Source organism: Lepidochelys olivacea (assembly GCF_965140295.1).
Source record: "Lepidochelys olivacea isolate rLepOli2 genome assembly, chromosome: 26".
In the NCBI taxonomy this organism is placed as follows: domain Eukaryota; kingdom Metazoa; phylum Chordata; order Testudines; family Cheloniidae; genus Lepidochelys; species Lepidochelys olivacea.
In genome coordinates, this window is record NC_140436.1 from 5,818,123 (window position 1) to 5,960,409 (window position 142,287).

At 45.8% G+C, this 142,287-nt stretch overlaps 3 protein-coding genes across 11 annotated transcripts in view; all 3 read left to right on the forward strand.

The window, feature by feature from the left end:
• The first annotated feature begins 18,320 nt into the window (after positions 1–18,320).
• PIWIL2 (piwi like RNA-mediated gene silencing 2) lies at positions 18,321–50,614 on the forward strand. 2 transcript variants are annotated; one of them, XM_084615301.1, is made up of 23 exons: positions 18,321–18,347; positions 18,823–19,024; positions 21,169–21,268; positions 21,412–21,553; positions 23,137–23,352; positions 24,446–24,556; positions 25,344–25,461; positions 26,508–26,632; positions 29,071–29,151; positions 30,264–30,377; positions 30,765–30,953; positions 31,223–31,307; positions 32,139–32,228; positions 33,205–33,345; positions 35,038–35,151; positions 36,062–36,250; positions 39,422–39,523; positions 40,867–40,986; positions 41,680–41,768; positions 42,631–42,736; positions 45,161–45,414; positions 46,315–46,422; positions 50,264–50,614. In XM_084615301.1, the coding sequence occupies exons 2-23, from the start codon at positions 18,830–18,832 to the stop codon at positions 50,418–50,420; spliced, it is 2,946 nt and encodes a 981-aa protein (XP_084471427.1). In that variant the 5' UTR covers positions 18,321–18,347; positions 18,823–18,829; the 3' UTR covers positions 50,421–50,614. The 2 variants fall into 2 exon arrangements, with proteins under 2 accessions (XP_084471427.1, XP_084471426.1); XM_084615300.1 differs by lacking the exon at positions 18,321–18,347 and adding an exon at positions 18,366–18,478.
• Positions 50,615–67,617: 17,003 nt separating this feature from the next.
• SLC39A14 (solute carrier family 39 member 14) lies at positions 67,618–95,895 on the forward strand. Of its 5 annotated transcripts, none has more exons than XM_084615220.1 (10): positions 67,618–67,706; positions 78,054–78,147; positions 80,063–80,344; positions 81,978–82,164; positions 87,309–87,478; positions 89,098–89,220; positions 89,911–90,096; positions 90,276–90,483; positions 91,470–91,654; positions 92,264–95,895. In XM_084615220.1, exons 3-10 carry the CDS (start codon positions 80,078–80,080, stop codon positions 92,408–92,410), a joined length of 1,473 nt encoding a protein of 490 aa, XP_084471346.1. In that variant the 5' UTR covers positions 67,618–67,706; positions 78,054–78,147; positions 80,063–80,077; the 3' UTR covers positions 92,411–95,895. The 5 variants fall into 5 exon arrangements, with proteins under 5 accessions (XP_084471346.1, XP_084471347.1, XP_084471349.1 ...); XM_084615221.1 differs by having other exon boundaries at positions 67,627–67,701; XM_084615222.1 differs by lacking the exon at positions 67,618–67,706 and adding an exon at positions 70,472–70,671.
• Positions 95,896–98,753: 2,858 nt separating this feature from the next.
• Positions 98,754–142,287, forward strand: part of PPP3CC (protein phosphatase 3 catalytic subunit gamma) — a 53,364-nt gene continuing 9,830 nt past the window's right edge. For 2 of the 4 annotated variants that reach the window (XM_084615121.1, XM_084615123.1), the window contains exons 1-11: positions 98,754–99,004; positions 119,652–119,849; positions 120,150–120,274; positions 131,576–131,687; positions 134,197–134,342; positions 135,658–135,797; positions 136,827–136,904; positions 137,015–137,109; positions 139,049–139,174; positions 140,252–140,329; positions 141,929–142,010. In XM_084615121.1, coding sequence (XP_084471247.1) covers positions 98,953–99,004; positions 119,652–119,849; positions 120,150–120,274; positions 131,576–131,687; positions 134,197–134,342; positions 135,658–135,797; positions 136,827–136,904; positions 137,015–137,109; positions 139,049–139,174; positions 140,252–140,329; positions 141,929–142,010 — 1,232 coding nt within the window. In that variant the 5' untranslated portion in view covers positions 98,754–98,952. The remainder of the gene's footprint in view (positions 99,005–119,651; positions 119,850–120,149; positions 120,275–131,575; positions 131,688–134,196; positions 134,343–135,657; positions 135,798–136,826; positions 136,905–137,014; positions 137,110–139,048; positions 139,175–140,251; positions 140,330–141,928; positions 142,011–142,287) is intronic. The other 2 variants (XM_084615122.1, XM_084615124.1) reach the window with 1 other exon arrangement.

Consider the following 142,287-nt stretch of genomic DNA (forward strand, 5'->3'; position numbering starts at 1 on the left):
TACAGGTTGCATCTCTCTTTTGAAATCTTATGGAATTGGAACCATTTCAGTAACATGGGCAGTATGACCTCCCTGTAACTAGGGTTTGAGTCTTGGAGGCCCTTTGGGGTTCTTGGCATTGTGCTGTCTTCACAGCCCTGAGGCGAGGGACTGCCCTGTAATCAGGGCTCTGGTCTTTGCCCTCTAGTCTCTTGGCACTAGGTCAAGTGCAGCCCACTGATCTGAATGAGCACCCTGTAAACAGGGTACAGGTCTCATCAGACACTTTTTATGGTGCCCCCATGAGACCGTGTCCAGAGTCCTGGCCCTTTGCACTGCGCTTTCAACTTGCCTGGAATTGTGCAGCCAAGTCTCCTGCTTTCTGCTCCGCTTACTGTGCTCTTGGAGATCCGACCTCCTGCTGCTGTTGCTGGTAAGCTCAGAAAGGGAGGGTCCTATGGACTAAGTTTTGGACTAAGTCAATCCAGGCAGTTTCCCTTGTGACAATGACTTTGGAACACTTGTCCATTAATTCCGTACTGCCCTTACTCATCTAATTCCTCTTGTTTAGCCTGGAGCCCGCCTGGTGTAACAGTTGTCAAGGGGAAATGTGGAGATTGTGCCTCTGGAGTAGGATGGGTTTGGTATTTTTGTCACCCGGTGGGGCTTGGGAGAAGGGGAAAGTCCTTACGGAATTGTCTGAGGACCGCAGAGAACTATCTTGGAGCTGAACAGCCAAGCTGTCTCAGACCCGGAAAACAACACTGTATCGGTAGTTTACGCTCAGTTTGCGTCGGGGATGCGGAGATGTTGTAAGAGCTTCTGACTGACACACGCCTGTGTGCTCCCTTTCTCTGTTTCAGACAGCTCGAAGCACAAGTGGCCAAGAAGGAAGTATCAGGAATGTCAAGCAAAGAAGAGTACAGAGGACAAGTCACTGAAGATGGAGGAGAAGGAAAGGGACTCTGGGCGCAGTAACCTCTCTGTATCAGGCCTCAGGTCATGTAATTACACTCTACGGGGATCTCGAGCCTTTTAATCCCTTGAGCAGCGTGACCGCCCTGTAAGCAGGGTCCAGGCCTGTGCTGTTTTGTCCTTTTGACATTATGCTCCGTTAGCTGGCTAGTGGGAGTGACTGCCCTGTAATCAGGGTGCAAATCACCTCCCCCTCGCTTTCGAGGGACATTGAGCTCTTTGGTAACTTGAGCAATGTGACCACCCTGTAACTAGGGTCCGGGTCTTTGCCCACTTGCTCATTTGGCATTATGCCTTGTTGTAGCCCTGTAGTCGGGATGACAACCCTGTAATCAGGGTGCAAGTCATATTCCTTTTGCTTCTGGGGGATACTGAGCTCTTTGGAACCCTGAGCAGGGTGACTCACCTCCCTGTAATTCGGAGTCAGGTCTCTGCCACCTTGCTGTTTGCCGTCATGCCCTGCTGAGAGTCTACTCACTGTGACCACCTGTAATTCAGGTGCGTGTCACAAGTTTCTGTAGTAAGGGAAATACTGAGCCCTTTGATACCTTGTGGGGCGTGACCGCCCTGTAATTCGGGGTCGGGTCTCTGCCCTTTTGCTCCCTGGCTTTATGCACCTTTATCTTTCTAATCGGAAAGACCACACCGTAATTAGGGTGCAGGTCGAAACCCTCTCATTTATCAGGGATTAGGGTTATTTTAGGGCCCTTAGGAGCATGACCGCCCTGTAATCAGGGTTCAGGTCTCAAGTTGTCTTCTGTGATTATGCTCTTTAATTCAGCTAGTCAGAGTGACCACCTTGTAATCAGGGTGAGAGTCACAATCCCCTCGCTTACGGGAGCTACTGATGTCTTTGTTACTTGAGCCGGGTGACCTCCCTGTAACTAGGGTTCAGGTCTCTGTCCTTTGCTCCTCTGGGATTGCGTCTTGTTCTCAGCCTGGTCAGTATGACTGCCCTGTAATTAGGGTGCAGGTCATGCGCCTCTTATTTAGGGAGGACTAGGTTCCCCTTCATGCGTTGGGCTGAGTGACCACCCTGTAAGTAGGGTTCAGGTCTCCCCCATTTCTCTTACTCGTGATGGATTTTCCATTAATCGGCTAGCCCGAGGGACCGTCCTGTAAGAAGGGTTCAGGTCCTTTCCCCTGTGGCTCCTTTGGGTTGTTGGGCTACTCACTTTGACCCCACCCTGTAATCAGGGTGCAGGTCTTGTCCCTTTTCCCTTTGTTTTTTTTGAGGGGAGGAAGATTGGTCGAGTTTAACACTGTGGGTCGAGTGACCTCTTTCGATGAGCTCTCTTTCTGTTCTGGGAAGTCCCCCTTTGTTTTGTATGGATGTGTTTGTGAGAGCACGTGATAGAAGTGGGTGTGCAAGCTTTTTAATTTTTAGTTATTTATTTTTATTTTTTTAAGTTAAATCGCTGCAGCGCTTTTTCTTTACTCTTCTCAGAATCGGAAAAAGAGCTCAAAGTGTATTAATGTTTTTATCCTCCTCCTCCCCACAAAAGGGAAGAGTAAGGGCTCAGCTGTCATCTTTTAGTGCCGTGGACAGTGTGACCTCCCTGTCAACAGGGATCTGGTCTCTCCGTTTAGGCTGAGTTCCATTTAGTGGGCTGATGACAATGACTGGCCTTTAAGGAGGCGGATTTAGCTCAGGTGCCTGTGACTCACAGGAAGTACAGCATCCCTTAGTACTTGGGCAGCATGGCCACCCTGTATCGAGGGTTCAGGTCTCTGCCCTTTGTTCTTTTGCCACCCTGCTACTTCAGCCGGTTGGTTTGAGTCCTGACCTTGTAATTAAGGGATTGTCTGTGTCCTTCTGCCTGCTGGGGGATATTGAGCTCTGTGGAACCCTGAGCAGTCTGACTGCCCTGTAACTAGGGTCCAGGTCTCTGCCACTTGCTTATTTGGCATTAGGCCATGCTCTGGTCAACTAGTCAGCGTGACAACCCTGTCATTAGGGTACATGTCACAAATATCTATAGAATGGGACATATTGAGCCTTTTGGTACTTTGAGGAGCTTGACCTTCCTGTAATTCAGGTTACGGTCTCTGCTGTTTGGCTAATCCCTGTGACCACCCTGTAATCAGGGTACAGGTTGCATCTCTCTTTTGAAATCTTATGGAATTGGAACCATTTCAGTAACATGGGCAGTATGACCTCCCTGTAACTAGGGTTTGAGTCTTGGAGGCCCTTTGGGGTTCTTGGCATTGTGCTGTCTTCACAGCCCTGAGGCGAGGGACTGCCCTGTAATCAGGGCTCTGGTCTTTGCCCTCTAGTCTCTTGGCACTAGGTCAAGTGCAGCCCACTGATCTGAATGAGCACCCTGTAAACAGGGTACAGGTCTCATCAGACACTTTTTATGGTGCCCCCATGAGACCGTGTCCAGAGTCCTGGCCCTTTGCACTGCGCTTTCAACTTGCCTGGAATTGTGCAGCCAAGTCTCCTGCTTTCTGCTCCGCTTACTGTGCTCTTGGAGATCCGACCTCCTGCTGCTGTTGCTGGTAAGCTCAGAAAGGGAGGGTCCTATGGACTAAGTTTTGGACTAAGTCAATCCAGGCAGTTTCCCTTGTGACAATGACTTTGGAACACTTGTCCATTAATTCCGTACTGCCCTTACTCATCTAATTCCTCTTGTTTAGCCTGGAGCCCGCCTGGTGTAACAGTTGTCAAGGGGAAATGTGGAGATTGTGCCTCTGGAGTAGGATGGGTTTGGTATTTTTGTCACCCGGTGGGGCTTGGGAGAAGGGGAAAGTCCTTACGGAATTGTCTGAGGACCGCAGAGAACTATCTTGGAGCTGAACAGCCAAGCTGTCTCAGACCCGGAAAACAACACTGTATCGGTAGTTTACGCTCAGTTTGCGTCGGGGATGCGGAGATGTTGTAAGAGCTTCTGACTGACACACGCCTGTGTGCTCCCTTTCTCTGTTTCAGACAGCTCGAAGCACAAGTGGCCAAGAAGGAAGTATCAGGAATGTCAAGCAAAGAAGAGTACAGAGGACAAGTCACTGAAGATGGAGGAGAAGGAAAGGGACTCTGGGCGCAGTAACCTCTCTGTATCAGGCCTCAGGTCATGTAATTACACTCTACGGGGATCTCGAGCCTTTTAATCCCTTGAGCAGCGTGACCGCCCTGTAAGCAGGGTCCAGGCCTGTGCTGTTTTGTCCTTTTGACATTATGCTCCGTTAGCTGGCTAGTGGGAGTGACTGCCCTGTAATCAGGGTGCAAGTCACCTCCCCCTCGCTTTCGAGGGACATTGAGCTCTTTGGTAACTTGAGCAATGTGACCGCCCTGTAACTAGGGTCTGGCTCTCTGCCCACTTGCTCGTTTGCCATTACGCCGTACACTGGCCGACTACTCAGCGTGACAGCCCTGTCGTTTGGGTGCCTGTCACAAGTATCTATAGAATGGGACATATTGAGCCTTTTGGTACTTTGAGGAGCTTGACCTTCCTGTAATTCAGGTTACGGTCTCTGCTGTTTGGCTAATCCCTGTGACCACCCTGTAATCAGGGTACAGGTTGCATCTCTCTTTTGAAATCTTATGGAATTGGAACCATTTCAGTAACATGGGCAGTTTGACCTCCCTGTAACTAGGGTTTGAGTCTTGGAGACCCTTTGGGGTTCTTGGCATTGTGCTGTCTTCACAGCCCTGAGGCGAGGGACTGCCCTGTAATCAGGGCTCTGGTCTTTGCCATCTAGTCTCTTGGCACTAGGTCAAGTGCAGCCCACTGATCTGAATGAGCACCCTGTAAACAGGGTACAGGTCTCATCAGACACTTTTTATGGTGCCCCCATGAGACCGTGTCCAGAGTCCTGGCCCTTTGCACTGCGCTTTCAACTTGCCTGGAATTGTGCAGCCAAGTCTCCTGCTTTCTGCTCCGCTTACTGTGCTCTTGGAGATCCGACCTCCTGCTGCTGTTGCTGGTAAGCTCAGAAAGGGAGGGTCCTATGGACTAAGTTTTGGACTAAGTCAATCCAGGCAGTTTCCCTTGTGACAATGACTTTGGAACACTTGTCCATTAATTCCATACTGCCCTTACTCATCTAATTCCTCTTGTTTAGCCTGGAGCCCGCCTGGTGTAGTAGTTGTCAAGGGGAAATGTGGAGATTGTGCCTCTGGAGTAGGATGGGTTTGGTATTTTTGTCACCCGGTGGGGCTTGGGAGAAGGGGAAAGTCCTTACGGAATTGTCTGAGGACCGCAGAGAACTATCTTGGAGCTGAACAGCCAAGCTGTCTCAGACCCGGAAAACAACACTGTATCGGTAGTTTACGCTCAGTTTGCGTCGGGGATGCGGAGTTGTCGTAAGAGCTTCTGACTGACACACGCCTGTGTGCTCCCTTTCTCTGTTTCAGACAGCTCGAAGCACAAGTGGCCAAGAAGGAAGTATCAGGAATGTCAAGCAAAGAGTACAGAGGACAAGTCACTGAAGATGGAGGAGAAGGAAAGGGACTCTGGGCGCAGTAACCTCTCTGTATCAGGCCTCAGGTCATGTAATTACACTCTACGGGGATCTCGAGCCTTTTAATCCCTTGAGCAGCGTGACCGCCCTGTAAGCAGGGTCCAGGCCTGTGCTGTTTTGTCCTTTTGACATTATGCTCCGTTAGCTGGCTAGTGGGAGTGACTGCCCTGTAATCAGGGTGCAAGTCACCTCCCCCTCGCTTTCGAGGGACATTGAGCTCTTTGGTAACTTGAGCAATGTGACCACCCTGTAACTAGGGTCCGGGTCTTTGCCCACTTGCTCATTTGGCATTATGCCTTGTTGTAGCCCTGTAGTCGGGATGACAACCCTGTAATCAGGGTGCAAGTCATATTCCTTTTGCTTCTGGGGGATACTGAGCTCTTTGGAACCCTGAGCAGGGTGACTCACCTCCCTGTAATTCGGAGTCAGGTCTCTGCCACCTTGCTGTTTGCCGTCATGCCCTGCTGAGAGTCTACTCACTGTGACCACCTGTAATTCAGGTGCGTGTCACAAGTTTCTGTAGTAAGGGAAATACTGAGCCCTTTGATACCTTGTGGGGCGTGACCGCCCTGTAATTCGGGGTCGGGTCTCTGCCCTTTTGCTCCCTGGCTTTATGCACCTTTATCTTTCTAATCGGAAAGACCACACCGTAATTAGGGTGCAGGTCGAAACCCTCTCATTTATCAGGGATTAGGGTTATTTTAGGGCCCTTAGGAGCATGACCGCCCTGTAATCAGGGTTCAGGTCTCAAGTTGTCTTCTGTGATTATGCTCTTTAATTCAGCTAGTCAGAGTGACCACCTTGTAATCAGGGTGAGAGTCACAATCCCCTCGCTTACGGGAGCTACTGATGTCTTTGTTACTTGAGCCGGGTGACCTCCCTGTAACTAGGGTTCAGGTCTCTGTCCTTTGCTCCTCTGGGATTGCGTCTTGTTCTCAGCCTGGTCAGTATGACTGCCCTGTAATTAGGGTGCAGGTCATGCGCCTCTTATTTAGGGAGGACTAGGTTCCCCTTCATGCGTTGGGCTGAGTGACCACCCTGTAAGTAGGGTTCAGGTCTCCCCCATTTCTCTTACTCGTGATGGATTTTCCATTAATCGGCTAGCCCGAGGGACCGTCCTGTAAGAAGGGTTCAGGTCCTTTCCCCTGTGGCTCCTTTGGGTTGTTGGGCTACTCACTTTGACCCCACCCTGTAATCAGGGTGCAGGTCTTGTCCCTTTTCCCTTTGTTTTTTTTGAGGGGAGGAAGATTGGTCGAGTTTAACACTGTGGGTCGAGTGACCTCTTTCGATGAGCTCTCTTTCTGTTCTGGGAAGTCCCCCTTTGTTTTGTATGGATGTGTTTGTGAGAGCACGTGATAGAAGTGGGTGTGCAAGCTTTTTAATTTTTAGTTATTTATTTTTATTTTTTTAAGTTAAATCGCTGCAGCGCTTTTTCTTTACTCTTCTCAGAATCGGAAAAAGAGCTCAAAGTGTATTAATGTTTTTATCCTCCTCCTCCCCACAAAAGGGAAGAGTAAGGGCTCAGCTGTCATCTTTTAGTGCCGTGGACAGTGTGACCTCCCTGTCAACAGGGATCTGGTCTCTCCGTTTAGGCTGAGTTCCATTTAGTGGGCTGATGACAATGACTGGCCTTTAAGGAGGCGGATTTAGCTCAGGTGCCTGTGACTCACAGGAAGTACAGCATCCCTTAGTACTTGGGCAGCATGGCCACCCTGTATCGAGGGTTCAGGTCTCTGCCCTTTGTTCTTTTGCCACCCTGCTACTTCAGCCGGTTGGTTTGAGTCCTGACCTTGTAATTAAGGGATTGTCTGTGTCCTTCTGCCTGCTGGGGGATATTGAGCTCTGTGGAACCCTGAGCAGTCTGACTGCCCTGTAACTAGGGTCCAGGTCTCTGCCACTTGCTTATTTGGCATTAGGCCATGCTCTGGTCAACTAGTCAGCGTGACAACCCTGTCATTAGGGTACATGTCACAAATATCTATAGAATGGGACATATTGAGCCTTTTGGTACTTTGAGGAGCTTGACCTTCCTGTAATTCAGGTTACGGTCTCTGCTGTTTGGCTAATCCCTGTGACCACCCTGTAATCAGGGTACAGGTTGCATCTCTCTTTTGAAATCTTATGGAATTGGAACCATTTCAGTAACATGGGCAGTATGACCTCCCTGTAACTAGGGTTTGAGTCTTGGAGGCCCTTTGGGGTTCTTGGCATTGTGCTGTCTTCACAGCCCTGAGGCGAGGGACTGCCCTGTAATCAGGGCTCTGGTCTTTGCCCTCTAGTCTCTTGGCACTAGGTCAAGTGCAGCCCACTGATCTGAATGAGCACCCTGTAAACAGGGTACAGGTCTCATCAGACACTTTTTATGGTGCCCCCATGAGACCGTGTCCAGAGTCCTGGCCCTTTGCACTGCGCTTTCAACTTGCCTGGAATTGTGCAGCCAAGTCTCCTGCTTTCTGCTCCGCTTACTGTGCTCTTGGAGATCCGACCTCCTGCTGCTGTTGCTGGTAAGCTCAGAAAGGGAGGGTCCTATGGACTAAGTTTTGGATTAAGTCAATCCAGGCAGTTTCCCTTGTGACAATGACTTTGGAACACTTGTCCATTAATTCCGTACTGCCCTTACTCATCTAATTCCTCTTGTTTAGCCTGGAGCCCGCCTGGTGTAACAGTTGTCAAGGGGAAATGTGGAGATTGTGCCTCTGGAGTAGGATGGGTTTGGTATTTTTGTCACCCGGTGGGGCTTGGGAGAAGGGGAAAGTCCTTACGGAATTGTCTGAGGACCGCAGAGAACTATCTTGGAGCTGAACAGCCAAGCTGTCTCAGACCCGGAAAACAACACTGTATCGGTAGTTTACGCTCAGTTTGCGTCGGGGATGCAGAGATGTTGTAAGAGCTTCTGACTGACACACGCCTGTGTGCTCCCTTTCTCTGTTTCAGACAGCTCGAAGCACAAGTGGCCAAGAAGGAAGTATCAGGAATGTCAAGCAAAGAGTACAGAGGACAAGTCACTGAAGATGGAGGAGAAGGAAAGGGACTCTGGGCGCAGTAACCTCTCTGTATCAGGCCTCAGGTCATGTAATTACACTCTACGGGGATCTCGAGCCTTTTAATCCCTTGAGCAGCGTGACCGCCCTGTAAGCAGGGTCCAGGCCTGTGCTGTTTTGTCCTTTTGACATTATGCTCCGTTAGCTGGCTAGTGGGAGTGACTGCCCTGTAATCAGGGTGCAAGTCACCTCCCCCTCGCTTTCGAGGGACATTGAGCTCTTTGGTAACTTGAGCAATGTGACCGCCCTGTAACTAGGGTCTGGCTCTCTGCCCACTTGCTCGTTTGCCATTACGCCGTACACTGGCCGACTACTCAGCGTGACAGCCCTGTCGTTTGGGTGCCTGTCACAAGTATCTATAGAATGGGACATATTGAGCCTTTTGGTACTTTGAGGAGCTTGACCTTCCTGTAATTCAAGTTACGGTCTCTGCTGTTTGGCTAATCCCTGTGACCACCCTGTAATCAGGGTACAGGTTGCATCTCTCTTTTGAAATCTTATGGAATTGGAACCATTTCAGTAACATGGGCAGTTTGACCTCCCTGTAACTAGGGTTTGAGTCTTGGAGACCCTTTGGGGTTCTTGGCATTGTGCTGTCTTCACAGCTCTGAGGCGAGGGACTGCCCTGTAATCAGGGCTCTGGTCTTTGCCCTCTAGTCTCTTGGCACTAGGTCAAGTGCAGCCCACTGATCTGAATGAGCACCCTGTAAACAGGGTACAGGTCTCATCAGACACTTTTTATGGTGCCCCCATGAGACCGTGTCCAGAGTCCTGGCCCTTTGCACTGCGCTTTCAACTTGCCTGGAATTGTGCAGCCAAGTCTCCTGCTTTCTGCTCCGCTTACTGTGCTCTTGGAGATCCGACCTCCTGCTGCTGTTGCTGGTAAGCTCAGAAAGGGAGGGTCCTATGGACTAAGTTTTGGACTAAGTCAATCCAGGCAGTTTCCCTTGTGACAATGACTTTGGAACACTTGTCCATTAATTCCGTACTGCCCTTACTCATCTAATTCCTCTTGTTTAGCCTGGAGCCCGCCTGGTGTAACAGTTGTCAAGGGGAAATGTGGAGATTGTGCCTCTGGAGTAGGATGGGTTTGGTATTTTTGTCACCCGGTGGGGCTTGGGAGAAGGGGAAAGTCCTTATGGAATTGTCTGAGGACCGCAGAGAACTATCTTGGAGCTGAACAGCCAAGCTGTCTCAGACCCGGAAAACAACACTGTATCGGTAGTTTACGCTCAGTTTGCGTCGGGGATGCAGAGATGTTGTAAGAGCTTCTGACTGACACACGACTGTGTGCTCCCTTTCTCTGTTTCAGACAGCTCGAAGCACAAGTGGCCAAGAAGGAAGTATCAGGAATGTCAAGCAAAGAGTACAGAGGACAAGTCACTGAAGATGGAGGAGAAGGAAAGGGACTCTGGGCGCAGTAACCTCTCTGTATCAGGCCTCAGGTCATGTAATTACACTCTACGGGGATCTCGAGCCTTTTAATCCCTTGAGCAGCGTGACCGCCCTGTAAGCAGGGTCCAGGCCTGTGCTGTTTTGTCCTTTTGACATTATGCTCCGTTAGCTGGCTAGTGGGAGTGACTGCCCTGTAATCAGGGTGCAAGTCACCTCCCCCTCGCTTTCGAGGGACATTGAGCTCTTTGGTAACTTGAGCAATGTGACCGCCCTGTAACTAGGGTCTGGCTCTCTGCCCACTTGCTCGTTTGCCATTACGCCGTACACTGGCCGACTACTCAGCGTGACAGCCCTGTCGTTTGGGTGCCTGTCACAAGTATCTATAGAATGGGACATATTGAGCCTTTTGGTACTTTGAGGAGCTTGACCTTCCTGTAATTCAGGTTACGGTCTCTGCTGTTTGGCTAATCCCTGTGACCACCCTGTAATCAGGGTACAGGTTGCATCTCTCTTTTGAAATCTTATGGAATTGGAACCATTTCAGTAACATGGGCAGTTTGACCTCCCTGTAACTAGGGTTTGAGTCTTGGAGACCCTTTGGGGTTCTTGGCATTGTGCTGTCTTCACAGCCCTGAGGCGAGGGACTGCCCTGTAATCAGGGCTCTGGTCTTTGCCCTCTAGTCTCTTGGCACTAGGTCAAGTGCAGCCCACTGATCTGAATGAGCACCCTGTAAACAGGGTACGGGTCTCATCAGACACTTTTTATGGTGCCCCCATGAGACCGTGTCCAGAGTCCTGGCCCTTTGCACTGCGCTTTCAACTTGCCTGGAATTGTGCAGCCAAGTCTCCTGCTTTCTGCTCCGCTTACTGTGCTCTTGGAGATCCTACCTCCGGCAGCTGTTGCTGGTAAGCTCAGAAAGGGAGGGTTCTGTGGCAGTTTTCTAAGAAGTCAGTTTGTACATTTTTCCTGTTTCCATTAATTCTGATATCTGTGTGTTAATTCCATGCTGCTCTTGATTTTCTCATTCCTCCTGGTTTTGTATGAAGACTTTTTAACTGCTTTGTGTAATATGTGTGAAAGGGAAATTTTGAGACTTTGGCTTTGAAATACGGTTGATTAGGTAACATTCCTGTGCCTTTTTGCTGTCCCTGTATGGTGGTAATTTATTGAGTCAGGTAGAATTACTTTTCTTAAAATACATTGATAAATGCTTTAAATATTCCCCTTTTAGTTTTGAGGCATTGTTTTCTGGAAATATAGTTTTTTTTTTCATTTGTGGTTCTATAGGTATGTCTACTTTATTCGTGCATTCTAGAGCTTGAAATGGATACCTGTATTTTGACTATCAGTCTTCTTTTTCAATGACTGAATCTTTACTTTATCCTTTTGTCTACTTCTTTTTGAAATATATTTTGTTCTGTCTTTAAACATGCAACATGTTTCTGTTGTGTTTATCAAATAGCATTGCAAGTCTGATGTAACTGTCTTGCACACCCTTTACATCCTCTTAAGGAAAATGAGTCAAAACAGAAGCACCCAACCGAAAAATGAGAAAAGAGACGCTAACAGCCTGTGAAGAAGAAGAAAGGAACAAATTCTGAGAGCAAATATAGTTGTGTGATCTATTTCAAAGGTAAATCATACTATAAATTCATCTAATGTATCGCATTACTAGATCTCCTTAAGCAATATTAAATATTTCTTGTGTAATGTAATTAACATGGCATTAAAATAATATTTTTGTGTTCTCTTTAGGTTTATATCATGTCCAGCACCATGGCATATGAGTGCATTGGAAAGATAAGTTGAACAAAGTGACTCACATCTGTCACCTTTCAAATGCTGATTTATGTTAATAGGCAATATACAACAAACTCTGAAGCTCAATTACTTGTGGCACCACAGCATAGCCTGAAGATTTCCTGCTATGACCTTTCAGTTCTGTAACTACCTGTGCCACATGAGAACTGATATATCATCTTATTTTATAATCATGTATGTCCTCTCTAATTGTCTTTTATTAATGAGTCCATAAAGCATACTTTGTGCATCATACTTTCACATTCTAGTAGAAAAGTGGGATGTATTTTTTATTTAATTAATCTTTACAATTCTTTGACGAGTCATTTTCATGTCATTGCTTAGTGATTTGGACTTCTGTTTAGCCATTTCCTTAAAGTCACTGTAAGCAACAACAAGTTGTACAAAGCTGAAAAACTGTTTGAAAAAGATGGAAGAAAACTGAGATGTAGGGTGGCCACCCTAAAGAGTGTTGGAAAACCTCTTTCAATAGGCACACTATTCACCTTTCTCCTTTTTCTCAGCCCATTTTTTATACCACAACAGTACCATAGCAATGATACCATATGGAATTATACTAAGTTTCTACCTATCGCCAGTTAGAAATTGTCAGTACAACTGGTTATTTGCATCTAAATGTTGATTTTATGTAGATATGTAACCAAATATTTTAAAAGTATTTTAACAAGGTGACTACCTGATTTTATGTAAAAGAGTTACACACATCTTAGAAAAGGTGTTCCTTTGACTTAAGTGTGTGACTTTTATATAGTTGGGCGACTAATGCTTTTGTATTTATTGTTTTTACTTACAGGTTTGTCACTAGGCACAAAGGAATAATTGTGAATCTGTAATGCAGAGATTTTAAACACACAAGCACTTCTATTATTAAGAAATAAATCATAATTTCCTACTGGAAATGCAAAGATGTAACTGAAGGGAGGGCATGTGTTTGTATTCTCCACTTACCCCAAGCTCCCCGCAAAAAAACTTCAAAAAAGTTAACGTTGAAAAGATTAACATTTACTCCAGATACTGTCTAACTTCATATTTTTAAAGCTCTGTATCTCTCACGCATCGCTAAAAACAAGCAACCAAAACTGAATGTTGTTCTGGAAACTGGCAGTTACTGCCCGCACTTCACAACTTTCCAACACCTACTCTACTTCAACGGTCACACCGACCAAACTGCACCACACGTTCAATTTTAACTTTGCACCTATTGTGTCAGAACAGTTAGAGTATTTTTTGGTAGTTGTGTATATTGATGTACGTGGTAATAGTTGTGTTTTAATGGATTTTTATGCTTATTGAATTAAGTGGATTCTTGAGGAGGATGATGATATGGATGTTTTAGGTAGGTATTTTTCTGTGAAGTGTTTGTATTTTTGTAGAGGCGCAATATTTTGTGATGATGACTGTTTCTCAGGTATTGGTTTACAGTGAATTGTTGAAAATCTTAGATGTTTTTGCATTTGTATATTATTAGATGTACTTAGGGTGCAAAGTTGAGGTTGCCTGTTTGGTGCAATTTTATTGGTGTGAAAGTTAATTTAGGGTAGGTGTTTGGAAGCACTGAGCTTTGAATTTTAAGCTCAACAGGGATCCAGGACCTACCTGGCTACCTCAGTTCTTACCGTCATTACTAATTCCAAAATCTGGGATGAAGATGACCCAGCAGAATAAAGATATCTTCAGAGATTTTCAAAAGTTAACATTTCTTCAGCTGTTGGAGATCACTAAAACCTTATTGAGCTTTTTGAAGTGCAATAACTAAAAAACTTTTTACTTCTATTTCTGCCAGTTAAGTGTTGAACAATGACCTTTCTTAAAAGATTTACACTGGTAGTTAATTCTGTTCTGTGCTAAGGTCTTGCTAATATCACCATTTTATGATGTGTGAAATGAATTAACTAGATTTGATTATACCTACTTGATAAAAATTGGAATATTCCATGTTAAATTCATACATTTAACTTTGACTGTCATATCAACTGACTTTGCTTTCTGTAACTCTTTGTTTATTAATATATTTATTAATAGTTAAGTAATTAAATTAATAAAATGTATAAATTCAGGTGTAGTCTCAGTTCTGTCTTTGGCTAAACAAAAAAAACCATAAACTTGTGAAGAATTTTGGTATCATTAATTTTAACTTAATTATTATCTGTTTTTACCTTTTTCATGTGGGCATTGGAAGTAACTATCCTGTAATGGTGCAAGTTTCATTTTTCTCTTGCATCACACATTTTTGGGCAGACCATGGTGCGACCTTAAAATTGCCCTCCTTGAGCTTCTAAGGCGCACAAGAATGGGACTTTGTTTGGTTCCTTCACTGCTCACAAGCTTGTAGATTTCTTGAGATCTGCAGGCCCTGTTCTTCTTGAGCACATTATTTGAGACCACTGTTTCTATGATAAGATTGGCCTAAAATTGGCAAGGTCTTCTGGTTTCTGCAGCATTCCAATTCAGAATTTTTTAAAAAGTTGATTGAATCAAATATGAAATTCAATGTTACATTAATCTCTTTTCAGAAATTAACTTTTGCAGTGTACTAAATTTTTAATATGGTTCTACATGTGAGGTAGTGTGGTCTCGTGGTTTAGAGTACTGGACTGGGATTCAGGAGATCTGGTTTGTATTCCTGGCTCTGCTAATGGTCCCTGTTGGAAACAGGGCACTGAACTAGGTGGACCACTGATTTGACTCAGTATGGCAAATCCTATGTTATTCTATTGTGTTTAGCCATTGCACAAATGTCCTTCAGTAAGGAGCCCACTAGAACCTTTATTCAGAACAGGAGATGGAGGCTTAAGGCCTTGTGAAAATGGAACTGTATTCCAGGAAGTCCCCAGCCATCCTTCTGTGGGTGCCTCTTTGTCTCTCTAACAGGTGCCCCTCCTTTCCTCACCTTCACACCTATCTGCATGATCCCTGCCATACCTTTTTTTTAGGTTCATCCTCTGTTTCTGAGTGGAGTCCAGGGCATCTGAGACCCACTTGATGCTGTAGTAGGTAGCAGCCCCAAAGACCATCAGGCAGTGGGGAAGACCCAGCACCTCATTCCGCGTCAGAGTCCAGGTTAGGAGGTCTTTGGAGATCTCCTCAAACAATATCTCTGTCCTGCTGGCTCCGAGGTTGGGAGCTAAACCTGCCATAAAAAGGAAAGGCAAAGACAGCAGTCAGTGTGAGAATGCTGCAGCCCGTGTACCTGCAAGTGGCATTCTCATAATGATGACAAATCTCAGCACCTGTTGGCTTCAATAAGGGTTTCATCTGTTTACACCAGGAGTGAATTTGGTCCATGGACTTTATCTACATCTGCAATGGAGCCCTCAGTCAGCCCATAAATATACATCAGCTCAGGACTGATGAGGCTGCCCAATTCACACTCCATATCCTCAAGAGCTCTATATCTGTAAAAAAGGTGTAGCCATAATAAAATGATACATTCTTTAAAAATGCCAGTAGCATGGATGAAAAAGCATCTGTTTAAGGATCTGAATATTTTATGCAAAGACATTTCATGGATACTTTTAGGAAGGCTTGGGGTTTTTGTAAAGGTTTTTCAAAATCTCATATTAGTTACAATTGTACTGATGTTTACAGTGCCTATTATCATGGCATATTAAAATACAGTAGATAAAAAGAATACCCATGAAATCAGACACACTCAAATCATGGGCACTCAAATATTACCACCTGGACTATCCCACAAATATTTTGGGCCCAGTTCTGCACCACTGTGGTCAACAGGTGTTTTGCATGATTAATTAGGGGTGCAGGCAGGATAATCAAATTAGCAAGCAAACACTGAGCAGAATAAGTTACACTACAAACAGTTCCTCTTTGGTTTGACTGCAACGTTCCCCATCAGAGCAATGACAGCCCAGATATTGTGATATTGGAATGGTGCATGAAAACCTGATAGTGAAACTGATTAGGAATAGAAGTGAGACTGACCAGCCGATTTTCATTGTCCATATGAGAAAAATGCAAAAAGTGGACAAACTGTGCCGTGGTGAGAAGGAAATCAGATTGAAAAAAATGTTAGTTTTAATATTCTAAGACATTATTCTGAGCATACGAAAGGTCCTTTATTTAAAAAAAATTATTTTTAACTTGTGTCTACTTAAGTTATATTAACAGTTCAATCCTTCTTTAATTCTACTAAAACAATATGAAAGATATAGTTTGATAACATGGAACAGATGGAATCTCTCTCTGACCCCCCCCAAATAAATTATACCGGCACACTAAAAGCAAGGATTTATACATAAATTTCTAAGGGCAAGGAGACACACAAAGGTCACCAAAAGTACTTACAGATGGAGGTAAACACATTATGCTACTAGAGTGTCCAGTACTATCAGGTGCTGAGTACCTTCAAATCCTGTCATCATCAATAGGATTTGAAGAGTCCCACGGAATCTGGCTGATAATCAGGAAAAGGCAATGCAAGCCATAGTGAAAAGGAGAGATGAAAATCAATCTAGAACTCCCTTGCCTGGGAAGAGACTCACCATGTAAAGTCAAATCCAGACCTGGTGTAAGAGGGTGTAAACCAACTCTGAATTTGGCTGACGCCTAGAGCACAGGAATTACAGGACTTGATCCTCTTAATTCCACTGAATAATACAATGGGGCTGTTGCTACTTATCTCCAGCTGGAGCAGGCTCAGGTCCTGAGAAGCAGGGGAGAAGTGAAGGGGCAATTTCAGAGACAGAGTGAGGCACACAGAAAGAGGGAGAAAGGAAGTATGGGGCCGGGTTTCTCAGTCAGAAGGCCCAGCAAAAACAGGGTTCAGGCTCCAGGCACTGGAGCCATGCAGCATCGGTAAATGAGCAATTAAGAGAAATGCTCACATGGACACAATCTCAGGCTATGGCTACACTAGTGTAAAAGTAGAATGAATTATATTGAAATTATAATTCATTAAATAAATGCTACTTGAAGGGTTTGTTGATATATAGTTGTCAGGAAGAGAAACATTAAGGAGTGTGAGACAATGGGTCCTCAAACTAATTAACTTAGAGTTCCTACTGAGCTAGGAGATTGGTAAATGTTAATATGCAAATAAGATATGCATGTATATTTGTCAGTTTCTGCTTCCTTTTGTCTCTTATGTTAAATTGCCTTTGGCTTGTCTGTATAAATAAGTTAGCTTGAGCTTTTGCAGGGACTCACATATCTGGGTGCATTGGCAAAGCGCTTTGCTAATAAACAGAGTGGTCTGACAATTTATGTGAGTCCTGAAACTGACTCTGACACTAGAGAGCTTACAAGTGCTGCCAGTGTAGCCACTCCAAGCGATGGAAAGGAACTCTCCCATTGACTTAATTAATATACCTTGTGGGTTGCTGTCCGTGGTGCTGAATGCAGCTCCCGAGGGCCCAGCGGCGACAGAAAGGGATCAACCCCACAGCAAACGCATTGCCCCCTCTCCCAGGAGTGACTCCGCATCTGAAACCCCTTACTCCCCACCCCCATCCCGCGCATCCTGGGGAAAAGGAGCGTTATACTCTGAGAGTCGGGCGGAGACTCACTCGCTGCAGCTTCCTCCTCTCTGGGCAAAGCACGCCAGAGGAAACAAGGGCAGAGAGAATGAGTTCTATCTGGCTGAGAAATGCCTGTAGCCCTTCCCGCTCCCTCTACTAAGCTGGTGTGACCAAACTCTGAGGACTGCTGATTTCCCTTCTGGCTCTGCAGTATCACCTAGCCTAAGAGCCCCTGCCATGGACCAGAACTCCATTGTGTTAGGAGTTCTCAAACTGGGGGTCATGACATGAGCTGTCAGCCTCTACCCCAAACCTCACTTCATTTATAATAGTGCTAAATATATAAAAGTGTTTTTAATTTATGGGGGGGGGGGCGCTGCACTCAGAGGCTTGCTGTGTGAAAGAGGTCACCAGTACAAAAGTCTAAGAACCACTGCCTAGGCTCTGTATAAACACTGAACAAAAACAAGGTCCCTGACCCAAATAGTTTACTAGCTAAGTAAATAGATCACCCTGGGCAAGTTGCTTCACTCTGCCTCAATTTCCTCATTTGGTAATAATGCCTAGCACGCAAAGGGGTTGTGAGGTTTAATTGATTAATGTTTTATAGCACACCGAAATCTTGGGATAGTTGCAATTTTTCAATCTTTTCAATGAAAAGGGGCCTTTTTAAATGACATGTTTGTAGAATTGTAATTTTTTTTTAATTTAAAAACCAAGACTGGAAAAGCCAAATTTTTATTTCCATTTTTTTTTGGGGGGGGGGCGGCTTTTATCGTCTCTCCTTTGCCCCACTCTATCCGCAGGAAAAGGAGGTAGCTACTTGCATTACATTCTAAATTTGGTTGTTTTTCATTGAAATTTAACAATTAGAGGCGCCTCTCTCCCAGGATAAACACAGAATGCCACGTGGGGATGAACAGCGCATGGGCTTCACCATTCACTATGTGGGGGTGATACTGCTATATCCCCTGCGCTGCCTTTGCTCTCCCCCCCCCTTCCCCTCAAGTTTGGTAGCTCCCAGGCAAGGTCTGTGACATGGGCGGGCCCCGGGGGGGATAGTCTCCAATGGGAGGGTGGAGCTGAGTGACAGACGGCGGCGTGGCCCAATGGAGGGCAGCCGTGGAGCCGGGCGACAGGGCGAGGCGCTGAGGCTTGGCCGTGAGCGCGCGAAAGGGGAGGATCGCGCCCGGCCCGGTGAGGGCAGCCCCTAGCGCCGGGGGCAGGACGCCGGGCGAGGCTGGGAAAGGGGGCAGCGGGCCCCTGGGTCCCGGAAAGGGCCGAGATCCCCCCCCCGCCTCCTCCTCGAGAGGGGGAGCCTGGGACAGGTTGGACCCCCCCGGGGGGGGGCGGCGGGTTGGACCCCCCCGGGGGGGGGCGGCGGGTTGGCCCCCCGGAGGGGCGGGGGAGGCGGCGGGTTGGACCCCCCGGAGGGGTGGGGGAGGCGGCGGGTTGGACCCCCCCGGTGGGGCGGCGGGTTGGACCCGGGCAGGGGGGCACTGGCGTTACAGCAATGGGCACTGTACCTGGAGGTTGGCCCTGGAGGGGGGTCGCCCCCGAGCTGCCACCCTGGATGCTAGGCAGGGGGCTGCACCCAGGTCCCTGGCCTGTTGGTGACCCCACCCACCCCCTCGTGCCTGCCTCCGTGCCACACGTGTTTTCTCTCCGGCAGCCTCGCCATGGATCCCTGGAGGCCCCCTTTCCAGGGCGCTGCCCCCTTTCGCAAGCCCTGTGGGGCCCGCATGCCTGGGCCTCAGCTGCAGCTGCCTCAGCCTGAGCATCTGGTCCGTGGCAGGGCAGCGTCCGTCCCACCTGCCAGCAGGATGCAGAGGGTGCCGGAGGAGCCACGGCAGCCAGCAGGCCTGGTACAGCAGGTAAACGTTCCAGTGGGGCCCCATCGCTGTCGAAGTCGTATGTCTCGCTAGGGAGCATCTTGCCTATTCACTTCTGTATTTGTATTGCAGTACTGCCTAGAAGTCCCAGTCACGGCCCCATTGTGCTGGGTGATGCACAGACTGGCTGAGCCGGGGAGTGACTGGCATTCCCATAACTGACCGGTTAGATGGAAGGAGATATTTATCTCTCTTGGGATATGTTTGTTAGAAAGTGTCATTTCCAGCTTGAATAGACAAACTTTCCCTAGCTCTAATCCAGCTGGCATACTACTGGTTAGCCCTGCCCCGAGTACAGCCCCACCCGAGATCCTCGTTATGTACTTGGGTGGCTAGTCCCTCATGCTGATCCAGCTATGCTTCTATTTTTAGCATGCTAGCTTGATCAGAGCTAGCACAGGTGATGTCTGCTTGAGCTGGAAAATACACCTTCCAGCTCCAATGTAGACATAGTCTTAATTTGTTTACTCTGTGTTGGCCAGCACTTTGCAAAGGGTCAGTTTCCCTTTCCTCTGTATAGATAGTCAGTTTCTCTTACTGTGGTTGTGAGTTATTCTCGCCGCAACAAGCGGGAGGAAAACCAATTTTTAAAATTACAAAAGTTGTAATAAGTGTATGGGGGGCTTGGGCTGGTGCAAGGTGTGGAACTATCTTTAACTTATTTTAAATTGATTAGATCTTGCTGCCTTGCCTCTCAAAGTTCCCTCCCCTATCAAATATTTAATTTCATTTAATTGCTGTGGGTCATTTCAACACTAATCTAAAATGTCTTATTTGCAATGAGACCTCTTGGACAGGATTGGAAGAAGCAAGTTTTGCTTCATTCCTTAAAGCAGTGGCTCTCAACTGTGGTCCACCACTTGTTCAGGGAAAGCCCCTGGAGCGCCGGGCCAGTTTGTTTTCCTGCCGCTTCCGCAGGTTCAGCTGATTGCCGGCTGCGGTTCACCGCTCCAGGCCAATGGGGGCTGCAGGAAGGGCAGCCAGCACATCCCTCGGCCCGCGCTGCTTCCCACAGCCCCCATTGGCTGGGCACAGCAAACCGCGGCCAGTGGGAGCCGCTATCGGCCTAACCTGCGGATGCGGTAGGTAAATAAACCAGTGCGCCGGGGCTTTCCCTGAACAAGCCATGGACCACAGTTGAGAACCACTGCCTTAAAGAGAGCTATATAAATGAGCTCACTCATTTTACTCACTTCCCCCTTCAAAATTATAGCTTCTTCCCATCAAGGTAGTCTTTAAGAAGTGTAGCAAAATCTGACTTTTGATCTTTTTAATTCTTAATATAACAACGTCTAAGTAACTAAATCAGAGACTTGCTATGACAACTGTATTTCTAGACTCTGAGCTCTCCAGGGCAGACTGTCTCTGCTTAGGTGTCTACGGATCCGTGATAGCATTCTAATTGCTTAGAAAATAATAGCAGTGAATGTGTTTGTTCTAGCTAAGGATAGTATGTTGACATTAACCTAAACAAGTGCAACTGAATAGCAGTTCTTATCACTGTGTCTGATGATGTTGACTAGTGGAATAAACTGAATATGCTCTTTGCAGCATGGACCATGTCTGAGCATTCGTTCTGTTGCTCTTAAGAGGCCTGGACATGTTTCCTCGTTTACTTTTTTGTAGGGGCTCTGTTGAACCTACAGCCAACTTCCTAGAATGCTACCTGTTAAGGTGTGGAACAAAAACTTATGACTTTATTATAGGATAAGAACGTCACCGGTAATTCAACTGCTTTTGTAATAATTTTAAATTAAAAAGGTTTAGCTTTAGAATTAATTGCTGCTTCGCAGTTGTGAGTGTGTAACTGGAGGTCTGTAGCCTACAAACCTCTGCAGGGAGACCTTACAGCTGCAGCAAGTGGATATTTTTTGGGGAAAAGCTAAGAAAACTCTGCTTTTGGTCTGCTTGGGTTGCATGCAAACACTGCTGTCAAATAAGCTGCTCCCTTAAGATTTCCCGAGAGAGGTTTTCCTTACTTTGTAGTTATGCTTCAGTACCTAAGAGAGAGTTTCTTGCATGATATGTACCTTGGAAGTACAGCTAATCCATTGAGATTGTTCCTTTAGGTCTTAATGAGGCTTCTCTGTCCATTCTTTAAAGCTTTATCCTTTGGCTTTCTGCAGGAGCCTCTGGCATCTGTCATGACTCTGTCTTCCATGTTCCAAGGACTTGGTTTTGAGACCATCCCGAGACCTGCCTTGGGACGGGCAGTTCAGCCTTTGGGTAAGTTATCCCAGCCTTGTATAAGTTTCTGTTCTCTTCCAGCAAAGGCTGTTGTGTGGTGTAGTATTTAAACGGGGAAAGAAACCTCTTTCATATCTTGGGAGGTTTCTTCAGGCATGTTTTGAATCTATCACTTCATTCAGGTCGAGGCATCTTGGGCAAGGGCATGGGTGGTATGGAGGCCAACCCTAAAGCAGTCATGCCAGTGCAGCCCACCTTTCCATCACCAAATGTCATGCCAGCTGGGTACAGCAAAGGGGAGAGGATGCCGCTTTTTCCTGGCAGGTGAGTAAAATATTTGCTTGAGCTGAACTCTTGGTTCAGAAAGAACTGTGTATGTGCTACTTAGTCAGCAATAGCTTTCATATACCAGTGAACTAGGCTTGTACACTGCACATGTGCAGTGTATGTAACAGACATTGGAGATGGCTTACTAGACTAAACAGCAGGCTTGATCTACTAGTGCTCCTCAGCAGCACAGGCTTGAAATGCAGCAGGGCTGATTGAATCTTTTATTCTGCCAAGGCAGGTTGGTTGAGTGTGCTGCCATTTGCTATGTGCAGGTCTTTTGAATGAGATTGAAAACAAGGTCCATCTGCTCTATATGGGTGGTAAACATGGTGCAGTGGTTTTTTGTGTGAGTTGAAAAGTCCTTTGATGTCCTTGGCCAGAGTTCCCTCTCTTGTGGTGTTTGATTGCAGGCCTGCATGCCAGAGGTGGCTGCATTTCAGTGATAAACCAATTAATGCTTGTAGGTCAACTGGGGGATGAAAATGCTCTAGAAATGAGGTTTATTAGTATTAACACAACTCAGAGGGATGATCTTCGTCTCTCAGGGAGATCAGTACAGTAATTGCATTCAACATTGCCAGTCTGGAGGATTGTATGCAGCAGTTGGTATTGGTTGGGCTGGCTGATGAAAGAGCTTCATTCTAGTTTTCTGTGTCATTCTGCTGTAGAGTGTGTGTGGAAAGAGGATTGAGGTAGAGTGCCATGAGACAGATTGTCAAGATGTGTGTGGCTCCTGCACTGCAAGCATGCCTGCTAGTAAACTTCCTCACGCTCTTTGTAAAGGGTCTGGGCTGCTGTTCTGTCCCAAGGTGAACTAGGGTAGATATAGGAAGCAATTGTACTGATGAAAAATCAAATATACAATCCATGCGGAGGAGCAAAATGGAGATTATGGGTTGTGCTAAGAGCAAACAAACAAACCTCTGTTTTCAACCACATTTCAAAGAAAGTGGGTGAAGAACTTACTTAAAACTAGACTGGATAGAGTTTTGGGAGAATGGACTGTATCTTTACTACAGGCATAGCACAATGGCGCCTCATGCACTTAAGCACTACTGTAATACAAATGATAAATAAGAAGAATGTACCATAGGGAATTGTCTTGTACTGGCTTGTGGGGAAGGCTGAGATGGAACGTTAACAGCTCTCTTCCATCTACAATGTCCATGTCTCTCCTAAAACTCCCTGGGCAAGAGTCAGGTATCACTGGCGTGCTACTTTTGTAGGGTTTGGGCTCTGGAACAGGGATACCAAGGAGCCCTCTGGGTGCAAGAAGTCATAGCTGTACCATTTGGTGAAGGACAAATCTGCAGAAAGAAGAAATGCCCTCTGGCTAAAGATGCACAGGTGTGTCAAGTTTGGCCGCAGTCTGAGTCTTGTCAGGCTTGGATCTTGGTCTTAGGCTTAAATAAGCTTCAGCCTCAAAACCAGAGGAGCGGAATAAAGACAGACCAAAACCTGTTTTAAACATTATTTGACTGATGTGAATGCAGGTTATGTAATGTATAATGGGGGTGCAAACTTAAAGTTGGGGAAGGGTTAACATTTTTACTTTTCTTTCTTGAATATGGATTCAGAATTCTTGGCCGTGGGCAAATGGAAGCTCCACCTGTCCCTCTTGGAAGAATGGCTGTGTCACTCGGCAGGGTGTTGTGCAAAGTTCCTACAGACTTGACTTCCCTGCACACAGGTGTGCTTCAGCCTCAGCTCTTGCAGCCACTGCTGTCACCCCTCAGGTTTGCATCCCAGCCAGAAAGTCCTCTTCCCATCCTTGTTGAACAGATGGAGAGAAAGTAAGTGAGAGATGGATGTGGTGAGTTGCACACTTATTTCTAAACGTCTCTTAGATCAACTAGTAGGTACATAGATGCTGTAGCCATTTATGCTGTAGAAACCCCTAAGGAAAATCCTCTGTTCAGTGATGTGGCTTGGCGCCTGGTGGACTCATTGCTGCAGACTCTCATCTTTTCATGTACTCTGTGTGTGTGTGTGTGAGATTATATTCCTACTGTATTTTCCACTCCATGCATCTGATGAAGTGGGTTTTAGCCCACGAAAGCTGGTGCCCAAATAAAATTGTTAGTCTCTAAGGTGCCACAAGTACTCCTCGTTGTTTTTACAATATCTAGGTAACCTTTCTCTGAAACTGGCTCATGAAAAATGCTGACAGTGGCGGCGTGTGTAGCTTTGTGCAGCTGCTTCCCACTGGTAGCTGCTGTCTTACACTCTAACTTGCTAATTGTAGAGCAGGGGGAGCCATTTTTGAATATATTCTAAGATAGACTGGGCACCTGGCTACCTGACTTAGTTTAGGACTAGTAACATGGATCATGCTGCGGGGGAAGGGTTGGGAACAATACAAGTGACCTTCAGGAAGACCCTTCCAGACCAAACAATCCAGATTCTAAACAGACTTCACACAATGTGAATCTACAGTATTGCAAAGCTGAGCCAACTCTACTGGGATAGGATATTGCTACAACTTGTCTCTCTTAAAACTAATATTTTTTTAAACAGGCATTGTGATAAGAACACTCAGTCACTGAACAAACTTTGGTAGGTCACTTAACCTCTTCTTTTTTCATAGTTTACGCATCTGAAAAATGGATACCATATTTCCTGCCTTTCAGTGGGTGTTGGGAGTTGAAGAATGTTTGCAAAGTGCTTTGAGATGCACATGTGGAAAGTATTAATGAGATGTTCTCAGCACATACTAATTGTTGCACAGGTGCACAGTACAGAAGAGGTCTAGGGGTGGTGTTGACGCATTCAGATTTTTTTTTTCTCAGATCCTCAGCCAGTGCTGGCATCCTGTGCTGCCTCTTTGCATTAATCTAGACAAAATTATTATATGCCTTTGTCTTCCTTCCCTTCATATCTTTACAGAGAACCGGTAGTGAAGCAAGGATCTAAAGGAACTCCGTTCCCCTTGGGATTGAACCTGATTAAAATACACTGCAAAAATGAAGCCGTTTACCAGTACCATGTGACTTTCAGGTAGCGACACCTTGCACACTTGAACATCTATCTCAATTATAGTAAGGTTTGTAGAGGTATAGAAGCTAGTGAAATTAGCAGTGGAACTCATATGACTTCTGTGAACTTGCCCCTCTGAATGATTTTCAAGCGATTCCCATGGAGATTTGGACGACAGAGTGCCCAGGGAAAATATCCTTAATTTAAATTGATTTCACAATTCCTGAAATTAAGCGTTGGGGAACATCCTATCCTTTGAGTATCTGGATTTAATTAGAGGAATGTTATGGTAACAATTCTTCCAGAATCCTTCTGGTGGTCACAACTATCCTGGAGATGTAACACAATACAAATCCGTTCTCTTGGCATAAGGCATTAATACTGTACCACGAGCATTAATAATTACTCTGGAATAGCCACTAGATGGGGCAACAGTCACAAACGTTAGGTGATGTTTTAGGTCTTCGTTGCAATAAGTTGCCCTAGCACAGGGTAAGGATTGTGGCTGTGTCAGTTGCAATAGAGTTGATTTGAACCCCTGCTTTCTTCTTGTGTGTTGATATTCATCTGCATATTGCACTGATTTGTTTTCCTCTGTTGCGGTTTTATTGGCTTGGGTTTGAGTTATGGCTGTGACAGAGTTGTAAGGTGTCATACTAAAGCTCTCTGAGAGCCTGTAGTGGACACAATAGCGTTAACTAGAATTTGAATGCATACTCATATTTTCCAAGTAAAAGGATATTGCAGACCCTATAAAACTTTCTCTCTCCTCTTCTCCCCACCTTCTCCTTAACTCCCTGACCTGCAGTCCTAATGTGGAATGCAAGAGTATGCGGTTTGGGATGATGAAGGAGCATAGATCGGTGACAGGAGACGTTACGGCATTTGATGGCTCTATCCTCTACCTGCCTATCAAGTTGCCTCAAGTAAGACATGATACTGGTGCAGAAAACACACAGGCTGACTCTTGCCTGGTGCCACATGGTTTGAGCTATTGTAGGGTGCCAGAGTGTATCATTTGAGTACCTGGCTTTTTAAAAAAGTGAAAGTGAAACTTATCAGTAAAAACTGAAGGTTTTTTATCCTGTGACTGGCATATCCTAAACCAGTAATTCTTAGAGCCTGGATTAGATTTCCATAACCCATGGGATATGTGTAAAATTCTTGTGAGCACAGAAACAGCTGGTGATTTCAGATGTTTTAAATGGCTTTCCCCCACTCTCACAAGTAAAGAAAAGCACGCATTCCCCATACACTTCAGGAACTAGAAAAGGGAATAATTTGCCTCTCTAACAAGTAGAGATAAAGAAGAGAGCCTGGAGTGTGTGGCAAGGGATCATGGCTTTGGTACCATTCTGTCTCCACTTAGCAGAATTGCTGCACAATTGGCAGTTTGGGGGACCCAGGACTAGAATAGACAAGGAATTTACATGTCCAAATTGGTGTACTTCAGCGGTTACATCTGGGAATTTTGCACAGCACCTGTCTGCAGTACTTATCTTTCAGGAGCACAAAACTGTCATTCACCAGCAGGCAGCGCGCACAGAGATTTGCCAATATAACTAAGTCTTGGAAGTTTCAAGACTGTATCACAAAACATATCGCTACGAGTCTACTGGGTCAGAACAAATATCTGGTTCAGCATCTTCATCTATCTCAGGAGCTGGAAGCAGGAGAAGGGAGCAGTGATTTTGCCAACAGCACTTCAGGTGGAGCGATGTGCCGAGACCAGATACTTGCATCTCCCCAAAAAAGTTTCCCCTCCTAGTGAGGATTATCTTGCATGGAGCCACTCTTGCTTGGAAGACACTGGATGCTCCTTGGTGATGCAGAGATTAATCCATTTGGATAGCAGGAAGGACCTGCTGTAGCAAAATCTCAGCTACAAGGTGGCTCCAAAGGGGTTTTCTAGTTAATGGTCTGAGTAATTTCACTTCTTGCTGCTGCTAAGATGTCTTCGTCTCTGTACTAGACTGTTGATCTGATATGTCAGAGAAAGACAGATGGAGCTGACATCACCATAAAGCTTCAGATGACCAAAATCCTAGAGCCCAGCTCGGACCTGTGCATTCCGTTTTACAATGTGGTCTTCAGGAGGTAAGGGAAAAGTTGAGGCTGGTGACTTGGCATGATGCTTAACCATTGACTTAAATGCAAGGCTACCAGCCATTTGACAGGACATCCCAGGCGTGTAATGGCTATGCTTTACTGGAGACTTGGGTTGCCTTTATTCAGTCTCTTGCTTTTGGGATTTGCTCAAGCTTCTAAACGGTTGCACATCTGACAGACTGAAGGGATGATGTTTGCCTCAGGCTGTACAGTGCTTCATTCCTGGTCTGAAGGTTGATGCCTGAGAAAAGCGAGGTGGTGGTGGTGGTAGGGGGGTGTAGGGGGGATTGTGGTGTGGAGTATAAAGGGAGAGGGAGTTCTTCAAAAAACATAAGGAGAAGAAGTTTGAATCTTCCAAAGCTAGATAAGGGACTGAGGAAGGAACCTACTACCCATATACCAACACCCTATTACTACAGGGTAATTTTTGCAGACACCTGCATCCTAATCTAAAATCTATCTGCTTATTCTGAACCACGTTCAGTGACCTCATCAGCTATTTAAGCACTGATCTCAGACTAACCATCTGCCTTGCCTTCTGATTATGAATGCCAGAATCTCTTGCAAGGATTCAAACAATACTTTGTATGTGTAGTCTGGGACATCAGAAGTTTCAGTCCTGTCTCAAACAATCAAGGAGAGTCTTGTTTGTCTTGTCTTAGAACATCTATTTTTTTTGTATTGTGCTGTTTCACTCACTAGAGTCCCATTTCCTTGGCATGGTGTTTATAGTTCATTTAGGCAGATTGAACCTGTGAGCAATTTTTTTTTCTTTTGCTCTTCTCCTTTCTTTGCTTTGTTTTAAGGAACACTCAGTTCTTTATTTGGCAAGATTTCTCTAATCCTAATCCTGCGCTATGGTCATGAATGAAAGTTATGTCACTGACTTCACTGGATGCAAGATCAAAACCAATGGAGGGCTGGAGAAATTAACTGTTAAACCCAGGGACAACCATTTTATTTCCTTGCACACAGGGGATGAGTGATGGGAGAGAAGCACCAGGAACCATATTTTGGTTCTTCAGAGAAACTGAATGAATCTGTTTTTGTCCAATTACTTTATTTTTTTCTTCCATGTTGAAGTTGCACATGGTTGGTTTGTTTGTTTTTTTGTTTTTCAGGAGGTTCTATTTGTATTCTCCAATTTTCTTTGAGTTTTCCAATCTCCTTAAAATGAGTAAAATGGGCATTGGTAATTTATGTTAATTTAAGAAATTTTTTTTTTGGAGGCAGGGGGCAGGAAAGCTGTAAAGCCTAATGACTAAAATGCTCTCATGAACGCTTACAAAAAATGTCAATTAAGCCATTGTTTTGGATTTAAAATTTTAAACCTTTCCCCTCCAGTGTGTTTGTAACACAGACATTGCCCCATTGGGCTAGTGCATGAGAATCTGAAAGTGAAGCCAGCTAATCTGTTTTCATTGCCCTGGTTGAGAGAGATGCAAAAGTGAACAGTAGTTTGTTGGTGAAATGTTGATTAGATTTTGAAATTATTTCAGTTTGAGTAATCTCAGGTGGAGGTAGAAACACAAATGTACAGATTAATCTGATAATGGTTAACCAAATGAATACAATAACTTAAAAGGTTAGTTTCTTCATACATAAGGTATTCTAAAAGGGGACCTGCAAAGGGAGGGGCAATGTGTTTTGGGGCGTTATTGGGAAGAAACATTTGCTTGCTTTCTGATAAAGGCCTGGAGGATTTTTTGTTTGTTTTTTTTTTCCCAGAAAACTTTTTATATTGGAAACTCAGGCCTTGTCTGCAATGTCCTTACTGGAAAATTCTGTGGTTAACTAGAGAACTCATAGGATTATGATACTCCAGGAACCAAGAGACCAGAACCTGAGCAATGGAGAGCAAGAGAGACTTGATTTTTATTCTCTGTTTTAAATGTTTTTGTTGTTGTTTACACCAATTTAACTCGAACACTGACAAACTTGTGGGAGAAAAGAATTGTTTTGAAAGATTCAGCAACACCCCTTTCCTCCATGCCCTCAACTGAGGTCTTAGAAGGCTCCCTCTCCAGTTCTTTAGTCCTTCAACAAAAACAGGGGAGGTGACATTCCTAATATATGAAGGTAAAAGAATAGGCAAGGAGAAAAAATTTAAAAACCAAGCCAAAACCTGCTTCAGGTGTCTTGCCTCAAAGCAAAAGGGCGCATACATATGCCTTTTCCTTGGCAGACGGTCCATTACTTTTTTCTTTTTAATGCACATAGGAGCCCAATCCTGCAAAATGGAGTTTTCTCCATTCATATTGACTCCATTGTGTGTTGAGGATACTAAGCACCTCACAGGATGAGACCCTTAATGACTGTTCTATGGTGTCTTCCTAAGGGTAAAAGCTATGCAGTGCAGTTTTATTGGCTACATTTATCTATCCCCATCCCCAGAATCCTGTAATTATCCTAGTTTTCTATTCTAGGGTGATGAGGATTTTAGATATGAAACTTGTTGGGAGAAATTTCTACGATCCCACCAGTCCTACAATGCTGCAGCAGTATAGGTTAGTACTGTTATTTGTCTCCTATTGCCATGGTACCCATGCACCTTTCAATGCTTAGAGTGAATAAGAGTGAGAAGAGCCTGTCCCTTCAGTAAGTTAGTCTAACAAGCTGCAGGATGTGTGCAAATGTTAAACATTCTAAAGGCCTGATTTGCAGAGGTCAAGGGCTGCTGGCAGAAATGGGTTCTGTAGGTGAGGACTATTGATTGAGAACACCCTCCCAACTGACCTGGGGGGAGGGGAACTCCAGGAACTGACTTTGGAAATGTCCCAGGAGAACATACGGGACTGGACAAAATGAGGGGATCTCTCAGCTACTAGCTCCTGAACCATTCACAGATTATTGTTCGCACTGCGGTAGTACACAGAGGCGTCAGTCTGGACTGGGGCCCTATTGTGATGGTGTTCTGGATGTTGTACAGGTTTAGAGGCAGATATAGTCCGTGCCCGTAAGTTTACAATCTGTCCAGGCAAAAGGAAGACAACAAACAAAGTGGATAGGGTGGTGGTTGGCTCACATTCTGTTTCCCACCTTCATGGCTTCTTGTGAGCAAAAGGCACGTCCCATGGCGGTCATGTCATGAAAAATCCTTCATTAATCTCCATCCTCATTCAGTGTGAGTAACCCAGGATAACAGTATCTGTCCTGTCCCTGACTAGTGGCTAAACCACTTACAGAGGTTTGAGTCTGCTACTGCCTCTGAGCTTATGCTTTTGGATCCTGAAGTCCCAGGTTCAGTCCTTCCAAACAAACCTAACCAGGCTCCACACTTGCGTTATTATTGTATTGGTAGGCTTATCACCATTGTATTTGAGCACCTCAGGTCTAGAAACTCAGACCTTTACAGCAAGGCCTTTGTCACATATGTTTTCTGAATGCTGAGGTTCCTATCTAGTCATTGTTACCTGAAAAAACCTGCTTATTTTTTTGTATGCAGTTCAGAGATTTTAGCTGAAATTCTAGCTGCTGGCTAGGTTAAATGTATTCCCTGTGCCATGCTTGCCTTGTGTTCACTGTACATCGGTAGAACAGCTCTTAGTTCATATGCCGAAGTTCCCTATGACTTTTTTGGATGAGCATGCTGATTTGCATGCAATCTGTTTTTCCAAAGGTTGCAGATATGGCCAGGTTACTCAGCCAGTATCCGGAGGACGGATGGAGGTCTCTTCCTGTTGGCAGATGTCTCCCACAAGGTTATCCGGAATGATTCTGTCCTGGATGTAATGTGAGTAAGAGAAGAGAAATCAGAATTAAACATCTAGTGGTCTCACAAAACAATGGTGGTGCATGCAAAGAACTGCTGTTTCAGTAAGTATGCCTTTGGGAGTAGTTCTCTGAAAGGGGGAGTGAGATGATCACCTAGCATTGTCCTCTGAACCTCTCCCAAGGTTAGTTTCAGTCAAGTGCAATTGAGTTGGGAGTTTAAGCACTGTTACTGTGCATCTTCTGTTTCATTACAGAGCAGTTAAACAGCACAGGTAGTGCAAGCTTCCCCCACGCTGTCTTGTTAGGGCAAATCATCCATGGCCTAGAGAATATTATTGTAGTGGTTCTTCCTTGTATAAGGAGGTGGTTGAAATCTGAGAGCTTTTACCCATCCTTCTCCACAAAGGCATGCAATCTACCAGCAGAGCGCAGAGAACTTTCAGGATGAGTGCACCAAGCAGCTAAATGGCAATATCGTCATTACCCGCTATAATAATCACACTTACCGTGTTGATGACATTGACTGGAACAAGACTCCGAAGGACAGTTTCACCATGTCTGATGGGAAGGAGATCACCTTCATAGACTATTACAGGTAGACGCTTCTGTATTTGCCACAACGGAGGGAGGTGTTGTGGGAAGAAAGAATCTGATTGGTAGGCAACATTGACCAGCAAGCCCCAGTTTGTGTGCCATTCTGGAGCGTCGCCTTACTTTAACTTTTAATGAAGATGTAGTCTGACCCTTCAGTTTTCATCTCTAGCTCTGTTATGACAGAGCCTCTTCTGCAGTCTGGGAGCTGAGCTTGTTGTTCTGGTATCAAGAAAGTGCTTCTTTAAAATTGTTCCCCAACTCCTTTTCCAGCAAAAATTATGGTATAACAGTCAGGGAGCTGGACCAGCCGCTGCTGATTCACAGACCCAATGAAAGGCAGACTTCCCAAGGGAAGGTGAGTTGTTTTTGCAGCCGGAAAGTCCTAGTAGTGGAATTTCAGCCCCAGATTCCCAGTGATAGGCTGGCAGCCTTGGATTATGAAGGGGTCTACTCACAGGCAGTGGCCTCCCTTTCATGCCCATGTGCCACAATCCTGCCATAGAGGGGACCACTTCTAGGAGTCAGAGGAGTTCAATCCCGTGTCCTATTCAGTCTTTGACCTCTCTGCTGAGGCAAGTTAGTGCTGAATGTGGTGGCCCCTTAGGCAAAGACTACCCCACCCAAGTCCTCCCATCAAACCACACAAACAGTTATTTGATAAGGCAGCTTCACTCACTGTACTGAAAATTATATCTCATTACCAGTCCTCTCAGCCATCCAGGTCTCCTTCTGCAATTGTTCTGTGGCTTCTTTTAACTCTTCTGGTGTCAAGGGTTGGTTCTGCTTGATGTATGCCCTTATTATAGTTGGAAGTGAATTGTTTTGCGGCTCTACAAAGTCCTAAGCCTCAGAGTGTTCACTGACCTGCTGTTAGTTGGGAAGGAACCAATGAGGGCAGGCAGAGTATGTCCAAACTCTGCTCCACATGCAGTCTTCTGAGCCCCATCGAAGGCAACTGGGATATCAGCAGTGGCAGAAATAGTCCCTTACGGTTCCTGGGAACTAAACCTGGGAGACACTTGATTCCATTCTCTCTCTCTTTTTCCGGCAGTACCAGCTCCCCCTTTTTTGCTTACCCCAGCAGTAGCCAGGGCTGGTAGTATTTTTCTTGTGCACGATATGGCTGGGAGCAACCAACTAGGCAGTATGTGTATGTTAATGTGTACTGGCTCCCCTTTCCCTTCAGCTTCAGAGGGGTGAGATTCTGCTGCTGCCAGAGCTCTCCTACATGACCGGGATCCCTGAGAAGATGAAGAAGGACTTCAGAGCCATGAAGGTTGGAGCTTTGCTGCAGCAGGGCAGGTCGTCAGCCCCCACAAGCAGACATTTCTCGTTGCTTATGTCCTCTTCTCCCTCTCCCAAGACTTGCAAACTAGCACCCAGTTGGTGGTTTATCAAAGTGGGTCTAGAAGCCAATTTGTACTGGATCTAATTACTCTAAGCACCTCTAATGTAATAACATTCATATTGATTTCTATCCACCCTGCTCTCTTTCCTGTCATAGGAGATACAGTGCACTGGGTTGTCTGCATGGGCAGTTCTGAAGATTAAACTCTGCACAGCCATTGGCTTGGTCTTTTCAAACCTAGTCTCCCTCTAGTGTTCTGCCGTAGCCCAAATTTAGAGATCTTAGGGCTCAGTGTTTGGTCAGGCCTTTGCAGGATTATGGGTTTATTTCAACGGGGGAGATTGGAGTTGTTATGGAGCTGGGGAGTGGGTATGGGTTCGCTAGAAGACTTGGGGGGCGGGGGTTGAGCTGTACAAGAGCGAGAACGTGGGATGGAAGTCAGAGGAGCTTGCAATGTCTAATAATTGCCTATAAACGTAAGGCACCTAGGTGCTTGGTAACGCTATTATAAACATCTAAGCAAATCCTCCAGATGAAGTGTAACGTGGCTCCAGATAAATGGGATTCAGTATCACTGTCCTTCCACCTTTGCTGTAAGGGGTTACCTGGGAACAACTGGACCAAAACTTGCACTTTGCCACACTCTGATCCTCGTAGCGTGTGACTTATTCATAAGCACACAGCTTTGTTATACCCCTGTCTGCCTTGTCCGTGCTTCTACAGCGCGCTGCTGTGTGTTTGATGGCTTATGGACCTGCAGCTGGGTTCCCTTGTGCCAGCGGAATAATGTGACCTCACCCTGAAAATGATTGCCTGCACGAGGCCCGGTATCGAGACGCTTCCACCTCAGGGTAGGGACATTCTCCAAGGTGACTTCTTTTGTCCCCTCACCCATCCTCTCTAGGACCTAACCCATCAGATTAATCTGAGTCCCAAGCAGCACCATGCATCCCTGAGTAATCTCCTGCACAGGATTGAGGAGAATGAAGCTGCCAGCAAGGAAATGTCACGGTGGGGACTATGTTTGGACAAGGACGTGTATAAGGTATTTCCCATCGTACATGAGTATTGTCTAGTGCTTGGAGCAAGGGACTGGATAACAGGGCTCTTCCATTCTATTACAGATTCTGCCACTGGCTTGCTATGGCCTGGGATGAGTCACTTAACCTTGCTGTCTCAGTTTTCCCATCTATAAAATGGTGATAATACTTCATAAGGGTGAGGGGGTTTAATGTGTTTGATACCATGCTTTTATAAGCACTCTGAGAGGTACTATTGAAATGCAGAGTATTGTCACCCGTTGGGATTCTTTAAGGGAAGTGGTTAGTTCCTGCATCCTAATGCTGTAAGACTATGTAATATCTTTCTTCCTCTTCAGTGCAAACCCTGCAGATCTTATCCATCTGTAATAGTGACTTAGTAAGAGCATGTGTGAACTCCATAGAGAACAAGACCAGAAGCAGGTTTTGAATGGTGGGGATGTGGCATATCCTCTTGTACACGTGTACCACACTGCCAAGAGGACAATATGGCATTTGGTCACCACACTGCCATCTCCTATGCCCAAAACAAACAATTGTCTGGCTTCCTGGTGCAACCACTGGAAATCTGCCAATTAGCTAACTATAGAATGTCAAAAGGGAAAAGGAGGACTTGTGGAACCTTAGAGACTAACCAATTTATTTGAGCATGAGCTTTCGTGAGCTACAGCTCACTTCATCGGATGCATACTGTGGAAAGTACAGAAGACGTTTTTATACACACAAACCATGAAAAAATGGGTGTTTATCACTACAAAAGGTTTTCTCTGCCCCCACCCCACTCTCCTGCTGGTAATAGCTTATGTAAAGTGATCACTCTCCTTACAATGTGTATGATAATCAAGGTGGGCCATTTCTAGCACAAATCCAGGTTTTCTCCCCACACCCCCCTCTCCCCCCAACACACACATAAACCCACTCTCCTGTTGGTAGTAGCTTATCTAAAGTGATGACTCTCTTGTCAGTGAATTAAAAACCCAGCACGTTCTATGTCCTCCCATTGACTCCTAGACAGAGATGGAAAAGACCCTTGTAGGTGTCACTCCCTGCTAGTGCTGGATTATTCCATACGTGATACTCAAGTGCTTTGTCAATTCATTGACTTTTACTGGATCCTGTTCTCCATCAACTTTGCATATAGCTGAAAACCAAACTGCACCTCTTACTGTCCCCTTTCTTTAGTAACACACAGTGCGTTTAAGTGATGGTGGAACGAGAGATCCCCTCAGAATGCTTACACACAAGGGCCAGAGTGTAAAAACAAAACGAAAAACCTTTAACTCTGGCTTTCCTGATTTCTATGCAATTAGTTTCAACCTTAACTCTGTTAATCAAGCTTTGATATTAATAGTCTGGATTTTTCTTCCCCATGGCTATACTCTTGACTGTTTAAAAAAAAATTTTAAAACAAGCTAAAAAAATTCTTCTTCAGTGTTAAGACACAGCTTAGACATCATCTCACAATACGCAGTTCAATTGACGCTATTTACGTAGTCTTCATTGGAAGACCAGTAGGAAGAAAGTCTCCTTTACTTCCCATGTTGATGTATTTGGCAGTGGTATGTTGCACTACATGAAGTGAGATCACATGAAGTACTCATACTAGAAGGGCAGAGGGGCCTTCAGCAGCGTTTCCTGATGTCTGCACTATGTGTGTGAACAACGGTTGCGCATGGCTCTTGTTTTCTTCTCTTCAGACGCAAGGGCGCGTTCTCCCCATGGAAAGAATAAACCTGAGGACCAGCTCTTTTATGACTTCTGAGGACTTAAACTGGACCAAAGAGATAACAAGAGAAGCCGCCATCTCTACGGTAAATTCCTTCGCAGACAAAGAGGTTGCTTCCCAATACCAGGAATACGGTGGAGTAGCCTGTTAAGCCAGGTTTTTTGAAAGTGTCCTTTTGATTTCTAAATTGGGAAGGCCACAAGCAGCATTGGTGCTGCCCAGACTGTTTCAGTTAGGGTGACCAGATGTCCCAATTTTATAGGGACAGTCCCGATATTTGGGGCTTTTTCTTATACAGGCTCCTATAACCCGCCTACCCCGTCCCAATTTTTCACACTTGCTGTCTGGTCACCCTAGTTTCAGTCCCTACTGGACATGGAGTTGGATTTTTCCAAAGCACTAGATTTGTTAACACCAGCGATTGGTTGTCTTTCCAAGGTGTTAGTAGGAAAAGTCTTTCCTCAGAATGCTCATGCTCATTGGAGTGTCTAGTTAGGAGAAAGCTGTTTGGACGTGCTCCATCTGGAACTAGAAATCAGGATCCTCTCTTTATCACTTAATGCAATTTTTTAAAATTTTCTCCTCCCAAACTTGTGTAGATTGAAGTACGCAGTGAGTCTATGCTTCAGGAGAGCAAGGAGCAGGGCCTTTGGAAGCTGACTCTGCAGTGCAAATGCACATTTTGTCTGCTTTCTGGCTGTCTTACCTCAAATTTGGTGGGATATGAAGGCAAGAAGTGTCTAATAGTTGAGTCTTCTGTGTCCTTTTCCCAGCTCTTCCTTTGATTAGTTCTTTGACTTTGGGCACGCCACTTAATTTCTCTGTGCCTTGGTTTCCTCATCTGTAAAACAGAAATATATCTATTTTGGTGGGTGGGTAGTGAGGCTTTATTAATGGTTTGATAAAGTGTTTTAAGATCCTCTGGGGAAATCACCACCACCTTCACTTATACAGGCTATTTGATGGTGATGTTGGCTGTCTGGTTCTGCTCCTAGATTCCCATGCATTACTGGGCATTGTTTTATCCAAAACGGGCTGTGGACCAAGCACGAGAGTTGGTCAGCATGCTGGAGAAGGTCTCTGGCCCGATTGGCATGCAGTTAAACCAGCCTGCCTGGGTGGAATTGAAAGATGATCGAATAGAGACCTATGCCAGGACTATCAAATCCATCTTGGGCACTGAGGTAATGGGGAGGAAGGGACAGAGTGAATGGGGTTTGGGTAATCCTTTTTAGAGAGCTGTTCAGTTGGCATTCTCGTACCTCTAGGACACTGGGGCACTCGGATTGCACATATGAGAAATGTATTTGAGTCTGTCCATTTGGGAGGATCCTTTAAAGTATCATCATCCATGGGCAGTCATGTGCACATAGGGTAGTTTCCCTGTGTTTCTTGTGCGTGCACCACATTTCCACTGGAGTCTGTAGGGAGGGCTCTGGAAAAGCATTGACTGCTGGCTTGACATCTGCTAAGTGCTATGTAAGCCACGCGGAGCGATTATGGCTACAGTATGCCTGGTCCTGCCTTGAGGTGGGAAGAAGCTGCACTTTGCCGTGTGTCTCATTTCTGCCCTGGAGGGTTGTCGTTGTGCCTCAGTGGGTCAAAGCTTAGAATGCCAGTTTCAGAACAAACTGCTGAAAAATAGGGTGGACTCACCCCAAACTGGTGGTTATTCTATCATTAGATTACACCAAGCCAGTAACAAAAGTAAACTTCTGTCTCACCACGCTGGTTAACCAGGAGTCAAAAATGCAGTCTCCTTAGGCATTCCAGCCCTTATTTCACCAGAGACCCATGGACTCTGTGTGGTTATTGAAAACCAGTTTCATCACATATGGTGTCCTTCTAATTCCAAGAGATCAGCCATATAGCCAGATAAATATGTAACTCAGATCTTACCCAATAATCATGCTGCTGCCAGTCCTTTAGTAACTAAAATCTAAAGGTTTATTAATAAAAGAAAAAAAGAAGAGGAGTTGTTAATGGTTAATAGATCATATACATACAATAATTGCGAAGTCCATATATTGGGTTTGTAGCAGTGATGGTACAGATGGCTGGCTTGTAAAATCTCTCCAGTAGCTTCCAAAAGATTGGAAGGTCCTCAGCCCATAGTTCAGAATGCTCCTTTTTAGTTGTAAATCCACAGTCCAGAGAATCAGGGCAGGAAAGAGACAAAATGGAGTCATCTCAGGGGTCTTTTATACCCTTTGCCATGTGCCTGGAAATTGACTGGTTCAGACACAGCTCGCAACCTCTGTTTGTGCAAAGTCACTGCCTTAAGATGGAGTCTAGGGTCACATGAGCATATCACATGTCCTTTCACGCTTTGACGCACTGAGGCAGCCATTGGCTCCTTGGAGCCTGAAGCATTCTTCTATTGGGATATGTAAGGGTTAAGTAGAGACCTGGGAAACCGCTGGTGTGCTGACATGGTATTCGGGAGTAGAGTCACGGGCAGGCACTGTTTTTTGCGCTTGATAAAGCGCTACCCCTCTCCCTTCCCTTCTATTTGGTAAGGATTGATAAGCGTTGCAGCTGTATAAGGAATGTGGTTGCTCCAAGGATCCCCTTTGTGCAAAGAGGTGTTATCTCCCCCCTCTCTTCCTTTGCCAGCTACGTAAATGAGCTCGGGGTCATGGCCCCTTCTTCCCTTCCCTGTGAACTGCTGATCTAGGGAATTTGTGGCTGCAATTATTGCAAAGAAGTGTATCTTCAAGGTAAAATTGTCTGTAGAATATGCTTAATGCTGTAAACAGTAATCGGGGTCGGGATAATTATATTCAGCGTATAGCTTTTAATATTCATTGTCTGGGCCTTCCTATTACTCAGTAAGGATTTCGGGGGTGTTGTAGTACATGTAGGTATTTAGATAGAAAGAGTGTGTTGTAACTAATTCAGCACTTACTCGACAATTGGATCCAAAAGAACAAGTACCACAGTAAAGAAGCCCGTTTACTCAATCCGCCTCTGGGTCCTCCTGCTCAATCTCTAACACCCTCCATCCACAGAAAGAGTTGTCTGGGCAAAATGAGTTTCTTCTATGGCCCATTGTTAGCATGAAATGCCCTTAATGGGCCATCAAGCTTGAATAGCCCATTCACAATGGGCTGGCTAGACTGGATGTAAAGTACCTTGTGTTTATTCCTGGGGTAACACCCACATTTGAGATAAAATGATGATACGTGGATTTAAGCAGGATAATGTTATTTAGCCAATCGTAACTTTTCCATTGACACCTTACATGACATACTTTGCACAAGATTTGTTGCAATCAAATAACAGTGGCAATATCAAGGATGTAAATGGTCATATTTCAATCCTACAGCATCACAAGAGTATCGGACTCTGGTATGCCCTAAATACAAATCATGGGAGCTGGAAAGCTCTGCAGTGCTTTGAAGGCCCTGTGCATGGGGAAGAGACCTACTTATCCACATTAGACACAGTCTACCCTTTGTGGACTGTTTCTATGGGACTTGCATATGGTGTTGCTCTACTCTTCAACTGCAGGCTATCAAAAGCTTATCTTGAATTAATATATTAACTATAAAGAGCTGCATGTTGATTGCGATGCTTGAAGATAAGCGACTGATCAGCAAAGGTCTTGAGAGAGACTTTGCTACCTGCCCACATTCTGTTCCTGGGATCTAATACAGATGTACTTGTAATGTTCCTTTGCACTGTTATGGTGATAAGGTCTTGGCCTGTTTGTTAGTTATTTGTGGAACAATTGTTTCCCAACCCTCCGCAGTAATGACTTCTGTGCCATGGGATCTTTCACAACATGCAGCTATGAATGCCTTGGTGCTTGTTATCTCAGTTAAACGAGGCACGAGGTTTGCTTTAATTGCTGTAGTTCATGTCATGGAGGTTGGATGTGAGCCCATAAGTGAAGGGCTTTGATACTAGAAAGGAACACTGGGGTTGCACAGTTCATGGTGGTGTTACTGAAGGCCTGTGCTCCCAAATCCAGTCCATCTCCAAGCCTTATGTATAAACAAGGGGGTGGAGGGAGCTGGGGAGACCTGACAACTAATGAGGTGCACAGTTGTTACTGTGAAGGTGCTAATCATACCAAATCTGTTCTTAAGAGTATTGGCGTAACTCCAGTAACAGGCTCTTGGCGAGGATTTGGCTCGCTCTCTGACAAATAGCTGCGATACTGCTCTTGGCTGCTGCTTTATTAGACAGTGGGCACCAATGTCCCAGGGTTGTGTGTTCCTTCCCTTCATCACAGTGCTGCAAGGGGGGGGGGGTGCTGCATTCATTCCATTGCAAAGGCAGAGCAAAGTCTGTGAGCATCCAGCAACATTTGTGGTGCGAAAGCCTGACTCTGCATTTGTCTCTTGAAGGGTAAGATGCAGGTGGTCGTATGTATCATCGCCGGGACCAGAGATGACTTGTACGGAGCCATTAAAAAGCTGTGCTGTGTGCAGTCTCCAGTAACCTCTCAGGTGAGTCAGGTCACTGTGGTATAACTTTTCGGGGCGGGGGTTAGACGTGGTGGAGACAGGGATTCCATGCACACAGCTCTTGCCTGGCAGACCACAAAATCCTGTCCATTTCACCCTCATCTGCATTTGAAGCTTCCCATCACATTTCTCTCTGGAGCCAGTGCACCCATAGAAGCAGTGGAGCAGGCAGGCTCATCTGGCTATATAAACAAAACCCTACAGTAACACAAAATTATGACCATTTAACCTAACCCTTAAGTATACAGTAAACAGCCATGTAATTTACTGTTTACCTCTAAATTAAGTCCAGTATAGCAAAGTTGGCATGCTTAGAAAAAGGCCTCGTGTGGCTGGAACTTCATCTTGGTCATCATGTTGTCTGTAGTAGAATAACAATAGGTTGTATTTAATCTTGTAATTAGTCACATTCAGTGTGTTGTGGACTCTTGCCTTGCTTGTGACTATAGTGTCTAGTCTTAAAGAACTGTTGCATGGTTATCTCTGTAAGTATCTGTGGCTCGCTGGGGCTTCATGTGTTTCACATCTCTGCCAGCGGAACAGCAAGGATAGAACTCCAATCCCCCTGTTCCAAAACCTCAGACCCCTGCCAATTGAGCAAAAGGAGTTTCTCTAGCTGTTGTGAATGTAAGACCTATGGCAACCGTTGAGGAGCTTGGATTCCATTCAGAAGAGGAAGATAGTGCAGATACAACAGCCAGCACATACAGTGTGTGTTTAATAAAAAAATTTAAAAAAAAAAGTGAAAGTTGCTAGAAAGACAGTTTAGTTTGCTGAAGGATGTAATGCAAACATGATTCCGTTTGGGGAAACCTCTTTTCTTTTCCGATGGGTGGAGAGCGACATAAATGCTCGTCGAGGGTGTAAGCATCCTTAAAAATACTTGCCAGCTTTGGATGAAGTGGGGGTAAAGGGCTGGATGGGTATCAGTTTTTGTGTTCACTGCGTATGAGACTTTTGTTAAGTGAAGGCTAAATTCTGCCCTCAGATGAACATTCAAAACTCTTGACTTAATGAGAATTACACTTGCAGATCCAGGGACCAGAACTTGGTTACACGGGCTTTAACAAATGCAAAGTCTTTCTTTTACTACTTTGTTAAAAGATTTGAGAAAAAGCAAAGAAATAGAATACTAATGGAAAAACTTAACAGCCATTAAAGTTGTATAGTTGGATGCCTTGCAATATGCAAGTATAATCTGTTAAATTTATGATAGACTTTTATAGTAGGAATACAGTCTGGGGCGGAAAAAAGTAGACCCTGCTTTTGCAGTCTTAAAAACTTAGCTGGAGTTAACTGATTTTTAATATTTCCCATTGCTGCAGGTCATCAATGCTCGAACCATCATGACCCAGCCAAACAAACTAAGGAGCATAGCACAGAAAATTCTGCTGCAGATTAATTGCAAGCTAGGTGGGGAACTCTGGGGAGTGAACATCCCATTGGTAAGCCATGCAAAAGTTATTTCCATCGAGGGAGGCTTCAGCACACTGAATGACCTACCTGTAGGTGCAGGGCTCTCATCTGTGACTTCTCTGTGGCCTTTTATTCCTTTCCCCCACACGCGTGCATGGCGTGTGCATGCACAAATATTAATTCATCCTAGATCGGATAGAGGAAGAATAGTTCATAGTGTAAAAGGGGTATTCGGGCTCTCTGAAATGTATCCCCCTTCTTCCCTCTTTCACAGGGGAATGTACTTAACCTGTCTCTTACAGGCCATCAGCCATGCTAGCCTGGGGCTCAGGAGGCTTGGGTTTAATTCCCAGCTCTGCCACAGACCTCTTGCATGGGCACTTATTCTCTCTGTGCCTCCATTATCCGTCTGTAAAATGGGGATAATAGCACTTCCCTACATCATGGCAGGGAGGGTGTTGTATACCACAGTACCGATGAAGGATAGATAAAATGAACTGTCTGGTTAGCTCTCTGGTGGTAACTAGTACTTTTGATTAATTCCAGGGATTTTATGACCACTGCAGGACTTGAGCCCGAGGGTGGAACTCCCTCCTGGCATTTAATTCAGCTCTGCTTTTTTGCTCTTTAGAAAAAGTTCAGATATAGTTTCCAGTGAAATGGTGAGTTCTGCCTGTGACTCTCAGTTCCCCACTGCACTGGGCTTCCTTTCTCCTTTCCAGAAACAGCTGATGGTGATTGGCATGGATGTGTACCACGATCCCAGCAGGGGAATGCGCTCTGTGGTTGGCTTCGTTGCAAGCACCAATCAGTAAGTTGTTTCTACATTAGAGTAGGTTCTACCCCTTTACATGCCTGTAAAACTTGGACCTCTAAGCAGCTCAGTGTTTGGCTGATGTGCGCGCCTCACACTGCAGCCAGTGTTTGTAGAGAATCTGACACATGCCATGGACTGTAGAGGGAGACAGATGGATCTGTTCTTTAATGGAGCGTTCCAGATTACTCTGTCACAGTGAAGATCCTGCATAGTTCTCAAGTAGGGTAGCTGCTGTTTTGATCAATTTTCAACTGGTGTATTCCCCTCTGCTTTCTGAAGTGTTGGTCAACTAAGCACACAATAAGACCTGGCCAATAGCAAACTGGGAGACTCTCTGGGAAGCTTGTCTTACTCTTCCATGCTTTTGACAGTCTCTTGCTGGAGGAAAAAGTGGTGTCTGTGATTAAACTGCATATTGTCAGACACAGATGAAAAGCCTTCAGATCTTGAGTGTTTTCCTATATTTGCACTGCTAGGGAGTTGCATTTGTGGTGGAAAAGTCGCAACACTTGCCTGGAAGCGAAACTCTTTTCTTTATCAATAAAGTCACTTTATGGCACTGCCTTGCCCTTACTAAAAAAGAGGCGAGATATTGATTTAACCTTGGTTGTCCTTTTCAACGGGGTTTAACAACTTGTTTGTTTGCAGTCACCAATTCCCAATGCCAAGGACCAGCTGGCATTATCTCTGATCATCTGGTGCCCCTATTGCCATATGCCTGAATCCTTTTAGAAACAGTCTGAGAAAAGATGTATGCAAAGCCGGAGCTGAATTTGTTTTGATTTGTATAACTGTTTTGGGCTTCGGCTCACAAGAGTTCTGTAGGTAATATTTACCTCTCTCCTTCTGCCATGAGTGCTGTCACAAAGTGGTATTCTAGGGTTGTGTTCCAGATGCCTCATCAGGAAATTGCAGACAGTTTGAAGCTTTGCCTGGTCGGTGCCTTACAGAAGTTTTATGAGGTGAGGAAACGTAGTGGGTGACTCTTTGCTGACCACTACAAGAAATGGATAAAACTGCAAAGAGAAAAGTGTGCCTAGCTTGAAACATACATCTCCTTTTGTGTACTCAGGAGTGCGGGCACCATCTCTATTCAGTACCCTAGGGTGAAGAGTTGTGGGTGCCATTTTATTGATTTTAAAAGATGGGATAGTTCTATGGATATCAAGAATATCCAGAGTTGTTATATTTAATGACACACAAATTTGAAAGGAATATGAAACCTCGTGCTTCAGGGCTTAAGCCGATCTCTAACTATTAGAGACCAGTGTAAGGGGCAGATTGTCCCATATCTGAACGTGCACCTTGCACCTTTTTCTGATACATCTGGTGCTGGCCACTGTCAGAGACAGAATACTGGATTAGATGGGTTTAGGTCTGACTCAGTCTGGTAATTCCTATGTACTGGATTGCTGTCCAAAGAGAGCACCAAAAACGGGATCTTACCCAGTAAGTGGCATCCACCTATTCACTGTGCTTCAGTGCATGAAAAATTAGGTTTGTCGCTCCCTGTGTTCATGAGGGTTAACATTCCCAACACAACCTGGAGTTCATTTTGACTGAAAAACTACTATAGTATCAGTGGAAGACATTAAATTGGGCTTTCTAAATGAAAAGTAGAACAAATAAAAGTTAAGCAAGTGAGTAAAAGACTTTGCAGACCTCACTTTGAATTTAAAAAGTGAAATGGCCCCTTGTTTGGCACAGCATGCATAATCTTCCTTCCTTATCTCAGGGACTTGCTTAATTACCTCGATGTGGCCTAGTGCACAACTGTGGCGATTGCTCAATGACTCCTCTCGCTTTCAATACTGCTACCTGTCTTAAGCAGTTAGATTCTCCTGTCTCTGAATAACCTCAGCCCTTTTATCTCACCATTAATCCCCTCGGTGCAAAAAAGGGAATGGTACGTTCTGTATGAAAGTGTAAGGACCATGATGTAGCTGCTTGATTATTTCACCACTTCAGCAGGTCGTGTATATGCTTTAATCTACAGTGGGTGTCCGCAAGTAAAGCCATGCTCCCATACGCACGGTTAGGTCTGCTTTAGGGTTTTGGGTTGCAAAAGCACTAATTTAAAAGGCAATCAGTCCTATTTATAAAAATGTAAATTAGATATGGAGGATTTTTATCTCTTGAGTTTTTCTTGTGGAAGGTGCCGGATTAACAGCTCTGGAAACTGAAGTCCAGTCACCGGACAGGTCCTTCATGGGCAGTGGTCGGGCAAGCTTTTCCCAGTACTGTCCTGTGAATATGCCTTAATGGTGCTCTGGAACGAACCCCTTTCTAGTGGGAGAAGGGGGATTCAATTTCCATGGCCCGTTCAGTCTTTAGCCTTTTTGATGAGGCTGTCCAGAAAGGTGTTGATTGTGGTGGTGGCTTTTCGAGTGTGGATACTTGTCAACTTGGGACTGGAATGAGACCCAGCAAACTCATTTCATATGGGAGTCGATGAACCAGCATCTTCCAGGGCAGCAGTTAAGTTGGCATCATTTGTATCCAAAAGCAGACTGTCTGCATTTAAACCCAAAGGAAAAAAATCAATCGTCAAAGCCAGAAGTGTCAGTGTATTTGTGTTGTCTTTGTGGCCCATTCTGTTTCACAGAATGCAAGCTTTCACTTCAAGGAAAGAATGCGTTTCTAGCCCATATGGCTGGGGTTATAACCTTCCAGATAGAAACTGATGCAGCACTGTCTCAGCCTGAGAAATACTTCTTCAAAATTAGGTGTTAACTCTTAATGCTCAAAATAACACATCGAGTCAGATTTTTTCAAGCAATTTAGGTTCCAAGTTACTGACTTCTTTCCCACCAAGTGATGCTGCATACAGCAGTGACTTTAACTAAAAGGTCCATGTCCTACGCTCAACTTTGCAAACTGCCCTTTGATGTCAGTGGGTACTCCATTACGGATCAAGAATGGTACTTGACCTTATATTTGTGAAAAGAAAAGGAATACTTGTGGCACCTTAGAGACTAACCAATTTATTTGAGCATAAGCTTTCGCTGTAGCTGACGAAAGCTTATGCTCAAATAAATTGGTTAGTCTCTAAGGTGCCACAAGTACTCCTTTTCTTTTTGCGAATACAGACTAACACGGCTGTTACTCTGAAACCTTATATTTGTGGACTCTCAGACCATACTCTCCAAATATAATTTGGCCTCCTTCACAGCGTGAAGGTTCAATAAGACATCAAATTCACCCATGTTACCCTAGACCATTCTTAGAATCATAGGGTTAGAAGGGACCACTAGGGTCATCTAGTCTAACCCCCGCCAAGGTGCAGGATTTGTTGTTTCTAAACTATCCAAGATAATGGCTATCCAGTCTCCTTTGGAAAACCTCCGGTGAAGGAGCTTCCATTCTTTGTCTTGTTTCTTATTCAGGTGAACCACTGTCTCCCTGAGAAGATAGCAGTTTATAGAGATGGGGTGTCAGACAGCCAGCTGAACACAGTGGTCAGCTACGAGATCCCACAGCTCCAGCAATGCTTTGAAGCCTTTGAGAACTACCAGCCCAAGATGGTGTTCTTTGTGGTTCAGAAGAAAATCAGCACCAATCTCTACTCTGCTTCCACGGAGCACTTCGTAACCCCTGCTCCAGGGACTGTAATTGACCATACTGTCACCAGCAGAGATTGGTGAGTGGCAGGCAACCCACAAAAGTCTGTTCTCTGCCAGCATCCATATATTCCCCCCCATCACCGTTCTGTAACCGCCAATAAAAGTGGAGAGTCAAGTTGCATTGCATTACTAGCTTGTGGAAACCTAGTGCATATTTCAGTTCCAGAGCAAAGGGTTGAATATGGCTCAGCACTGGCCTGCCAATCATAGCCAGAGAGGATGGTCTAATGAATTTGGTACCTAGACTTTCCAGACCCGGAGAAGCTCAATTCAGTCCTTCGTTTACCTGCCTCAGTAGGATACCTTATGTAACAATGCCATTTACTCTGGAGCGCTTTCTCATTAGACCTTGCAAAGAGGGTCCCGTCTGTTCTCTATGTATGTTAAACATACCCCTGAATAATAGCTCTTTGTAAGCTCAGATTTGTTTCTCTCACCAGCAGAAGTTTCTCCGATAAGAGATTACCCCACCCACCTTGTCTCTCTCATATCCTGAGACCAACGCTGCATAAAACATACCCCTAGCATTTTATAAGAAGGGGTTTTGCTCTGTCCTTACTCAAAATTTCCCATCCACTTCCCCACGGTACTGGTTGCTCTCCATCACAGAACGTGTGGCATGAATATAGACTGAAGTGGTTTGGGAATGAAAGGCCCTCTTACATATGTAGCTCTTAGGCATTGTTGCTGTATAATTGGTGTGTAGATGCTAGTGTACCCATGGGGAGGGTACGCTGAGGGAGTAGACAGTGAGGTCATGCTGTGATTTCAACTTAGAATGAAACCTTGATAAAGCAAACTCAACTTCAGGTGTAAAACCCCTTTAGCAGACCTACCTAAGAAACTGCCACAGGCTTTTCTCTTGTTTACAGGTGGTCAACTTGACTCTTTAAAGTGTTTCTCTTTATCCTTCTCAGGGTGGATTTTTACTTGTTGTCTCATCACGTCCGGCAGGGTTGCGGCATCCCAACGCGCTATATCTGTGTGCTTAACACGGCCAACCTCAGTCCTGACCACATGCAAAGGTGAGAGCACTGAGCAGAGGGGTCTTCCTCAAACACCCGCTCCCTACAAAGCTGCATGGCTGAGTAGCTGGAGGTGGCACTGATGACATGTAACTCGGGTCTTGAACGTTTTGTGACGTCGTCCAAATCCTGCCCTAAAGAGAAGTGGAAGTTGCTCCCTTGTGCCTTCTGATGTGATTGCAGAGGTGCATTTAGCAGCTGCTCCACACCTCCCCCAGCCCCCCGAAATGCTGGCTATCTACTGCTGCGAGAGTCAGCATATTGGACTTACTGGTGCAGTGGTCTGATCCAGCATGGCACATCTTCATTTTGGAAATAGCTTCTGAGTTTATTTGCAAAATTTGTTCTACTAGGTGAGGCAGGATCGCTTGCGAGTTGGGCATCTTCGCATATTATTTCCCATTTTTCTTTTTCCAGGAAATACTAGCTCGAGATATTTCTGAATTTATTGAAGGGGTGCGGCGGGAAATTATGGCCAAAAGTCCAGCAATGATGATGTCAAACTCTGATTGGTTTGGCCATTTCTTGTAATCTCTTGTTCTCCAACGGGACTTAGTATTGAGAAATACTTTTTCAATACACAGCTGCAAAGCTGGAACTTTCCCCAAGGCCTGTTGTTGCAAAACAATCTCCATTTGGAAATTAGCTAGAGATCAACATGTACCTTTACAAAGAATGAGGTGAAATGACTTCCTGTCATGCCTTAATTCATTGGCTCAAATGCTAAAGACTCAAAAATGAATGATACAGAGAAGGCAGATTGGACGTTCCTGTTTACCCTTCGTCATTATACAAGAACAGGGAGAGAATCAATGAAATTTGAAAAAAGTGATAAATGTAAATCAGATAAAAAGAAACTCTACTTTATACAATGTATAATTAGCAATTAGCCTGTGGAACTGACTGCCAATGACAATATATAATTGAGCAGGATTCAAAAAACGGTTAGAAATCTACGGATAACGAGCATATACACAGTTTGCATTAAGTAGGTCATTGCTGTCTTTTTAAAAGAGGATCAGAAACATACTTCCCCTGTGCGTAGCTTATTCCATAATTGTGCACTAAGGATTTTTGTACCTTCCTCTGAAGTAGCTGGTGCTGGCTGTCACACTTGCTGAGGTAACTGCAGCTCTGATCCCCTTCATGGCCTCTTCAAGGGTCTCAGGCTTATAGCCATCACCTCTCTTGGGGCACGGTCCTTTCAGTCCCCTCCTCTAGACTGAGGATTTAAGTTGCAGTTCACTGTGATACTGTTGTCAAGTCTGACTTAAGTTCAGTACCTGCCGTTCTTCTTTTTCTTGGGTAATGGCAGGGTTAACCAGTGACCATCCAGCCTTCAGAAAGCAAAGCACTATTTGTTCAGAACAGAAGCATTACAGAGAAAACATATCTTAACGTGTAGGTCTCGGCTTACCAGCCAGTCACCCATCTTCTACATGGAGACCCTGTTAAGAACAGAGTCCTGAGTGTCTGTCTGTGTTGGTCACAATGTTGTTGTGACGCTTTCTGGGGTACCCAGGACCGTGAGGCACCTTGCTGCCACCTGCCCTTAGCATGAGGAAGCCTTGTCTGTGCCTGGTGGGGGGTCGGCTCCACAGGCAAAACAAGCCCTCCCCTGTCAGCCTACGCAGGCTCCACTGTCCCTCTGCAGGCTATCTCTGGGCCCATTTCAACCATCAAGCCCTCCGAGCTTCTCCATTGAGTGTCCAATCTCTGCTCCATGGACACTCACGGTATTCACCAATCCACTGCTCCCAAAGTAACAGTGTGCCCCACTTTCACCTCTGCTCACCACTCTACTTAACATAGATTCATAGATATTTACGTCAGAAGGGACCATTATGATCATCTAGTCTGACCTCCTGCACAACGCAGGCCACAGAATTTCACCCACCACTCCTGCAAAAAACCTCTCGCCTATGTCTGAGCTATTGAAGTCCTCAAATTGTGGTTTAAAGACTTCAAGGAGCAGAGAATCCTCCAGCAAGTGACCCGTGCCCCATGCTACAGAGGAAGGCAAAAAACTTCCAGGGCCTCTTCCAATCTGCCCTGGAGGAAAATTCCTTCCCGACCCCAAATATGGCAATCAGCTAAACCCTGAGCATATGGGCAAGATTCACCAGCCAGATACTACACAACATTCTTTCCTGGGTAACTCAGATCCCACCCCATCTAATATCCCATCACAGGCCATTGGGCCTATTTACCATGAATATTGAATTACCAAAACCATGTTATCCCATCATACCATCTCCTCCATAAACTTATCGAGTTTAATCTTAAAGCCAGATAGATCTTTTGCCCCCACTGCTTCCCGTGGAAGGCTATTCCAAAACTTCACTCCTCTGATGGTTAGAAACCTTCGTCTAATTTCAAGTCTAAACTTCCTGGTGGCCAGTTTATATCCATTTGTTCTTGTGTCCACATTGGTACTGAGCTTAAATAATTTCTCTCCCTCTCCGGTATTTATCCCTCTGATCTATTTATAGAGAGCAATCATATCTCCCCTCAGCCTTCTTTTAGTTAGGCTAAACAAGCCAAGCTCCTTGAGTCTCCTTTCATAAAACAAGTTTTCCATTCCTCGGATCATCATAGTAGCACTTAGATATGTTTATAGTGAAATCAAGTATAAGTTTATTTAACAACGCACAGGGTCAAGTAGTAGCAACTAGAAGTATTGGAAACAAATGGTTACATAAAAAATAAAGTCATAGCATGCATTCTAGAGCCTAGACGTAATTAACACGATATTTTATTAGATGTAAGAGTATTGCTCGCCCAAAATCCCTGTAGGCAGGCCGTGACCTTTTTGTTGTGAGTCATGCACGGTTAGCGTGCCTCTGAAGTGAAGGATTAAGTGTCTCTTTTGCACTCCAGGATATACCAGACCAATCATTTGTCATAATTCATGAACAGGACATGCACACTCCTGCTGTTTGTTCCTGTAGATTTCAGAATCTCTCAATTCACCCCTGCCTAAGTATGCACATAGGCACACAGCGTAAGGCATACAGTACACAAATGGCCAGGCAGGGAGATAGGTGTCATTTACGTCCTTCCTGAAAAGAACATTTCCAATCTGTCACCTCCTGGTGACGTGCCTGAACTCTAAGAGCATAATTTTCAGTATAGTTACATAACTCCTTAAATATTATCTGTATGTACATTTTTCATGGCTTTCAGCAAAGGCCTCACACGCCCCGCTTGGTGAACTAGTATGCAGATGTCTGACCCAGGGGACCCCTGTATAACCCTATGCATCTCATGTGCTCTCTATCAGTTGGTATCGGGGGTCCCTGGGTTATAGCTATGTCAGTTCTCGGATCAAGTTAGAGTAACCTCTCGCTTACGTGAGGGTGGTCACTTTATACAGCTGAGTTCTTTGTTTGGTAGCCTCCTTTTAACCAGCTCAAACTGGTATATGCAACTTCCCACACGGCGGGAGCACTTCTCCTGACTTGTATACCTGCCTAGAGATTTGCATAGATGTATCACCTCCCGGTTATTTTAATTCCTGCAGGAAGCTCCTTGTAACTCCCCATGGAGCCAGAAGACAATCCCTAGCTCCTAAATATACATATACTGTTAATAAAGCTGATATAATACCCTTTGGAGATTCCTAGTGTTGCATGGGCTGCTGTCAGAGCTAGGTTAACGGTTTGCCCCAGGGTGGCAATTCAGTGAGAGAAAGTTTTGGCCCTTAAAGAGCATCTATCTGGTGGCCTTGAAAGGACAGCCCTCCACTAACACTTGGTGTTCACTGTGGGTTAGACATACAGTGTCCCAAGTAGGGAGGTACGAATTCTAATGGAATCTTCTTTCCTCCTGTTGTTTCTAGGTTGACTTTCAAGCTTTGCCACATGTACTGGAACTGGCCAGGCACTATCCGAGTTCCAGCCCCCTGCAAATACGCTCACAAGCTGGCCTTTCTCGCAGGACAGTTTCTGCACCATGAGCCAGCTATTCAGCTCTGTGAGAGACTCTTTTTCCTGTAACCTGGAAAGCTGGGAGGTGAAGGGGAGAATCTAGCTCCTCAAACAGCAGATGGAGAAGGAAGCCTCTTGGATGGGGCTTTCATTGCTCTGTGGTCACCCCCTGAAAGGACACTGCACACCAGTGCCTCTGACAGCCATATAAAAGGAGACTCTCTTCTAAGTTTGTTTTTATAAATATATATATTCTGCATTTCTTTTTACTTGGTTACTTAAAAGACACTTGAACATTAGACCCAGAAACACAACCTCCTTTAAAATGGATGCAATAATCTGGTGGGGAATTTTGCTTCTTGACTTCTGTTGCTCTCCTGCATATGAAAACAAAAGCAGTATGCTGCCTTTACAGCAGCATTTTAACCCCACGTCCCCACTGCTGGGCTAATGGCATTGAGGTTGGCTCAGCAGCGCAGAAGTAAATAGTGTTAATTTCATACTCCAAGGGAGGGGTGTGATCAGGTCATTGCGGGTCATAGGAAAGGAACAGAATCAGCAGAGGTAGGGCTGTCTTTACTGGAATGTTGACCTAAGGTTAAAGATACTTAGCAGTGGCTATTTATGAATGGGTGCCTGGTAACAGCCATTTGCAAAGGGATGTGAAGATGCGACAGGAATGGATAAATCTTGTTTCAAAGGGTAGTGTTCAGTTTGCAAACAATTAAATCTGTTCCCAGTCAGCTGGTTGCCCCAGGAAATGGGACTGCAGGGTTCCATTGTGAGGGAGAGTTTGAGCTTGCTTGCTTGCTTGCTTGAGCATATGCAGGTGACATGCTAAGGGCTAGTCTACACTACCGCGCTCCCTGGGCTGCGCCAATGCAGCTGTGCTGCTGTAGCGTGTCTGGTGAAGATGCACTATGCGGATGGAAGAGCGCTCTCCCATCAGCATAATTACTCCACCTCAACGAGAGGCAGAAGCTATGTCGGTGGGAAAGCGTCTCCCGCTGACTTAGTGCTGGTGCAGACAGCGCTGAAGTCCATGCACTGTGTGTTCCTCAGAGGGGTGGCTTTTTCACACCCCAGAGCAATGTAAGTTACATCGACTTAAGCAGTAGTGTAGACAAGCCCGAAGAAGACAGTCAGGTATTTTTGAGCCTGGTGCCTGGATACACTGTTCAAAAGGAACATGGCCCACCTTTTTTATTTTATTTTATTTTATTTTTTTCTACTTTTTAAGAGCTGTCTCCGCTTGTACTGTAAATGCAACCTTCAGGAGCTTATATCTCCAACAAACAACAGCAGGTGTTGGGTGGTGGAGAAAGCTAGATCTTCCCACAGAGTTCCTGTTTATATCTGGGATGATTTTGTTGCATTTCAGTGCTCAACAAATAGTTCTGTAGTGCAGGCTAAGGCCAAGCACAATGTAGAAACTATTTATGCATCATCGTGGTGGAAGGCAGCTTTCCCGTGAGCATTTCCTGTGAGTTTCTGCACTTCTACCCTAGAGCAGGCTGCAGTAGGAGAGTTGCATTAAGCCAGAGCCCCAAAAAAACCACTAAATAAGACAGCCTCAGACTTGGCAGGGGGAGGGTTATCTACAGATTGTCTGCAGTCCCCGCCTTCCTCACTCCCACATGGGCTAATAGGATGTCCTAAGGCAGAAGAAGTGGTGTGCATGGGTAGTCGCGCACACAGCTAGCGCTTGCAGTGACTGCTAGGATTATCTTCAGCTCCATTAAAGAGTGTGAGACTGAGTGATGATATGATGTAGGTGTACATTTTCACTCTGCCAACCTGGTGAACTGTCTTGATGATCTGCTCCTTGTGCAAACTGGAATTTCAGGAAGTGCTTGCTGCCGCTCCAGTCCTGGGATTGCCTTGCTGCTCCAGCACTTCGGTCGAATAGCAGGGCCAGCTGCTGCAATCGCTTGAGAGATGTCTGGTGACTCGGTTGAGACCACCATACTAGTTCCACTTGTGACTTAAGCCATTTTAGTTCCTTAGCTTTCAGAAATGGAAAGCCACAGTATATTAGCCCACTGTACCAGCTACCTTCCATCAGGTGTTGCCTTTTGCGCCTATAGCTCCCTGAATAATCAGTTTTCTGTGTATATTATCCCATCTTAGTCTGTGCTTTGGATTAGAGAGTGTGAAAGTAACTAAATAAAAACTGCATTTGTTGTATGTTCATTCCTTTTTTCACTGCCTCTCTGTAAATTTTTTTACACACACCTATTCTGTGTAGTTTCTAATGTACCACAACAGATTACAATTGACCAGAAAACTCCTGAATTATATGAAACCACATTGGCCGGTTTATGCCCAGGATTTACACAGCAGTCTGGGAAAAAGTTCCTTTGAAGTTGTCAGTTGATCAGTTCAGAAAGCCAGAAGCCCAAACACAGATGACTCATGTCTCCAAATGTTGGTTTACAGAAGAACTAGATTTTGTGTCGTTTAAAAGGTGCTGAGGTTGTGAAATGATTCATTGTGGTCCATGAAGTAAGACTTCTAAAATATACCTTTAATTAGACCATTGGGTTGGCCACAGTCCATGCCTCAGTAGTAGTACATTTACGAGCTGTTGTATTAGTGACCAGGGAGCGTTTCTGGAACTGTTGTTGATCTTTCTGGTAAACCAGTTCAAACAAACGGTTCATGTTCCAAAAAATGGCTGTTTCTGGAATGAACACCCTGCCAATGCAAAAGTATTGAATACTTATCCTTTTCCTAATTTCTGAACCAAATCACTGGGTGTACTTGAAAAATCTGACGGTCTTCCAATAGCTCTTTTTGGTTTTTTTGAATGTAGCTTTCAGTGTGTGTTGCTGTGTTTTTTGGGTTTTTTTTTTTTTTTGTGCTTTACAAACATTGGTGCTTATATGAAACCAAAGACAACCTATTTGCTGAGCCAAGTCCAAAAAACCCTGGAATTTATTTGACGCTTTTACAGTTTCTACTTAATTTTCCTTTTTTTTAATCTAATGCTTTAAAGAGCAGAATCTTACATTTTATTTCTTTTTGCAAATATGTGCTTAAAAGTTACTGGTTACTGTAAGAAAGCTATTTTTTACTTCTTCCTCTTAAGGCTGGGATAGCTGTTCAAAGTACCAAAGTTTTCCAGTTGCCATGTAAGCATGCAGCATCCTCAGGAAAGATGATATATTTGAGCTTTTCAACTATTTAGCATGTTTTTACTTGTATGCGAGGGGATGAGGCTAAAAAAACCTAGAATTTTAAAACTGTCTATGAATATGTTGAGATGCTGATCTAGAACTGACTCTTGGCTTGAAGATTTCTCTGTGAATTGATTGGAATTCATTTTGCAGTTGCATTTGCAAAGTTTCTGCATCTGTCCAATGGAATGACGCCTCTCAAGATTGGGGGTAGATTAAAGACTCTTGTATCTGTTTCTGGTTTTGTAGCCTCTCTTCTCAGTTTTAATACTGAATGGTTGAAAAACTTTTGTATAAATGTGTAGTTCTGTTAAACACAGTAAAATTATAACGGAACTCTGTTAAACATCTTCTCTTTATTGTGTTGAAAATGTGTTTTGCATTGGACTGTACCAATTCTAAGTGGTGAGAACTCCAGTGAAATGCCAAAAATCTCCCATTAAAGAGATGGTTTGCTAGACTGGAGCAAGTGGGGGAAGCCCAGGATATTAAAGCAGGCTCTCACCAGGCATGTATTTAGAAACAGACAAATTCATCAGATTTAACAGGTATCTGAATGAAGAATGTAACCAGTGTGGTGATAACCATCAGGAAGCGGAGCTGATGGTCTCCCAAATTGGTAAAGGGGGATGGGCGGTGTTATATGTAACTGCTCCCAAGCAGGGTTTCATTTGATTGATTCATTCACTCACTCAGTTTATTTCTTGACCTAACAGAACTGACTTTTTGCTTCCTCCAATCACTAATCTGGGTACAGGCATGTAAGTCCCTGGTGGCCTTAGGTGAGGGTGAGATTATATACCCCTCAAAGTCTGAGGCTAAAGAAAGGATTAGGTTGATAAAAATTGACGTGAAAGACATGTAGGGTTATCCAGTCGTTATCTGTCTCTTTCCCCCTCCTTCCCCTCCATGCCACCCTTCAGCACAGGGTCTTCTCCTGTGCTTTGTGTAGCCATCTTGAAATAACGCTAGTGTCCGGCTTTCCACAGAGTTGGCTCTTGTCATTTTTGCGGGGGGATTTTTTTAAAGAGGCAAGCTGGCTTGTCGGAATGTTTGCACGCTGTCTGGCAGATGCATTTATGGGAAATAGATGACACTTTTATGTGCAGGCTACCCGCTGCCCCACCCTTACTGTGCAGCCCGTGGGGTGTGGGGCCATGGTGTGTGCGTGCAGCCCTGCAGTAATGGAGAGGTAGCTCTGGGGACTGCAAAAACTACATTCGATCCGTTTTTCCTGCTTGACTTATCTCTGTTACTTGATCTTGTCAGGGTGTAAACCCAAAGGGTCAAAACTGTGGTCCAGGTTTTGTGCATGAATGCACTGAGGGCCCATAAGTGCTGCAGAAGGCATGAGTGCGATGTATCTGAGAAAAGGGACAGGACAGGGAGAAATCAGTAAGTTTGGTCTATGTCATAGTTCACCCTAAGTACATGCCCTTAGCAGTGTTTCTCCCACACATACTTATGTGCCCTATAAGTAAAAGTTCAAACTTGTGAAAAGTGCCCTGGAAACCAATATCCCCCGTTCGGGGGATGGTCATTTGGGCATTGCCTAAGTCCCTGATCCCTGACGTGAGAGAACCACCTCTGGAGGGGAAAGGCGTTGAGTCTCCCTCCGTAGCCCGTTCCAATCCAGATTGCTAACGAGGAGGGCAATTTAGTGCCAACTGTCACAGCTTTTTTTGTGGTCTAGACCCCTCTCCACTACGAACTGGGCAGCCACTGAACTGTAGTTGGATGGTAACCACTACTAGTCAGTGCTGACGTGGATTAGAGTTGAACTGGTGGCCTAGAAAGGAGCCGTCCCTCTGAAGATATACTGGTTTGAACAGGAATTTGACTAATGTAGAATGACTTGCTTTAATGCTCTTGAACCTGAATGGGCCATGACTTGCAATTTCCAGTTAAGTTCTACTCGGAGCAAGAAGTGTGGGGCTCTCACTTTCATACAGGAGATTTTTCAGTTCCATTGAACGTTCTTTTCAAATCAGGCTTCTCCCCCTCACCCCTGACTGTCTTGCACATTGGTATTCATAGATCTTAGCTGGTTCTGCTGAGTGTTGAAACAAGTGGTGGCTTCGGACTGCCACTGAGACCCAGCGGTGCCATGCTGAAGAACGGGCAAAGTGCAGGGAATCTATCCCACTACGAGGCTTAATTTCCCCCGCACCTCTAAGACATTGGTTGAACAAATCATCATTACAATATCTGCAGGTGACTGGAGTTGGAACAAAACAGAGCTTCCCCTTTGCATTCAGGGTACTGCCTGACACCTCAGGCCTGCAGGTGTGCTTTTTGTATCTAATGCTGTATCTGCTATTGTGCAATAGTGGCTCCTCTCCCTTGATGGGATACAAGACATTCCCTGCATTGCTGCAATTCCTCTTACACCAGATGCTAAGATGTAGCCTGGGGGCATTATTTTATATTGTAGCACCAGTGGTGTGCTAGGTCCTTTAGATAGAGATGAAGTCTGTGCTGAAGAGTTTACGATCTAGCTAGGTGATGTAGAAACAAAGCTGGGTGGGGTGTGTCTGTCAGTCAAAATCAAGGCAATGAGATGGTGATGCTAGACTCTGGTTCTGTTTTGGGGGGGCTGTTGGCCTTGTACATGTGAATATCAGCCAGAATCTTTGTTAAAACACCAGTCCCAGATTTAAAGGGGCCGAAGTTAGGGATTCTGTGCCCCGTGACTTTTGAACTCTGGATGCTTCATTTCACTACCTTAAATCCCCAGAGTTAGGCACACTGAATAAACTACCTGACTTCCAATAAGAAAAGGAGTACTTGTGGCACCTTAGAGACTAACCAATTTATTTGAGCATAAGCTTTCGTGAGCTACAGCTGTGAGCTTATGCTCAAATAAATTGGTTAGTCTCTAAGGTGCCACAAGTACTCCTTTTCTTTTTGCGAATACAGACTAACATGGCTGTTACTCTGAAACCTGACTTCCAATGGTGCTGGGATCCTGTAGCTCCTAGTGATGGAAGCTGAGTGTGCTCAGCCCCTGGCAGAATTAGGCCACCTTTATTTAGGTGCTTAACTATGGAGCTGGGTGCCTAACTTGAATTTTTGGGTCATCATTTCTAATACACTAAAATAGGGGGCTGGGTTGATAAGGCGTTTGGCCTCTTTGTGGGTTATGTGGGGAAGGAGAGATTCGTGTCTGGCGTTTCTCTGCCATCTGCAGACAGCCTTATGTTTGCTGGGCAACGATACCTGGGCTGCAGACAGGGCAACCTCGGTACCAGGATTACAAACCTATCAGAGGCCTTGAAACCTTTGTTTAAATATTAAACCGTATCAAGGTGTCCCGGGGGTGGACACAGCCAATGCCAGGGTGTAGTTGGCTCAGGCTGCCATGCTGGTGTCACAGATGGTGCTTCCCAACACGGGAAGCTGGCGGCACTGGGTCTAAACACTGCTTCTAATGAAACTCGTCTCCAAAGGCAAGAGGGTCCTTGTCATGAGGGGCTGAGCGGAAAGACGGCAGCTCTCCTCAAAAGTAGGAGGCTGCAGGACAGCCGGGGATGGACCACCCTAAGCAAGAAGTCAGTGTTTTCTCTCTGCCCCCTTCCAATCTCCAGAACTTCTGAATGCGTCACATACTTCATTTTCTTCCTTTGGTTAATAATTTACCTTCTGTCAACTATATTCTCCTAACGTGCTAGCGATAGCAGGTTTTATCCTGTTTTATTTGCCAGTCCCACCTCAGCCCATGTGGATTTTGGCTGTCTTTACCAAAACCTGGTTAAGAACAAACTAGTACTGGGCTGAAGAAAGGACGGGGTTGGTATCCCTGCACTCGGTGTGAGCAAAAACAACGAGGAGTCCGGTGGCACCTTGAAGACAAACAGATTTATTTGGGCATAAGCTTTCGTGGGTAAAAAACCCCACTTCTTCAGATGCATTCTTCCTGCAAGCAAATTGCATTCTTCTTGCATCTGAAGAAGTGGGTTTTTTACCCACAAAAGCTTATGCCCAAATAAATCTGTTTGTCTTTAAGGTGCCACCGGACTCCTCGTTTTTGTGGATACACACTAACAGGGCTACCCCTCTGTTACTGGACACCATGCAAGGCTCTGTGTGAGCCATTGCCTTGGGCTCTCTCAATTCTTTGCAGATAGTTACATCCAAATTGCAGAGAGCATTGCGTTCAGTTCCAGGGATTGGTTATATTTTTGCAGTGACTGATGAATCCACAGTTGTATTTTTGGGTAAGCTTTGGCACTCTCCAATTGCTTGGTTTTTAAGGCTGAGATTTGCTCCGATTAATAACTGTTTCCTGGTATGAAATACATTTGGGGAAAGGTGCATGGGAAGTAATCCAGCAAACAGCCCCACATCCGCTCTTCCATGAACATCAGATCTTTGGTGCAGGCACAAATCAGTTCTCTGGATGACAAGATGACCTCTTAGGGTACTTCCACTCAGCCAGCAGCAGCCCATGGCAGCATGCCTCCAAGCCTGGGTTGACAGATTTGGGGGGCTTGCACTACGGTGCTAAAACAGATATGTAAACAGCACTTTTAAATTGCAGCTCAGGCTCTGAAGCCCACCCCACTCGCTAGTCTTTGGAGCCCAGGCACCAGCCTGAACCGCAATGTCTGTGCAGCTGTTCTTAGCACAGTAGCATAAGCCTGAGCAAGAAGTACTGTGGTCAGCACTCCGTGGGTGGGATCTGACCAAACACCTGCTCCGTGTTGTGCTCTGATCTGTGTATGTTACCACAGCTCTGCCATTGGGCTGACTAGCTCTGGATGCTGAAAAGTTCTCCCTTCTTCAACAAATGTAGCATTGATGTATTTTGGCAAGATTCCATTCCTGCTTGTTGGCTGGAGGTATTTGCTTACACCTACTGTTTTGATAGCTCTCACTGTGACCTTTGCCAGATATTGTGTTCCACTCTTTGTGTAATCTTTTGATTTTTTTCACTTAATAGTTTTAATAACGCCGGGTGTGTTTCATAGAGTCCAAGGCCGGAATGCAGCCGTGTGATCATCTAGTTTGACCTCCTGTATAACACAGGTCATAGAACTTCCTCAGAATAATTCCTAGAGCAGATCCTATTAAAAAAAAATCCAATCTTGATTAAAATTTGTCAGTGATGGAGAATCGCTACAGCTGTTCATCTTCAGAGTACTCAGTCCACATCTGTTGAGCTCTGTGATTGGTATTAATATTCCCCTGCTCCATTTTCACAGAATCATAGGCTGGAAGGGACCTCAAGAGACCACCTAGTCCTGCCCCCTGTACTGCCGCAGGACCAAGTAAACCCAGACTATCCCTGACAGTTGTTTGTCTAACTTGTGCTCAGAATCCTCCAATGATGGGGATTCCATAACCTTCCTTGGAAGCCTAATCTATCTGACTCTCAGAAGTAAGAGAAAATGGACATGTATGCCTTGCTGCTAAATAAGGAGGCGCTCATTATTTCCCCCTGATTTTTTTGATGTTTTTCATAAATTATAGGGGCAGCTTTTGCCTTTGATCAGAATCCAAAAGAGTCTCTGCTGTTGAGAGACATAAGATATCTTAACTGACCAAGTATTTGGCCAAAGAAAACAGTGAGAAATAAAAGAATTTAACAAAACTGCACGGGAAAGAAACAAAATATTTTAAAACTCTGTTTTCGTCTACAGCATGAACTTACCTTCCTGTTTCCCTGCAATAACCTCTGCAAGAGAGTCTGGAAACACAAAATCAGAATGCACAGGAATATCCGTGAGCAGACCTAGCACTGCTTTCTAACAGAAGATGCATGCAATGGTGGTGTAGCCATATTGGTGGCGTGTGTAACCACAGCGGTGGTGTGTGTAACTTCAGTGAGCTGCTCACACATTGTCGTGTGGATGCCAGCTACAGCCATGCGAGTGCTGCTGGTCTTCCAGTACCTTCCCACCATTCTCCCTGTGGGCCCCAGAAAGGACAGACAAGTTCTCCTCCAGTAGGAGGAAAGAATTCATAGAGGCGCTTAGCTTACTGCATCGCTAAGGCTCGTGGGATGTGGCCCCCACGTGTCTTAATGCCACATACGAGTGAGTGCAGCTCCACTGATGACATGGCAGCCTGTGGGTTAATTTGCGCTGTGGCTGCTGCCACGCAAGTTAGGCCAACTGGAGGAATAACTCATGTATAGCTAACTCTGCGACGGAGACGCTATACGATGCCTTCACTGGGCACAGCTGTGCTAAACCGGACCAGACCGTGTTAGGCTCAATGTGCCCCAGAAAAATGTACTATCTCAAGGCTGTTATAAGTCAGACAATACTTAATCCTGCCATGAGTGCAGGACCTCGTGAGGTCTCTTCCAGTCCTGTGATTCTATTATCTACACTAGCCACATCAGCCAGGATGGTTATTGTCCTGCTCTTTAGAGGTCTCTGACATAGTTATAGCAGATGTTGGGTCCTGTTACAGCATGTGATTCCCCCTTTGCTTGGAATTACTGACTGACTTTGGAGGCTTTACAGCTAGCCTTGTTGAACTGTTCTGCATGGAATAAATCAGCTGGCATGTGGATTACAGCAGCAAAACCATTCAAGTAGGGCAGGAAGTTCTGAAGTTCTAAATTGGCTTCTGCCACCAATCTCGCTGAGCTGGGCAAGCAGCATCGGGATTCTGCCTGTGCTGAGCCCTAGGCACTGAAAGGAGAGCAGTTAACTCTCGGGAAGGAGGCCAGGTGCGAATGGAAGTGTGCTGCCCCGCCTCTGAATGAGGGCTCTGTGTGTGAGTGCATGAAGACGTGCTGCTTTGTAAGAACGGCCATCCTGGGTCAGACCAAAGGTCCATCTAGCCCAGTATCCTGTCTTGACAGTGGCCAATGCCAGGTGCCCCAGAGGGAAAGAACAAAACAGGTCATCATCAAGTGATCCATCCCCTGTCGCCCTTTTCCAGCTTCTGGCAAACAGAGGCTAGGGACACCATCCCTGCCCATCCTGGCTAATAGCTGTTGATGGACCTGTCCTCCATTAACTTATCTAGTTCTTTTTTGAACCCTGTTATAGTCTTGGCTTTCACAACATCCTCTGGTAAGGAGTTCCACAGGTTGGCTTTGCCCAGACCCACTAGAAACAAACCCGGGTGTTTGGCTTCAGCTGCTATTCAGCCTCTCTCCAGTCTTAGTGCAGTAGTGACTGTCGGTTACTTTTCCTTGTTGTGCATTGTGTTGGCCCACGGCTGTCGTGGAGAGAACCCTAATCTCCGCGCCTGTACAGACAAAGGTGAAAGTAAATCTGTTGTGCGCAAAGAGCAACTCGCTCCCCCAGCGTTTTAATTTGAATCATGCCCTGCTGTAAAGTGGTAGATTTCCCCTTCAGACATGACCTGCTGCTTCTAGGGCCAAATCCAGGTCCTGGTTTTGCATCCCCTGAGACAACACTTTTTCTTGCTGACGTGGTTCGAAGCAGCTTCCCACGGCCCAGCCTTGACCAAAGTCCCTGGGATTGGCCTCTTCAGTTTCTGCTGGAGGTATTTTCTTCGCCACTCAGACTGCTTTGTCATCCTTCGGTCACTGGGCACATCCCCACCTGCTAGAAGCAGATTTTGAGATAGCAAGAGGCAGGGTAGCTGTGGGGCCAGCCCCATGCCTTTGAAAAGCTTGGCTGGGGTTAAAAACTTTACTATATATTTTTAAAGCTAAACAATCCGTTTTGGCAGGTTTCAGAGTAGCAGCCATGTTAGTCTGTATTCGCAAAAAGAACAGGAGTACTTGTGGCACCTTAGAGACTAGCCAATTTATTTGAGCATGAGCTTTCAGCTCACAAAAGCTTATGCTCAGATAAATTTGTTAGTCTCTAAGGTGCCCTAAGTCCTCCTGTTCTTTTTGCGAATCCATTTCGGGAGGGATTTATTTATCGGGTGGCTTCTGGGCTTTGGAGGTTGAACTTGGTTCATGTTCTTCAGCTTTCCTCAGCAACGAGCAGGGCTTGACGCTTTCTAAGGTGAAGGTCTCACAGTCACATGAGTCCAGGAGAACACTAAATAGCATGAGACTTGCAATAAAATCAGGGGTGCTGGCACAGCCCCTCAACCCAATTAGGTCGTCTGGGTGCTTCGTTGCAGCTTTACCAGCCTCGTTATCCGGGCTTCCTCACAGTTCTGAGAGTTTCTGCCAAGGGGCATCATTTTATTGTTTCTCTTTACAGTAGCCACTGGAGGCCCCAACCAAAGATCAGTGCCCCAGCGTGCGAGGTGCTGCACAAACAAGTACAGAGATGGGCCATAGCTCCAACTGCTCCAGCTCAAGCCTTATTTTTGCAATAGCTGGAAGTAGCAAACTGTGCCCTCGCGCCAGCAGGCTGGTGTACCTTGCTGGGGTAGGGCAGGAGACTAGGCTCACTCTTAGCGGAGGGACTGTTCTAAATAACCAGGATGTAGTTATAAACACTAGTGATTAAAGAGTAGTAGCTATACTCCAGGGGCATTTGTCTATCACCTTTCCGTGTGTACTTGGGAGGGTGTGGGGGGAGCGGGATCAGAGCACATGCATCTCCAGGGAAGCACAATCTGCAGCAATATAAACAATGCTCCCCGACCTCTTCCTTTCCTCCACCATGCTGTGCTCATGGGAGTATAGGGCAGAGCTGCCTGTGATAGCAGGGAGCTGCACTCAATCACCCAGGAAGTCCCTTCCAGTCCTGGGCCCTATAAAGCCCTCAGTGAGTGAGTATGGCCCTCTCCCTGTCCTGTATATGCCTCCTGGCCACGCTGCTTATGTCGTGTCTGAGCTCCACTTTGTAAGCGACTTAGGGCGGGGGCCTGTTGGTTTGAGGCACTGAGCTAGCCCACTGTGAGGTGCTAGCAGATAAATGACCATACAGGTGGGGAAAGAGCACAATTTCCTTTGGAAAGAGTTAGAGGAGGCCTGGCCCATGGCTTTTGTCTTCCCTGTAGCTTTTGTTCAGAGGGGCTGCCTTAGCCTGTGCAGGTAACAACATTAGGAGTCCCCTGGCCTGCTGTGCATGGCCTGGCTAATAGGGGGACACCCGTACCGTCTACTCACATCTGCCCCCTCTGACATTACCTGCTCCACATCCTCTGTCTCTAGATACCTCCCTGGCCCCCATCCCTGTGGTTTCCAAGTATTTATAATGATCTCAGTTCCCAGGGCTGCTGGCCTAATAACAGACTTCTTTTTATAAACCGTCTTAATTGCTGCTTTAAGGGGACAAGGCCTGCTGTGTCCTTTCCCGGGACTGGGTTAAGCCCCTATCCCTGGAGCCTGGGAAAAACGCTGTCTTTTCAGCTTCAAGCTAGACAGCAACTGGGCCTTCTGCCTCCAAGGCCAGGAGTTTGCTCTGTAAGCTAATAAGTTGGGATAAGTGACCGACTCTTAGGTTAGGAATCAGAAATCTAGTACTGTAGTGCAGTGGTTCTCAACCAGGGGTCCGTGTGCCCCTGCGGGAACGCAGAGCTCTTCCAGGTGGGTACGTCAGCTCATCTGGATATTTGCCTAGTTTTACAACAGGCTACCCAAAAAGCCCTAGCGAAGTCCGTACCAACTCAAATTTTGTGCAGACAATGACTTGTTTATACTGCTCTGTATGCTGTACGCTGAAATGTAAATACGATATTTATATTCCAGTTGATTTTTTACCATCATAAGGTAAAAATGAGATAGTAAGCAAGTGTGCTGTTTTTAAGTGAGGTGAAACTTAGGGGTACACAAGATAAATCAGCCTCCTGAAAGGGGTACAGTAGACTGGAAAGGTTGAGAGCCACTGCTGTACTGTAACTGCTTTGTTATTTACGCTTGATACTCTGTGGGATGCTCGTACAAAGGGTACCGCAGCAGATAACAAAGGGTGAGGAGCGATGGGAAAGAGAATCGTGAAGTAGAAAACAGCCACCTCTGGTTTCTGCCTGCAGCAGCTTGTTTCCTCCTTCCAGCAGCGGAAGGGATGCTGTCGCTGGGGAAGGCTGTGGTTCTCTCTGGTACTGCCAGAAGAGGCGTAGAAGGAGAATGGGTAGCTTATAAACTATTCATGGGTCCCAGATCCCATTTCTTACTGTTCAGGCCCTTTGATCCCATTAGCAACTCCCATGTGTAATCCTACACCTGCTCCAGGGCCGCACTTCTGGCTGGGTCCAAAGTAGGGGGGGGGGCCTTGCTGAGCGGTAGCAGAGCTTGGGGGCCAGCCTTTCCATTTGGAACAGAAATTGGTGATGTGGAGTCAGGAATTTTCTTAGTATGATTTGCTAATTTACAAAACATGCCCCGGTGCTCTATGCAAACTGTCCCTTAGCAACTCCCTGGTGCGGGAGCCTCAGACTAGCCCTGCTGCCCTGTCCCAAGAAGCAGCTACCCAGGCTTCTGTCCCTGTCCAGAATTCAGACCAAACTCCACACTCCGTACCTATTTTTCTTCTCCTACCTTGCACTGTTCCCCTAGGAAGCATCACGGCTCATAGGGACCACATGGCCTGGAGAAGCATAGCTACTCTGCAACATACGGGAATATTGGAAAGGTCTAACAGTCCAGACAAAGCAGAGTGCTTTAACCCACACAATTCCCCTAATGACCTTTGGATGCGATTGTCGCATGGCATCTTTGTGCTGTGGCATACCCTACAACACAAGATGAGAGCACAAGATCTGGAGACAACCTGGAATTATTTACATTGAATTGTGGGATTTCCTCAGGCTTATCCCAGTTCTACCCGCAATCCCCAAAAGGACAGACACATTCTATCCCCTATACCCTGCAGAAGACACCCTGCAACAGTGCGGTTTGCTGGGGCACTACGAACCATGGCCTGCATCCCCTAAAATCTTTGCATTTCCCACAGTTGGGTGCAGTGTCAGTGTGGGTGCAGGGTATTACTGGAAGCACATGGAACTCAACTGCTCTTTTGCAACATGGCCAGTTGTGTTCTCTCGAAATTGACTCAATAGTAGTAACTCTGTGGTGAAGATGAACCCTTCAATGGTTGTTCTGGAAAGTTCCACTTGTTCTTTAATAGCCCTCGTTCCTGTTGAGCATGTCCCTCTGTGGGGCTACAGGGAGCCAGGCTGCTGAAGATACTTTCTATTTAATGAGGCTTCAAACGGACGCCTTGACAACTTTCAGAGTAACAGCCGTGTTAGTCTGTATTCGCAAAAAGAAAAGGAGGACTTGTAGCACCTTAGAGACTAACCAATTTATTAGAGCATAAGCTTTCGTGAGCTACAGCTCACTTCCTCAGATGCATATCGTGGAAACTGCAGCAGGCTTTATATATACACAGAGAATATGAAACAATACCTCCTCCCACCCCACTGTCCTGCTGGTAATAGCTTATCTAAAGTGATCATCAGGTGGGCCATTTCCAGCACAAATCCAGGTTTTCTCACCCTCAACCCCCCCACCCCCCCACAAATTCACTCTCCTGCTGGAGTTAGCCCATCCACAGTGACAACTCTTTACACAATGTGCATGACAATCAAGTTGGGCTATTTCCTGCACAAATCCAGGTTTTCTCACATCCCCCCTACCCCCATACACACACAAACTCACTCTCCTGCTGGTAATAGCTCATCCAAACTGACCACTCTTCAAGTTTAAATCCAAGTTAAACCAGAACATCTGGGGGAGGGGGTAGGAAAAAACAAGAGGAAACAGGCTACCTTGCATAATGACTTAGCCACTCCCAGTCTCTATTTAAGCCTAAATTAATAGTATCCAATTTGCAAATGAATTCCAATTCAGCAGTTTCTCGCTGGAGTCTGGATTTGAAGTTTTTTTGTTTTAAGATAGCGACCTTCATGTCTGTGATTGCATGACCAGAGAGATTGAAGTGTTCTCCGACTGGTTTATGAATGTTATAATTCTTGACATCTGATTTGTGTCCATTTATTCTTTTACGTAGAGACTGTCCAGTTTGACCAATGTATATGGCAGAGGGGCATTGCTGGCACATGATGGCATATATCACATTGGTGGATGTGCAGGTGAACGAGCCTCTGATAGTGTGGCTGATGTTATTAGGCCCTGTGATGGTGTCCCCTGAATAGATATGTGGGCACAATTGGCAACGGGCTTTGTTGCAAGGATAAGTTCCTGGGTTAGTGCAACTTGACAACTTGTGATCATTAAAAATCGCATGGCACACCTGCAAGAGTGTGGGTTTATTAATCCTGAGTCCTTGACGCCTTCTAGGTAGCTTGATTAACTGTTTTCTGCCTCCCAAAATTCTGCCAGCATTTCAGCTGGACACGGTGTTCTTTGCTGTCTTGCCTAAGCTGTTTCGTACTATTATTGTGCCCTGTTGAAACTGCTGCTGTATCTCGGCCCCCAACTAGCTGCAGTGAGTCTCCTCGAAACACTTCTTAAAATGCTCTAGAAATGTAACTAGGGATGAGGCTAGAGGGGCAAGAGGAAAGGCTGCCAGAAAGACAGGCATTTAATGGCCTTTTCCCTCACAACTGACATGGCTAGTGCCCTGGCTGAGAATTCTTCCAGAGTACTCTCGGCTGGCTATAGTTCAACAGTTGGCTCCAGCCCATGTGTGGTGTGCCGACTTGGTATCAGGCCCACGGATACTGTGTCCTCTCCTTTCCTTTGTTTTCACAATATGTAAATAGAAGTCTTAGCCGCTGCCATCACCTCGATATTTCTCCACATACCAGCCACATTTAATGAGACAAAGACCGATACCCACGAGGCTGGTTATAAAGAACAGAAGATTTATTATCTCTGGTTTCTCAAAGACCCTGTTTTCCATTATCAAAGGGGTTGGTTAAGCTTGACCCATCCCTCTAAACGCTGAAATGACAGAGTTGCTGTGTCACTGCTGTGTAATTTACAACAGTATAATTACAGTATAATTTGGGGAATGGGACGGGGGCTGCACATAACAGAAGGGTTTCTAAACCTCTTAAATAGGATTGCTCTGTGCTCATTTGCTGTAAGTGACCAGCCAGGCTTATGACCGAAAGGCTGTTGACCCGGTCACGTTCTATCTGACTTCCAGGGACAGACAAGCAGGTAGGCGAAGGTTTTGGTTTGTCACTATCAGCGCTGGTTCTGTCATGCCAAAGAGATGTCAAGAGGAAGAGATGCTAGACTCAGAGGATAGAGCCTCAGACGGGGCCTCAGGAGATCTGAATTCCATGCCCAGCTCTGCCACAGGCCTGCGCGATGACCTTGGGTAAATCAGTTTGCTGTGCTTCAGTTTCCCCATCTGCAAAAGGGGGACCTCCTTTGTAAAGTGCTACCAGGTCTGTGGGTGAAAAACGCTACAGAAAAGCCGGTTATTGTTGCAGATGGGGATGAAAAGGCCAGTGCTTGAGCATGACACCAAGGGTGGGGAGGTGGATGTTCTTTTGGTTAACGTGCAGGTCTGGGAACCCGGATGCTTGTTTCCTGTCTCTGCCCTTGACTTGTGTGTGACCTTGGGCCAGTCTCATCCCTTAGTTTCTCTCTGTCCAAATCGTGGATGAGGCCGCCTTGCTCCATGGGACTGTAACTGAATTCATTAGGGTTTGTAAAGAGCTGTGAAGGCCTCACAGGGAAGGGGCTAGAGCAGGGCAAAGGGTCATTTGTATTCATTTATTATTTATGCTCTTGTCATGCACCCTGTTGTTATGTTGTCATCCACCCTGAGCCTGTGATTCCAATCATGCCCCACTCTGCAGGGGAGAACTGCAGAGCCCTGCATTCCTGGGGCGGGGTGCGTACGGGTGCGTACACACGCAGACGCACAGGCAGATGTGCAAGTGTAGATCACAGTTTGAATGCACAGCTTCCCTCCTCCACCTACCCCTTATTTATTAGTGGTAGTGCAGAAGCGCCTAGCAGCCCCAGGCAGGAACCAGGAGCTCACTGTGCTGGGCGCTGTATAAACGCAGAACAAAACGAGGGGCTCCCCCTACCGACCACCCCTCACCCCAGCACCTTCCCCTCCCCCTTCCACCGCCACTGCGGCCCAGGAGAGAGGCCTCCCCACCCGCGCCACGTGGTGCTCCTGGCTTCCGAATGGGCGTGGCGCGGAGCCAGCAGGGGCGTGGCTATGCTAATCGACGCGGGCCAGTGGCGAATGGCTGTGTGCAGGAGGCGGGGCCGCCCAGCTCACCCCCTGCTACGTAGCGTGCGCCGCCAGTAGCGTGCAGCCTGCGCGGGCCCGTGGGGAGCTGGGGACAGGCCGGGCTCGGGGCCGAGCGGACAGCGCTGCGGGGGAGCAGCTCGGGCGGTGAGGTCAGGGCCGCGTGGCTGGGGGGGGCGAGTCAGGGCACTAGGGGCCGAGGGGGGGATCAGGGCGGTGGGGGGAGAGTCAGGGCACGGGGGGGCTGGGCCGAGTGGGGGGGTCAGGGAACTAGGGGGGGCTCGGCCGAGGGGGGGGTCAGAGCACTAGGGGGGACTGGGCCGGGGGGGGTGTCTGGGCACTAGGGGGGGCTGGCCCGAGGGGGGGGTAAGAGCACGAGGGAGGGCTGCGCCTGGGGGGGTCAGGGCACTGTGGGGGCTGGGCTGGGTGGGGGGAGAGTCAGGGCTCGGGGGGGCTGGGCCGAGGGGTGGTCAGGGAACTAGGGGGGGGTCAGAGCACTAGGGGGGGTTGGGGGGTGTCCGGGCACTAGGGGGGGGGTCCGGGCACTGGGGGGACTGGCCCGGGGGGGGGTAAGAGCACGAGGGAGGGCTGGCCCGGGCTGGGCCTGGGGGGGTCAGGGCACTGTGGGGGCTGGGCTGGGTGGGGGGAGAGTCAGGGCTCGGGGGGGCTGGGCCGAGGGGTGGTCAGGGAACTAGGGGGGGGGTCAGAGCACTAGGGGGGGCTGGGGAGGGTCCGGGCACTAGGGGGGGGTGTCCGGGCACTGGGGGGGCTGGCCCGGGGGGGGGTAAGGGCACGAGGGAAGGCTGGCCCGGGGGGGGGGTAAGAGCACGAGGGAGGGCTGGCCCGGGGGGGGTCAGGGCATTGTGGGGGGTCAGGGCAATGGGGCTGGGTAGGGGGGGTCAGGGCACTAGGGGGGGCTGGGGTGGGGGGGCGGCATCTGAGGATCTGCAGGTCCTGGCCAGCAGCGCAGGGTGGGGCCCTAGGGCCTGTGGGTGAGTGTGCGGGGTTTAGGCTCCAGGAGAGCTGGGGGTTGGCCGAGGGGGATGTGTGAGCTGGGTGTGATGGTACAGCAGAGTTGGGATGCTCGTGCCCGGTTGCTGTGGTGGGCATTGGCTCTGGGTCCCAAGGCACTGGAGTGATACCAGGGCAGGTGCTGAGGGCACTAGGAATTCGGCGGTATCAGTGTGGCTGTGAGCGGGTGGGTCTGCCTGTGGGGCAAGCGGAGAAGGCCATGGCTATGGAGTATCTTGGGGTATGACAGCAGGGAGCTGAGCACTGAAGGGCACTGGGTAGGTAGAGGGTGAAGAGAAGCCAGGGGAGGGGGAAAGAAAGTCTTTGTTGGGGGTGGGGAAGGGGGAGTGGAAGAGGTAGTGGCATCTTTGAGAGGGTGTAACAAAGACAGCGGGCTTGGGGGAGAGCTGATATTAAGGCCTGGGCGGGGGGCATGTAGGGAGCAGAGGTAATTTGTGGACATTCATTTGCCTAAAGGGGCACTGCAGGGCAGGCAGGTACACGCTTTGGGAGAGCAGAGAAACTGGTGGGCTGGTCACAGTGTGCACTTACGCCTAATGGGTGCCAGGAATAAATTCCCCCCAGAGGAGTAGATGCTGCTAGAAGCCAGATATTGCACTGGAGGGGCTGCTCGTCTCTTCTTATCCCAGAAGGTACCCTAGCTCCAGGTAATGCTGTAATTGTTGGCCAGGACTGCAGTCCTCACATACAGCACATGTGCTACTCACAGCTCTGGGAGGGAGGCAGAGGCTCAGAACTCTTGGGTTCTGTCGTGGTCCTGCTATTGACTCCCTCTTTGGGCTTGTGTGAGTCACTTACTCTCTGCCTATCACAAAAGGAGATAGGGTTACTTCGCAGGTGGATTGAGAGCCGGTGGGTGGAATCTGCACAGCCTATTGGTAGAAATTTTTTAATCACGCAGACCCTTCCTTTGTGTTCAAAAGTTTCTGTGTCACAACTTTCCCTGCCTTGCCACTTGGCCCTTGTGGCATTGGGCTGAGGCTGGAGAATGGGAAAAAGGGTTAGAAATAGAAGTGAAACTGGCTAATCCCTCATCTCTCCCTGAGCTGGGGGAAATGCAGAAGACCAACTAATAGCATAAATGCTGTGAGGTCAGTTTCGCTTTCACAGGTCCCTCAGTTCAAATTACTAGGGTGTTACTAGTAGTGTGGACTTCTTATTTGTTTTGTTTTTTTCTTTAAACATGATTTTTAATCTGCTCTCCTCCCTTGTTTGTGAATTGCTGTGATATCTGTAGATGAAAAGCAATACACAAGGCAAAGGGCAGCTGGTATGCCATTCAGTCCTTGCCTTCTGTGGGGAGACTGCCAACAAGAGGGTTAATTATTGCCCCTGGTGGCAATGATTTTTGCTGTCTGGACACCTGCCTAAGGGGAACTGGACTGAGACACACCATCCCATGCCACATAGGACTCTCCATTTTGAAAGAGAAGGCACGTGGGCCAGATTTAGACAGCCAAGAACTGTTTAGATGGGCATGCCTATTCCCAGTAGGTGGTAACAGGGATACCGTTACAAGGCCAAATGCGGTACTGGTGTGAGCAGACACAATTCTGGTGAAGTTAGTGGAGTTGTTTCTGCTTGCACTGTTGGCCTGTTGTGCATGTGGTGTAAGATTGTGGCGTATTGCACACTCCTTTATGGTTGCAGTGAGCAAAAATGCGGGGAGAGAATGTGCTTTAGAGGGTTGAGAAACATGCCTGTAGCGAGAGAGGAGAGGGGAATGCATCCTTGCTGTGGTACCAGTGTTAGCATTATGCTTCCCTTTCCGGCCACGCTCTGGGAGGAGAAGTGGGGTTGAAAACATCAGTGTTGAAGGGCTCGAATAGTCTGGAGAAGTCTTAGCTTAAAGCATGAAGGGAGTGGTTAGGCATATGGAAAATATGCCCTTTTGACCTTTTTTCAGTAAAAGCTGCAGTGACTTCTCCTGTCCCCTCTGCTGGAGGTTTCAAATGCCGTTCATGTTGACACAGCAAGTGTCTTGTGCCGTTTCTGGAATGTGGCGTGGGTTATGAAGAGGCGTGATGCTGAGACATCCCAGGGCCTTTGTCAGAGGATTGTAAGCTGACGGGTAGCACATTACTGGTGAGCAGGAAGGGGAAGGGAGCATGATGCTTACACCACCATATGCTCTTAACTCCTCCTAGTTTGTGTGTGTTTGAACAAACAATACACATGCTTGACAATAATAACTTTCTCACACCAGGGTGTCGTCTTGCCCTGGGAAACATTGGTTCTCCCTCTAGCTGAAATTAACATGTTACTTCCAGGCTTGTGCTCAAGCATCACAATAATGTGTAATACTTTGCATTTCCGTTGCCCATTCAAAGAATTAGATACACTTTAAGGACTAGGGTCTACCCCTAGCTCTGCTCCCGACTCATTGTTTCCCTTGGGCAGGTCATTTTCCTGCTCTGTAAGATGGGAGTAATGACTAATTCACAGGATCCTGGTTTTCAGTCCTCTACTCACTGTGTTTCCTCCTGACATTCAAACATCCTGGGCTTTGATAGCAGCGGAGCCAAAGGTGGGGAGAGAGACAAGGACGAAATATTGTTCTCTTCGATTCCAAGTAGGTCAAACGTCGGCCCTGCGCTGCTTTTGACTGTGTCATTTTCCAGGTGTTGGGGCTGAGCCATCAATGGGTGCTTGGGAGCTAGATCTGCCCTGATTGGGACTCAGGCCTCCCATCCCCTCTGTTTAAAAGTAATGCGGCAAATCTCTTCTCAAATGAAAACGCGGTGGACTTCACAGTTTTATCAAGAATGTTCCTGGTCAGAGGGCTCGGTGAGCTGACAGAGAGGCTAACTGGTGTTGAATCAAACAGAGGATACCTCAGAAGGTCAGTCTGTGGTGGAGGTGGAGAATTCATGAGATGGAACAGGCAGGATGCCAGCCAATCTAGCAGGGGATTTCTGAATGTGTGAGAAAGGGGGGGAGGTGGTGGTTTACTGCGAGTTGTGTGAGGTGTCTCTTGTAACCATTGCACACAGGCAGCTGGACTGCTCCTGTTTCCAGCAAGCCCTGGAAATTCCTCCTCCGTTCAGAAAGGAGTGCTCCAGACCCGCAGCTTCTTTTCTTTCCAGGTTATTGCCCTGTACTGTTAGTCCCCCCTGTTCTCAGGCTTTCGTTGCCTTTCCTTCCGAGAAGGCCCTCTATCCTGTCCTGCCTCTTCTCTAAACGACACCGGGGGCTCCAAACAAATTAAGTCGTGAATAGGGGACAGGTAGGGCTTGATCCCTCCAAGCATAGGGAAATAAATCTTGAAAGACATCCTCCATGCGTTTCTTTAGCACCTTTCACTCAGCAGCAGCATGGGAGTAGATGTCTAGCGACACGCAGGATCTGCACTATAGAACTCTTCCTGCATGCTGTGTCCTCACTATTCCTGCATGCTCTGTACCACGTGTCCTGCATGCAGCAGGGATGCTGTTGCCAATCTGAAAGGGTCCCTTAGAAGAAACTTCTGCGGTCTCCCAGTGCAGCAAAAATGGCTGCAAAGCAACATGGGGTTCTTCTGACTGGGGGGTTGTAACATTCTGAGAGCTACACGTTGTGTAGTCATGATCTAGGAAATGCTGACAAAGGCAAGAGGCGCCATGAGGGTGTGATGGGGAATCTCTTTGCGATTAGATCCGATCTGTGATCCCAGTACGCTATCCACTGAGAATGCCTTTGCTAGCTGGAGAAGCTTCTGAACCTTTAAAAGAAATGCAGAAAAAACACCCTGCTCCCCAGTGCCAATGAAGTTCAGACTGAGCTCCTGGAGATCTAACCCTTTGTAATTCCTGCAGTGCTAGTGAAATATGTTGGCTTGCCATCCCTGGAAAGTGAACTATCCCCAGGGCAGGCACAGCATGTGGCTCACCATCCACTGCCAATGGGTTTCAGCCCCACTTGGGAGGCACTTCCTTTAGGGAAGCGAGGAGCTTGCTCCCCATGGCCCATTCCATCCTTGGTCTCTTCCAAGATTGCCAGCAGGCACACGGCAGTGACTTGTGAAACTGACACCAGTCCACCAGATCTTTCCAGGTCAGCCACTGAACAGGTGTCGGGGGAACGAGTTTTGAACTCGAACAGCGTGGTCTGGTTTTGAACTGCCAACTTCAGAGTGAGACTGAATCCTGTCACCAATTCTCCTTTGCCATTGAGGCCCATGTAAACCCTCGTCATGTACTGTGACGGGTCTCTCTCTGGCTGCTCTTGCATTGTTGTGCTCCACTCTTGCAGTGGTTATGGGGTATGTTCTTTCACAAAGAAGACCAGGCACTTTGGTTTTACTGTGAGGTAAATTTTTCCAGAGGTCAGCTGCGGGGTGGGGTGGGGTTTCCTGACGGTTTATGTGCTTGGTGTGTGTTGTGTTTTTTACCTTGGGACAGCTCACACGTATTAACCACCCTAAGGTAAAAAACACAGCACCGTTAGCACTCAAGACAAGACCCACGCCACATGCATTGCTTAGCAGGCGTCCTTTTAAACTGTAAAGCGGTGGCATATGCGAGAACAGTGCTGGAACTTTTACCGCATTGAATAATCATTCTTGTTTCACGCCTGCACCTCAGGATACAGAGCTGGCAGAGAGAAACTTGGGAGTGGTGTGATCTTAGTGACATACTCATAGTTTCCATGAATTCCAGCAGCTCAGACTTCTGGGAAGGTTTTTTTTGTCTGTGTGTGGTGTTAGTTTAAAATTTCTTCTCCAGGTAGTATAATGCACATACTGTATTTACTGAGCAGATGACTTACGTGGTCAGTTTTGAGCAAGGCAGGAGGTTAATAGGCTGTATATTTTGGCCTGGAGCTGTTCAAATATATTTAATCTGGGAAAGGGGGTTGGACAGTGGAGACAAACATTTGTGGGTTAGCTAGAACTAAAGGATTATGAGGCGCTTCAGAGGGACCTAACCACATGGAATCAAATGAAATTCACTGCAGGTATGCTGGAAGCAACAACTTGAATTACTTCTATGTGTTGATTGGTGAGAACACCCTTCAGGGAAACAAACCTGGGTGTCATTGTGGGCAGCTCAGAGAGGAAGTGTTTAAGGATTAGACATCTCTGTGCATAAGGATATCGTCTGCAGTGACAGTAGCTAGGATAAAAACAAGAAGGAGTCCGGTGACACCTTAAAGACTAACGGATTTATTTGGCCATAAGCTTTCGTGGGTAAAAACCCCACTTCTTCAGATGCAGGGTAGAAGTAGCTAGGATAGAAATGTGTAAGGGGTGTAAACCTTCACACCTCAGGGTACGAGCTAGCCACTAAGGGTTGGTTGTCAAAAAGAAAATTCCTATGGGCAGGTTATTGCAGGGTTTTACCCTCTTGTAATTGTGGCACTGTGCATTTGGATCATTGGTGTGGCTGGCTCTGACAATTTCTTTGTTCTATGGATTTGGGGGACGGAAGTAGCTGGTAAACTGAGTGCTGGGAAGGAGGAGACAAGAAACCTGAGGCTATTCTTCCCTTCTCACCTAGCTGCCAACCCCATTTAAAAAGACAGGGGGGGTTGCAGCTGTGTCACACTCCATCCTCCCAAGGGTGAGTATGTGGTCAGGCTGGGCTGCACCTTTAACCTCAGTTGCCTGTCTACGTGCTGCAGATCTTTACCAGGCCTTGTCCCCAGTTCTTTAAAGCAGCAAGGAGCTCTGAGACGGGGTGGGAGCAAGGGGTGGGTACTGCAGAGTCTTCAGGGAGACTGGCGGAAGCACTTGTGTCCCTAGCACATCCCGAAATGTGCGCTGCACTGCTTCCAGATGCATTGCCTTTCTCCAGATTTGGGAGGGGAGGGGTTAAATCGGCAAAGCATCCCCCTCCCATCCCCCCCCCCCAAGCCCTTGCTGAAACCTCTCTGGCCAATTCCTTCTCAAGGAGTTCCTGGTGCTTTTTAAAAAACAAAGATTTCAAAGTTGCAGTAAGCTCTTGAGACTCTGAGAATGTCGATCCCTTTTTAATAAGAAAGCATTGGATGTGGCCTAATAACAGTGTTGAGCGCCTGAGTTTGGTTTGCTCTGATTAGCCTTGAATTGGTGACAACAACAGATCCTCTGCTTCTCCCGCCCAGCCCTGGTCAATGTGAGGGGCTGGGAGGACTGCTTCTTGCAGGGCAGACCCGTCAGGAGAGGCCTTGCCAGTCCAAATATGGCTCTGGCCAATGAGCCAGACTTATTTTCAGAACATTTGGTTGAGTGGAGTCCAAAAATGCCTTATGTCAACTTCTAGAGGAGACCAAAGTCTGTAACACATCAGCAAAGGTTTGTTTTGAATATGGCTGTGGCCCGAGTGAACGGGAGCACAGCCCGAATTCCGCTCTAGGTCATAGATGAGGGAGAGTGTGTGTGTGTGTGTGTGTGGTGTGTTATCAGAGCAACAAAAGTCCGTGTCTTAAAGTGAATGCGCTGCTCGTATGACGCCGTTCAGGCAGTGGGCATGGTGCACCTGCATCCCACCCATAGCCAGAGTAGGCACCACGAGGGGAGGGGAAGGGAGATCAGTCCCCCTGGCCCATTCCATGCTTGGCCTTCTCACTCTCTGATCTTTCCCCACAGACTCATTTCACAAAGAGCACTAAACAGCTGCCAGGAGGGAGCAACTTTGAGTTCCTACCAGCCTGAGCTGAATACAAACCACCTCCAAGACCTCATAGTGAATTATCCACCCCTGAGCCTTGCGGTCGTCTGTCTGTGTCAAAATATCAGAGTGTGTCAAACTTCAGTGCACTTATTCTCACAACACCCATGTGTAGCAGGGGTGTGCTGTTATCAGATGAGGAAGTGATGCACAGAGAGGCTAAGTGCCTTGCCCAGGGTCACACAGGACATCTGTGCCAGAGCTGGGAATTGAACCTAGATATTTGGAGTCCTAGGCTAGCATCTTGTCCACTTCACCACCCTTCTCTTGGGCAGTTGAAGTAGTTTATGGAAGCCCAGAGTCCTGAAAATAACTATGTCCACAGCAGGGACTCGGAGCAGCTTTTCCTTAGGCTTAGTGGCTAAGATACCCCACTTGCTAAGATAGTGGGCACCACTGTGGGATGTGCTGCTACTCCTGTACCAAAGTCTGCTTCAGCAGCACGTGGCCTGAGATCTGGGGAGAAATCTGGCAAGGTCTAAGCTAAGAACCTAAACCATACTGAAGTGTGCAGCTGACCTTCCTGGAGAGCTAGTCAAACATTCCCTGGCACCCAAGGTTTTTTCCCTGATAAGGTCTCAGCAGCACAATATGTCAATGTTCCTGTATCCCAGAGACACAACTTTCCCCTCCCGTGGAAACAGTCCAGCTCAGCAGTGCTCATCAGAATTGCAAGCCATAGCCTCGTCCCTGGACTGCAGCAAGAAGCCCCGTGCATGCTGTGTCCGGGCAAGTGTCTTCCGTTTCTCAGCCTTGTGGATTTATATGGAGGCTTAATGATCTGTTCTGTGCTGGGTGCTGTAATGCACCTCCTGTTGCTGTGCTGGGGAGTGTTTTCCTGACCCCAGCTGGCCATGAACCAACTGGGACAGAAATAGCTGGAGTTGCCCCCTGAAGCCTTCGCATGGGTGCCAGGTGGCTTTACCCTGGAGAGATTTGCCATGCAGAGCACAGCGGGTGAAATTCTGGCCCCCCTTAAGACGATGCTGTCACTGCCATTTAACTGGGCCACTGTTTCACCCAACACACCGGGGTGACTTCACTGGACACAGGAAACATTACCTACATTAAGGCACTCTGTAAGCCTGTTTATTAGAATAGGTAGGAGAAGCCCTAGATCAGCTCCTGTGCGTGGTCTGGTGACTGTCCTGGCAGTTACAGGACACTGGTATTGGTCAGTAATATTTATAATAGTATTTTTTAATAAGAGCCTGGAAGGGATTTTGACCCTCATGCTTCAGGGCTTCAGCTGGTCTCAAGGTATCGGGGGGGGGGGGGGTCAGGAGGAAACTTCCTCTGATGGCAGGTAATTCCATAACTGCCTTCTACAAGGTTCTTGCATCATCCTCTGAATCAGCTGGTACTGGCCACTTCCAGAGACTGGATGCCAGACTAGATGGGAGCACAAGTCTGATCCAGCTTGGCAATTCCTATGTTCTTATGTAAGGCTGCCCTCTTTGTGCCTCCAGGCATATTGCATGGCAGAGCTGGTGCTGCCCAGCGTTCGAGCTCCATGCTGTTCTATTGATTTATATAAAAGATTATCAGTCAAGGACCCGGTAAATATAAATACATATACGCCTCCGCCTGGGGAAGAGGCCGCTGGGATGTGGTTCAACTTATAATTAGCAGCATGGTTAAAATATAACATAATGAACGCATCTTATTCCTCAGGCCCTCGAGCTGCTGCAGGCATCTCCTGGGCTCCCAGACAGCTCAGAAGGACTCGCTACAGCCCAGAACCCAGATTTCCACAAAGCTGCACATGCTGATCGCTGTGCTGTCCTCTCTGTGCCTCCTGTCTGAATGTGGCTGTGGGATTTGTGTCAGTTAAGCTGGAAGCCTGTGGAGTTAGGGGCCTTGTCTTGAGTGTGCGAAGCCTGCACTGGGGTCACTCAAGGCCCTATGTAGGCTGTCAGGGTAACTGACCATATGGGGAGGGATGTGGTTGTAGGGGCAGAGGTCTAAAGCCGTCGTCTCGGCAGGCTTTGAACAGTGGTTGTAACTTAGAAGATAGAGAGGGGTGAATAAAACCAGGCCTGGTGCAGCTTTCAGGCCCAGAACTCTGCACTCAGCTAATGTCCTGGCTGTGGTGCCCATCCGTCTACACAGAGCCCCAGCTGGGACCTGGGTGCAGTAGGTGGGCACAAATTTTCCACCTGCACCCTCTGTGGGTCTTTGTGGAGTGGGCCTCCTGGTACTCGGTGTCCAAAGGAAGCGAAAGCTGCCGCAGCCAGCTGCCAACTCCTTGGCCTGGCCCCTTCGCAGGAAGTTTCCCAAACCTCTGACCTGGCTGCTCTGGTTTGACCCCATGTTTGTAACGCTGGGTCAAGGCTGCCGTGTTTAGCCTCCAGGCACTGCAGGGACTGGGGCAATGTTTGCGCCAGGGCAGTGGTGGCTGCTGGTGCATGGGATGTGCTCCAGAGAGCTGTGCAGTCTTGGAGGAGGCGTGTTTTGTGGGCTGTCTCCCTCAGGGCCCTGTAGACGTGAGCATCCCCTAGAACGCTCCACTGCATTACTGCGGTGGCTCTGCTGGCCTGGTGTGCTAAGAGCCTGACAGCCTCGGCGTGCTGGCGCGAGAAGATAAGAGGTAGGGGAAGCAGCCTGCAGCTGGCTCATCCCATGCGTTGCAGAAGCACAGAGGGTGTGCTGGGTCTGGGGCAAACACCTTTCAGCAGGCAGCCTTAACCCCACACGTAGACAAAACACTTTGCTCCTCAGTAGCTCGCTGTCCTGTCCCCTGGGCAGAGCGTTGTGGCAGCAGGAGAGCAGCATGAATGCTATGGTCCTCCTGCTGCGAACTCCATCCTCCCTTCACACTGCCTCTCCCCCCTCCAGGGACCGTGAGCTCTGCTGCCCGTGAGCATTCGGCGCACCCTGCTTGCCAGCGGCTGTTCCGGGTTACTCCAGCGTGTCTCTGGACCGGACGAAGGCGAGTGCCCTGCGTCGGGGGAAAGCTGTTATGAGCATAGCTGGGGTTCTCCCAAGCAGGCAAATACCTGTGTGGTTCTGGCAGCAGATGCTCCGAGGCTTCTCCCTTCGTTCATGACACCATGCCTCTCGAGGTCTGCTCTTGCGGTGCCACGTGGGGGTGGGGTGAGTGAGGCAACGTGGCCCTGTCTGCCACCAGAGTTCGGTTAGTGCTGCTGGGCTGGAGAGAGGGACAGTCCCCTTCCGCTGCTGAATCCCTTCAGTGAGACAGCACTGTCTGGTGCCAGGGCCTCCCAAGGATAATTCCCGAGTCTGGCGGAGAGTCCCTCTGTGGGTTGGGGCAAGTCACGCCTCTCTGTGCCTCGGTTTCCCCACAGGCCAAACATTGGTGGTAATCCTGACCTCCTCATGTGATCGGGGGGAATGTTTCTGTATCTGCTGGATAGCACCATCCTGCAGAGGGGGGTGCCAGCCAGGGAGCACTGTGTAGCTGCATGAGCAGCTGAGAAGCTGCTAGGCACAAACCCAGCACGGTGGCCAACGGAGACTGAAGCGGTGGCCTGTGGCACCATTGCCAGGCCTGAGAGTTTGGAAATTATCTCCCAAGCCTGATCTGCAGCCTGGAATGCGCATCGTCCCCACACCCAGCTCCTAGAGCTCCCAGCTGCTGTGAGAAGCACTGTCTCCCAGGGCTTGCCTATGCCACCAACCCCTCATCTGACCTCACGGCATGCCAGACCTCTCCATTAACGTTTCTGCCCATCTGCCTGGATGTTGGTTTTCTCCCTTAAAAAATCTTGACCTGACTTGACCTTCCTGGAGTCACTTGACAGCAGCCGTACAGCCTCTCTCTCCCTTTCCGCTCCAGCTCCTCACATGCAGCAGATCAGCAAGCAGAGCCTTTTCTGGCAGGCCTTGCAGCTGCAACCCTTCGGGAATGGGCCACATGGCAGAGCTGCTTTCCTGGCAGTGTCTGCCTGTTTCGCCCCGTGAAATTCCTGCGTGGTGCAATTGTTTAGTAGAGCTGTCATGGACCCTGGGGTCCTGATCTGGGTACAGACTGTGGGGGGGGGAGGGGGGAAGACTCCAGGTACCTTTCCTCTGCCAGAGGGATCAGTGCCACTAACCAGGCAAGTGTTGGAGTTCTGTTCCACGCTGAATTGTTGTCCCTGTGCTGGTGAGAGAGAGTGTGGCTGTCACACGAACTGCTGGACGCCTGCAGGTGGCATGGGGTTCAGTGATGTTCAGCTGCAAAGGGAATCTGCTGCCCCCTGCAGGGCACACCGCCATACCTTCACAGGGCGTAGGAAGGCCTGTGTCATCTGCACCGCTGGGTGCACGTTATCTTGTGTGGGGAAGTCGAGTAAGGGATAGGACAGCTGGAAGGACGGGGCCTAACCCAGCCAGGCAGGGGTACTGGAACTATTTGTATAATGGGGGTGCTGCGAGTGATTGAACCGAACTGTAAACTCTGTATAGAATTCAGGGTAGCAGCCGTGTTAGTCTGTATTCGTAAAAAGAAAAGGAGGACTTGTGGCACCTTAGAGACTAACCAATTTATCTGAGCATAAGCTTTCGTGAGCAACAGTTGCATCCGATGAAGTGAGCTGTAGCTCACGAAAGCTTATGCTCAGATAAATTGTTAGTCTCTAAGGTGCCACAAGTCCTCCTGTTCTTTCTGTATAGAATAGAAACCACTTCAAGTCAGAGGGTGCAGCAGCACCCCCAGTTCCAGCACCTGTGCAGCCAGGTGTACCCACTGGAGAAGGTCTGACCCAACAAGGTGCTGACTGCATGCCTTAGCAACTGGGCTGTCTGTGCCCTTTCAGTCCAGCAGCCAGTGGCTGGTGATTCCCTTAGTGCTCAGGGCTGCAGGGAATACTAAAGTTAACCACACTGCATGTCTCCTTTTGCAGGATCGCCTGGTCACCATGATTCTGGGTGTGAGTCCCCGATGCCACCTCCTGGTGATGCTGCTCTGCCTCCTGGGCATCTCCTGCCAGACGCAGGCTGGCACGGACGCCTCGCTGCAGCCCGCCGTCACTGCGGCTTCCTTCCTGCAGGATCTCCTGCGCCGCTATGGCGAGAGCGACGTGCTGACCCTGCAGCAGCTCAAGGCCCTGCTGAATCGCCTCGATGTGGGGGTGGGGCACGAGAACATCTCCCGATCGGAGCCGCAGCGCAGGAACCTCTCCCGGGTAACATGCCACGTGAATTCCTGTGTCTCTTCCCTGCAGTGCCCAAGGAGGGATGGCCCAAGCTTAACACACTGCTGCCCCCCTGCCCCTCGTAAACACAGAGTGCGAGGTCACCATGCCACGGGCTAAGCTTGTCCGGAATGGACAATCAGATGGGCCATGTTCTCTGCAAGGATACTCCTTGGGCTCACGTGGGCCCTGTGTCACCCATGCAGGGAAGCTGCTTGAGCTCCACTCGGGAGACCATTGCTTCTCCTGCTATATCAGCTTGCTCCGCTCGCTGCCCCAGCTGCTGTACATTGTGTTCCCATTCCTTCGGTGTTCAGCTCCCAGGGAGCCAGCGGGTGAAGTTGGGTGAAAGCGGGGAAACCCTGGTTCTTGTGGGGTGGGGGAATCCATTACAGTCCAAGCAGAACTGCTGTGATGGTGGCAGGCAGGATATTGCCTCTGTGTGGAGAAAATTCTCAGGGAGGGGGAGGAAAACAGCCCCTGTAGATGGGTGGTTCGTGGGACCCATTAGACCTGCAGAGGGGGCTAGGGCCTCACATGCAGTGAGATAGGCCCGAGTCCAGTGAGGGGCTGCTGTGTGTGTATTGTTAGAGAGCTTATTCCTTCACTCTCCCACTTCCCTCGTTCTTCTCGCATGAACGGAGAGCAGCAATACCCAAAGTCCGAAGGTGCAAACAATTCAACGTTTATTGGGGTGAACTTCCAGCAAAAACTTAAATCCAAGTTCCTTTTTCCTTATTTTCGAATCCCAACTCACTTCCTGTTTGCCCCTAATTTATATAGTAATAGTCTGAGCTATACCTTAACTAATCATTCTACTGAAATTTAACGAACCAATCCTAACATATTGTAACATGATTAGCTAACCAATTATATCCCACCACCTTAATTAGTTTACACCCAGCAAAATTAATTATACAGCAGACAGAAACAATCACAGAACCAGACAGAGGCCATGCCAATAAACAATAGCAAAGTGGGAACTATCATGACAAAACAATACAGAAGTGAGGATTTCACAACTAGATCTATAAAGACATAAGGGTTTCCCAGCTGTGTCTATTGATAAGTGAGTTCTTACCAGACAGAAAACTATCAACCTAAATTTCCTTTTACATCTTCTAGGCACTTCCCTTTCTCTGGAGGTGATAGGCACTATCAGGACAGGAGTGTATTCCTAACAGCCCAATAGCACCTTCTTTCAATGTGACTAGTTTGGAATGTGAGGATGTGACCGGTCGCTTCCCAACTTATGGCTGCCTCTGTCGCTTCCCAACTTATGGCTGCCTCTGTCGCTTAGCCAAAGGCCTTAGCCTAAGAACAGGGCCTCAGACTGTCACAGTAAGAGAAGGACCTTACACTGGCAGACAGTGATTTTGATTCTTTCTTTTATACCTCTAACTAGCCAAGTGATAAGAATACACCTAAATTCTTAAAGTACAGGCCTTTGCAGACAGGCCTGAATATCTGTATCCTAACGTGTATTGGGCCAGGAGGGGAAGGAGTTAGCAGTGGGAGGAGGGAGAGGATGCAATCGAAGAGCCCTCTGGGGATGCCCATATTGCCAAGCCAGACAGCAGAGCACAACCATGGGATGCTCAAGGTCTCTCTTTCCCCACGCCAGTGCTTCAGCTCCTCAGAGCTCTTCGCCGCCCACAACCTGAGCGAAGGGTCCCATGTTGGCCCGAGCAAGTTCCAGGAGTTCTGCCCGACCATCCTACAGCAGCTGGAATCTCAGGCGTGCACAGCAGAGAACCTGGAGAACGAGGAGAATGAGCAGACGGAGGAGGGGAAGCCCAGCTCGGCAGAAGGTGAACAGATAGCCAGTGGGCACGGAGAGGGGACCGGGACCAGCGTTAGCTCTAAAGGCATTGCTGAAGCACAAGCTTTCCGAGCGCCTCTCTTGAGTGCAGGGCACAGATGCTTTTTCTAGCCCTCACTGCAGAAATGGGGCATATTCTGGGCTTAATGTGATAGCACCTGTTCATAACCCTTCCCTTCCCAGCCTGCTAGGGCAAGCCATGGCTTCAGCCCTGCGGCAGGAGCGACGCACTGGGGCTGTGTCTTTGGCCGACAGTAATTAGAAAATTGCGCTAGCCTGCCCAGAAAGAGAGGAACCATGGGATGCAGGGAACGGAATCATGGATTTTTGGGGAGTTTGACTCCCAAGTCCCAGAATTTCACTAGCTTCACGACACATCCCACCATGTGCAGCGAGGAAAAATCCCAGAATGCACTTGGCGAAGCAAAGAAGCATGGGACATCCACCCGGAATACCACACGCTTAGCGTGCCCCGCGCCCTGCCGTACGTACACAACGATGTGAATTGAAACAGGGCACAGCTGTCCCACGTTCGTGCTGTTAGCGCAGCATACGAATCGCGCACCAGCTAGTGCATGTCAGCACAGTGTGAACTCATTCCCCATATAGACCAGCCCTTAGTTACACAGGGGAGTTGTGGGGACAGAGATCCTAGACAGCGGGGCCTTTTTTACATTTAAACCTCAGCTTTTCCAACAGGCAGCCCTTTGAAGGTGCTTTCTGAGTCGAATGTGGATTCGGGCTGGCACTCGTGATGGGGCTGCTTGCTAGGTGCTAGCCCTCCTAATGCTAGATGGCAGAGTGCAGGGACAGGGTGGTCTGTCGCCATCCCCCAGCTGTGTCACGTTACAGAAAGTCACATCAAACACCCCCCCACAGCTCTGTTTTCCCATCTATGATCTGAGTGGCAGTCCTTACTTGCCTCCCAGGAGGCTTGCCTGAGAGTGAAGTGCTTTGGGATGAAAGATGCTGTCAAAATGCACTGTACTGCTATTAAGCCTGTCCTCTTAGCAGTGGCTTTGGGGCAGTTGTTTGGAACCAGAGGCACCCCAATAAAATCACCCCTCCACACCTGCATATGCAGGGCTGGATTTTCTGTCTTTCCTTAGGTCATTCCAAAGACTCTTCGTTGTAGGTGAGGAGAGACATTTCTCTCGTGATAACCTTGGAAAGCTAACTTTCCAAGGGTAGCTTGGAATCTTGATGGTTTTCCTCCAGTGTAATTTTCTTGCAGATTCCATGGAAAGTGCAGAGGCACTAGTGTTTGCAGCCTGTTGAATCTGCCCTCGCCTTCCCTACCCATGGCACTGCAAGGCAGAGAGAGAGCAGGAATTGGACCATTGACAATGCAGAGGGGAGAATTTGCTGCTGGGACATGTGACTTTAGTTCCCAGAGCAGTCAGCGCGCTCTTGCTCCATAGTTCTAGCAGAGGCAGTGCTGTCTATCAGTGAGGAAGTGGTGCTTGATTACCTGTGTTTGTTACTGCTACCCCAGCCCCACACACACTCACATTCTCTCTCACATGTGTTCCAGGTTAATTCAGCTCAGGAGGGCCTGTTTTTTATCTTTCTCTAGAGGATCTTGTTGCAGGTTAATAAATAGCAGGGATTTCTATAGCCCCTTTCATCCAAAGCACATTACAAACGGTTTACATGAATTGTATTTTGCCCACCTCTGAAACGCTGCTGCCACCTCTGAATGGACCGTGGCAGCTGTCTCAATAGCCACACAGCAGCGCTGTGAATAGCACGCCATCCGTCACATGGCAGTTACGGGAGTTCAGGGACGCAGCATGCGGTTGCTCAGATTAGAATTTCCCACATATGCCAGGGTGCTGGTGGTTTGTAGTGCCTAGGAGCCCAGCCGTGGACCCTGTTGCGCTAGGTGCGGTGCAAACACTGCCCCAAAGGAGCTTATCAAAGCAGAGTCCTAGGTTAACTTTCCAAAAGTGCTAGGGGACCTGTAACAATCCAAAGCAGCTCAGATGGCCGATTGGCTTCTCGGAACCATAACGCCCCCTGTTGGAACGCACAGTTATGGTCTCAGGAACTCCTTGTTAGACCTTCTCTGGTGCCTGCGATTCTCCCCGCTGCTTGCAGGTGTTCCTGGCTCTGGCTCACTCTTTCCAGCCTGTTAATGGCATACAACTGAGCTCAGTGCCTGGAGCTTAATTATTCCCAGTGCCCTTTAAAGTAATTCAGAGACATGGAGAAGCATTAACCAGATTTATTTCTCCCACCGTTTCCCCGTCCTGTAACTGTCTCACCATTAAAGTATCCCAAGCAGCGCAGTGGATGGGAGTGATCCTCTGTCATAACAAGGCCCCCTCCTCAGTGAGGCCTGACTCCCCTGGCCTTCCCTGCCCAGCTGTATCCAGAGCTGCTGGCGTCTGGCCCTTCCCACCCCCAAATAGCCTTGGTAATCCAGCCCTCATTTCTTCTTGTTCCGCAGTGTGGGGCTTTGGCTTTCTCAGTGTGTCACTGATTAACTTGGCCTCCCTCCTTGGAGTCTTCATTGTGCCCTGCACCAACAAGGCCTTTTTCCGACGGCTCCTCACTTATTTCATCGCGCTCTCCATCGGGACGTTGTTCTCTAATACGCTCTTCCAGATGATCCCAGAGGTGCAGTAGAACACACCCTGCCCTTCTCTCTCTCTCTCTCTCTCTCTCTCAAAGGGCTGGCTCTCCCGCTCGCCTTTACAACCCAGCTCCTCCCAAACAGATTTCTCTGTCTCCAAGGCAGAGGGAAACTTCTCTTCCATGCTGGCTTCCTGCCAGTGGCTTTCCAGGACCTTCTTGCTCCTCTGAGCACCAGGAAACATCACGTGGTCTCCTCAGGGTTAATGTTTGGTGTTCAGGCAGCATGGGGAGCCCTGTGCCATCCTAGCTTGCTTCCTCCTTCCTTCCTGTGGGGTTGCCTGCAGCCTCTCTGAGAACAGCAATATCCTGTAGTTGCAGTGCAGCTGGCAGGGATCCTAGCTCTGGAGGGAGGGAGAAGAGAGCTCCCTCCCACATGTGACTCCTGCTGGGTGGTTACACAGCCCCTCTCTTCCGCCGGTTATAGTGGTTCAAAACATGGGTGGTCCTAGCTCCTGTGAGATTGTAATAATAAAGATCTCTTGCTCTTCATGTTCCTGGTTGCCAAAGGGGAGACTTCCCAAAGCCTGCCCGTGATGAGTGACACTAAGCATAGACCAAGCATGTGCAAGTACGTCAGGCAGCATCTGGGAGCTTTAAGAGGACAGGGCACTCCTGTGCTGGGTTGGCAGCATCTGTGCTGTGTCAGCGTTGGTCTGATGGGCAGAGGCTGGTGTAGGGGCGTTCCTGGGGCTCATAAGAAGGGTGTGTGAAAGAGGGAGGAAGGAAGGAAGGAACAGAGGGTAAAAATGCACAGAAGGAATTGAAGAAACCCCTCCTGCCTGGGGATCCCAGCTTTCTTCTGGCTCCCAGTCTTGCTGATTAAAGGCAGCAGAGCCCCTGGAAAGATCTATGCAAAGTGAGGTTTCCTGGTGCCCTGATGGGTTTGTCAGATACATTACAAACTAATTTTTGTTTTAATTGCACAATTCTGGAGCTAAATAAATATTCCCATGTGCTTTACAATCAGGTGTTGGAAACACACGTGTTCCTCCAGCATCCTGCTCTCTGGCAGCAGGATTTTCTCAGCAGGGTCTAGGTACTTAGGGACCTCAAATCCATTTAGATCCTCAAACTTTCAGCCTAGAAGTCATGGAATTAAAATAAAATCTCAGCTTCTCACTGAAGTGATCCTTCCACTGTGATCCCAGGGCTGCTTTGCGTTCAGCATTTGTGTGTGCATTGTACTGCCCTGAAGAAGACAGGATATCTAGTCGTAAATGGATATTACCCTTCTTTGCCAGTGCTCCAGAGTGCAAGATCTCTTGGCTGTTTCAGTTAGCTGCCTGCTGGCAAGCAGAGGGAGTTGGGGACAACAGGATTGGTGCTTGTTTCTCTCAGCCCCTCGCAAGCTAAAACAAAGCTAGTATGTTTCATGTTGGGTCTCCAGGCCTGGTGGTCTTAACCTAACTCCCAGTATTCCTGCATATTCCATGCTGGCAAGGGCTGTTATCACATCTCTAAACCAGAGTCTGATGGAGCCCCTTGTTTGTGGGACTTGGGGAGGTATTTTTCAGCTCCAGAACTGTAACTTTGTTGTATTTTTTCTCTTAAAAACCAAACAAAATGCCTTGTTTCTGGATCTGATGGGAACTGAAATGATGGTGTACACTCCACCCCCATGGTATGCACGTTGCAGGAGAACTCCCACGGCATGAAACGCAGGTTAATCCATTAGGCTGGAAGGGTCTCGGACAGCTCAGGCAGAGCACTTGGCCTCTCTGATTTTGTCTGGTGCCCAGATACTCCAGTGATGAGTGCACTAGGCATGCACAGGGTGAATCGGCTCCACTGTGCGATGAGGGTGGAGTGTACGAGATGCTGGCTGTAAAACTGAAGTGCTCCATGGAATGCTGGAACTCTGACCCCGGCGCCCTCCCCCCCCATTAAATGGGCCTTATGCCTCTGGGAATGACATGTGCCCACTGGGAGTCTGACAAGGTCACCAGGAAAGTGAATCTGTTTTGGGAGTAGAACCCTGATTTTATTTCTCTCTTCAAAATACACTTCACGTCCACCTGCCACAAGCTAACTTTCATTCTTGGAGTGTTTATTTTAAAGTAAGAGCCTTGTTAGGATGAGGAATCTCATTCCTTCACCCAAATCCTGGCTTCCCCAAGGAGAGAATCCATCCTCTCGTCAGTCTGTGGTGCAGTTAGTCACAGCAGCCGCATTCTGGAGCATGGGCTGTAGGGCCAGCTCTGATGATTCACGTTCCCTGTAGTGTTCCAGCCATGATCTTTCCCTCCCCAAAGGGGCCAGCATGTCAGAGTTCCAGAGCCATCTTGTACCAGGTTTGCTTCTGGCCTCCCTGAACCAATTCGAGATTGATATGAAATCACTAATAAATGTCCCTTTTTCTCCTCCCTTCTCCCCCTCCCGCTCTCTCTCTCTCTCTCTGGTGTGGATTCACTTCTTTGCTGTCCTGTGTTGATTTCCTTGGACTCTCCTGCCTTCTGTGGTGTAACTGGGGTGGGGTTGGCACGCACGCTGAAGTCTGGGGTTACGGTTTCCTCTGCGTGACCGTCATCTCCCTCTGCTCCCTGGTGGGAGCCAGCGTGGTGCCCTTCATGAAGAAGACCTTTTACAAGCGGCTGCTCCTCTACTTCATAGCTCTGGCGATTGGAACTCTCTACTCCAATGCTCTCTTCCAGCTCATCCCTGAGGTATGGTGAGGGCCCTCGGGCCTGTCATGTGTGTCTGTCTGCCTGCGCTCCCTGGTTTGAGGAGAAGCCGGTGGAACTTGAAGAGAAACATGAGTGAATGTTGCAGGGAGACAAAGATCTGGTTGGACCTGGTCTGTGCCTGCATCTGGGAGCTGGAAATGTTTAAGGTCCAGCAGCAAGGCTAAATGCTGCTGTATGACTGTGTTAAGCTCCTAGCTGCTTTGCCATTGACCGTGTGACCGTGGACAAGTCACTTCCACCTCACCTTTCGGTGCCTATCTATAAAATGACCCTGATTGTATTTACTTATCTGCCAGGATGAGGTTCTGGCCATGGTCTAGCACTGCTCAGAGGACCTTAAAGCCTTAGGGTACGTCCACACTATGGAGACTATATTGGTACAGCTGTGGCTCCATAGCTATGCTGGCATAACCCCATAGCTTAGAAGCAGCCTGCACCAAGGGAAGGGGTTTTTTGTTGCTGTAGGAAGACCACCTCTCTGAGCTATAGTTGCTGTGTCAAAAAAAAAAGCATTTGTCCGTCGGCCTAGCTATGTCCACCGTGGGGATTAGGTCAGCATAGCTGTGTGTTTTTTCACACCCCTGAGCTATGGCAACCTAACTTTCAAGCGTAGACCAGGCCTTAGCTGTTCTCAGGCCATATAAAGAAAGTGGCTTTGACGTGTGAACAAAGCCAGGCTTGACTGGGTCACTTTTATGGTAGAGAGCAGATGGGGTAGAGAGAAGATTCCATGTTGAGCAGAGTCTGAGCTGCCTGTTGGTGCCACTCGCGTCCCTTATATACGGCTCAGTGTTCGTGCTGGCTGAGAGTGGACGTGCTCCAGGCTATAGTCTCAGTGGTGAGTTCGTTGCGAGAAGCGACTTAGACCATCTGGGCTTTGATATAAAAGGATCCCCAGCCCCTGTGCTAGAAAACACCTTCTATGCACACAAGAAATGAATAAACTGAGAAAAGTGGAGTTACTGTCCAGAAATCCCCAATGCAGGTGCCTGATCAGCGATTGTTGGTGCAGTTGCTTCTCCTCATTCTGTGCTCAAAAGGGAGAGGAGAGGACAGGACAGGACAGCTAATGATGTTTTCTGGGAGTGGACTTGCTAATACAATAGATTTAATTGGCCCACCTGCCTATGTTTATACTCACATCTGACTTGTGAGAGGAGGGACAGTGAATTTAAAAACCAATAGATTTAAAGCAAAGGCATTTTATAATTAACCGGTGGAACTCGCAGCCACAGGATATCAAGATGAGTAGCTGAGAGAGATTTATAGAGGTATTGGACATTTTAGATTAATGTGAGTAGGATCTGCAGTGACACTGTCTGAGCTAAAAATGAGATGGGCTAACAATCCTCATGCATCAGGGCATGAGCTGATTACGTCTGGGGTCAGGAAGACAGTCCCTTCTAGCATGCAGTAGTATTGCACAATTAGGTGTGTTAAGCCTTTCCCTGAAGCATTCATTGGGGGAGAAAAGACTAACTGAAGTGCTCTTCTGCTGTCCCTGTACTGAGAGCTCCTAGAGACATGGGTAGGGGAGGTGAGGGACGCTGCTGGCGTTTATGGTTCTCAAATCTTTCTCTGTTGCCCCTTGTCTACAGGCCTTTGGATTCAACCCTCAGGAGGATTATTATGTCTCCAAATCTGCAGTGGTCTTTGGAGGCTTTTACTTGTTCTTCTTCACAGAGAAAATCCTGAAGATGCTTCTGAAGCAGACAGATCAGGTGAGGTTGAGTTAGTCCCATAGGAGCGGGTTAGGCATTCCCAGACGGTACTGCTGCCAGAAAGGTGCTTCCCAATGGGTTTACTCTGATGCAATTTTCAAAAATCCATTTTTTTCACCCTGTTTTTCAGTTTGGAGTGGAATCTAAATCTGCTGCATGCCCTTGACTGGTGCACTCTGGAAAGGCCACCTGCTTTACTGACTCTTAAATCCTGAGTGTGAATAGAAAAGCTTAATCTTTGTACAACAAACAGTGGTTCCTTTTTACATTTGGGGGAGGATGATATTTTTGACAGAAAAGGGGGAAGTAAGAGGCACTTGGGCATGATGCTGTATGTTTCTTCCTTCTCCTGATCCACCCCAACAGCTGTCACATGCCATCCCAGAAGTAGTTATAGTGACTCGTGTGTGTTTGTACAGTCAGTTAGCAGAGGTGGAAGTGCTCTGGGATGAAAGATGCTATGAAAATGTACAATCACAATGTTGGGCTTCAATAATCAAAGAGACTCTAGTTTCCTAGTGGTTTTAGTCAGCTTCAGCATTGCCGTGTCTGTGAGGTTTCCTGTTCTAGCTTGTGGGCAAGATAAAATAATCAGCATGCCCCAGGCGTTTATGAGCCAGAAATGTACAAGTGACTGCATGCATCCATGCTGCATGTGGCTAAAGCCTGTAAATCTGTGTATCCTTCCAGCACCATCACGGGCACAGCCACTACAGCCCTGAGACCCTCCCCTCCAAGAAGGACCAGGAGGAAGGCGTCACTGAAAAGCTGCAGAATGGGGACATGGATCACATGATCCCTCACAGAACCAGTGAGCTAGAGTGCAAGAACCCATCTGTGGATGAGAAAGTCATTGTGGGCTCTCTGTCTGTCCAGGTTAGTGCCTATCTCCCCTGGGGTTACCAGTTACAGCTGTTTGGAGGCGTTGGCTTAGTCTGCAGAGATGGGCATGACACTGGGCAGCGCAGTAAGACAAGTGGAGTTGTCCGCAGTCGGGCGTGGGTTGGAGACCCAGCCAGTGGGGTTCACGTGTGACTTGGGGTGCTCCCTTGCAGGACCTGCAGGCTTCCCAAAGTGCGTGCTACTGGCTGAAGGGGGTGCGATACTCTGACATTGGCACGCTGGCCTGGATGATCACCCTGAGTGACGGGCTCCACAACTTCATCGATGGCCTGGCCATCGGTGCCTCCTTCACCGTGTCTGTCTTCCAAGGGATCAGCACCTCCGTGGCCATTTTCTGCGAGGAGTTCCCCCACGAGCTGGGTACGTGGCTCTTCAGCTGTGCACCTTAACTGCGTTTGCTCCCCATCCAGCCAAATATTTAAGCATGTGCTTAAGTGCTTAAGTCCTTAAGGAACGCATGAAAGCACTTGTTTAACTTGAACCTATTTCACCATTGTCTTTCAACCGTCAACAAAATGTACCAACTTCTCAGTCATTTAAAGAGACGCGTGTGCATATGGTGGAGGACGGTATGTGAAACCGTGCTAGCCAGGGTAGGAAAACTGTGGAATCACATGGTGTAATCTGTTCTGAAAACCAGGGGTGTTTGTGATTAAATTTAGATTGAGAGACAGCTGGTAAAACGCCTGTTATGTGTTTGTGTTTCAATGTAGAGAGTGACACATGGAAGTAGATGTGGACCTCAGGCACCTGGCGAATCAGCGATTCTGTCAGTGTTGCAAAGTTTTGGTTCCCTTGGGCTAGGGTGGCCTCATTCTTGCAGTTAACTGCATTGATTTGTGGCTTGACACAAGACTGCTTCTTGAGCAGTGTAGGGCACTGCTCTGAGGGTTAGGAGGACCTTGGTTCTATTCCTGCCTTTACTGCCAGCTCACGATGTGACCTTAGACCAGTCACTTCCCCTCTCTTTACTTCTGTTTCCCCAGGTGTAAATCAGGATGATGATACCCTACTCTCTGTTTAAAAGCACTTTGAGGTCTATGGATAGAGATGTTCTATAAGAGCAAGGCATTATTATTATTTATTTTATTATGTAAGGCCTTGATTCAGCAAGAGGATTGAGCATTGAAGCATTTGAATAGTCTCATTGACTTTGACTTCAGTGGGGCTACTCACATGCCTAGAGTTAAGCATATGCTTAAGCACCTCAGTGAACAGGGGGCCTGATTGCTGAGTGCTGTTCTCCAGTGGGATGCTGCATTTGGGCAGCTGATGCATCCATCCCATAGATGGTCATGTGTAGCTGTCTGTCTCCTCCTCTCCTTACGTGATCCTCCCTTTTGCAGGTGACTTTGTCATCCTGCTAAATGCCGGAATGACAATCCAGCAGGCGCTCTTCTTCAACTTCATCTCGGCCTGCTGCTGCTACCTAGGGCTGGCCTTTGGGATCGTGGCAGGCAGCCACTTCTCTGCCAACTGGATCTTTGCTCTAGCTGGTGGGATGTTCCTCTACATTGCACTGGCTGATATGGTAAATCCCAAACCAACAGTAGCTGCTGGATAGGGGATCGGAGCATTGCAGGGGTTTTTTCTGCAGTGACCACTGGCCAATGAGCGCTGATGAGCCTCTGTCAGTATTATTTTTTGTACAGGAAAGCTTTGACGATACAGGGCTCTGGGAGCTAAGAGGACTTGCCTAATGGCAATGCTCTGTAACATCACGTGCAGTACAGTAGGGTTCCCTCCTGGCTTTTCACAGTGAGGCCTCTGGGTGATTTTGAGGAGGGGTATTGACTGGACCTGTGTAAGTCAGAAGTATCTGCAACCCTGGGCACGGAGGGGAGAATGGGGGAAAATAGAGCATACAGAGGGATGGTTATTCCCTCGTGCCCACCAAATGTAGGGTGTGTAGCTAACCTATAGCCAGACCACTTTGAGCTGTAAATTTATCAGATTTTAGCCTAGCAGGATTGGACAGGGTCAGGGTCAAGAACACTTGGCCTTGATTGTGAACAGCTTTATATAAATTAATGCCTAATAATAGATGGGGGTATACAGCGCTGGGATCTGCATGTGCAAATTCACAGAGATTGGAGGGCGGAGAATTTCCACGACTGAAACATTCCAATTCTTTTCTCAGTTCCCTGAGATGAATGAAGTGAGCCAGGAGGACGAGCGGAATGGCAGTGCCTTGATTGCCTTCGCTATCCAGAACGCAGGGCTGCTGACGGGATTCATTATCATGCTGCTGCTCACCATGTTCTCAGGCCAGATCCAGATAGGGTAGGGACGGGCCTGGTTTGATTGGGCTTTCCCACCTGCAAGCATACGGACTGACAGCACCTGTATGAGACATCAGCATTGCAAAAGCACTACAGAAAAGAGGCATTTCTATTAAAACTGTTCCATAGACTTTGTATTGTTTATTTCAGGGGGGCTGATGAAGCTCCTTGCCCTAGATCTAAAGTGACCCAAGGACCTATTTCCAGTGTAGCATCCCTTCCTCTACTCTCCTTGCGTCAAAGGGACTCCTGGAAAGGACATGTGTGAGGATCAGGAGAACAGGCTCACTGGCTCCTTTCTGGCTACATCAACCCCTTCGGAGAGCTCCAACCATGGACATGACTTCTTCCCATCCTCTTCGGGTGGCTGCGGATGGGGGATGGATGTGGGGTCAGCGCTGGAGGTGAGGCTACTTTACCAAGGCAGACGCTGTGCTTGAGGCTTGTGCCTGTCCATCCCTCGTACTCAGTCCCTCCACGGGCAATGGAAATGCGAGGCAGGGGAACAGCCATGGGTCCCAGGACAGCCCCAGTATTTACCCGTGTTAACTGTAGCCTCCAACGCTCCGATTGTGCAGGTATCTGGTGTTTCTCTTGAGCATGGGGAGCATGCTTGCCTTTTGGACCTAAATATGCAGTCAAGAGACCTGTTCGAGAAAGGGTCTCCTTCCTCCAAAAGCTTCACGTGCCAATGTCTCTGCAGAGTGTGCTGGGCTGGAGGAAAGGTGCGGCGTGTGAAAGAGAGATGAAGAGGTCTGGGAAGGTTGCACAGGGAGAGGGATGAGCAAGAACGTATCCTGCTGCTGTGCTGGAATCGATCCTTTCCTGGCACAGGTAGTGGGTACTGAACTGGGCAGGCAGCCTTGGTTTCCCTGCCCCCCCACCCCCCTGCGCTTGAAAACTAGTCACAGCTGTTGCTGCTCTGGTCTCCTCCCACTGGCTGCAGAGGCAGCACTGAAGATACCAGGGCAGGAGAAGTGTTTGATGTGCAGTCAGACTGGCTTCGGCGGGAAAGTTATGCTGCTCCTGTAGGGGTTTAATGAACTATACAGTTGCATCTGCTGGTCAGAATGACACTATTGGACACTCCTGGGTGGCTTCCAGGAGGTAGAACAGCCAAACGCCGCGGCCTCTCCCAGGAGTCCTTCCATCCTAACTCGGGACACTTTGAGAGCGGAGGGAGCTGTGCCGTGAAGCGAAGATGCTGCAGGATCTCACCATTGCAAGGGAAGGGCATGGCAGCTGCATTCAGACCGGGGCGGTGTGGAGCACAAGTCCTGGTGCCAGTTTCTCAGGCTTTCCTGCGAGAGCGATCCTTACACTGTGACCAGGTTCACTTGGAATTGGACATCTGGTTTTAAACACTGACACTGCTGAGTTGCAAGGTTGTTGTTGTTTTTTTAAATACTGTACTTTTTCTTCACGGCACAGGGTCCCAGGAACACAGTCTGGAACTGGAACCCAGCTCTGGGTAGCAGCAGGAGTTGGGAAGGGAGTTAAAGGCATTTCAGAGCTCTGCTTCTGGGCTAGCTTTCCTTCGATTCACTAGATGAACTGACTTATTGTTAATGTTGGCCCCTTCAGCTTGGGCAGGGAATGAGGTTCCCCTCACCCTTGGGTTGTTCCAGATTCTGCCTCCCATGGTTGTGAATTTGTGGCTGCTGACTAACAGAAGTTCCTGCCTCTGCTACTAGCTTGCTGGGTGACCTCTGGCTAGTCACTCCCCCGCCCCCTTCTGTGCCTCAGTTTCCCCATCTGGAAAATGGGGATAATGATGCTGACCTCTATCGTAAAGTGCTGTGAGATCTACTGATGAAAAACACGAGATAAGAGCTAGGGATGGTGATTATTCTTATTTCTGTGGGGAGTGTCGAGTTTGTTGCTGCCAGTCTCTCTCTCTCATGATCATTCGGTCTGCCTGATCGGCTCCCTGGTAAGGGAACAATTGTTGTCCAGTCCCTTGTCTCGTAACTTGTCCGTTGACACACAAAGTTGTGTTGCCTTGTTGTGCTGTCCTCGTGGCAGAGGCTGAGCAGAAGCTATTCCTGATGGTTTCCCCCTGCAACCCTTCAGAAGAAAGGTGAAAGGCCTGTTCACTTATCATACCCAATGCTTTCACACCCTACACCTCAAGGGTTTAGGCCCCTCTTTGGTAAATGTGAGCTGGGCAGCTACACCCAGGCCCACTGCCTGCCTCCCTTCAGTAAGGGCAGGCTGAGATCGGAGTGACTCCAAAGGAATAGATGTCAGAACCAAAACCACCTGGGACAACAGCATGTGCTGTGGCAGGCACAGCACCTCCAACAGGATCATGACTTGGTTTGACTGCCGGACCTCTGCCTTCTAATGCCTAACTATTTCCTTTTAACGTGCTCAATGAAGACTGGATATCAAACCCCAATCTCCTGTAGCTGTCAGTCATCCGTCCACGATTGGCCCTAATGGAGAGAGAGAGCTGGGTGTCATTTACGTACGGCAGAAACCATAGTCCCTGTCTCCTTTGTAGCACTCCCAGAGTCCTTGTAAACATCTTGAACAGGAGAGGGTACAGTGTAGAACCCTGTAGTAATCTGTGCAATACAGCCTTTTGTTTACATGACCAATTATCCATAGTAGCCTACTGGGCTGCCCTATTTTAGAAAAGGATCAAAACCATTTCAGAGCAGCTCTGTCAACTTGGGCAAGGGACCACAGCCTTGTCAGCGGTATCTCACGTTCACTGCCTGTATCTTAGGTAGCTGGCATACTGTCTTCCTCCATTGCCAGGAGAAAGACTTTTCTTCACGCCATTCTTGCTGTTTATGGCCCAGGCCTAAACCCTACTTAGTTGAGACCATCTTTTACCAATGAATGCTTGATACGGGTTGGCCCAACTTTGCCAACTCCATTTCACCAAACCCTTCCTTGACATGTTTATAAAAGAACTAGAATAGGGGCCTCTGGAAAGCAGTAGACCCATCTCCTTTCCCACAGGATAACCATCATTGTGGGATTCCTGCTGCCCAGTTGAGAGGTGAATGGAATAGGATGGCACTCTTTTGTGTGAGTCACACGGGAAATTTTTTGGTCAGGCCAGCATCTGTCATCAGCAGCTGACCAGGAGAAGTTCTCATTGTAACAGTGAGGAGGCAAGCTTCTGGGAACAGTACTAGAGAGGGACACTGCCTGCGGTCAAAAAGCATGCACTTCCACTGGTAGGAGAGCTGCAGCCCTCTAGCTGAGTTACGTAATGTTTGAGAGTGAGAGATTTAACCCCTGTCTTAAGGGGAAAGGTCTGGCTTGCCTATTCTCTCTCGAGGAAGTTTTTTGGAAAGCACATGACATCTAGTGCATTCCAAAAGGGAGAAGAAAATGGCTTAGCTTTTTCATAGTTCCAGAGCTATCTCTGGCAAGGATGGTTCAATGGTACACGGAGAGGAGGCACTGCACTGTCAGCATTTGGCAAATCGGCCCATCTCCTGGAACAACATCCCCACCCCCACCCCCAAACTGTACTTACTAACAAACCAACTAGAAACTAAGCTGTGCTCCAGGTGGTAGGAAACTATAAGAACCGATGTGTAATTTCCTCTGGGCTGTTCCGAGCCCTTGAACGTGACAGAGCAATCCTTAGTCTTTTCTCTAGTTTCCCTTCAAGGTGTTCTTGGGAGCTGACTACATCAGGAAATTTGCAGGCTGGAAATTGGGGAGAGTTACCTACGAAACATTCTCTAAGTACACGTGTAGCTGGGGGAGGCAGGTAATCAATGTGTTATTTCAAAGGGGTGCCTGGAAGAGGCTCCTCTCTCTTGTTTGTGCAGGATGGTAGAAACCTGAGGGAGGGAAGGTGTGTGTGAGAGGGGCCGGAGGGATGGCTGAGAAAGGAAATTGACATTAAGTTGAGCTTGTGAGTGTTTTTATTTATATTTCCCTTTACACATCTGATTAGAAACTCAAGTTCCATCTCAGTATTTTAATATCTCAGGTGTTATAAGAAATACTTGTTGAAACACTTCTTGAAACAAAGAACATAACTTATGTCTTGTGAACTGTAAAGTTTTTATTTGTAAAATTCCATAAATTAAAATCTATTCTGTAATGAAAGAGAATGGCAAGTGTGCTCTGTGCAGTATTGAATTCTGATTTAAAGGCAGTATATAGCCTGAATATTAAAGAACTTCCCTGCGGTGAGATCTGTTCAGGTTGCAGAATAGTCTCCCTTGGGAAGAGACTGAAGCTTCATTACTTCAGATGTTTAAAACTAGACTGGGGGGCGCGGGAGGTAGGGGTGGCCTGGAGGGAGCGATCCTACATTAGAAGGCTGGGCTGCATTGGATGATGTAATATGACTTTTCCATCTATAACTTCTGATTTACCCAGCTTGGGCGGATGCTGGCTTTAAGTGCAGTGCTGCATTTTAAACAGAAGATGGCATTGATGCCCACTCACGCATCATTTGATCGGTTGGATACTTTGGTTTGTGGTGCCCCTTTCTCACACTTTGACTGTGTATGTGTTCACCTTCTTAAAACGATATGTCCATTCAAAATGCTGTCTTTGTGCATGCAGCAAGCCAATTGCCTGTTACGACTTTAGAGTCCCCTAGAGGGGCTTGGGGATGCCTTGTGGATCTCACTCTAGTTCACATGAAGCGAGTCTGGGCCAGAGGTGCCTGTGTCATTCTGGCTGCTTTATTTATTTTTTTAAAATGAGCATAGTCAGTTTTGACTCAATATCAGGTTCCAGGCTCTTGTACGCTTAACCCAAAACTGCAGTAGCCCGGTTGTAACCACTTTTGTTTAAATAAATTTTTTTTTTATTGCTTTCAAAAACAACAGTTTCCCACCAAGTTTAAACAAACAAACCTTGAACCATCCTGGCTGCGCTTACAATACATAACACTGAACAATAAATTTTGGACAAATGTGACTTACTGCTGTCCTCCTAATGCAGTGTTTGAGTTGAGAAATCAAGCATGCTCATCCAGATCGTTGATCAGTAAGGTTTCTTCAGGATTAACTTGGCTATGTTGGGCATAGATCAGAGCTTCTTGACTGTTTTAAAATCATGGCTACACAAGTACCTCTATCTATTTATTTATTTCTGTCAGCAACTCTGTACCTCAGACTACTGGCTCAGTTGAAATCCCAGAAACGTTTGCAATTTTTGCTACAGTTAACCCCTCTTCTCTGCTAATTTAAAATGACTTTTCCCCAATTTTAAAAATGGCTCATTTAAACTGTTTTCTCTAAAGATGGGTACCTGTTTACCAATAATTCTCACGCTTCTGGTTTCAGTCACTGCTGCCTATCCTTTATCTCTAAATTTGTCAGTCTCATTCAATTACTCTGCCTGTATAGGAGTACTTGCAATTCCCTTTTTTCCTGTTTAAAGGTGAGCCTAATATTCTTGTTTTGTTAAATGCATACCCTTTGAAGAGCGTGCGTTAATGGAGCCCTGTGTTCTGAGTGCGTGATGTCTCCTTTTGCCTTTTGAAGGGCTAGCTTGAGCCCTGGGGCTAGGGCTGATGGCTGAGTGCCCTGCAGCCTGTTATTTCAAGGGGGCGGCGAGGCAATGTGCATTAGCATGTAGGTGGGCAGTTGGGCAGAGTGGTGGAGGCAGTGTCCTCTGTGCATCGCCATCCCTACACATGTCATCAAAGGAAAACTACTGCACAAAGCTGGGGAGGGGAGGAGAGGGAGTGTCCTCTCACGACCCTGCCATGCTTTCCTGCAGGATGCAGAATCCTGGGGTCTGGGCCACGCTTTGGGCCTCTGCCGCCGTTGGGCAGGAGGCCTTTCCCCTCAGGCGGTCCCTTCTGTGAGAAGAGGATGCTGGGTGGAGGGGGCCCGTGCAGCTCTGCCCTCAGAGCGAGCAGCACCAGCCCCCTCTTCCCAAGGGGGCAGCGAGGGCGACCCTGGGTCTCCTCCCGGAGGGGGCACGAGCTCTGCGGTCCAGGAGCTGAGGCAGGCTCCGGGAGGCGACCCTTAGCCCTGGGCTCAGGCCGCCTGGATCCCGCCGCAGGCCGCAAGCAGGGCCGGACCCTCGTCACCTAGCAACACTGGTCAGGCAAGATGGGGGGGGGGTGGGGAGGAAAGGGTTCCCCGCAGCTTGGTCACGTGCCCTCCGAGGCGGGCCGTTCCGAAAGGCGCCTGCGGGAGAGCGTCAGCGCGGGCGGGGCCGTGCGCGTGCGCCGGGCACGGCACGGGCCGGGCGGGGGGGGTGGGGAACTGGGGCGGAACACCAGTGGGGGGCATGCGCGCAGAGGAGCACAGGGACGGGAGGTGGCGCCTGCGCACGAGAGGACATGAGGGGGTTGGCGCCTGCGCGCTCTCTGCTCGGGAGGCGGAGGCAGGGCGGCGCCTGCGCGCTAACGGCGTAGGCTCGGGGACGGGGTGGGGAGAAGAAGAGCTCGGGAGGAGCCGCCGCTGCCCGGACACCGAGCGGATCCGGATCCCTGCGGCGCCGCCAGCAGCGGGGCCTGCTCAGCCGCCGTCGGAGTCCCAGCTCCCCGGGGGAGGCCGCGCGGGGAGGGGCGGTCCGGGAGCCGACGCGGGGAGGCGGCACCATGACCGGGCGCGGCCACAACAAGCTGCCCACGACCGAGCGCATCGTGAAGGGTGAGGGGCCGGGGCGCGGGCGGGCGGGGCTGCCCCCCCCCCCCAGGTTCTGTGGCGACGGGGCTGCCGCGCTGTGACTGCCGAGGGGAGGGGCCTGGGGGTTCCCGCGGTCTGGGCCCGTAGGGGGAGGCTGGGGCGGTTGGGCTGGGCACCGTTAGAGGCGGCGGCGGCGGGGGGGGGGCGGTTACTGCGCGCGGGGGGGGGCCCGAGTGTGCGCGCGGGGGCTGGGGGGGGCCCCTGCCTGCAGGGAGCAGGCGGGTGAGCGGTGCAGGGTGGGGAGCTGGCTTTCCTGTTGAGCTCGCTCTTCACAGGTAAAGGAGCGGGGCGAGGTCAGGGAGTTGAGGGTTGCGCCCCCCCCTCCCCCCCCCCCCGCAGGTGGGGCGGTGTGGGCACGTGGGCGACCCCACTTGCCCATTTCCAGTCTGGGCACTCAGCTTCACGGAGACGAGCCCTGGCCAGTGCTGATGGGCTTTGGGCTCCAAGAAGGGTGGAGATTTGCCCTTGCCCTCCCTAGCCCCTGATGTGCAAGGCACCTCGTTTTGTGCCTGCGGCTGAGTGTCTTCCTGAAGTCCTTCTGCTTTGACATGCTGTGCTTGGTGCATGCTGCCCTGGGCTGAGCACCTCACCTCCTCGATGCTATTTTAAAAGAGCTGATGATGTTGGAAGCGGTTAATAGAGAGGAGGGCAAAATGTTAATCGAGAAGTTCCTGGATTAGTTGGAAGCTTGTACAATGTAGATTTAGCTGCCCTAATTAATTTAATGCCATCTCTCATACCCACGTATTGGAGAACATCTATTTTATATGTTTGATTTGTTTAAATTTTTGCTCAGCAGCCGTCCCTGCTATACAATTGCACCGTTACAACAGCTGCTCACTTGGGCATCTTAAATTGTTATATTCAGTCATGCTACCCTGAACCCATCCTGTGACAGGGACTGAGATATGGACAGAAATATGTCAAATTTCACATGTATAGAGCCTCTGCTGACCATTTAGCTGCTTACACTGTCACTTCTACCTACTACTCTAACCTGGGCCCAAATTAATTTTTACCTGTTCAGATGTTAATAGCTGCTGCTTGATACATAGACAAAGTGAAACAGGGTGACAGCCAGGACCCTGAGGTTCCTATGAGTTGGTTAGATGTTTAACATTTGGTCTTTTTTGTGATTTTAGTTTAATATTGCTGCTAGAAATGAGAGGGTAATGTCAATTCAGCTCTCTTGTATAGTAACACAATGTTAGCTTACATTGTAGCTGAGCCTTTGGACTCATTTCTGGGAAATCCTATTAACAACGATGTGTGCGTTGTGGATGCACTAGATTGAATACATTCAGTAGAGAGAGTATCTTTGGGTCTAGACAGCAGTGCGATATCTAGAAAGCCAGAGTTTGGGAATGGCCTTTGATAATTAGTCCTCAGCCAGGTGGAGCTCACACACATGTAGTGAGTTATTCACTGGAGCTTAAAGGGAGACCGTATGATCATTCGCTACACAAATGCATGCTGACAGTATGTAGTGAAGCATGGGGGATAGTCTCATAAGGAGGCTGCCCTATAGCTAGAGTGCTGTGATTTGGACTGGCTTTGGATGCCTCGGGAGGAATTTCATCGATCTTTTAAAAAAAAATATTAAAAGGTGGTTGCATTGCACTTATTAAAAAGTGGTTGTAAAATGTATTCACATTTTAAACCTAAAGAGAAATGAGAGCTAATTTTGTTCAATTCCTGCACTGAAAAAGTTTCTCCTGTTCTGTTACAGATTTTAATAATGTTTGTCTTAAGAACTTACATTTCCAAAGGACTGTGAAAACATTAGCCTTAATTATGTTCAGTCATAAGCAAGTGGAAACACTGTAGTTCCTCAAGTTTGTCTACTTATACCTATTATTTTAAAGCAGCTCAGTTTTTCAGTCCTGTGTTAGACCCCCTTGTATTTCTGGTTCATGAGATATCACTATTAAGCAGCTCGGCACAAAACCAAGTGATGTCTGTTTTAACCAAACATCTTAATCGTCAAACATTGTTAATAGTTTCGACGTGGCCAGAAGTAGGTCTCAGTGGAAGCTGTCAAGACATTACTTGAAGCAAAATCACTCAGCTATTAAGATAGGTATAGTTTTGCATATTTTTTTTTTTTACTAAAAAGGCCTGGCATAGATCAAAAGCCTCTGAAGTTTTGTTGCATTTCATAATGGTGGAATGTGATACTTTAGTTAGATGTAAACCCTCTGAAATGGGACTGCAAATGAAATTTCTATTCAGTCCCCTTATTAGCAGTCTCAGCAGTGAGGTTAAGAATTGGTAAAAAGAAGTGGGTCTGCAGCCCACTTCATCAGAGGCATAGAATGGAACATAGAGTAAGAAGATATATATACATACAGAGAACATGAAGTTGCCAAACCAACTTCCACCTTTTCATGTTCTCTGTATGTATATATATCTTCTTACTCTATGTTCCATTCTATGCCTCTGATGAAGTGGGCTATAGCCCACGAAAGCTTATGCTCAAATAAATTTGTTAGTCTCTAAGGTGCCACAAGTACTCCTTTTCTTTTTGCTGATACAGACTAACACGGCTGCTACTCTGAAACCTGTCGTTAAGAATTGGGTGGACCATGGGGGCTGACCTCCCTTCTCACGCCTATTGGTGGATCATGCAGGACAGAGGTGAAGCATGTTGTCAGGGAATAATGCTGTACACCTCTCCTCCTCTGGGTAAATAGGGCATTGATCTACAAAGAAGTAACTTGTAAAAATAGGCCTTCAGACATGTCTGTTGTACAGTAAAGGTTCTATTTCATTGTACATGAAGGATAAACTATCACCCTTGGGTGTAAAATAAATAGTCTGGAAAGTAGTGGTGACAGTGAGAGTAGCTGTCTGCAGTGGGGATCCTGATTTTTTTATCTTAACTAAAAGTTATGTCCTGATGACTCGAGTGGACTGGAGAGAGCAGCCTGACTACTGAGCTATATTTACATTTGTCTTTATGAAGAATTCTTAAAAAAACCTGATATTGTTATTTTAACACTTGGCCAGATCAAGGCAAAGAAACGAGAGCCTCATCTTTACTTCTTCCTGAAAAAAAGTCACCAAGTTATGTCAGTGTGTTGGGATCTTGACTAATCGCTATGAGGAACTGAATTGCTAAAATCTAGTATTTTCTCTTTTGGCTACAACCACCGTTTCATGTTTCTCAGTAATCCGCGTAATAGCTTTATAATGTAATACTTAACACTTATATAGTGCTGCTGGCTAGCCACTAATTTGCAACCCTTCTGTGAAATAAGGAAGCATATTCACTGTTTTACAGCTGGGCAAACTGAAGCCCTTAAGAAATAAAGTGACTTTCTTAAGGCCATGCTGTGAATGATAGCTAATGCTGGGATTAGCATTTAGCAGTTCCTGCTTTGGTCGAGACCACATTGATAGACATCTCCCACAAACAAGAATTGTTTCTTCGGGTTAAGATAGAGTTTATCATCTTTCAGAACTCCCTGTGTGCTCCTCTCTCACAAACACTCAAACTTTGTCAGTCTCATAGCTGCATACGCAGCTTATTTGTATTAAGGGAACAGCATAAGAGGGGGTGAGTTTACAAGCCCTCAGCTTTTCTTTGCTAGTGCTTGAGCTGCTGCTCTGACAATTCACCCAACAAATTTATCATAAGAACGTTCAGTTCTCAAGATAAAAGTGTTTCCTTTCTCGTTTCAGGAGTCTAGTTCTTGGTTTGGATTTTCCAAACATGAGTTAGATCTCAAGACCTATGGCAGCATGCCATTGAGGAGTTAGCCAAGAGAGTAAATAGCAAGTCTAGGAAAGAAGGACTCCTAATAAGAGGTAGCCAAAACTTGGAGATTTCAGTATTTATGGGAATGGAAGACACTGTGTGCTGGTCAAGGTGATGTGTTAACAGTATGGTTGTTCAGCTCAGATGAGGCATAGTTTTTGAGTGGAATATAAATGCACAAAAGATGGTTCATCTTGCTCTTTTTGTGCAGGCCATGTCCCATATATCAGTTGTGGCATGGGCAACTCTTAGTATAGGGCAGCTGTTATTTTTAGAAAGATGGGGTCTGATTATGCAGTCCATATTCGGGCAAAACTCCCAATGATTTCAATGAGAGCTTTACCACTGAGTGAGAGCTGTAGGGTTGATTCTAATTTGGTATATTCTGCTTTTCTGTGGCTTTGAAGGGGTTCCTTCAGATTGTGTCAAAGCGAATCAAGATGGAGCTAGAAAATTCGCTGCTTTACCATGCTAGGTCAAAACTGTTCTGAGGCCTTGCACTTCGTAAAAAGTTGTGGTTTTAAAATATATACCTTGTTAATATACAATATTCTTATTTTGAAGTTGAATATATTTCTCCCCTATCTGAGGTACTCACAGATGCTGTACAGCTATTTCATAACACACCACATGGATAAAAATATCAAACAAATACTAGCCTAAAACTGCATACACTGGGAATGGGAATCTTATAAGGAGGCACAGAGATGGACCTTAATATGAGGGAAATGTTTATTAAAAGACATAAATATATGTGTGAGGGTCTGCCATAATATTTAATGTTTTCTTTTGTGAGATTAGACAAGATAAACCAACTTAATTGGTTTATCTTGTCTAATGAGAATGAATTTATAAAACACTTGGGGGGTGGGGGAAAGCCTGCTGTAGGTAGTGGTTAAAAGTAAGGACAAAGGGTGCAAACTTGTTTGGGGGACGAGGGGAGCTTTCTCAAATCTTTGGAGCACCACGCTAAAAGTGCCAATACCAGCTGACTTAAGACACATCAGTGGGATCCCTAAAAGCCAGGTGGTGTCACAGCACAAGTACTCATCTGGACAAGGCTCAAGATCTTGAGCATAGATATGGCTATACCATTAAGGGCTATAGAAATCTGGAGATCTCACTGAATATTCCTTAATTAATGACTGATCTTTTCTGCCCCAAAGACACTTCTTAGCTCAGGTGGTCTTAATTTGATGTGGTTTGAGATGGGACAGCTTGCAGCCTGGGCTTGAATTGTCTGCTGCAAAACTCATGCTAACGCTATCAGATCATGTGATGATACATCCAAAAGTGCAACAGAAATCAAATACATTGCAGACCGTGGCACTCTAATACCTTATGGAAGAGTGAAAGATTAAACTATAATGTGCATCTGGGATTAAATGTCTCCTGCTCAGTCCTGCATATTAGAAGTGGGACCACCAGTTCATGTGTCTATCAACCTTTATAATATGAACCTGGCTTGAGCAAGTGCTCTAAACTGGGTCTTGGTAGTTAAAAATATGACTGCTCTCTCGTCGTCATGCTATCCTCTGATTTATCTGCATTTTAGCAGAGGTGTCTAGGCTGCTACTAAAGCCTACAATATGGTAGCAAAGGTATAAAATCATTAGAAATCATTGATGAGGCTTTGTGAAAATATAAAATATTGAGGTGCGTTTGTATTCCTTTGGAGAACCACATATGAAGTGCCGGAATGGTGCAACAACATGGAAAGGAGGGGGAGAATCCCATGTGTAAGTGGCAAGAGTTGCTGTTAATGGGTGAATCTTCTGTATATAATGTGATTTTTCTCTATTCCTACTGTCTGGATATTCTTCTGTGAAAGGTTAAAACTCTGTTCTTCATATTAAGGTCTGAACCTGCTGCTCAGAAGCCCAATTCTCTAGCAGTCAGAACAAATGAGTTCAAATCAGCCAGGTATCTTGATGAAATTAAAATGCTTAGCATTTTTCATTTAATAAAACAAAAAAGACAGGACTCGAATCTACCACTCCTAGCTGTAATATCATTTTCAGTGTTTAACTGGTTTTATGGCTAGAAAATGAAGGAAGGCTGCTTGCTTAGGAATTGAGTCTGCAGGAAGTAGGGCAGGGTGCCGGCTTAAAATAGTAACGAAGGCTGGCCTGTTTGTGATGAGCAGAGCTATTTAGGTAAATCCTGGAGTCCCAGTGGAGGTAGAGCCACACGTTAATCTCAAGATATTAGCTTGTAGACCAGTAATTGACTGAGTTTATCTCTGATGACTCTTTATTGGTTTTCAGGCATCTCCTGTTCAGTCCCTTACGCTTCTGTACGGATTGCCTTGCGATGCCGGGTATGTTTACTAGCTGTACAGTGTGTTAATGGGTTTAGACGTTAAGCAGTTTGAAGCAAGGGAGCGGGCTATGTGAAAGCAGCAGTGTTAATATATAAAACTCAGCTGTAAAGCCCTTCTTCAAGACTGGTCTCTTGGCCTGCAATACTGAGCTGGGTTGGAGTCCTGGGTCAGGAGTACAATGAAAGCTTATGGAGAACAGAATGATTTCTGTTTGATTGGTATTGGTGGGCTCCACAGGGAGGTCAGTCTCTGACTAAAAGGCTGATGGGCTGACAGGATGAAAAACAGTTGGGAGGATGGGGGTTGGAAATGGGATACATGAGGAAAGTCCACATTGATGTGGCAGACCCCAGGAAGGATAGGAGAATGAAATCCTGTTCAGCTCTTTTAAAAGACTTAATTTGCAGGGAATGGTAGTGTTGTGCTATCTAAACTGCACTCCTGACTTCAAACCTCCAATCTCCGAAGAGGAAGTCTCTCTGGCTTCTCTAGCAGCAGCATCTCCAGCTATGAAGCTATAATAGATTCTTGCTATGTTGCCATTAGTAGCAGAGGTGGAGGTGACTGTATTGAGTAATATGACCTCTTCCAGCTGGGAGCCTGGGTATGTTACTTACGTGAGACTCCTAGATTTTATTTATGTGGGATCCAGAAATCTAAATCCATCTCTACACTGTTAATTTTTTTGAGGGTGGGGGTGATGATAAATACCTTCTGGCTTCTGCAAGAGCAATGATGATGGTTTCTGAGACTTACATTTTGCCCCTCTGCCCCCACCCCAAGCTGAGCAGGACCAGGTGAGAGAGAATATGCAGCATTAGCTCCCATAGCTAGCTGCAAAAGGCTTTCCATTTCGTAAGCAGGCGAGGGATGGTGATCAGGCATAAAATGGCTTTAAAACCAGTAGCAAGATAATTCATCTTATAAAATTGCAGTGCTCAAATTTGTAACCTGAAGATTTCCTAGAGCATAACCAATAATAAAGATATGAAGAAGAATGTTCATTCTGGTGATAGTTGTAGGTTTCTTTGTATGATTACTGTAAAGTGATTTCACTTTTTACCCATGTTCATACCTGTAGGATTAATTTTATGGCACTTACCAGGTTTTATAACTGATTTATGAGTAAGGCTGTAAGAAAGTCATGATTTTTTTGGTTCAAAAGTTGTTGCCACGGTTTGCTAAAGCTGTGGCTTTGGTGCAGGGCCAAATTTGAGTGTGCCAGGTGCAGTGCCATTCACTCAGTTGGCCTGGCCACCTCCCGTCATGACAGAGGGGCAGCTGGGCCAACTCTGAGTGAGTGGCTCTGAAACCCCGTGAGTGGATGGCATGACGGAGAGCTGGCCAGACCAAATTTGAGTGAGTGGTATTGCGACTTGGTGCATGTGATCGCAGTGCTAATCAAATTTGTGGGAACTACAAGAAGATGTGATGTGTGTTTAAAAGTTTCTGTTTCTACAAGAAAATCACAGCCTGTGATTTTCTTACAGACTTGTATAAGAATCTTTTGATATGTTACAATGGGGTGGAATAACTCCTCTTAAAATGGTGATTGAATTTAGGTGATTTTATAAAGGGGGTTTGGTCCTGCTTCGCTTTATAAGTTGCTTGGAGGTGAACTGCTCCAATTGAGCTCTACTATAGGCTCTTTGGGACTGGAGGGTTAGGTTTTATAATACCATATATTGCAACATCTTTCCTACAAACTATCACAGTGATTGCAAGACATTGTCTGGGTGCAGATGACCGGGAACAGTGGAGTAAAGACATTGTACGGTGATTTAGAATCTGTTTGTAACCAGAACTGATCCCAGTGTAAACAGCACTTACACTGAAGCATTCAGCCATATGATGAGTATTTTTTTTTTTTTTTTTTTTTTTTTTTAAGGGTTGGAAGGGACCTCAGGAGGTCATCTAGTCCAACCCCCTGCTCAAAGCAGGACCAATCCCCATTTTTTGCCCCAGATCCCTAAATGGCCCCCTCAAGGATTGAACTCACAACCCTGGGTTTAGCAGGCCAGTGCTCAAACCACTGAGCTATCCCTCCCCCCCTGATGAGTATTGGAAGGCAGAGAAATTGTGTCATCCACGATTATACCGTGTGACTTGGTAACTTTTCTGCAGTGGATAATGCAAGTAATTGAAATCTTTGCTACTGGTAGTGATTGTCTCTTGCTCAGTATAATGCAACACTTTGGTCTAAGGCCTGCTGGCTGGGCTCTGCATGCCTGTGTCACAGTTAGCAGTGGAATCTTATGAAAGTGTTTGTGGACGTTACTTTGCTTAGGTTTCCCATATGGAACAGGTCAGCTTATGCCTACAGAGCTGGCTTGAGTCTGATCTTAAAAGTACACTATGTGCAAAATCACGTTCACTTAAAGTAGGTTTAAAACTAGAGCCAACCTCCTCTACCCCCTCCCCCCCCCCCCATGCCGCTGGTAGCGTCAGATTTACATTTACCAGCAGGTGGGGAATTTGTCTTTGATACAAAGACCCTACTGTTTTTGTATTAATAATCTATTAGTGGACTAGCTGTCAGCTTGCTAACCTTGTGAAAACAGGTGGTGAATTTCCCTGTCTGCTGACATCTAGGAATCCCTTCTGGTCTCCTTTGGTTAGCTCACTTTTTTAAGTAGCTGCAGCTGTTTGCTGGGGACCTCATGCTTTTTTTTTTTCCCCCTCCAAGCTTAATGATGACCCTCTCAAGTCAGCTGAGGAAATTATCCAGTCTGATGGAGCTGATGGAAGGAAAATGACAAATCTGATGTTGGGTGGCATACTGTTGAGTGATTTTTCATAGTAATATGTGTATTTTTAACTGCTGAAAAGTCTGTAGAGCTTCAGTGTCTCAAAGATTTTTCAGGGCTTACTGCTCTCCTTTCTCTACGGCATCTAGCAGTTTGAGATTGCAGTTCAGGTTCCTTATATTACTGAGCCATCAGAGTACTGAGTCAGAACAGAGTAAGTCATGGTCCCTGCCCCAATAAGCTTAAAATCCAAGACAAACCAAAGACAGCAGATCAGTCATTCAGCTTTGGCTCATTAGGAGCTGGAACTGTTGCATAGCAGTGCAGACACTTTAAAACTAAATTCAGCTTTCCCAGGCAAGTAGAATATTGGTGTTTTAGTCATCAGTGGGAAAGGTGGGCGAATAGATTTAGTGTTCCAGTGGGTAAATTTTCATGACTGTCTTGTAAAAACTGAAGTAAAACAGGGCTTCTGCAGGTAGAAGGCTAACACTACTGGTCTTCCCAGAAGACATGTGTCATGAATTTGGGTCTCGATGTTGAGCTTGGTTTGCAGGGAAATCCCATTGGCAGGAAATGAATCCATGCATGAAGAGTTAATTTACATAATGAAAGTTTTGTAGCTGCTCTTCTTGCTATGAGTTGGGTGGCTGATGCATAGCAGCAGTCTTAAGTTGCCTCTGTTTTAATAGTACTCCTATTTCAAATCTCACGGCACTCTTGTGAAACCATAGTCCTCTCTCTACAGATGCTGGGGAAAAGGGGAGCAACATGCCCCCCTGTGTGTGCAGAGAGTCTTATATCGAATTCCATTAAATGGAGAGGTGCGAAATGGCAGAGTTCTACACTGTCTTAGACTTAGTCTGCATTGGAAAAGTTTTCCCAGCATAACTATACCAACAAATGCTCCCAGTGTAGATGCAGTTTATCTTGGCTAAAGCACTTAATTGCATCTGCTTGAGGGCATTTGCCAAAATAAAAATATAGTTGGGGGCGGGGGAGAATCTCACCCCTGACTAACAATGATGTGCCAGCAGAAGTTACTCGTTGTAGACCTGGCCTCGGAGCAGTAGCTGGAAGGTTAGGCTGTGTTGTATGTTGCTTCCAAACTGTTCTTGTGGACTCAGATCTAGTTGGCTTTTATTTTCTAACCTCCTTGTATTTACCAGTAGGTTCCTCCACAGGGTGGGAAGGGCTGTGGGGTACACTTTCAAAAGGAGCTTTAAAAGTGATTACACTCTTGGCACATACTTTATTATGTCTGTTTGCATTTTGAAACATTAAAGTGTAACTTGATTATTGGAATTAGATGCATGTGACTTATAAATAGACATAGAGGGCCAAATTCTGTTACGCTGTTGGAACAGAAAGGTGAACTTGGCCTCAAAGGTTGAGCATTGCTCCCTTACCGGAATGCAGTTGATAAGCGATGTAGTGGTGAGACTTTAGGTTCCGATTTCTAAAGGGAGCATTTCAATTCAGTGGTATATCTCAGGGTGACTTGAATCTAGTATTGATAACTTACTGTGTTTCCCTCTTCCCCCATGGAAAAAATTGTTCAACTTTAGTATGAATGATTTTTTTAAATATTGTGTAGATTGTTTAGGATTTTTTATAGGCAGCTGTTTTTATCCTAATTTCAGAAGAAATGATCTGGTTCAGTATGAAGGGTAGGGTAAGCTTTCTGAATCTGTTCCATATAAAGGATTAATTTTCATTCAGAAGATACAGCTGTCTTAGACCGGTTTCATATTAGATCAAAATTTTTAGTGAGCCCTAAAATCACCCCTCGGAAATCAGGTGCTTAAACACTCCTAATCTATTTGAGGTAGTCACCATTCATTAAAAAATGAAGTATTCTGTAAAAACAAGGAAGGAGGGTAAGATATTCAGAGTCTGAAATTCAGCATATCTACGTTAATAGGGACATTGAAAGTGAATCCAGGGACTGTCATGGGGACCTTGGCTGTCTGCAACAGTAAATACCCACATGATGACGATTGGCCTGACTTCCAAGGTGCTGAGAACTTGTGGCTCTTGTCCAATTCAACTGGATTTGTGGATGTTCTGAGATTCAGGCACCATATTCATATCAGAAAAGGAAAATTACGATTTACAAGGGAAATACGATAATCTGCAAAAGTTTAGGTGGTTAGAGAGGAACAAAGAGCAATAAAGTGGTGTAATAATAAGTATTTACATAGTGATCATGACATCCCTGTGAGGTAGATGCTCGTTTTATTAAGTGGCCTGCCTAAGGCATGAATTGCGTTTGGATTAATAGGATCAAACATTAATGGAGCAAGTTCTATTCTGCGGTGGGTAACAGGTTAGAGGAGCTGTTGTTTGCTTCATGTTGTGATTATTTAGTTTCCATGGTGCTTATTTAGCTGAAGTGGTAATTCTGCTGTGGCTCATCAATATCCCTACTTGTGCCAGAGTTGCTTTAAACTGAATAATGGCAAAGATTATTTGTCTGGGTTGGTCCATGCTTCAGAAAGTTAGGATGAAACAGATCTCAAAATGGGGCTCTAGGAATGAAGAGATCCTGGGGTTACCAGAGATTTGTGCAGATGATCATTTCAAGAAGTAAAGATTATTCAATGGAAAATTTAATTCTAGCTATAAATATATTGGGGGAACTAACAGCAGGTTTGAATTTGATGAGTTTACTTAAATGTTAAGGGTCAGCCTGGGTTCAACCCCTTTGAGGAATCAGTCTGGGGAAAAGGTAAGAAACCTAACTTGGTTTCCTGTTTAGACTGTACACCTATAGCAGTTATCCATAGGACAGGCCTGGTCTTTTTTAAAAATATTGGGAAGCCTTTGCCTGCCATTAATGTTTACAGCTCTGGTTGTAAAGGCAATTTCATGCTCGGTCTCTTCCACTTTACAGCCTCTACTTTTAAATATGATTTCTCTCTCCTGTTCCCTCCCCCCAAATGTCCACCTTTAACCTTTGCATCGTGCTTCTGTCAGATCTCGCAGGTGACGCAGGGTTGGGTTGGTCCAAGGTGCTGCAGGAAGCGTGTGTTGAAGATTTAATATGTGGTATTCTTCCTTCTGAGTCAGTATGGGCCCAATGCCCCAGCATATTGCTGAGGACAGTCTATTATTTATTTGTATTCTAGCACGTAGGAACTGCTGGTGCTGCTGTTAGCTGGGGTATAAAACAGATACTGATGGCTTGTTAAAAATTCCATAGCACTCTTTTCATGTGTCTTCGAGATGTCAGCCCAAGAGTTCTGCCCAAATTTCATCTGGAGGGATTACATGCCATTCCCCTTGCAGTTTAACTTCACTATGTCTGTTCATTTCCCATCTCTCAGTTGTGTACTTGGTTTGAGCTGTTTCTAAAATGCTCTAAAGTCTTGGGATGAAGGGTGATATAGAAGAGTAAATTAGTAAATTCTGCAGGTGTGGGGTGACGGAAGTTTGCAGCATAACGCAGGCTGAAGGAGGAACTTGTTATGGTGCCATGGAATAAAGAGAAATAGTGACACAGATTGACTAGAATATTGCTGTGGCTGTATAAAGATGTCATCCATTGCTTGCCATCCAAGTATTTGTTCCCTGTTAATTACTGTTACAGCTTTGCGCATTGCTGAAACTTTAGCCTTCTGTGGACACAGGATGGCACACTGGTTACCTTTCATCACTGAACCAGGTGGATTTGTTCAGATTGAGCCAATTGACTGTGAAGTAATAGTCTGAACCCTAAAAATATGCAATCAGCTCTGTTGAGTAGAAGAATGTTAAGTTACAAGTGGACAAAAAGAGAAGATCTCAGGAAATATAGCATTGCAATGTTTTGGAATAGAAAATGCCAGAGACCTGACATGCATGCTATTCATAATTTAACACAGGAGATAGTTTCTTGTAACCCTTTAAAAGGTTTTACAGAACTGAATCCAGTACAGCATTTTTATTGTGAATGTTCCTACCTTGAGCATCTGGGTTTGATCTTGGCAATAATTATTTCATAGAATCATAGGGCTGCAAGGGACCTCAAGAGGTCATCTAGTCCAACTCCCTGCTCAAAGCAGGACCCATCCCCAAGTTTTACCCCAACTCCCTAAATGGCCCCCTCAAGGATTGAACTCTCAACCCTGGGGTTAGTAGGCCAATGCTCAAACCCCTGAGCTATCTCTGCTGTAACAGGTGGACATCTGTTGTCATGAATTGTCAGACTGTTAGCTGATTGTCAAACTTTTTAGATGTCTAGTTGCAAAGTGGTAGAAAGCATGAAATGTTTGGAAGCTATTAGAGTCTCCTTTAAATAGATTTACGTACTATCTATTACCTAAATCTATTAAAGGAGACTCTTTCAAGTTAACTTTTGTATGAGTGTAGAAATGACAGTCTCGCCAAAATCCACTGTGACTTGTACCAAGGTGAAAGACTATCTGAAAGGGTATGGTTCTTGTCAGAACTGTTAGCTGTTCTTTCAGAATGCTTGAAATGCCTTCTTCCTCTCCCCCCCCCCCCCCCCAGGCTTTTAGCCATCTGTTGAACTAACCAGCTGTAATTCCTCCACTCATCTGACTAGAAGCAGACAAGAGAAGGAGCCCATTGCAGTGAATGACTTTTCAGGTATGCTCCCATATTGGGTTCAGGACTTGCAGCATAATTTCTCTGATGTTCACTACTGAGCAATACTCTGTCATTTTAATCCTGAGCTGCTGCTTTTGACTGGAAGTCTTGGATGGTTTGAAACTTAAAATCTGTCTTCTCTGTCTGGTTCTGTCCATCAGAACCATTAATGGAGGGCTTGGGAACAAATTAGTCTGTACCAATCATCATTTTAGGCAAATGCTTCTTATTCCTTTTTCAGTAATGAGTATTGGTTGTTATTTTGTACAATTGTCCGAGTAATGGTAGTAATAGAGTTTTTGTGTTTCCGTTTTCATGGCATGGGTCTGATCTTTTTTAAAGGTGTGGATTACTTAACTCTGATCTTGTTTAATGCTTGTTACCATGATTTCTTTGATGGGTGATGAGCATTTTTTTCTGAACACATTGACTACAGTGTTATAAAACTATGCTCTGGATTGCATTGCCTAACCCAGTCTATGCTCAAGAAGACTATTACCATGTTTAATAGATGTGTAGCATTAGTGCAGCTGTGACCATCTTATGAACATTTTAAGCTGTAATGTAGAAAAGGTGCAGGCCTTCTACTTAAAGGGCATGGAGATTTGGCAGTGGCAGAGTGACTTTTTGTGGGTGAGTGGGTTCCACACTTGAGCTGCCTGATATCTGGTTTTGCAGTGTTTCAGAGAAGTGGCTTTTTGTCAGGTTGTCATTCTGTAAATAACCTTTTGCCATATTCAGCCTCTTAGTTTGCAGGCTAAGAATACCTACAGTTGGTGTGTACACCTGGACTTGTAAATATAGAGCATGTTAATATCACCAAACATCCATTCTTGCACTGCAGTGTGCTAAGGATATTGCTATCCTCTTACTTTTACTGAACTTCTTGAAACACAACTGACCCCTTAATCCATTTTAGATCATGGATGTTTACACCTCAAAGTTCACGTGCCATCGTGTCCCTTTGTCTTTGCATGGCATGTGGTATAAAATGTGTGCTGTTTTGCTAACCAGGAATTCTAATCTATTACTCATTATACTAGGTGTATATGGTGCTTTGCAAAATCATATGCCCCTGCCACAAGGATTTTGTCGTCTAAATTAGATTTGACACAGGACACGATGGTAAACAAAAGGAGCGGGCACGAGGATCTTAGTGAATGATCACGAGAAGTTCAATGTTATGTGCACCTTCCACCCTCTTTGAACTTTCTTAAACTTAGTATTTATGGGCAGTGTCTTGGGAGCCTCGTGTCAGATCAATTTAGTAGTCTTCATCTTCAGATTACTTTGACAGTCTGTAACTATCCTTCTCATCCCCCTGTGAGATAGGTAAGTATTTATACCTTCTACAGATGGGGGAGAATGAGGTCCAGAGAGAAATGTATAGCCCCATGGTGTGAGACGATGGCAGAGCCAGGGATTGTGCAGCTTCCAGTCTCTTGATCTAACCACTAGATGGTGCAGCCTGTACCCTATGCTAACTAAAGGTAGTACTATAAAGAAACTTCCTCCACAGCACCTTCTTACAGTATCGACCATTTCAATGGGGTTGAGTGCAAATGAGGGCAAAATCTATAATGGTGAAAATTAGTACATGGAATAATTACTTGCAGTGAGTTGATTAAAGCCTTTATTCAAGTTATGCTGGCTAACAGGATTATTTGCTTTGGCAACACTAATTACTTAAGTGCTCATCCTTATCACTTACTGTGTGCAGGAGGCATAATCATTGCTTAATAATATTGGTTGGGTTTTGTTTTGGTTAGAGCCTCAGATTTTGACCTCTCTGTCTGGTTGGGAGGATTTTTCATCTGTCCTCCTTGTGGACTCTGGCATATTTGGTCCTCTCCAGGTATCACAACATGCTTAACTACTATTCCAGCACCTTTTGACAATACTGGCATAAAGAACAGAGAACACTGTTTTTGGCTTGGTCTGTGGGAAGTGAAGTGAGGAGTATATTCCCATATACAGTAGGAGAAGCAGTAATAATTGGCACAGATTCTCCTCCTTGGTGTATGTATGCAGCACCCATTCCGCTAGGGTCACTGCAGAGTGGTGGACAAATTGGCGGAGCAGAAAATAAGTTGATCATGTATATCCGATTCCGTTGGGAGTTAACAATCACATAAAGCTAGCGGTGAAACTTACATAAAAGTTCTTGGCTGCTCACATCAATGTATTGGCACAAATAATCCTCATTTTATCTTACATAAGACTCTACTAATTAAGACTACTGGGAAATGGCAAGGCAGAATTTGCCAGAAGTTTTTCCTGGATTGTTTCTGAATTGTGGATGGTCACTGCCTCTTCTGTGGTCACATACCCTTTTCATTAAACATGCTATCCTAAATTCTGTGGTCTGACTTTTTCTTAAGTGCTTTAAATGCTTAGGGTGATGTTAGAGTTACTGGCCATCTTTAAGACTTGAGAAAGCAATGACGTGGTTGTGACGTTACACTCCATATGCTTTATGGAAATATGCTTATGAGTGTGAATATGATGCAACTGGAATATGCTTTATGCAGCAGGTCTCTTGTAAGGTATCATAAAAGAGGTTAGGTTAGGAGTACTTGTGGCACCTTAGAGACCAACCAACCCATTTGAGCATAAGCCCCCGTGAGCCACAGCTCACTTCATCGGATGCAGACAGTATGCATCCGGTGAAGTGAGCTGTGGCTCACGGGGGCTTATGCTCAAATGGGTTGGTTGGTCTCAAAGGTGCCACAAGTACTCCTTTTCTTTTTGCGAATACAGACTAACACGGCTGTTACTCTGAAACCTGTCATAAAAAAGGTTATAACCTACTGAATATATTCCTTCTATTCGTATGCATGTATCAGTCTTGTATCTGAAGCTAGAAATATGAAATATAACTCTCAGGTCCTATTGTAATTATGCAAAGTGTGGGCCATTAATGGTCGTTTAGAATCTTGATGGCTCCCATTGACTAGGACAGTTGGTTGTAAATGGTTTAGTTACCTGCACGCCTTCCTGTGTACTCGTGGCCCAACCTAGGATGAATGGAGACTAGGGGTTTTACAGTGAGATGTGACCATATCACATGATACTGGAAACCATCTTAATCCTTGTACTTTTCCACTGATGAGGTGGGGGTGGGGACAAGCACAGACAAGATTCCGGCCTTGTGCCTAAGCTATAAAAGGAGGTGGAGCAAGACAAAAAGGGCTGCCAGTCATGAGACAACCCCTGCTTACCACTTGAGAGGTTTGCTGGATCTAACACAGACTGTACCAAGGAAAAGGATTGGGCCCAGACTAGGAAGGAGTCTAGTCTGTGGAAGAAGCTTATTGGAACATCTTTGAGGGTGAGATATTACCTGTAATCAGTTTCTTAATGTATTAGGCTTAGACTTGCGTGTTTTGTTTATTTTGCTTTGTGACTGACTTTGTTCTGGCTATTATTACTTGAAACCATTTAAATCCTACTTTTTATACTTAATAAAATCACTTTTGTTTATTAATAAACCCCGAGTAAGTGATTAATCCCTGGGGGAGCAAACAGCTGTGCATATCTCTCTCTCGGTGATGCAGAGGGTGAACAATTTACGAATTTACCGTGTACAAGCTTTATACAGAGTGAAATGGATTTATTTGGGGTTTGGATCCCATTGGGAACTGGGTGTCTGGGTGCTGGAGACAGGTAACCTGCTGGGCTGTTTTTAGTTAGTCTGCAGCTTTGGGGGCGTGGTCCGGTCTGTGTTGCAGCAGGCTAGCATGTCTGGCTCAACAAGGCAGGGTTTTAGAGCCCCAAACTGGCAGGGAAAACGGGCTCGGAGGTATTTGAGCACATCAGGTGACAGTCCCAAGGGGATCTCTGTGACCAAACCCGTCAGTGGTATATTGGCTACATAAAATAATTCCTGATTTACCTTGAATTTTCTTCTCTCCCTTATGAGTCATTTGACTTTCAAATTCTATGAGTCCACCATAAGGCGGAGCTAGCAGGTGGCAGGATGACTGCTGAGTTCCATACAAGAATTAACTTTTAATATGATTAGTTACAGTAGTGCCTGAAAGCCTCAATCAGGATGAGGCCCTAGTGTGCTGGGTGCTGTACACAGATTTGTACTTCACTCATTAGTGTCCCTCTCCTTCTTTCCTTCCCCTGCTTCCAACCCTACTCAGCTGCCAAATCCTGCAATTTCTTTCTGACAACTTTCAGTTAATAAAGTTACGTCACATTATTCCAGTCACAGAGTGCTGGACTGGGTCTCCTTTCATTACATCCAATCTTGTTCTTCTTCTGTCCTACATTCCACGTTATTTGGAAAATAATGTTCAGCTTCTAAGACACTCTCTGCGTATGCCTGCACTGCAATTATACGCCCTTGGCTGGCCCATGCCAGCTGATTCAGGCTTGCAGGGCTCTAAAGGCTAAGGGTCCCAGAGCCTTGGCTCTGGCCTCAGCCCAAACGTCTACTCTGCAATTAGACAGCGCCTTAGCTGGAGTGAGCTGGCAGAGGCCAGCAGCAGGATTTTAATTGCAGTGTAGACCTACCCTCTGGTGTAGACTTGCTGTCTTTCTCTCTGCCCCTGGGTTCCAAACTAAGGGCATGTCTATACTATGGGGGAAAGTCGATCTAAGCTACACAATTTGAGTTACATTAGTAGCGTAAAAAGAAAAGGAGTACTTGTGGCACCTTAGAGACTAACCAATTCATTTGAGCATGAGCTTTCGTGAGCTACAGCTCACTTCATCGGATGCATACCGTGGAGTACGGTATGTATCCGATGAAGTGAGCTGTAGCTCACGAAAGCTCATGCTCAAATAAATTGGTTAGTCTCTAAGGTGCCACAAGTACTCCTTTTCTTTTTGCGAATACAGACTAACACGGCTGTTACTCTGAAACCTGTAATTAGTAGCGTAACTCAAGTTTGCGGGGTTCACACTATGCTGTGTTGACGGGAGATGCTAGCCCGTCGACTCCCCTGACTCTTCTCTTTCCAGTGGAGTACTGGAGTCAATGGGAGAGGGGTCTGCAGTCTAGCCGATCTTCACTCCTTAGGGCTTATCTCCATTTCCATCATAGGTGAAGACAAGCCCTAAGGAGCTACTGTATTTGCAGTTAAGAGAGATCAGTTACATTCCTGTTAGTCACTGTATTGTTTGATAAGCAACTTTACTGTGCCTATAAATTCAGCAGTTTGGCATATTGAACCTCTTTCATTGATGATTGCTCGGCACATCAACTTCATTTGTATTTCAGTAATATTTTTGTGTTGCATCTGGTTTAGAGTTAAGAGCAAATCCATTTTCCCAGCACATGGTCATAACATTGAAGTTGGGGATGGGAAAGACCTGGTACCTTACCTAGTCACAGTTGGGTTTGTGTGCTGTGACACTTGGAGATGCAGCCCATGCAGGCACACCCAGGGGTGGGAGTGACTAAGGTGTCTTTAAGCCACTTTTGTGCCCTCGGGATTCTAGGTAGTTCCAAGGGCAGTCCTCAACTGCTTAGGGACAGCAGTGCTAATTACAGTCTCCACAGAGATATGCACTATGGCCTGTGTCACAGTTGATAAGGGATCTGCATAAACAGTACCTGCACCACAGGAATTTTCCCTGGCCAGATAAGGGGTTTTTCCTGTCAATTTATGCTCCTAGTGGTGTGCAATGCCCCAGGGGAATCCCTAGAAGCAGAATTCCTCCTAATATAGCTGTACCCTAGCCTCTTCTTCCCAATGCAGAATTGTTCGCTATGGAGCGTTTTACTAGTAATGACGGGTTTCAGAGTAGCAGCCGTGTTAGTCTGTATTCGCAAAAAGAAAAGGAGTACTTGTGGCACCTTAGAGACTAACCAATTTATTTGAGCATAAGCTTTCGTGAGCTACAGCTCACTTCATCAGATGCTGTAGCTCACGAAAGCTTATGTTCAAATAAATTGGTTAGTCTCTAAGGTGCTACAAGTACTCCTTTTCTTTTTACTCGTAATGCTTTATCTTGAGTATTTAGATACTGCAGTGATGGGGGCTGTAGGAGAAAAGCCGAAGCTAGATGGTTGAAAAGATACATGGTTATTTAAGATGTTTCTAAAAGGAAATGGAAGCAGGACCCATGATCATCTCAACACTACATCTTTGTGATAAGAGAGGCAAATAGCTACAAGCAAGTTGTTGTATGTTGTCACCATCTTTAGTTGGGGGACACTTTTACATCTGCATGACTGGATTTTACCTTTAGTTTCCCTTTCTTGCTGTTTGGAGAACACCCACAGCATTCAGTTTTTCTGGAGCTAATTTTTCAGAAATAGAAACACTGTGTCCTTGAAATACTATGCAAGGGTCACTTGTGTTTTATTATTTTTAATTTATCCTGGCCTGAGAGATAGCAGATGGGAACCTTAATTTGACACCTCTAACAAATCATTAGAAATTTTTCTTCCGAATTTCAAATACTTCCCTTCTCCTGGAAGCCTCTAACAAATAACACAGTTCTGTTTCATGAAAGTGTAGTGGCTTTTGATGTGTCACCTTCTTTAATGTGGTAAAAGTTAAGCAGTGCATCTCAAAGGTATGCTTAGATATTGAAGTGATGGGTGCCTTAGAATATGTACAATAAATGAATACAGGGTATCATCATGGCTAGCCAAGTGGTACCCTGAGCTGAGCCTGTATGAGTCACACTTAATTTGTGCATGTACTGAATAAAGTGCAAGGTGTTCTAGTGGTGAAAGCAACTTCCTGATAAGCTATGCAGGTTGAGCTGCAAGCACTAACGGTCATCCCCTAAGCTCTAGATAACCAACATTCGATTGCTGTCCTCTACAAACAAGTACATTTGGTTAGTTATTCTACTGGTATATAATATTTGCACCCATAACCCATCCCTTCTAAAACAGTGTTATGGTAGTGGTTTCAATCACTAAAGTCAGGAAATGCTTCAGTTCCTACATCTACTGTAGTTTTGCACCCCTTTCACCTGCCCCAGGTACACAGATAACATTTTGCATGGCTGTATATGGTGAGCTCTAATGTGAGGCTGCCTGTTAGTTGGGTTGGAAGCATAACTTTGATATTGTTGCATTTGAGAAGACAAATGTGTATTGAAACAGATGCTTGTGACTGTTCATGTCTGAGCGCTGGACAGAAGTCTAATGCTGAAATGTGAGTATGAATCCCTTTAAAGAGACACATTGCTAATGTCTTTGCTTCTGTTTTCTAGCTGTCCCATTTCCTCCCACGCAACGGCTCACACTGAAGGAAGTGTTTGAGGATGGAAAGCCCAGGCTTGATGTCTTGAAAAGCCATTTGGTGAAGGAAGGGCGGCTAGAAGAGGATGCAGCATTGAAGATAATCAATGATGGGGCTGCCATTCTGAGGCATGAGAAGACAATGATTGAAGTAGAGGCTCCAATCACAGGTCAGAGAGAGCTTTCTGAAGCTGAAGTCACATATAAGGGCTGTCTAGAATTGCAAGCTGCCAAAAATAGCAGATCTGCTGCTGCGTGTTCTTTCCATCATTTTTCAGGCAGTGGGGTTTTAAAATTGCCTTTACTCCCAGAAGAGGGAGCATTTTGGTTGCATAGGTAAAGTTTTTACAGAAGCTGGATATAATGCCACAGTAGCTTAGGTCAAAATGAAGCCATGCTCCCTGTTGCTGCCATGATCTTTCTCTTCTCAGCATGTAATTCCCTTTTTTGCTCTCCTTCACCCCCCTTAGTGTGTGGTGACATTCACGGGCAGTTCTTTGACCTGATGAAGTTGTTTGAAGTTGGAGGATCACCCAATAACACCCGCTACCTCTTCCTGGGAGATTACGTGGACAGAGGCTACTTCAGTATAGAGGTGACAAATAAACCTGTGTCTTTGGGGATTACGATGTTAAAGTCTGAACTAAGCTGAACAAATATTTATCTCTTACACCATTTTTAGGTTCCAGTATGCTTCTGCATAAGAGGAAGGCACGTTGCCTATAGGTCCTCTACTTGCAGTGTGATTTATTAGAGAAGTTTTATTAACCAATGGGACATTATTTTTGAGGCAAGTTGAAAGTTGTGCCCTCAATATGTAGAGACAGGAAAACAACTGTGGAAGGGTTAATGTCTAAACTCTTGATTCTGAGTCTGTAGCTTTAATTTCACATGTGGCTGGCTGTCTGATTGTGAGCAGAGCAAGAGGAAGAGTTGATCACAGGTGCACTCCTCATATCGCCCATAACACACAAGGAAGCAGTGAGTTTCCTAGCAGAGGAAGAAGAGATACTACCTACCCATTAGCCCCTAAAGTATTCAGTGTTGCATGAATGTAAAAGGCTGGAGTTAGAGGGTGGAATTTCATCCAGAACATTGGCCTGAATAGCCACACAATAATCACAGTAGAGTGTCCTCTAACTACATACCTAACTATGTTGTAGCTTGGTCTGGTCCCTTTTTAAGCCTTTGTCAGTGTAATGTCTGTCATCACACCAGGATTTTGTGACTCCATTCTCTGATCATGTGGTATTGCAGCTAGGCAAAGTTGAGAATTGTTGGTCTTAAAGGACAGATTTAATTGACTTTGATCAGTCACAGTTAGCTACTAGCTCTCTGAATGGTTCCTGGTAACTGAACAAGCACATAGTTCTCATGTCAGGAGGTGGTTGTGGCTTGTCTTCATGTGGAAGAGTTACTAGTAAATGCCACAGACCCTCAGGGGTGCTATCTCACTTTGCATGAAAGTGGAGTTGACTACTAAAGAAGTGCTTATTCTAGGTACAGACACAGTATAACAAGTGACATTTGAGACTGTCAGAGGACATAAGATGGCCAAACTAATGATGCCAGGGCTTGTGGGTCTTGCTTCTAAAGGTAATAGAATAAGATGCTGCATAGCAATGTCAGTTAATGTCAGATATGAGAACAAAGGTAATGAAGACCTGACCTATTGGAACTCAAGCAGAATTTCTGTTTGCAGAGATCAGTTAAGATATAAGTCGGGGACTACAAAAGGCAGCAATAAGGGTATGTAGTGTAAATAGTTCTTTGAAGGGTATTTAGTGGGGTACCACTGACTGACTGTTTTGGCAGCTGCCTGGTCTCCTTTCATCCTAATACTTCTGGGCTCCTACATATTGACTTTAAGCCAAGGTGAGACACTGAGCAGTTGCTGGGAGAGTGGACACGTTGATGCTTGAGAGATTGGATTTCTCATGTTCAGCCAATAGGATTTCTGGAGTGCTGGCACTGGTGCCTTTGTGTATTATTTCTGGAAGGGAGAAGGAAGGACTGTAGTTTCATACTGTTCCTACTTAAACAGTTTGGTTTGTGCATACTTCAGTGTTGTGTGTTTAAATGGATTTACCTGTCAGAGATATTGCTGGATGCCAGTTTAATCCTTCAGTGATCTGAGGAATATTTCTTTTGTGATGTTAAAGTTGTGCATACACAACAGCATATGCTCTACAGAACATGGACAGGGAGGTGACTCCCCACTCCCCAGCCTTTGATCCTGGGATCTTATCACAGATAGGCTAGATTGTCAAGCATGTGGGAGAAAGATTAAGGAGTAAGTGCTTAAGTACTATGGTGGTGGGCGCAATTTGGACTAAAAATGGGAAAGCATCAGAACCAGGAAGAAGTGTGTACAGCAGGCAAGGAAAATGGATCACCAAGTAGTCTTTCTGGGGAGAGAATTGAGCTGAGAAAATCTTATCACGGAATAAAGGCAGCAAATTTGAGTTAGTCAAATTTTGCTTGGTCTGGTCCCTTTTTAAGCCTAATACATCTTAAAAGTTGGAGACCTTTGTAGAGCAACCCAACCCTTTCAGTCTTTGGAGACATTTGGGACAGCTGTTCTTTGTAAGCTGTCAGCATGAATCCCTTTCATGCCATTCTTGACCCTCCTCTCCCCCTTTCCCTTGAGTCCGCAGGGGAGATAAAGCCATGAAGCATTCTCTTTCCCCACAGAGCAAGCATTGATCTTTCACGAAGCAGGGTGGGCTTTGATTAGTACATGCGGGGGCTGATCCAAATGTCACTGATAAAAAAGAATATAGAAGGCTTGTTTCCCTTGTGCTTATTGATGTGTGCCTTTTCTTTCCACCTACTGCAAAGTGTTGCCTATATGTTGCAAAGTGTTGCCTAGAGAGATTCCCATTTGGGTGTGTAATAAACTGCAGCAGCACCAGTTTCTATAGTGAAATGTCAGCAGTTCAGCAAACAGCTTGGACAACAGCTGTGTGGGCAAAGAAGTGGCTAGTTAACAAGTGGCTGGTTAATCTAGTTCTTTATGGTTTTTTCAGGGTTTCTAACATATACAGTGAAAACATTTTCAGAGGTGACTGGATTCAGAAGGCTGGCTGCTGTGATCTGAGATACTTGAGTGCCTTAGTTTTGCAGGCACAGTCTCTTTATGACAGAGATTCAGGTAGTTGCAAGGCAACCAGATTTTGCTGTGCTTTCCAGTTTAAAAAGGTGAGGAATGCTGGCATCCACAGGCCCTTTTGTGAGTCATGGCACAAGCTTGTGCATCCATATGCTGGGAGGGATATTATCAAGTGTCTTCCCAGAGCTACTGATGATCATGACCTTTTAACTGAGTGAAATAGGATGTAATTGTATAATTGCCTCCTGATGTATGCAGTCAGGAAGCAGGATGCAAAACTGGGGATCAGGGAGGTGTTAAGGCAAACTGTATTAGTTGTTGGGGACCCAAGTGACCCCTGGAAGATACCTGTGTGGCCATTAATATTTAATGGGTTGCCAGGGTAAAAGTGGCTGTTCATAGCATACAAACTGAGTATTCAACTGTGCCCAAAGGTCAGTTCGGTCAGCTCAGAGATCTTTACCAAATTCTTTCTGGACCCACTGTTTGTGTGTTGTAGTTTAAAAGCAGCATCCTATGGTGATAGTTAAAATGAGCACAAAGATGCCACAACATTTTTTTGTTGTACAGAAGTTGAGGCTTCTGATTGCAAAAGGGAAATAGTCTCCGGGAAACGTTTGATCTTCGTGCCTGTCATTTAAACCCATCATTGCAACTGGGTCTAATTTAGCTCATTATTTGGCAGCTATTGCAGAAGACAGGGATTGACTAGGACCTAGAGACTGAACTCTGTCTCTCCAGAGTGGGGTTGTTGATCCCTATTGTGCAGCAGTTTGTGAGGGAAGCTGGCATTGTTGCTATTGCTGTTTTAGTACCTGTTCTAGGGATAAACAGAGGCATCTGGTCTCCAGAGCTGTCAGCACTAAACTCACACCCAATAAGTTAAAAGTAAAGGAAAATGTTCTCATTCCTAGTGATCTCTTGTAGTGAGGTGCAGTCTGGATGCTATACTATAGGCTATGTGCCTAGCACAATGGAGCCTAACATGCAGGCAATATCTGTGCTAAATAAACATACTTCATTTGTTCCCTTTCTCAGATGCAAGACTGTAAGCCATTATATTACAATATTCAGAGGCTGGTTAGAATTGTGGCTCGGATTGAGATCAGTTCCACATAGCTTCCTCTTTATGAATTTTTCCTTCCTTTCATATCATGGGTGCCTTTCTCGGAAAAAGAGATTCATTTTGTTATAGATAGTATTGTAGGTCTCCTGCAGGTCTGGTGGTAAAAGCTGACTGGTATTCTTGCTTGTAAGGAGCCATGATTTTGCAGTCTTTGTAATTCTATTATGTAAGTTCTGGCTGTTTACTGGACTGTTTTGTTTCACATACGAAACATCTAAGTTTAAGAAATAAACAGCCTGTGCACTAGCAGACAGTTTTTCTGCTGCCAGTGATGTGAAGGGGGTTTGGTGACTGATTATCCCCATCATCTGGAAGTGAGAGAGGAGCTGCTTTTTAAAACATGCCTATATTATTGTGTGGTTTCTATAAGATTTTTAGTCAAACACATTCTGTGCATCTTCCACTTTTGCGAGAATCTCCTGTCTTAGAGGCTCCTACATACAGGCATTTCAGCAGTTGTGTGTTACCCAGTGTGTCCTGTGCACTGTATTCAGAAAAGGACCTAATGTATAAGCACCAACAGCAGGAGTGATACTTTAACCTAATTTTTCCCCTTGAAAATATCAGCGGCTAAAGGACAGGGCACTGGACTGGGACTCAGGAGATCTGGGTTCTACGTCAGATCTGCCAGTAACTGTCTGTGGCATTGGACGATTCACTTCCTCTTTCTGGCCCCCCATCTTGTCTCTTGACTGAAAGCTCTTAGGTGCTGGGAATATCTTTCACTCTGTGCACAGTGCTTCATGTGATGGGGTTCTCGTCTTACATGGAAACTCTAGGTGTGGTACCATAATACAATTCTGTTTTCTTAGATATAAAATAAAAGAAATGACCAGAAACAGAATCAGTTTTATCTATCAGTAGAGGTGAAGTGATGGTGGTGCAGAGCTTTGCTGGATTAATTTGCCAAGTTAGATTACATCAGGGCTCCTTGTTGTCATTGTTTAATTACAGAATTTAATGTATGGTACCTCGGCAGGGCTAGAGTGTACGGTTTTATCCAGGATGATTAAATATTGAAGCAACACAGTCAAAGTTGGTAAGCCTAAAATTAGATCGAACAGCTCTTGTTTTGGTTTTCAGGTATATGCACCGAGTAGAATTCCTATAAATCTCACTAAAACTAGAAGGCAGCAGTAAAGAGGTGTGATATAAAATTGCAGACCTAGAGTGCTTGCTTTCTTTTGCATCCCTCAGTTTGGAGGCCAGATGTACTTTTTTTTCATGATCAGAGGAAATCACCAAAAATTGACCTTCGGGTTGGCACTGATGACTGGCCCATGTAAAATGAGTTTTGGCTCACTCCAGTTCCAATTACCAGTAGAAGTGTCCTTAAAAAAAGACACAATAGCTCTAATAGACCCATTTTCTGGAGCACTCCTCCGAGTGGCCAAGATTGACCGGATTCAGGAGACCAAACCCCTAGAGATTGTCTAGCCAAATAAAGGTTCAGACATGTTGACAGGAAACCTTGCATGGTCATGGTTGTAGCTCTTCATTGTGGTTTAAGAGAACTTTGGTCTCTAGAGTGGGATTTCTAATTTTAGCATATTTCACAAAATTCACATTAAAAATTAATATTCTAGTAGACTTAATGTGGGGCCTGCCAACCTTGACAATGTCACTACAATTTCTAACAAGTGTGCTTATCACAGCCTGGTTGACCCTGCTGGTGATTCTGATATTACATCAGAGAGAGAAAAGCAATGAATGTTTGAAGGGAAACTGACCCCTCTCAGAGGGGAGGGCATGTTTTGCTTTTACACCTTTTCTTTCAGTTTGACTCTGTTCTGTCTTGTTAGCATTATTAAAGAAAGCAGTGATAAGCTTCTCTTGCTAAACCATGTAAGCTGTAAATTCACTTTGATTTAACACACCAAACTATGTGCAATTGTAAATAGAAGCTGGATTCATTCTCTACCCCATCCTGCAATAAGACTGAATAATTCTCAATGTCTGTTTTCGCATAATATTTTCAAATAGCAAACATTTAATCATTTTCTCTTGCTTTGTCCATCCATTACATTAGCAGTATGCCAGAATACATAACCCATTAAAGAAAAAAGGCGGTCTGAGCAGAAGTTAGATTTCTGGAGCTCTTTCTTTCTGTTCCCTGCTTTGCCAATGACTGCCATTCCTCACCCACCCCCGTACCTGTTTTCCTATCTATAGAATGGCAATACTTGCCTATTTCAGAAGAGGGATGGAAGGCTTATTATTTATAAGCACTTTATAGATGCAATTTTTATTAATTTGTAAGTCTCAGCTGACCTTTTTTAAAGGAACATATCTCTGTTTATAATGCTAGTTATGTATTTGCATAAAGGGACTCTTAAAAAGGTTCTTCAAGGCCCCCTACAATTTGATTCCTTATGCTTCATTTAGGAAATGTTCCATCATGCTTTATTGCAGGCAATTCTGATCTCCTTCTTGTAAGTAGTGGTAAATCTTTTGTATGAGTGTCAGTTTGTAAGGGAAGAAATTAAATATTCATGTACGCCTTGGTGCATGGCTTTAGGCTTTAAGGTCACAGACAAAAAAAAGGGAAATTGCATTCTCAAATCTGGTAATCCATAATTGTCTCAAATTGCTACTGCAATGTTGTAACCATTTAGTAATCTGTTTCTAGGCACAGAGCCTTGGAAAATCTGGATAAGGGATCTCTTTGTAAAACACCAACTAAAAAAATCACATGAATGCAACTGTAGTTATCTCTATTACTTCTTATCATGGCTCCTGTAGAGACATCAACAGGCTGTTCAGTGCTCTTTGAACTATGTTTCTCCTTATGTGTTCCCTTTCTCAACACCGGTGATTTTTTCAGGTCATTGTGAAATATCCATACACAATTTGAGATTAAAATGTAAAGTTTGATTTAGAGTTCTGTAGATTTTGTTCTGTTGTCAGAAAGCATTGTTTCATGGTTACATCCATTATTCTACATGACTATATTTTTTTTTAAAAGTACGTATTTTAAATAGCTCTTCCCCAGGTTGCTAACATGATGAGAGATGATTTAAAACTGAAAGAACTTTTAAACTCTGATTTCCACGCCATCATTTCTATATTCCCCCCTCAGGCAGTGAAACCAGCTTAGTCAGTTCCCTGATCTTCTGTCTCCATCCCTCATGTTAGTTTGTGTCGTTTATAGTAACTTTCATTTTCTGGTTCTCATGTGCTACCCCTGATCTGTGACATTTAGGTTGCAAACACACCAGGATAAAGTTGAAATTACAGAATATTTATAAATTTGTGGGAACATTTCTCCTATAAATAGTCTTAGTAAAACATTTTATTCTGGATCTAAATGGGCAACCTAAATTACCTGACAATGTTGCATTATCTGTAGTAGTAATTAAAATTAGGATTGTGTAAGCATGTCTCTTCCTTTAAGGTTTAAATTCTGTAACATGCAGAGAGATGCTTCAGAACTACATGGGGCTCTGGAAATCCTTACATTTACCTAGGCAGAAAGGCTCCTTATTCTCTGGAGATTTTAAGGTTTCAAATGAGTAAATCAGAGTTTGCCTGGAGGTTCAATATTTAAGTACCTTGATGTTTTAGCCATCTGTAATAGAAACTGGATTGAAGTTGGTTTGTCTCTGCTCTGGAATTAATTTTTTATACCACAGCAGCTGGCTTCTGGAATACTGTGCACCCAAACCAGCATGTATTAAGTGCAAAATTGGCTTTCTGATGTCAACCTTCATCTTCCATGTTGTGAAAGAATGTACAGTTTTTGCAGCATGTCAGCCTAAAGGGCAAGTGCTTGTTACAAACTTTAATCCAAGCCATACTGTTTGTTGTCATAACAGATTACCTTCCAACTCTCAAAATCGTCAAGGCAAACTTGATATCACTTCTCCCATGTTAGACAAATCAGCTGGTTAAGTCAGTTTGCCAACCACAGGATGATATAAGTATCTTCTCTTTAGAACCTTTATCTTCAGAGCTTCCTTGGCAAGCTAGCCTGGAGTATTTCTCTGGCCCTAGTAAGGCAGTTGTGTCAATTTGATATTGGTCTGTTCCACAGTGACACTGAGGCACTTGTTCAGTGACACTGTTCAAAGCAAGCTTGTGAAACTTTTTTCAGCCCCCAAAGGGTTTTGAGTTTTTCCTGTTTGGGGCTTTTTCATTTCTTCAAGCATCTATATCACATGAATATAACATGTACTCAGAAGTTTGGTTTTTTTCCCCCCCATACTAGAAACATGAGGCTCTAACTAATATTCAACACACTTGATATAATGGTCAGCAAGGACATAATGATCTTCAGTTTAGGTTGCAGGTGGGACAGCTGTAGAGATACTGTCCATCTGTTTGTGCTTAGCTGCTCTGAAAATGAGTGTTCTTACTTTGGTTTCTGCTGATAGGGAGGAAGGAAGGAAAAGCTGCCCCCACCCAATGCAAAGTTGGTTTCAGTTGAATGAGATCTCATCTGTCAGTTCTCTAGCTCAAGCCTAATATAGAGAAATGTGTGCTGTGGCTTTTCCCCCCACTGGTGAAATTGACCAAGATAAGATCTGATGCTGCTTATGGAACTAGCTTGCTCTTAAGGTTCTACTTGAAATCAACTTTTTGGGTTTATTTTAAGACGGATGAACTTGAATGCCTGTTATTAAATGAGGATATTGATATAACAGGCACCACAAAAACTTGGTGGAATGATGATCATCAAAGAGAGACGATAATTCTAGGGTATAAAATATATAGGAATGACAGAATAGGTCACACTAGTGGGGCAGTGGCACTACATGTGAAAGAAAGCATAGTCAAATATAGTAAAAATCTTAACTGAATCAAACACAGAATCTCTATGGATAGAAATTCTATGCTTGAATCAGAGTATAGCAGTAGCAGTATATTACTGACCACCTGACGAGGATGGTGACTATGATTGTGAAATGCTTAGAGACTAGAGAGGCTACAAAATCAGGAAACCAATAATAATGGGGGATTTCAACTATCCCCATATTGACTGGTAATGTGTCATGTCAGGATGGGATACAGAAATACAATTTCTAGACGTCATTAATGACTACTTCTTGGAGCAGCTAGTCCTGGAACCCACAAGGAAAGAGGCAATTCTTGATTTAGTCCTAAATGGTGCACAGGATCCAGTCCAAGAGGTGAATGTAGTTGAAGTGCTTGGTAATAGCAACCATAAATGTCATTAAATGTAACATCCTTAGGGAAAATACCAAAGAAACCCACTACAATAGCATTTAACTTCAAAAAGGGGAACACAAAAGTGAGGAGACTAGTTAAATGGAATTTAAAAGGAACAGTCACCAGAGTGAAATGCCTGTAAGCTGCATGGAACCTTTTAAAAAGCACTGTAATAGAGGCTCAAACTATGTGTACACCCCAAATAAAAGAGAAAACAGGAAAGAGCACCAAAAAAGCCTCCTTGGCTAAACCACCGAGTAAGAGGTGTTTAGAGATAAATAGACATCTTTTAAAAATTGGAAGTCTGATCCGATGGAGGAAAATAGAAAGGAATCGTAGGACTGGAAGGGACCTCGAGAGGTCATCTAGTCCAGTCCCCTGCAGTCATGGCAGGACTAGCGAACATACACTCTGGCAAGTCAAATGTAAAGGTATAATTAGGCAGGCCAAAAAAGAATTTGAGGAGCAACTAGCAAAACACACAAATTAACAGCAAATTTTTTGGAAGTACATCAGAAGCAGGAAACCTGCCAAACAATCAGAGGGACCACTCAACGATCGAAATGGTAAAGGAGCAATCAAGGAAGATAAGGCCATTGCAGAGAAGCTCAGTGAATTCTTTGCATTGCTATTCACTGCAGAGGATGAGAGTGAGATACCCACACCCGAGCCATTCTTTCTAGGTGACAAATCTGAGGAGCGGTCCCAGCTTGAGGTGTCAGTAGAGGAGGTTTTGGAACAAATTGATAAATTAAACGGTAATAAGTCACCAGGACCAGATGGTATTTGCCCAAGAGTTCTGAAGGAACTCAGATACAAAATTGCAGAACTACTAACTGTGATATGTAACCTATTGCTTAAATCAGCCTCTGTACCGGATGATAGGAAGATAGCTAATGTCATGTTGGGTTTTTTTTAAAGGCTTCAGAAGTGATCCTAAAGATTATAGGCTGGTAAAATGAATTTCTGTACTATGGTTTCAACCAATTTGCCTGGTACTGAACAGAATTATCAGACACTGAGATGAACACAGTATGTTGGGGAAGAATCAACGTGGCTTTTGTAAAGGGAAATCATGCCTCACTAATCTATTAGAATTCTTTGAGGGGGGTCAACAAATTTGTGGATAAGGGTGATAGAGTACTAGACCTTCAGAAAGCCCGATGTCCCTCGCCAAAGGCTATTAAGCAATGTAGGCAGTGTGGGATAAGAGGGAAGGTCCTCTTGTGGATCAGTAACTGGTTCAAAGGTAGGAACCACAGGATAGGAATAAATGGTCAGTTTTCACAGTGGAGAGAGGTAAATAGCAGAATCCCCAAGGATCTGTATTGGGGTTAGTGCTGTTGAACGTATTCATAAATTGTGTGGGGAAAAAGGGGTAAACGGTGAAATGGCAAAGTTTGCCGATGATATGAAATTACTCAAGGTAGTTAAGTCCAAAGCTGACTGAGAAGAGTTAACCAGTTTTGTGAGATCCTTTTGTGACTGGCAACAAAATGGCAAATGAAATTCACTGTTGATAAAGCAAAGTAATTAATGCACATTGGTAAACATAATCCCAACTATAAATACAAAGTGAAAGGGTCAACATTAGCTGTTACCACTCAAGAAAAAGATCTTAGAGTCATAGTGGATAGTTCTCTGAAAACATCTGCTCAATGTTCAGTAGTGGTCAAAAAAGCAAACAATTTAGGAACCATTAGGAAAGGAATAGCTAATAAGACAAAATATCATAATGCCACTACATAAATTCATGGTACACCTTGAATACTAGTTGTCCCATCTCAAAAATATTAGAGTTGGGAAAAGTACAGAGAAAAGCAACAAAATTTATTCGGGGTATGGAACAGCTTCCATATGAGAAGAGATTAAAAAGACCAGGACTGTTCATCTTAGAAAAGAGACAATTAAGGGGCAATGTGAGAGGTCTAAAAAATCATGAATGGTGTGGATAAAGTGAATAAGGAAGTGTTCTTTAACCCTTCACATAACACATGAACTAGGGGTCACCCAGTGAAATTATTGGGCAGCAGGTTTAAAACAAACACAAGGAAATATTTCACACAACACACAGTCAACCTGTGGAACTTGTTGCCGTGGATGTTGTGAAGGCCAAAACTGTAACTGGGTTCAAAAAAGAATTAAATTTTAAGTTCATGGAGGATAGGTCCATCAATGTCTATTAGTCAAGATAGTCAGGGAGGTAACCCCATGCTCTGGATGTCCCTAAACCTCTGACTGCCAGAAGCTGGGACTGGATGACAAAGGATGGATTATTTGATTAATTCCCGTGTTCTGTTCATCCCCTTCGAATCATCTGGCACCGGCCACTGTCAGAAGACAGGATACTGGGCTAGATGGACCGTTGATCTGATCCAGTATGGCCATCCTTATGTTATTTCAAAACACTCTCAGTAAAGTCTATAGATGATTTGTGCCCTACAAAAGGTTTTATGACATACCATCTTCTCCTTCCATCTCGTTTGTAGTGTGTGCTGTATTTATGGAGTTTAAAGATAAATCATCCCAAAACGCTGTTCCTGCTTCGAGGGAACCATGAGTGCAGGCACCTCACAGAATACTTCACCTTTAAACAGGAATGTAAGTATGCCCAATTCTCCTCAGTAATGACATAGATGCACTAGCACGACCTGGCCAGGAAGTCCTCTATTGGGCCTGCCTTGGATGGCCCAGCTGGCTTTGGCAAATGTATCTGCACCTAGCTGTCCTCTTGTTTCCAGTATTCTAGCACGTTGCTTTAAATGCTGCTCAGTATTTTGGGTTGAACCAATCCTATGGAGTACTGAACATATGCTAAAGTAGCATTTGAGTTCTCTTGGTAAAAGGAATATGAATGCAGATAAAAGGAGCACAAGCCCATCTCCTGTGTTCCTGTCTTACTGACAAATGGTTGCATGCAAAGTCCCCCCGTCTCCCCCACAGCTTCTAGACCTAGCACCCTATAATTACTGCCAAGTGACTTTCAGTTCAGTTTGTGCAGCTGGAATTGGTGATTACAACTGGAAGAAAATAAAGGACTCTTCCTAGTGTTTGTACTGGGCGAATCATTACCGCTAAGATAATTTTATTTTAGTTAAATATAGTATTTATAACTTTTTAAAGTATGTGAAACGTCAAGTGGCGTGCCAGCCCTGGAGACTGAGATCCTCTCTCCACACAACAAGCATAGCAGAAGCAGCAGTTGTGTGTGCTTTGACCCTTACCTGAAAGAGTTGTCTCTAGAAGGCATGCAGTAGTTGAGTTCTGTGGCTCAGACTGCTGTCAGAGGGGTCAAGTGTGACAGGAAAGTACCTGTTTGTTCAGAAATGAGCTGAGGCACAGCTTGCTTCGTGCTGAACACTGAAGAGCCATCTGATGGTGGTCGTTAATGCTCCTGACTGAGCTGGGCTGGATTTGAGCCAGTGTGCTAGAGGTTAAAGGTTCTGTATACTGTTCCCAGTATCCCCTGTTAAAAAGCATAATAAACAAAAACTGCCTTTTCTTGTACATAAATGTTTCACTACAGAAGCCTTTTTGAGCCACAGAAATAAGGGCAGGAGAAAACGAAAAATTCAGTAATACCACTTTTTCCTTGTAGATGAAGGTCAATCTTACAGTAACAGTAAGATTTTTCCAAGACATGGTTGAGATGAAACATCACCATCTAAGATGGCTGCCAGACATGAGACGATGTGTACTTTGATATGGTGATCTCCTAATGTGACTGCATGATGTTGTAGGGTCTTACTACTTCAATAACACCTGAGGGGGAATGTTTCTGAATCCATCTGGCAGCTTGTTGTGAAAGCTTAGTTTCTGCATTTAGGAAACCCATATCAATTCTGTGACGCTTACTGAAAACCTTCCTAGCCTGTCTGTTAAAACAAGCAGCAAAAGACATCCAATTGCAGAGCATTAATGGTTAAGCCAGCAGGTGTCTGGACATATTGCTGCTTAGAACAGCACCTCCTGTTGTATCCATAAAAAGAAATTGAAAACATTGGCTTTTAGAATGCATTTTAATGTGGAGATTGTTGAATGTGACTTTTTTTTTTTTTTTTTTTGAGCCATTTGGGCCAACTCAGCACGCTCAATAAGAGAACTTGTTCTCAGTGGCTCCTTGTAGGGGAAGGAACCAGATCACTTTGTGTTCTAATCCAGTCGGGCCTCGGGTGGAAAAGGTTGGGTCAGGTCAGTACTCAGGAGCCCCTGAAATAACACAAGTGGCAGGGAATGGTGCTGAAAGTGCCCTGAAGGGCTCTTTGCTCTCTGAATCAGTAATGAGCTAGTGCCTCAGTGTGGTGAGAGAACAGCTACTAGTTGATTGTCCCCCTGATATCAGGCTGAGGCATAAAGCTGAGAACCTGACCATATGTGGGCATTAAAGATTATATGCTATTTCTTGTAAGACTTGGTGTGTTAACCCCTGGCATCCTGGTCAAATTCTAGCTCCTTAGCCTCCCCGAGTCTCCCTTGGAGCACTTGTATCCAACTGAAACTGCAATTCCTGATCTAAACCGTTACATGGTATTGCTGTGCCAAGTTAAACAGCTGTTGCAGTTCCTAGTGTATAGTCTGCATAGTAGTTGAAGCTTGTAAGATTCTTTGGGGTCCTTTGAGATGAAAGGTGCAATATGACTGTAAGATATTTACGTGATTTTATTAGTCAACCAAGTTCTTTCTAACCTTTGGCAAATGCTGAGGCGCCTCTTCCAGGAAGTTCTTGGTATGGAGGTAATATGCACTAGGATAAATTAATTTCTGAGCTTGAGGGGAGAAGATTAAAGTAAAAGTTCCTAACTGGGGCCACATTGGAAGCCTTTTGACTTTCAGGGTCATAAAGTATTTTCCTAGACAGCTCTATTAATGGGCTAGAGGAAAGCTTTGCTTAGAATGTCATAGGTGTAGACTGTTTCTATTTCACTGTCTATATTGGCTTCCTGGAGTCTCTCTGACAATGCTCCTACAGATCAAGGCCTTTGCTGCCAGTTCCTGTAGTATGTTAGTCTGAATGCACGAACGGTCTGGAACCTTTTCATTCAACTTGATCAACCCACATTGGGTAGAAGATAAATCATCTTCTCTCTCTCCCGCCTGCTCTCCCCATTAGGTCGAATCAAATATTCGGAGCGAGTGTATGATGCATGTATGGATACATTTGACTGTCTTCCTCTCGCCGCCCTCCTAAACCAGCAGTTCCTGTGCGTCCATGGAGGACTGTCTCCAGAAATCACATGTCTAGATGACATTAGGAAAGTAAGTAATCTCACTCGTCATTCACACTGACATTTTTATTGAGCATTTGTATTACGAGGGTTCGATTTTTAGTTGCATACTCACACAACCCATCTCTGGTGGACATGAGTTATTGCTTCCTCTGGAATCTTGGATTGTTGAAATTTGGTCTTAATAGGGCTTTCTTTGATCCCTTTACCGAAAGGGGTTGTCTGCAGTTTAAGCATCGGGTTCGATACCCTCCTGGGAGCCCAAGATCCAAGCAGGAAAAAATCAGCTTTTTTTCTTTCTGAGGTAAAGAAATTGAGTTCCAAGCAGTTCAGTGTGTGTGGGCCTTTTGGACACTATGTAAACAAGCCAAAGCCCTGTCTATTGCACAGACATTACACTCCTTAGTCCTTATTATGGAGCGTTTGGTGCACTGGTTAACAGCCTTTGCACCCCACAGGTGGCTGCTGCATATAAGTAGTTTGACATTCTTCGTTGAAAAACAAGCTATGGACGTTTGATATTCCTCCATTTTATCTGCTGTTTGTGATACTCCCCCATGTATCTTGAGACAGCATTATGGTCTGTAGTTCTGCAGCACAGCTCAAGCTACTTTGTGTTTGAGAGTAATGGATCACACACTTTTCTTCCTCTCTCTCCCACCTCATCCTTAGTTCTCTCACGCAGCCAGAGCTGGTTGGTTGCAAGGGCCTGACAGATTGTCCCAAAGTTGGGCCTTCAGTCAGCAAAACTCCAGGCTAATTAAAGGCCTTTGGGTTGGTTACTATGACTTGGTTCCAACTCTTCTTCCTAAATTGCTACTTGGTAGCTTGTCACTGGTATAGTTTGCATTTTTAAGTCTGCAGTATGTTTTTTGTTGTTGTATAGAATTTACTTTTTCTTCCACCATGTAACAAGTTAATAACATCCTTGATGCTGATGGCATTGAATTTCTGTAGACACTTTGAGTGTAGGCAACATTCTCTAGTGGTTAGACCAGGGAGCTTAGTCAGATAGTATATGCTGGTTCTCCCACAGCAAAGATCTTTTCTGAATGTTTTGAGGGAAAAGGGAAAGCAGGCAGGGGCAGAAAGCCAGGTAACTCATGAGCATCCAAGTGATGACCAGATGGCTGCCACTCAGACTTTGCTCCCCAGAAGATTGGAAAAAGGGAAGGGAGGAAGCTCAAATCTGTTGAGTAGACTCAGTAAGAGAGGTGTCCAAAGCTCTAATCCTAATTCATTCGAACTAGCCCATCTCCAGAGCTCTTCTGCTTAGGGGCATGTGCCCCTTCGTTACAAAGCCACTTGACCTCCACAATTGTCCTCATTTTGTGTGCACCTTCCAGTTAGACAGGTTTAAAGAGCCTCCAGCCTTTGGTCCGATGTGTGACCTACTCTGGTCTGATCCATCAGAGGATTACGGCAATGAGAAGACGCTAGAGCATTTCACTCACAACACTGTTCGAGGCTGCTCCTATTTCTACAGGTAAGCAGAGTTTCAGTGGGGCTCAGATGAACTATGGCTTCTGACTTGTCCTGGGTAGTGTTTTAAAAGCAAATGGAGAGAGGGATTGAAATCCAATTGTGGTGTTAAATGCCCCTACTTACCAAGTTCTTGGGTGGTCTGTGTTACCACAGAAATACATGAACTTGCTTTAAAGCTGTTTTTCCCCTATGGGAAATCTACTTGGGTGGTACTTGACTCCCTGAAGCTGCCCCAGGATGCATCACTTGATGAAATCGCAAGTATCCAAGGTTGTAATGAGACTTCTGGTACCTGTTGTGGTGCTTTTGGAGAGCCTTTCAGGGGCCAGAAGGTATCAAGGGGATTTCAGAAGGAAAGAAATAATTTTAAAAAATTAATTTTTTGTACTTGGCTCCTTGCAACCTGGCTGGTTGGGATTTAGCATAGGAATCCAGACTGACTGTTTCCAATGTGCTTTGTGATGAATCTTTAAAAGATGGCACTATACATGGTTGTGGCCTTATTTCAGAGGCGCTGAGTGGTTGCAGCTTTCATTGGCTTTGAAGGGTGTGACTACACTGCTGCTGGGAGTGAGCCTCCCAACCTGGATGGATAGACTTGTGACTGCAGGGCTCTAGCTAGCTTGCTACGAATAGCATTGGGAACGTTGCTGCACTGGCTGAGGCTTGCTCTAGCCACCTAAGCGCGAAGCCAGAGGATCAGGTGGATCCGAGCTCGGTGGCTAGTGCAAGCCTCCACTGGTGTACTAACATCCACGCTGCTCTTTTTAGCACACTAGCTTGAGCCATGCAAGCATCAGTCTGCCAGCCAGGCTGGGGGCTCGCCCCCAGCTGTAGGGTAGACCTATGCAAAGATGCTGAGTACGTCTGAAATCAGCCCACAACTATGTGCAGTGCTTTCATTTAAAGATTTAATTCCAAAGCTCATGAGACCATTAATGCTCTTTGTTCTCATTTCTCCTGCCTCCCTAGAGGAGGGAGGATTTTTGTCTTTGCTACCTGCTAATGTATTTAAAACTCTTCTTTTCAGTTACCCTGCCGTTTGTGAATTTTTGCAAAACAATAGTTTGTTATCTGTAATCCGAGCTCATGAAGCCCAGGATGCCGGGTAAGTGCTGCAGTGCTAGGACTGTGCAAGAATGGGTTTTCTTGATTTTTTTTTTTTTTTTTCCTACCCTTAGCCAGACCAGAATGCTAACACCATGCCCTGCCTTCTAGGTACCGAATGTACAGGAAGAGCCAGACAACAGGCTTTCCATCGCTAATCACAATCTTCTCTGCACCAAACTACCTAGATGTGTATAACAACAAGGGTAAGGCTGGCAAGGCCACATCTCTGCAGTTGTTTTGGATGCCAGTGCTGTTTTAATATTAACCCTTAGGAAACCCCTCTCCAACTTCCTCCTTCTGTTTTGTTGGCAGTAGCCCCAGCTCACTCCATCCTTCTCATTTGAATGAAGCCTCTTCCACTTCCCTAGGTGCGCGCACAGCCTGTGAGCCAGAACATGCTAGTCACTGAGCCCAACTGCATCGTGCTAGCTGCTGTGTGCTGCTACCCCTCTTCTACCAGCCTGGCCTGACCTGCTGATATGATTCTACTCCCACTCATCTGGTTCTCAGCTTTCAGGGGGAGGTGGGTGTCTGGGAAGTGACAGCTGGGGAAGGAGGTGGGACAGCTCAAAACAGGCTCCTCAAGATCCCTGAAGTTAGTATTACCTTTTATCTGCCACAGTGGTCTGATGGAAGCCTAAGAAAACATCTCCTCTTCAATGTGATGTGTGCCTGGGGTAAGCTAGGGTTGAATCCAAAAGAGCTTAATTAAGTGTCATTTTGACAAAAGCCTGTAAACTCATAGTGAAGGTTGCCACTCTGTGAATGACTTGACCCTATCCCAACCCATGTGTTGAAGTACCAGTGCACAAAGGAATAAAGAAACCATGGAGTTAGTAGCTTTGGATCTGAATTTCTTTCCTTTAATCAGTTGAACTTAGATACTTCAGCATCACATTATTTTCCTTTTTTGGGTGACGGCACTGAATGAGAAGTAGCTCTGCTATTAGCATTGCAGCTGCATTCAAATTGGCAGCAGATTGTTGTCATTGCTAACTGAAGTCACGCACTGTTTCGTTGACATCATCAGGTCAGTGGGTCCACAGGACACACTATAGCTAGAAGCGTTTGACACATGTAAACATGAAGGAGAAGGAGGAAGAAAATTGTTCAGAATAGTCCGTGGTGGTTAGAAATACAAATAATGGGATGAAAATGAGCAAAGGTAAAATTTAGGCTGAGAGCAGGAACTCTTCCCTAAGAGCCTGATCTGTAGGGCAGAGGAATAGTCTTGAAGAGGAGTTGGTGGCAATCACTTAGTTACTCTGGACACAGACCAAGTGTATGCTTCAGAGGGAGCAACCTTAAACTGCTTGGTCAAGAGTGCTTAATAGGCCTTCACCTCTGATTCTGGTATCTGTGGGAGTGTCAGCTTGTACCATGTCATCAGGGGCCCTTAAATGAATATTGACATGCATTGGGAAAAGGAGGATTGCTGTGAAATTAGAACCACACTGAGTACTAAAAGCAGTTGTGAATCTTGTTTCTAAAACTAAAAGCTAAAGCATTTTTCTTAGTCTAAACTAGACTAAGTAGCAAACTTAAGCAAGAGCCCTTCTTTCCCACTCTGACTTTAACTGGCTTTAATTGGTTATTAAAGCGTCCCCCTCTAAGATGGCAAGTTTGCATGCTGTTATAAGTAAACTGTCCAGTTATAAGCCCTGGGGGAATGACATGCATGCTGGTAATGGTGACTGTGCCACTGTAACATGCAGTTGCTGTCCATGTTCATAAACTGTAACCCCTCTGATATTAAATAAGAAGTGAGGGAAACTTTCCGCCTATCTTTCTAACCTTTACTTAGGATCCAAGAGTTTCTAGTTCACGGTTTCTTTGAGGTGACCGTTTTGAGGCTTCTGAGCAGAGTGTACTTTTTCTTTAGAGTCTCATTATATTGTCCTGGGGAGCTATATGGAAGATGAGCTATTGTGAAATGTCTAAAACTTCATGCCCTGTAGTCGTTGATAAACTGAAAATACCACTTAAGCCTCTTAATTCTAGATAAGTAGTAGTTTGGTGCTGCGCAAATGGAACTGGTTGTCATTGTTTGATCACTAACGCTCAGTGCTAGAGGGAGACCGTCTTTGCGCCTCAAAGCTCACAGTGCCTGCATACACACACTCCCTCCCTCTCCTTTTCTAGCTGCTGTGCTGAAATATGAAAACAATGTCATGAACATCAGACAGTTCAACTGTTCTCCACACCCCTACTGGCTTCCAAACTTCATGGATGTCTTCACATGGTCTTTACCTTTTGTAGGGGAAAAGGGTAAGAAAAATAAAGCATTCAGATTTCTGTTTGGCCTAAACAGTGACAGATCATAGCACTGTATGTGATAAAAGCCTCCTGAGGGTAACTAAATATCTGTAAATATCAAATCAAGGGATTATCTCCGAAGTTTTAAATATGTGGTGCAGCTTGGCAGTGTAAAATGGTATGGATAAGTAGTTCAGACTTATCATGACCTATTGTACAGTAGTAGAACTCTGATTGCTAAAGTTCGTCAGATTTTAAGTTTCTTTGGGGAAAAAAGTCTGCTTTGCCATTACCAAGAAGTTAAATAAAATGGTCCCTGTTTCACAGTGTATTTGTACTGATGAACCAGCCCTGATTAGGTAATTCCCCCAACTGTGCTGACATCTTCCATGGTACACAAAGAAAGAGGTAAATACGATGTAGATGTGTGGTCCATCAGAAAGAGCATTCACCACAATCAGGGAGAGGCTTTGATTTCAGCTTTAATAAGGTATGGCTGCCTAAAAAAACAGATTGTGCCAAAATTCCAGCTTCTTCATAAAGGAGCGCTGCTCTCTCCCAAACAGTCTAGATTCTCTTTCAGGGCTTTAGGTTTTGGGGATAGCTTAAAGGTCTAAAATGTTGACTCTGTTGAACCAAAGATTGAAATTCCAGAAGAGCCGACATTCCCTGAAACAGAATGTTTCATAATAACAGAGTATTATGCAGTTTTTATGGGGTAGGGGGAGATGAGGGGGAATGGGAAGGGCCCTTAACTGAGACCCAGTCTCTTCTGCATGAACACTGTGGATACCATACTCCCTGACCAGTTCCCATGCAGTTGTGCAGCATTCTGTGCAATGCTCAGATTGCGCCCACCTCTATGATGGAGGATCTCAAGTATCTAATCAAATGTATTTTGGGATCCTCTGCAATGAAAGATGCTGCAGAATGTAGCTATAAAATATCTTTGGGCTCCCTCTTCAAATGTATAAATGACTGATCTCATTGGTTCAATCCAGCTCACCATCTCAGATACCCTCCCCCCTTGAGCTGTGTGAGCGCCAGTCCCCTCTAATCTTCCTACCGATTTGTCACTACTTCTTGCAGTCACAGAGATGCTGGTCAACATCCTCAACATATGCTCTGATGATGAGTTGATTTCAGATGGTGATGAAACTTTGGAAGGTAACAACCTTTATTACAAGTTGGGCTGATAACAGTGGTGAGGGAATGGTTTAAAGCTAAGCTAAGAGATTGGCATCCACTTTAGAACTAGAAACAAAACTGTCCCTTTGCGATCTAGTGACAGTGAAGTGCATAGGGTTGTACTTATTTGTGGCAATGCACTCCTCGCTAGATAATCTGAAGAATGATTTCCTGGCATTACGAGGTCATGGGATTATTCCCCATTTTATTTTTTCTGACTCAAACATTATTACCCAATCTACTGCTGCAGACAGTCTTTCCGCTGCTACTCTGCCCCTCTAGATCTAAACTTTAACACTCAAGCACTGGGCCAATTTGTCCTTCCTTTTCATACTAGCTCCAGAAATAGCAGCCAATTATTTGGTCCTGATTAGTGATTTTTGAAGTGATGATGTGTGAAGAAAGCTGAATGCAGGTGGAGTAATACATAAATTTTGATAAATGGAAAAGTACTGAGAGAAAATAAAGTAAATGTGGCATGGAAGTAGTAGGGAGGTATAATGTAACAAGGTGCCACTTCTATCAACAGGTGGAGACTTTAACCCGCTTCTCCCATTGAATTTCATTTTTGATTTTTTTTTTTCCCCCTCCCTCCCATGAAAATTAAATTTGTTTCTTCTATCTCTGTCTTCATCTCCTTGTTTCTTGGTGTCTCCTCTCCCTGAAGATCACTACATTTCAAGCTATCAGAAAGGTACCCAGCTAGAATTTGCTGCAAGCTTAATTCTCACTGCCTGTGTCACCAGATTCCTTGGAGTGGATTTGAATAGCTGACTAGTTGGGGAGGCTCTCCATCCCCCTTTCAGTTTTAACATAAGCGCCGTGTGTTTTTTAACCCTGCTATGTTCCTCTAGGAACTTGAGAGTTGGGGTCACATTTCTATTTGGCTTCCAAATGCAGCCACCTAGTGCATGGCTGAACCATTGGTGCATGTTCAATCTCCAGTTCGGCTTGTACTGTTCTAATGTTTGATAGTGCCATTTGAAGAGTCTTAGCTGAGAGGAGATGTATCTATCCTATTTTATCATCAATCACCTTCCATGTTTTTCTCCCAGCATACATAGTAAAAGGGGAGTACACCTACCTCACTGTATGTTTGAGTGAGAGTCAAAGCAGAGTTGCAAGGCAGTGTGTGTTTATGCCAGAGGTGATGCTTGTGTGACCACTCTCCCTTCTACAAGCACAGCCCAGCATTCCAAGGTATTCATCAGCGGTCAGATTTGTCTGTGTTCTGCCTTACCAAACTGTCTACATGGCTGAGTCATTTGTGTTACATTCTGTGTAACGTGATCTGACCTGTCGAGTAAAGATCTGCTGCTTCCCGCAAGAACTGTGAGATCCATTCTTCTGGTGGTTCTGCTCTTTCCTTAGACCTTTATTCTGTGTCATTTTGTCAGTGTCACCATTCTCATTTCCATTCCTACTCCCTCCCAAGAGATTGTTTTCTAGAGAACATAACTGTAAATTTGTAATCCATGATTTCTCTTTCCTAGAGCCAGACAGATGCCGCATACTGACATTACCTGTGGCTTTAAAAGGAGGGCAGAAAATCCTTACACAATTTGTTTTCTTTCAAAGCAGGCACGACCGTCCGTAAGGAGATCATCAGGAATAAGATCAGAGCCATTGGGAAGATGGCGCGTGTTTTTTCAGTTCTCCGGTAAGAAGGCAACTTGGGAGTGTTTTGTGTGTGAGCTTAAAGTGCAATCTGGGTAGTGGGGGGTTGCTCCTCTGTCTGACCCGTATGAGTGAAGGTAGTAGTATGCAGGCAGGAATCCAGCTGAGAGAGACTGCAAAACTATATCAAAATGGGGAGTCTGGGTTTGGGGAAATTGCTCCCATCTATCCGTAGTCTGGTGCTGCAAAGCTGATGGTCAGTCCTGTTCTTCGGGGACTACAAAAACCTCCATCCCATCAAAGCTAGCATCCTCATCAAC

What these genes read in the sequence shown, in the direction of transcription:
- SLC39A14 (XM_084615220.1), top strand. Translation starts at nt 80,078, where the DNA reads ATGATTCTGGGTGTGAGTCCCCGATGCCACCTCCTGGTGATGCTGCTC. An exon ending in AGCGCAGGAACCTCTCCCGG is followed by an intron (nt 80,345 to 81,977) that starts GTAACATGCCAC and finishes TCCCCACGCCAG; the next exon opens with TGCTTCAGCTCCTCAGAGCT. An exon ending in GGAGTTCCCCCACGAGCTGG is followed by an intron (nt 90,484 to 91,469) that starts GTACGTGGCTCT and finishes TCCCTTTTGCAG; the next exon opens with GTGACTTTGTCATCCTGCTA.
- PIWIL2 (XM_084615301.1), top strand. Translation starts at nt 18,830, where the DNA reads ATGGATCCCTGGAGGCCCCCTTTCCAGGGCGCTGCCCCCTTTCGCAAG. An exon ending in ATGCCGCTTTTTCCTGGCAG is followed by an intron (nt 21,554 to 23,136) that starts GTGAGTAAAATA and finishes ATATGGATTCAG; the next exon opens with AATTCTTGGCCGTGGGCAAA. An exon ending in CAGTACCATGTGACTTTCAG is followed by an intron (nt 24,557 to 25,343) that starts GTAGCGACACCT and finishes CCTGACCTGCAG; the next exon opens with TCCTAATGTGGAATGCAAGA.